Below are 143,370 nucleotides of genomic sequence, written 5' to 3' on the forward strand. Positions count from 1 at the left end.
AAAGATGAGGCCTTCTGCAGCACAATATTGGAAAAACCTCCCACTCCAGTGCCAGTATTTCACAAAAGGAAGGAAAACAGTGAAAAAGAGGTTGGGCACTGTATATTACAGCACCGGACTTCTGACTTCTCACATTATAAAAAGCACAGGTGTTTGTAATATTATTGGCAATAAGATTGATGCTTTTCAAATGTCCTGGACAGGAAACGGAAACCAAAACACATTTCATTGACATTATTTCTCTGATTTGGAATTTGTAAATCCAAACTACACACAATTTGTAAACTACACATGCTATGTACTTTTTTCAGGAAAATTTCAACCGGGATGCAGCATTCTCCTCTCAAACATGTACGTATCGAACATGCTGCATACCGAGTTGCAGGCATGTAAGTAAAACGAGTAAAGTTTTGATCCAAAATCCACAATGGATCATGTATTCTCCAGGAATGGCAGCATACAAGGTGTATTTTTAATTTTCATTAGCACTCATAAACAGTATTAAACACAAGAATTACATTTATTTCAAGTTCCACATTCATAATATAGATATATATTGTAATATATCTATATCATAGCTAAAGCACTTCTGGATGGATGCAAACTGCATTTTGTTGCCCTGTACCTGTGACATGTGCAATGACAATAAAGTTGAATTCTATTCTATTCTATTCTAATGCCTTATGATCCTTTAAGATTTCAAAGATATTTTGGGGGCTTTTAATTACATATAAACAAAGAAGGATGGTCATCCTTTATGTTTGCTGTATGTCCAGCACCTCCAAATCTCTCGTCTCTGTCCACTGACGGTCTCTATTTGTCCTCAGTTGTCAGTTTTCTTTCCACCCAGTTGCCTTCTACTCATCTGGTTCTTATTTGCACGGTACAGCCAGATGGAATGTGGCCACATGCCTTTAAGGATGAGCTATTAGCCCATTAATATAATTCAGCCAACACTATCTGAGTGAAGCAAAGCTGAAAGATGCACACTGTTAGAGAGAAAGACAAAGACCATTTGAACCTAAATGTTTAATTTAGATCCCGATAACATGTTTTTTACACCTTGACATGTCAAAAATATGCCTTAAGATTTTGATGGTGCCATATATGTATCAGAGAGAATAAGATTGTGAAAGAAACTTTCTAATTTAGTTCTTTTGCTATTAGCAGTACTCTTCACTGTTTCTGTCTCCACTGCACGCAGCTCCCGGGACACCATCTGTGTTACAGCCACGTGTCCTGGTGCGTTTCCCTCCACTGCAGTTGGACCAGGCAGACCAGCAAGACCAGTTACCTTCATGAACAACAGCCGGCCTTGTACCTGGCACACATTTTTCAAATTAACAAATGCAGGGAAAATTACTTAAAGCAACATGAGCGAGGCCTTGTTAGAATGATAAGATTTACGATCCCAATTCCAAAAAGAAAGGTGGGACGCTGTGTAAAATGTAAATAAACCAGAATCCAGTTATTTGCAGATCTCATAAACCCATATTTTATTCACAATAGAACATAGAAAACATATAAAATGTTTAAACTGAAATTTTGCTATTTCATGGAAAAATATTAACTTGTTTTGAATCTCAAATCTCAAAAAAGTTGGGACAGGATGATGTGGCATCCATGTTTTCCATAAGGAATTTCAAATATCAATTAATCTGATCACAGAACACTTTTCCGATTTGTCTCAGTCCATTTTAAGTAATCTTTGGCCAAAAGAAGACCGCAGTGTTTCTGGATCATATTCACATATGGCATCTATTATGCACAAAAGAGCTTTAATCTGCATTTGTGGATGGTGCAGAAAACTATGTTTCAGTGCTGATTGTGTAAAGAGCTGAGGCATCCAATATTGTGTTCCAGTTTCTGCCTCAGGTTTCTTTTTTAAATCTTATCTACATTCTGTGACTAAGATATGGGTTTATGAAATCTGCAAATCATCAAAATCTGCTTTTATTTAGCATTTACTTAGCATCCCAACTTTTGTTGAAGTTGGGTTGCATTGAGAAAACAACTGTTTAGGCTTACCTTGGACACTAGTTCTATCACGCTTGTAAGTCTGGCAAGCGGCGCCTTCAAACAATTGCAAGCACAGACAGATACACTTTCCATCCAGCAGAGCAAGAGTGCCTCCATTTTGACAGGGCCTGCACTTGCATACGTTATATTCTGCCACATACTCTGCAATAGCCCGCTTCAAGTTTGATATCGTGGAGCTAGCGCCTGGGATTTCCAGTGGAATTAACATGTGGATGGGCTCTGGCTGCCATAAACAACAAAATATATGCAATATGTTAAAATACATTAGAACATATATTAGAAGGAGTTTTGTTAGAATATATTAATATTTTTTCATTTCATATTTATCGTAATTTGTTGTGTTAGCATGCTAATATTTAGCAGTGAGTGTTGAACACAAAGTAGCCTTTAAACTTTGAGCCTTTGCCTTTGCAAAGTCAAAACTATGACTGATAGAAAAGCTCCAATTAAGGCTGCACACACTCAAGGATCTAAGTTTTAAAAAAAATAAAATATAACTTCTTCATCCCTTTCTTGGTCTTCCATGTGAACCTGTTGATGATGTGGACACCGAGGTACTTGTTCTCCTTCTCCACATCAACACATAATTTCCTTAGGGATTAATAAGGTATTCTGATTCTGATCCTCTAACAGAATAGACATGGAGGATGTAGCTGCTGATGCATCTAAAGTCAATTACCATTTCTCTCGCCTTATTTACATTCAGAAGAAAACGATTCCTCCCAGACCACTCTGCACAATCACCCACTGCACTGTTCCTCTCGCCAGCTGCTAATAATATCCAACCACTGGAGAACTGTCAGGGTATTTCTGTAGGTGGCATGACCCCGCAATTGTATCTTGAGTCTGAGGTGTACAAGGTGAACAGAAATGGAGACAGTACAGTCCTCTGTGGAGACTCTGTAGTACATATAATCAACTCACACTGAGCACTGCTCAGTCACACATACTGCAGTGTGCCTGTCCGGTAGGTGGTAATCCAATAGGTCAGAGGTATAACAAAACACATGTCTGTGTTAAGTTTTTTAGTAAACACTCATCTATCACATTGCAACTGTTCAGTGGCATTTAACAATTCTATGAGCTCACTACATTGTTGTCTACATAAGATTCCCTAAAGTGAAAGTGTAGAGTCGGGAGTATGGCAGTTCATTTTAAGGATGACATTTATGTGTAAAGTTTCACAGCAATTCGCAGTTGAGAAAGTTTAAACCATGTGAGTGCACCAGAAGAAAAGTAAATGTCATATGTGTAGTAGAAGCTACCTGCATAAATGCTGTGCTGATTCATTGAGTTAGGTAATGTCACCAGTTTAGTGAAGACACTGATGATAGCCCTAGATAATATAAAAGTCTGGTTTGATTACAGTCATTAGATCAAATTTCTGCAATAGCAATCCCTTAAGAGATTTTGGTAACACTTTATACTACAGCCAAAGGAGCTTTTAATGAAATCAATTCAATATTCATTATGTTGGTGTGCATGATGAATTTTATTAGTCCATTATTCTTTTATTTTACCTTATACTATATACTTACTGCATATTTATTGTTGTTTCATGTAAAAACCTGACTTGTTACCCCCTTTTTCCACTAGGCCTACCTTTAAGCATTTGTATAATTTGTGTATCCTTTCTGGTAAAATACCCAGAATGTAGGCATTACAGTGGTCCCTCGCTATAACGTGGTTCACCTTCGGCGCCTCGCTGTTTTGTGTGCAATTTTGCACACTTTTGTTTTGTTTTGTTTTTGTTTACAGCGCATTGTGTTCTGCATCCTGATTGGCTGTAGACCATGGGCCAGTCAATCTCGTGCCGTGTCTCCTGTACAGTGCAGAATGCGTTCAGCTTGTCAAATTTACATAAATCTTCGATCACTAGCAGTGTGACTCTGAAGTGCTGGACCGCGGGTGCCTTTGGTTTCATTCTATAATACTGGACTTATTTTTCTACAAAGGTTTGAACTTTGAGAGAGTTTAAACAAGAGAGAAAAGTGTGAAAATGTTAATGCCTTTCTGAGAAAAGTGTATAAAGTGTGTAGTGAGGGGTTTTGCAGCCTTAAAACATTTATAACAATTGTAAAAAATAAAGTTGGCTACTTCGCGGATTTCACTGCGGGTTAGAACATAACTCCCGCATAAACATATACATTTATACAGTATGTATATTTCAGTTTAACTTGCTCTCGCCTTGCTGTGACCTTTATTCGTACCTCACTGTGCAGCAATGCAGGGGCCTCTGTGATGGTCCGAGCCCATTCCTGATATGTTGCAAGGTCCATCACTCCATCCCTATTTAGTTTAGCCCTCATACTAACAGCACTTAGTAGGGTACCTCCCTTGACTGATGTCATCACCTCATCCACCATAGCTTTTCCTTCAGCCTTACCTGTGTGGCAACAGAAAAGGAAACTTTAGTGACTTTTCATTATCAGTGCAGTGACTCGCTCCAAATTCAGTTTAAGACTTTAACTTTGGATTTGAACTTTTCTGTTTTAATACAGTTAAGTTTCATGCATGCAGCATTCCTTGAAGTAAAACACCAAAATACACTTAAACTGTGGAAAGTGGTTGGGAATTTAGTCAGAATCATCAAGCATGCTAGCTTTGTTCATTTAACAGGGAATGCAAACCTTCGTCCATTTTTGATTTATTATCACAATGTTTAGGCTTATAGTGTCCGCTTATACTGTCCGTCGTAAGTGTGGAACTGAGGCCTCCTTCAATGCCTAATGTGATGCAGTCTTGAACTTCTCTCTGCGTCATATCTGCAAGAACAATAAAGTATAGATAATTAGTGCTTATCACTTGTATTTAATCAACACACCATAAGGCTGAAGAAGCTTCATAGCAGAAAAGAATGATTTCAAATAGACATACTTCTTTGCTTAATGGTGTCATGGTCGAGGACATAGATCAATTCGTATTCACCGCCGGTTTTCCCATTTTTTGTGTAATGGGTTCCATAGTCCTCCAGGAAGGCAAAATAAATTCCCTTCTCATATTGCAAAGGTAAAGATTTGACATGCACCAGGAATTCATCTGCTACTTTGAGCTCACGGGAGCGCATCCTGTAGGTGCTCAGTTGAACTTTGCCCTTCACCCGCATAAAGTTGTTGTTCTAAGTTTGTGGGGTCAAAAAAAAAAAGAGATGCAGCTTGTCCATAGAATATTGATTATTCTGGGTTGTACATTAGATTCTGTGAAATTATTAGAGGATATTTACCTTAATTTTGGTGTTTTCGGTGACCGTTTTAATCATTTCTTTCCTCTCATACTGACTCGATAGTCCAACATTTAGAGAAATATTCGACAAAGACTCCTCAGTTGGGGTGAATTTGAAAGAAAGACCAGCATCAATGTTGACACTCATCTCAGTGAGGATTTCACGCAGAAGGCTATGAGTGTCTTCAAAGAGTGCTTTCGAAGCTGTTTCCTCCACTAACGTCTGAAACAACAGAATACATATATCAGTATTGGGTGGCAAAACAAAATCCTTTACATGTGTTCACGATCAGTTTATAATACTGAAATTCTTTTTGTTGCCATGGTTAACCTGATAGTTAAGCACGCCGACGTTCCAGGGCAGCCTGTCAAACGTCCCAGTGTTTGGATTCCTCACTCGATCACATCTCCCGTTGAAGTAATCATTGTTGAACGGGTTCATTCGAGGATCTGTACCCAAGATGTTGATTCTGGTGGATGAACATAGAGGCCACTTTAAGACTTTTACAGTGTTACCCCAGTTCAAGAGTTTTAATATTATAGAAGGCATCCTCATTCTCCTTCTTTGTAAGAGTCAGGTGAAAAGACTGATACCACTCGTGCACTCTATCCATCCATTAAACAGGACGTTAAAGTCAGAAGATCCAGGTTAAATGGCTTAGACTCTGGGTAAAATAGCCAGTACTTCCATCCAGACAAAGATTTCCTCTTATGTGAGCTGGTCATCCTTTATGATTTTAGTTAAATATAAAAAGCCATAAAAAAGATTAATTGTCTGTTTAATAGGATAAAGTTAAAGCCTGGCCAAGCATGGTTGGTTAGTGGCACCAAATTAAGTACGCACAGCAAGCTCCCAGTACAAAAAAGTCCATCCCTTGCCTGAAGATTCTGCATTTTTATAAGCCGATATCTTTTTGTAGGTTGTAGGAAACATCCTGCCTCATTTATGACACCTATCAGTGAAATTAACGTGTTCATCAGTCTTTTGGTGAAAAATTTCATAACAGACCAGCTATTGTTAAAAATATTAAGAAAAAAATCTGTGGATTTTTTGCTTAAAAGCAGCTCACATTTAAAACGCCAACTCTGCTAGGAAGCTGGTTTTCTGTAAACATTGTCACCAATAGATGTTTATGTGTCTCCCCAATGTAAATGATTTACTCTTTCTACCAAGTATTCATTTTACTGTCATGCTAATTTATAGTGACTCTTTATTTCCCACTGATTGAGCTCTTTAATAACTTACCCATATCCTGCTGTCCTGCCTTGCTCATTGCTGTCAAGGACTGCCGAGCCACAGGGTTTACGCTCTGTCTCACAGTCTTCATCTGATCCATCTTCACAGTCATAGTCTCCGTTGCACATTAATCTCTTTTTAATGCAAGACCCTGTGTAGAGACAGAGAATTGCATGATACTGCTCCCCAAAAACAAAGCGATAAAGACTGAGGTACTAATACTGTGGTACCTGACTCGCACTGGAACTCTGAGTCTGAGCACGCACGGGGAGGCGGTAGCTCGCATTGACCATCAGGTACACAGAACTCCCTGTCTCCTATCGATTCCTGGCAGGCTCTACCTCCAAACTGGCCAAATGCTTCTGTACTTCGAGAACGCCTCTGAGGATAATACATAGTGTCACATTAAAGATAAAGACAGAGAGCAGCACTGCAAAAGAAGATTGGCTGTGAGCGGCACTGTGCATAGATAGTAGACCACTACTTCAACCTGTTTAGTCTGATTATTTATTATTATAGACTTAAAAAGTTAAAAGCATTCTAGCTTGGGCACTATTAAGTTCACAGTCTCTGACACTGATCAAAATCCTAATTGACTCACTCTGGTTTTTGTGCAAGGATCACAAGAACTCCACCCTGACCAACGACTCCATGCACAGTCCACAGCTGGCGGATCAGGATTAGCCCTAAAATACACAAATTAGACACAATAAACTCTCTAAATAATAATAGTAAATGATTATACAAACATCCTTAATGTTGTGTAAGTGAAGCAGGAAATATACATACATGCCTTCCCCAAGAAGTGCCAGAGCTAGACAGAGGCCAGCGAGAGCCAACTGGAGAGCGATTTCAAGCCTCATCATAAACCTTTGACAGCACAAATGATACCGTGCCTGTCCTCCTTTAGTCCTTTAAGCTACCACCTTGTTAATGATTATCCATCTGCTAAAGGACTGTGTTTTTGTTGTTGTCACAGTCAATAATTTGGATTTCAGGTGCAGCAAAAATCAATTCAGTGCTCGGAAACTCCCAAAGCAGAGTTTACAGTGTTTGTCTGCATATAAACATCTTACTCACACAGCCTCAATCTTTATTCTTCACAATGCAAGGAAAGCACCCACAAAAACATAATATCTACTATAAAAGTAAGTAATAAATCGTCTCCTTTCATAATCTATAGAAAGCGGTTATTGTTTACATTACATTCATTTGTTTGATTAGTAATGAGCTAGTGTGTTGGTAAAGAAAGCCATGATTTACTACAATAACAGAGAAAGATTGTGTTTCTAAGTATTACAACTTCCTGCTAAATGCCACCAAAATATAACAAATGAAAAATATACATTGAAATGATAAAAGTGCAAATTGGAGACCCTATTAAATTTATTTGGACGAACAAGGGCTACACTCAGTGGATATTTGGATATTTTTAACAAACAATTTAATCACAGTTTGATCTAATTGAAAATATATGGATTTATTAAGAATCACGTATTTCATCTTTAGCCTAATATACAACAAAAATATAAAAATCTAAATATAAAAATGGTTTTTAAAACTATGGGAAGGTGTAAATGATCCTAAGCGCTGGGTTTAAAGCAGATACACACATTTAGAAATTATATTTATTCTTTTTTCTGTTTATTTTCAGATTTCTTCTTTTGAGACATTTTTTTTAAGACCATTTGTTCATGTTCGTGTTTCCAGGACTACGCAACCATGCAAACAAAACAAGTCAGCAGCAAAGCAGAACAAATATTTAAAGACTCAGTTCTTGACTGTTGTAATACATTGGCATGATGCATCCACGGTACATTTAGGTCATCGTCTAAGATTGGAAAATGGAATGACAACACTAAATATGAAAATGAATTTTCATTCAGTCCCACTGCTGAAAAAAGGTTGGTGTGCTGAAGTAGAGCTCTTTGTCCACAAGATGGCAACGCTGAACAGATAACGGCAGTGTTAGTTTTGTCCTCTTGTTTCACTCCGTCACTGTTTTTGGGTTTAGGTGGAAGGAACGTTGTTTACTCTGCAGTTGTAGAGTTTGGAAAGCAATGTGTAATGCATACACATGAATTCAAGTAGTTTTCGAGTATCTGTTTTCTTTGTTAAATATACCTTTAAAAATAAATAAAGTCTTGCACAACGCACAGTGAGGTTTGAACTGTTGCACCCAATCTGTCATGTGATCGGGGAGACTTTTGCTGAGTCTGCAGAACTTTGTTCTTCAAGTGGAGGGAGTGCAGTTTGTATAATTTTTTTTAAGGCAAAATAGATTCGTTCTCAGTGAAGAATGCTGAAAGTAATCTTTAAATGTAGGCTAAGCAATAATTAAACTGCAATAAAAGTTTGAAAAGTTGATTAGTCACGATCAGGGCAATTATTATTAACAGAGCAGAGAGAACGTTTGTAAAGTGCTGGGAGGTGAAGGGCTGACAAGTTTTTGCTTTTGTTGCTCTCAGGGAGTAACACTGATCTTTAACTTGGGGTCTGGCTTGTGCTGGTTCTTTCCCTGTATCTGCAAACAAAGCTGGGGTATTCTAGGGGCAGTGTGGTCGTGGCCTAATGGAGAGGCACAAATATGTGCTGAAGTCACCACTTTTATGAGGTTCCACAGTTTCCTCCCTGCTTTCCCAGGAAACCAGAGGGTAGTTAAGGTGCTTGGCAAATCTCCTGACTAGAAAGACTTCCTGTTTTTTGAGGGGGGGCTGAAACTGTGTGGAAACACTTGTGGAACAGCATACTACACAGTCACTCTACTACCAGTAGAATGCTGTCATCGTATTTATCAGAATACCATGATGGTGCTTCCTGCACTGCCATTTGCCCCACTGCTGTGTGTTGTTCTTTAAGAACTAGCTGCTAAAGACACTTGAGGGTTAAAGAACAAAGAGGGACATAGACAAAAAAATCTACCTCAATTATGGCTTGGAGATAAGTGGCTATCTTTGGTTCTGGCTGTGGTGGCAGGCAGTTCCAGGATTCACGCCCTAAAATGCTTGATGTTTGGATTGTGGCCTTCCTGTCATAAACTAAGGGAAGGACACTTCCCATTAGACTTTCTCTGTCAGCATTCTATCGTGAAATAAAGGCTCGAATGTGCCAGTGCTGACTTTTGCCATCTGTATTTGTTTTTTTTCTTTTTTTTTGCCACGAGTTTCTTAAAAAAATGTAGTTTTTAAGTACAGACAGTAGCATCAAACATGTACTTCTGTGTGCAAGTGCTAGTAGCACTGGGTGTGCCGCTGACCTCAACTGACAATGAGTAACATTTAGAAGAACAAGGAACCATATCTTTTATCACTGAACAGTAGTTCTGAATTGGAAAGACACGTCATGGCAGGAAAACATGATTCTTGTACTGATATGCAAGAAGAAAAAACACAAAACAACTAACCATACATAATAATAGACACTGCCAACATCCGTCTGAATACAGCATGTTGTCACATGCATATTCTTTCCAGATGATCTGCAAATAAAGGCAAATATCTGATAACATCAAAGTGTTTAATAAGAGGTTCAGAAAAAGACCATTCCAGCGGTTAGTGACCAAATGGGAAAACACTCTCAGCGAGACAGTAATCTGGCTTCCGTGGGGCTCATCTCCTAAAAACCAGCCTCTGTCAGCAGAACACAGGATACAGAGTCAGGAAAGACATCCTTCCTCTGTCCTTTTCTCTCTCATTTCTCAGCTCTAAACCCACAAAACACACTATACTGTACGTCTGTTAACATCAACAACACATCACGCTTGCACTTTTTGAGAAATCTGCACCGTATCAGGTTTGAAGTCCTCATGCAGAATTTGGTGAATTTGCTGAGGTATGCCGAGATTGTGTCTCCTTTTTATTTTACATTTACAATGAATGCAATTGGGGGATAAATAGAAACTAAAAATTATTATCATTGCAAAACTATTTTATTTACTTTTTAATGAGTCAATCATTTTCACTGGATAAAACTGAAAGGAAAATATGAAAACTGTCTTGTTTTGTTTTTTGCAAAACCCAAATGTGTCAACGATCATATCAAGCAAAAGAAAAGCAGTATCTTTCGCACAGGAAAAAAGGTGAAATCAGAAAATATGTGGCGGTTTCTTCAACTGATTATAAAAACAGGGGGGTTTCAGTTGGCTAATATTTGCAGTTCTGCAGCATGGTACCAGGACTGGGCTGTTAACCTGCTGTTTATACTGCCATCACTTCCTATAATTTCTATTTCATTATCAGGTTCACATTAATTCACATTAATTAGTTCACACTAAAACAGGCAGCACGGTGGCACAGTGGTTAGCACTGTTGCCGCACAACAAGAAGGTCCTGAGTTCAATTCCACCATCAGGCTGTGGTCTTTCTGTGTGGAGTTTGCATGTTCTCCCGGTATTTGCGTGGGTTCTCTCCGGGTACTCCGGCTTCCTCCCACCGTCCAAAGACATGCAGCTTGTGGGGATAGGTTAATTGGATAATCCAAATTGCCACTAGGTGTGCGAGTGAGTGTGAATGGTTGTCTGTCCCTATGTGTTAGCCCTGTGACAGACTGGCGACCTGTCCAGGGTGTACCCCGCCTTTCGCCCTATGACAGCTGGGATAGGCTCCAGCGCCCCCCGCGACCCTGAAAAGGATAAGCGGAAGCGAATGGATGGATGGACATGAATTAAAACATAAATAACATGAAATGAAGAAAGTAAAACACATTTGCAGAAGTGAAACTAACCATTTCTCAATTGAGAACCACATTGACATCAGTAGTCATGTCACTGCGGATGTCAAAGCTGGCATTTATTAGTTCTGTAATAATTACACATACTTGCTTTCCTTTCCCAACAGCTTGCTTCTGCTAAATAAATTGGAGTCCTTGGTCTGTGTAATTGTAACCATCTCTGCTTATACATACACTCCATCTTTTAATTATCCCAAACAAACATCTATTGATGCCTCTGCAAACATGAAACAAACACACTTTCTATGTTACTTGAATATTTTCCTCCTGGGAACGCCACACCTGCCACTTAAAAGCAGCAAATGTAAAAACGGTTATTACATGGCTAAATCACCATATGGCATCAAAAGCAAAACAGACAAAGGAAGTTTGTGACCCATTTTCAACCTTCAGCTTACTGTAATTGTGGTGAGATTAGAGCATAGCAGAGAAAATGTTGGGCCTGCACTTTTAGAAATTTTGCTGCGTTAGCAACAGTTGAGCTTTGCCACTCTGGCTGACGTTCCCCAGTTCCCTCTCATTCCTCCATTTAATAATACGATGATCAGCCTACATATAGTGTATGCAGCTCTTATATCCTCTATTATTATTAATTTTTAAATTCAATAGTCAGTATGTACTGTAGACCCACAGTGGCGGAGATCAATGGTTGATGTAGCTTAGCTTAGCAATAAGAAATCTGTTCTGTTTCATGTCACATGTTTGGGGGGAAAATACTAATGATGAAAGTACAGCTTTAAATAAGCTGTGATGCGGTGATGCACACTACTCAGAAAGAGATTTAATTACAAAATTCAAGAACATTCAACATAATTCACTGTCTGAGAGAACTAGAAAATCTTCAGTCAACGCACCTTGGTTTTTTTTAGTGTTATTTAGTCAGCATGACTCACCCAACAGTTTAAAAGACCAATCACTGAGTGGAGCAAATGCTAATTTTGCCCTGCACACACTTTAGTCTTTTCAAATGACTCCAATTTGAAAAATAAGAATAATTTTTAAAAATAAAAGTGAAATTGACTTTTTCACCTTTTAACCACGTTGTAAAGTTGTAAACACAACATTGACAAATCCCTTTTCAACAGACATCTCTAGCAGGCTAATAAATAGTTTGTTTAAACTTCATACAGTAAAAGCTCAGCTCATATCTGCTAGGTGAAGTGTAACGCCAACTGTCCGACTACTTGTACCAACTGTGAGGCAGGGTTAATTTTTGTAACTGGGTAAGTTGTTTTCTTGGAACCACGCATTTCATTACATCATTTTAAATCTAGGCTGTAATACCTTTCCTTTTCATTATATTGACAGTTTTCATAATACAAATTGATGATAAACAAAAACATAAAGCCAAAGGAACTCAGGAGTTTATAAAAACAAAGAAGTGGAATATTCTTGATTCAGTTCAAGATTCAAGGTCTTTATTGTCAAATGCCATTTCACCCCAAGCCCCCCATGGGCCATTTATAAGAATATAAAAAATATATCTCCAAGAGATATAAAACTAGAAATGACAAATAAATATTAACTCGTTAAATTTGGGTAAAATTAAGGAATAAAAATGTACTACTACTAACTATATCTATGTACAATAAACAAAGAGAGGACAGAGACAATATGAAGTGGTCATGTGCAATTACAGTAAAATGAGATGATTGTGCAGTAGTTATTGTATACCAGGTTCAAGTTATGGTCAGGATATTGTAGATAAGACGAAGACATGTGCAAGATGCAAAATGTGCAAATGTGTTCAGTAACTATGTGACTGAGTATGCAAAATAAGCATATTGTTCCTAGGTCGAGTTTGTAGTGCATTTGTGGAAGTTTGTGTTGTTTTTGAGTCTTTTGGTGAGTAGTGTATTGTAAGGTCTTTGTAAAAGTGTTTTTCAGTCCTTTGGTGGTAGTGAGTTGAGGGCTCTGACTGCTTGGGGGAAGAAGCTCTCGCAGTGTCGGGCCGTTACGGTTTTAATGCTGCGAAACCGTCTGTCAGATGGAAAACTGTCTGCCACCCCTCACTTTCCAATGTGAGGGGCGGAAAGTGTCCTTCAATATGCTGTTTGCACGTCGGATGATGTGTTTGTCGTAGAGTTGGGAGAGGGCCTCCAATGATCCTCTCTGCTGTCGTCACTATCCGCTACAGAGGCTTCTTTTCAGCAAAAGTGCAGTCCCCGTACCAGATAGTGATGTAGCAGCAGAGGACGCTCTCAATGGTTCCCTGGTAAAATGATGGGAGGATGGGAAGAGGGAGACTGGCCTTCTTCAGTTTCCTAAGAAAGTGAAGTCGTTGTTGGGCTTTCTGCATGATGGTGGTGGTGTTCAGGTTCCAGGAGAGGTCATCTGATATGTGCACACCCAGGAACTTCATACTGTTGACCCGTTGATGTGCAGTGGGGTGTGGGCCATTGAGCTCTTCCTGAAGTTAACAACCATCTCTTAGTCTTCTGAACATTTAGAGTCAGGAAAATTCTTGAATGGCCAAGTTAGTCACCTGATCTTAACCCAACTGAGCATGCATTCACTCGTTAAAGACTAAACCTCAGACAGATAAGGGCCCACAAACAAACAGCAACTGAAAGCTGCTGCAGTAAATGCCTGGCAGAGTATTAAAGAGGAAACCCAGCATCTAGTGATATTCACGAGTTCAAGACTTCAGGCTGTCATTGTCAGTAAAGGGTTTTCAACCAAGTATCAGAAATGAACATTTTATTTTCAGTTATTTAATTTGTCTAATTAGTTTTGAGCAACTGAAATGAAGGGATTGTGTTAAAAATGCTTTAGTTACTCACATTTTTATGCAATCTTTTTGTCCAACCCACTGAATTAAAGCTGAAAGTCTGCACTTAAACTGCACCTGAGTTGTTTCATTTAAAATTCATTGTGGTAATGTACAGAAAAACGTTGTCTGTCCAAATGTTTATGGATCTAACTGTACATACACAAATGAACCCATGTATAGGTAATAGTAAACAGTAATATACATACAGTAAAAAAATCTGTTTTGAATTGTGTTTGTTCCTGTTCCGATACATTCTCTGTTTAGATACAGATGGCATCAGTTCAAAGAGTTGTTATACTGAGTTGGATGAGTCTGTTGAGGCAGTGGGGGCTGTAGATGTCTCAAGAGGGGAAGTGGGCAGTTGAAACATTTTTGACAGTGTAAATGACCCTCTGAAAACTCTCCTGTTTCTCCTGAGGTGCAGCTGGTTAACTATGCAGAGATGCAACCTTCAGAATGCTCTCAAAGGAACGTCAGCAGAAGAAAACCAGTGGGGTTTTTTTTTTTTTTGTTTATTGGGTCTTTCAAAGAATTCTCAGAGGACAGAGTTGCTGCTGAGCATTCCTGACTACCATGATGGCATTGTTGATCCACTGAATGGTAACAAACACTGGTGATATTGCCCTCCTATAGTCTGTGAGGAGTTCTTTGGGCTTAGAGGTGTCAGATCTGGATTATTCTTTAAGCACCAACTAGCCAGCCTCGCAAATTCTGTCTCACCTTTCTTTGAGAAGAGCCCCATCATCATCAACGTACCATCTATGACCGTGATGATAGCGCTTTTAGAGGTGCAGTCAGATCTATAGAGTTTGCAAAGTAGGAGGCTCAAAAGGCAGCTCGAGTGGAGCTCAGGATGAGCACACAACATGAATATTCTTGAATTAAGAATCGGTTGATCAGCAAAAACCCTAAAACTGCTAATGTAGTAAACATTCTCCCTGAAGCCTACAAAGCGCACTTCACATAGCGCCCCTGGCATTCAAGATGGCACACTGCAATGTGAATGGCTGTGATGGTGTCCTATGAAGATCTGTTATCTCAAACTGATATTAATCAAAATGGGTACAGGGTATAGGGTGCATTGCATATGGAAAATATCCACAGCAAATCACTTGTTCTACATTTTGTCATTTTACAGCCTTATTCCAGAATGACTTTAATTCAATTTTCACCTCAATTCTACACACAAAACCATTGAGTCTTCACCAAATCTTCTCCCACTTACAAATGATGGAGGCCATTGTGCTCACTGGGATCTTCAATTAAGGTCCCAGTGAGCACAGTGGGAAAGGCTACTGAAATGTTCCTGTACCCTTTTCCAGATCTGTGCCTTGATACAACCCTGTCTCAGAGGTCTACACACAAATTCTTGTACTTCATGACTTGGGTTGTGCTCTGACATGCACTGTCAACTATGGGACCTGATATAGAAAGGTGCACCTTTCCAATTTATGTCCAATCAACTGAATTTACCACAGGTGGACTCCAATCAAGTTGTAGAAACATCTGAACAGTTGAAACAGGATGCGCCTGAACTCTATTTATTTATTTATTTTTACTTTTAATAAATCTGCAAAAACCTTTTCACTTTCTCATTATGGGGTACTGTGTTTAGAATTTTGAAGTAAACATTTTTTTCATGCATTCTGGAATAATATTGTAACCTGACAAAATGTAGAACAAGTGAAGCATTGTGAATACTTTCCAAATGCACAGTGTATTGCTGGACCAGCTTCTCAAAACATTGTATAATAGCTGGTATTAGCACAATCCACCAGTGCCAGTCCCAAATCTAGAATAGGTCCCACATATTTCTACCAAAAATAGATGGTCCATGCATGAAAACAGTGACGTCAGTGGCTGTGGGAGGGGTAATGCAAGAAATTCACTAATGAATGGCGGCTGTAGCCCACAGGCTTCTTCCACCATGTTTTAACAGCAGTTTCACTTAGAAAATAGCTCAACCTTAACCAAATTCAAATGTACAGAAAAACACATAAAAAAAATATCAGTTTTATGCCTCAATAACATTATTTGTTTAGAATCTGACCAATTCCTGCACCACTGCTACCTGTGACATGCATGTAGACTATAGGTGTAGCATTAAGTTGAAATGAATGACTGAATAAATAAATAAATAAATACTATATTAATTGGCTCTTTCTGGTATTTTTTAAAATTATTTAAAAGTTTGTGTTGTTGTTGTTTTTTTTCAAAGAAAACAAAAAATCCACAAATTTGATATAAATACACGCACGCATACATACATACTGTACATCACGCACTTCATTTTTATGACCCACTTACTAAAGCCGATGGCGATATTTTGTTGGCCTGCATGTAAAGAGCCCGCCCCCCTACCAATTGAAATCTGCAGCGAGTTAGCCCTGTCAGTCAGTCAAGGGTTAAACGAGGAGTTTGCAGCAGTCTCTCCGTTCTGTCCAAGGCAGTCGGCGGAAAACATCACACTCTCGCTCATTTTTGCCAAGCTGTGTTTGATTCAACTCATTTCGCAGCCGAATCGCGAGGCATCACGGCAGAGGAAAAACCCGCTCTCTTTCCCAGAAGGCGTATTACTGCGCGTTTCCAAACACAGGTAGGTAAGTGTGGTGTTTAACTTTGTTTTCACATCCCTGCATGAATTAAGATTCCGCAGGAGGACTATCCTACAGGTAGTCGTTTAAAAAGCTGCGGGTATTTACAGGAATGTTAGCCTGAAATGTTTTATAAGCTTAATAAAAGCTAAAGGCAGGCAAGCCAAGGTTCAGTTTTAGTCAAAGGCTGAACTGTCTTACTTTAAATGTTCCAAATTTTGGAAGAAAACTTCGTCATAATGATTTTTTTTCTCCCCTCTGCTGCCTACTTTGAGATTCTCTTTTGGGAGTCCAACACTCTCCCTAGGTTTCTTTGTGAACTCAATTTCTTTCAGCTTTAACCCTGACTTGGAAAATTGTATTTGAATCTTGAGAGATTTCACATAATTTTTATTAAGCATTCACAATTCTGTACCTTCTATCACTCCTGTGTCACTCCTGTGTTTGAGTGCAGAACCCTTTAGTATGAAAGTGCTCTGTGTTCAGTGCCGTGTGTTCACAGTGGGCCTGTGGTATTTCACCATCTCATACACTTGCAGACTGAGTCATTCCCTGATTTCCTCCAGATGTGCAGCAGTTTACGTTTCCTGACGGGGCCCGGATTGTGACATTTCTGCCTTTTGCAGTGCTGTGATTCTGCTGACAAACATAAATTTATGCTTGCTGTCTGAGGCTGAGTGTTTGTGTTGTGACACGGCTGGATGCTACACATCCCCCCCCCCTCCCCCGCACTTATCTGCCAGTTTTTGTGGCTGTTAAAGAGCTGTTAAAATGTAATCCTTTAACTTAAATCTTCAATCAACTGCTGACATTTTACCCTTTTTATAAGACTAACTGCCAGGTACTGGGACTATGACACCACTCTTATTAGAGTACAAGTGCAATCATGTGTCATGCTCGTGAAGGCTTAATGTGTTGTGCAGCAAGTGTTAAGGGTTTGCTCGTTCTATGCTTCCAAGCAGTGCAGGCCAAACAGCATGTCTGTCAGTGTGATTTGTGGTAACTTGCATGACAGCATGGTGAACCAAGCAAACAAGGGCTTACGGCGCTTGTTTCTCTGCCTCAAAAACTGGTACAGGCAGATGAAGTTTTGTTCTGGTTTTTATTGTTTGTGCAGTAGCACCTGTGGGACATCTCTCATGGTATCAAAATTAACTTGTTTGTTTGTGTTTCTCTCACACACACACACTTACTTTTGAGGGGAAATAAAATGATAATTTACAGAATTTTTATTTTTTGTCTCTCTGTTGTGGTCAGGTGTTAGGCAAAAAAAAAATAGTAAAAGCTGCCACAAAGCTAGATAAAGTTCTCTTATCTTATCCTGAATATCTCTCACTTCCTTTATGGCTTTTGGACAGTTGTCTGGTTAACTGGTTTGAGCCTAGGCAGTTATTTTTAGAGTAGATATTGTTCTTTACGTTTTTGCGTGATCTCACGGTGCAGCTCTGTTTTCGCTTGTCTTGCAGATGGTTTATTCCTTGTTATTCTGGAGTATCAGAAGGTCAAGTGCAACTTTTCCTTGAAAGTCAGAACTGTGTAGGTAAACTCTTGTTAAAGGCTCCAATTTCCGTTTGTTCTTGCTTAGCTCAACATCACGAGATCTTTTGCTTTTCTAGCGTAAGATTAACTTCAGGTAATTGCTCAACCTTTGCTCGTTTTCAACCTTTGGACTGTCCTACGGTACTCACAGGCTTTTTACCCTGATATTCTAGCCAGTGTAGCCTCTGGAGCTGGACCTAAAGGTATGTACGTTCTACGCGTATAGAGCAGGAATCATTTGGGTTTTTTTGAGGGAGAAAGCTCTTTTCTGTGTGGTTGTTTTTGTTTTGTTTTTTTTTTGTTTTTTGTCAGAACACACATGTGTCTAAGTGATAATGGATGTGTTCCAAGTAACAGCAGTTTGGTACATCTAACATGATAAGAGTAAGGTGATGCTGTGGCTTCATCTATAATCCTTTGTGATGTTGTTTGTGCCTCATGTAGGAAATGCACACACTTGTGACAATGCCATGTAAAGGAATTCATTGATTTCATGTAGCATGGAAGGAAAAACTTTATTATTTTATTTTTTTTAAAAAGACATGTTTTCTATATGTTAATATTCTCTAAAGCAGTTTACCAGCAGGATACTGCTAACTCAGAGTTGACTGGTATTATGATAGATATGCCAAGATGTCTCTTTAAGCAGGAGGTTCTTAAGCTTTAGGACAGTTTACTTCTTTATAGAGCCAATCAACTGACACAGCATGCTTTTAAAGCAGTGTTAAAGTGTCTCATGCCTTCTTATGAGCTGCCTATTTTATTGGTCATATGTTTTATGCTTCCCCTATGTGTCCCTCTCGTTCTAAATGTTTACTGTGTTGTTAAATATCAAATTGCTTATGATGTGGAAAAAATTGTTTCAGTGGCAGACTGTAGAACGGTGCAAGTCTCCCCCCACCCACTTGTTTTTTTTTTGTTTGTTTTTTTTGTTTTTTCCCCCTAAACAAACGGGTTTACCAGAAAAGACTGTAGTGTGCTTTATTTAACTTATCATCATCTTTCTTTCCCTTTCTCAACACACACTTGGTGTCCAACTTCACTTTTTCTGCCTCAGAGCAACGCCAAGAGAAGCATGTGTGGGTGTTAAGTCATATGCTTGGACGACCTCATTGCCCCTGAATACGGAGCTGCTTTACCTCTGATTGCCCACTTGTCCACAGACTGACACCACACCATGTCTGCAGAGGTAGACAGAGCGCACGCATCTTCTGCCGATCCCAGCCTCACCTCTACAGTCTCAACCTCCAACACCCCTCCCAACTCTCCTATAACACAGGCATCCAAAGTCCCATTCAGGAAAGAGAAAAAGAAAGGTGAGTGGAGGAGAAAATGGTGCCGATACTCCTTTCATCAGCTATTAAGATGTGGCAGAGATTATAATTTTACTACTTTGTCTTTTTAATCCAGTAACAGAGAAGACGGATGAATACCTGCTGGGCAGGTTTCAAGGGGATGGTGTCAGGTACAAGGCCAAACTGATCGGCATTGATGATGTTCCAGAGGCTCGTGGAGACAAGATGTGCCAAGATTCCATGATGAAACTTAAGGTACAACTTGGGATCAGAAGCTCTTTTCTTCTATCGCTGATTTTCATGAAGAAAATATCAAAACTGTTTCTTAAAGCTGTTAAGTTGAGCTTTGGTGTATATACATCTGTTTGCCTTCAATAGAGTAGTGTTTTTGTTTTTTCTCTCCAGGGTATGGCAGCAGCTGCTCGGTCGCAAGGCAAGCACAAGCAGAGGATCTGGGTCAACATTTCCATGTCAGGCATCAAGATCATTGATGAGAAATCGGGCGTGAGTTCTGATTACTATTGCAATATAATCTGGACTTCACAGAATTTATTTGCAGTGCTTTAAAAAAAAAAAGCAAACAAAACCGAAAATCCTTTTCCACATTTCTCAGGTGATCGAACATGAGCATGTGGTGAATAAGATCTCCTTCATTGCCAGAGATGTAACGGATAACAGGGCTTTTGGATATGTGTGTGGAGCTGAAGGACAGCATCAGTTCTTTGCCATAAAGACTGCACAACAGGTAACACACAGAACTGCCATAGACAAAGTGTGTCAATCTGGTCCATTGGACAGGTTGGAAAATGTGAAGTAGAGCATAGACTTTGTTTTTCATAAGTTTTACTTTTCTTTTTTTTTTTCTCCTTACAGATAATGACCACACACACACATCCATTCATACCAAGCCAAAGTAATTGGGTACTAGATAAACAATTAAATGACGGGAAAGTTCCTGTTTTTCTAATTCTAACTAAAGAATTGTTTTTGCTTTTTAAAGCGGATCAACCATAGAGGAAAAAATAGTACATTTTCTGCAAATTAACACACAGTTTTTTTTTTTTTTTTTTTTTTTTTTTTATGATTGTAGGACAGTCAAGGCAATGAGCTACCAGAACACTTTCTGTAATTTTACACATTAATTTGTTACAATTTGGGCCCAAAGAATCATCCTGATGGATTTCTATCATTTACTACAGTAGCATTTCCTTATCGTGTCAAACACCATAAATTTGTTATAATTGCACTTCATTTTTTCTTACACTAAGATATGAGGGATTAAATGTGTAGTTAAACTTCTGTACACTGACAGAAAGGGGAATTTCACTGGTCCGTATCACTTAAAATTAAAGGTTGCTGTTATGTGGCTCATGATATAAAATGCCATCCCTGCCATAGACTCTCCATTTTAATAAGAAGCCTAGGCACTATAGTGCCACCTACTGGCTTGTGAACTTTGTCTGTCAAACCTGAGTTTTAACATTATAGACAGAAGCGGCCATGTTTGTATGAATGAGTGCTTATTCATCCAAATATATTTGTTTGCTAGCTAATGCTAGCAAACAAATAAAATAGAATTTTACTTGCGTAAACTAAAGCATAAATTTTGGTCAGTATACATGTCATGTTGTTTTAGACAACCTTAAAGCATGGTTGAGAGGTCAAGTTGATGACTCAAATTTGCTCAGGGGAAAGCTTAACAGCTCGCTACCTAGTTGGGGATGTAACTGTCAACCAGCCATGTGTCTAATGTATAACTTGATGTCATAAAACGGCAGTTCACCCCTTTATGGTTGTCATGAAGGTAAAAGGTTTACTTAAGTAACTTTTTTTTTTTGTATGTGGTTGTTTAAAAAAAAAAAAAAAAAAAAAAATTATTTATATATATATATATATATATATATTTTTTTTTTTTTTTTTTTTAAATTTAACTGAGAAGCTGGAGATTTTAACATTTGAGCCTACCTTCTTTTGATAACTGCTAGAAGTGGTACTGCCACAGGCACCAAAGACAAACTGACTCCAATTTCCTAAGATTTTTGGTCTTTGTTTCCATACAGGCAGAGCCACTGGTAATCGATTTGAAGGATCTATTCCAAGTCATCTTCAACCTGAGGAAGAAAGAGGCCGAGGGCACACAGAAGGTAATGGAAGCAGAAGCATTTAACTTCAGACTGGAAAAAATTTTCTCCAAGTGAATGGCAGCATTTTCTTTGTGAAAGAAAAACACTTTCATGTGGTCCTCTGGGAGTGCTGACAGGGTACACACTGTATGTACCGCTTGAAAGTCAACACTGCCTCTCTGTGTTCTTTCAGTGAATCACATCCTCAGCCATTTTTCATTTTAGTGATGAATGCGTCATTTCAATGGAAAGTCTGTTCGTTAACAGTATGCCTCTGTTTACAGGTTGAAAATGGCAGTGATGTAGTGGAGGTAAGCAATTAAGTTTTTTTTGTTTTTTTTTCCTTAAAGCAGTTACTGACTTTTTTTAAAATTTATTTTTGTACATTTTTACTTTCTGTCTCTAGAATGGAAATGCCTTGCTATCTATGGGCAATGACGTAAAATCAGCTCAAGTAAGAGTTATTGTAATGTGTCCATCTTAACAGTGAATGAAATGTTGGAGTGCTTTATTTTCTTAAATGGCATGTTTCTGTTTCATTTTCACATCCAGCCAGTAGAGCAACATGACCTCTTTGGAGATATGTCAACCCCTCCAGACATTCAGGCTCCAAATGTAAGTATCACACCATGATGGTAAATATTTCTTTTAATATGGGGATTGTAATTGGTAAAGTGTATTATTACTGTATTTACACAATTGTGTACCTGCTAATTATTATCACTCTTATGTAATGAACGTATTTGTAAGAAATGACTCTATAGTAAAATCTCAACGCCCTCTGCGAACTCCATTCTGAAAAGACTTGTGAAGTCATCAGATTCTGTTCATTTTAAGAATCTATGAAGAGTCTTTTAGGAATTGAGTTTATGCTTTGTGTTTTACTAGTCTCGTTGTTGTTGTTAACTTTAAAACTGCTACAAGTAGAATCTGTTAGACTTAGAGTTGTGGCAAATCTTTTACGTCGGTGCTGCTGAAATGTCTCATTAACCTGAATTTATGGGTAAGTACCAAGCGCCGGCTTTGACTTGTAGTCCAACTTGTTGTTCAGAGCAAGTAGGATTACAGTAAGTGAGTTAGAAGTGGACCCTAGACCTTAAAGTTGTCAGCATTAAATTGACAGCGACTCTTCATAATCTGCAAGTAGCAGTTTTAAAAAGGCATTTCTTTTTCACACCATGTGATTCATTGTTCATCTTGTTAACACATCATTACCTCCCTTCTGCAGAAATGATTTATCCTTCTCTTTTTCTCACTGTCCCCTCTCGTGTTAACCAGGACTCTAATGACATTCTCTTACTGGACTTTTCTGCTGAAGTTGACAGCAATCAAAATTGCATAAAGGGAAATTCCTTTGTAACTTCCTGTGCCCCTGACTATAGGGCATATCCCCAGACAGAGAATCCATTTTCCTCAACTTTTGGCTATTTCCCAACCCCAGACAGTGACCCTTTCAGAGATGACCCCCTTTCTAAATCACCCACTCTATTGGCAGCTGATAATGCACAGATTCCCGTCAACACCACCACCAATCACCTAAACGGCACTGTTGGCAGCACTAGTAAGACAATTATTAATGGTGGTGTAAATGGAGACTCTGAACATCTCAGTCAGCAAATAAATGGGTTATCCAGGGAAACCATGATCCTCGCGCTCAGTAACGGACAGTGGCCGCTGGGGGGGAAAATAACTCAGGGAAACACGACTACCATGATGGATGGAAATGAATCTGGACAAGTTCTCTCAAACAAAAATCCATTTTTTGACTCTTTGAAAACTTCCCCTGTCTCTAATGAAATGACCCATCGCCCAGAGCTGCCAGTGACTCATAGCAAGGATTCAGTTCTCATAAGCCCGCCTCCGCACAACTCTAAGTCTGGACGAGGTCGAAGGAGCGCAAAGGTGAAATAACACGGCTATGCCAATGGTAGTAGGCTTGCATGTGTTATGCGTTTTAATAAAAAAGGTTTACAACACATTTGGAGCTAACATCTCCCTTGAGCTTTTGGGTTATGCATTGGTGTTCGACAGGATAAGGCACTGAGAATGCACTGGGTTAGGGACTTTAATTTTGGAACTCTGGTCATGGTCTTGTTGTTTGGATAACTTCTTTTCTTTATGCATGCACTGGTGTTCGCATGCTTCTCGAACTGGCTTGAATGACTTTAACAATCAGCTGCTCATAATCTATTTTCCTAATGTTCACGCTTCAGTGAAAAGAGCAGGGGTAAGTGGCAAAGCATGCAATCGTATGCTTAACTATAGTTAATTATTAGTTTCTCTTAAGCATTTGTTAAATCTTAACTGCCACATAGTTGTGACTTGCTAACAAAATGTGTTGCATTATTCATTTTATTATTTATTTGTTTTGTGACTAGTCTACATCAAGTGATCTGTTTGGAGCAGAACTGTTCGCTGCTTCCAGTCAGTCTGAGGGGTCATCTGCTCCAGACCTCTTCAACAGTACACCGGCAAACTCTGCTCCCTCTGCCATAGCTGCTCTGGGTAATACACAGGAGGGGGAATTTGTATTTCACACATCTCTTTGTGTTTTTTTTTTTTTTTTTTTTTTTTTTTTTTTTTTTTTTTTTGTTTTTGTTTTTGTTTTTTTTAAAAACCTGTTTTGTGTCTGTAAACCTTTTTCTTATTTTTGATATATTTAGGGAATCTCCAGTTGGGTCCACCAGCTACCACAAGTGTCCCTGCTGTAACCATGTGGGGAGCCTCCAGTGCTGCACCCAACATGTTCCCCATGCCAGGAGGGACAGTTCCAGGGCCCAGGCCCGCCTTCCCACAGCCATCTGCCTTTGGTCTACCCATACCACCAACAGGTTGGGGTCAGCAGATGCCACCACAGTTTGCTGCCGCTCCTCTCTCTCCACCCCACCTTTCTTGGGGTCAGCCTGCCTCTACCAATCCTTTCCAGCCTAATGCATTCCCAGGTATGGGTGATCCACAGGGTCCGTCACGCCCCCCTCCAAGAGCACCTGCTAAACAGGTCCCTCCGAAAGTAGAGAACAGTGCCTTCACAGCTTTGGATCCCCTCGGAGAGAAAGAGAAGAAGACTGGGAAAGACATGTTCAAGGACTTCCAGCTCGCCAAGCCTCCTGCCATCCCAGCCAGGAAAGTAGAGCTTGCAGCAGGGTCAGATCCAGCTTCCAGTGGCAAACAACCGGGGGCATTTGATCAATACTTCTCCACTAAAGTGGGCCTCGTGCAGGATGCTGCAGATCACGATGACTTTGAAATCAATAAGATGCCGTCAATTGGTAATGCTAAACTAGCTGAAATGGCTTATGTCATAATCTGATGACTGTGACCTGTTGGTAACTGTGTCCTGTGTTTGTAATGTGCAAATTTAGATGCCTCTAAACCAGCTGCTGCTCCAGTTCCAGGGCTCTTGGATGTTGCCTTCTCCTCTGCTCCCATCCAAAACAGTTCAGCACCACCCCAGGGATCAGAACTTGGTCAGGACATGTTTGACAAAGCATTTGGAGCCCCTGACTCCAGTCCATTTGGAGTGCCACCTGTAGCTATGGTACAGAGTTTTATTTGTGACCACCTTTTACTTTATCATCCTAATCCCAATGATCCTTTTGATAACAAGGATATTGTTATACTTGAGTTTTTGTTTTTTTTCCCTCAATTTTTTTTTTTTTTTTTTAAACAGAATACATCTGTCGGTCAGAGCTCTGGTTCAACAGCTGCCTTTGAGGATCCTTTTGGAAATCCTTTTGCTTGACCACAACTTTGTCCATAAGTAAGTTCATGTTTTTATGATGCTCCTCTGATTTCATTTAGAGTGAAGACATTTGTCACAGTTTTTCTCATTTGTCCTCATAGTTGGAGTAAATGGAACAAATGAAGATTTCCACTACCGTCATGATGTTTGGGAGAAGCTGCTCAGTGCACGACAATCCGGAAATGAACTATTATCCCAGACCCACCCTTCTATTAGATCTCACCTCTGATGGTGTTTTGTTTTCTGGGGGGGGGGGTCCTCCCTTTTCCAATCAGTAGTTCCCTCATTTTTGAAGACCACTGATCTACAAAGTAAATGTTATGTCAAAATCTGCTGAAGAAAGAGATGTGCTGTGTGAGAGAGGATGTCCAAAGTGGTTCATTGCTGATGCTGTCTTTGTTAAGGAAATAAAATGAATTATTCATCAAGTTGCAAGGTATTTGACTAATGTATTAATTTTTTTCCTTTGGTTCTGATAATGGTTTTTAAAACATCCTTTTTAACAAACTGAAATTATATCTATAGGTAACTTTGATACATTTCTGCTACTTGCTGGTATTTCCTGTTTTGCAAGGCATATTTCCTGTATAGGGGAACATCTACATTCATCAGGCAGAGCTGTGCAGTTGTTTTGCATTTTAGATCCAGAATCCACTGATCCTATCGCCAGTCAAAGGTCTGCTTAAGGTGCATTCAGTTAAAATTTTACTGCAGTCATAGAAATCCTAAATGAGGATGAAAGTTGCACTGCTCACTATCATCTGGTGACTATAGCAAAATAAAGTATGTATTTTCTTTTCTTCTTTTTTTTTTTTTTTTTTTTTAAAAAGGATAGATTTCCTAAGTGGGGCAAATTACTGTAATACCAGTCGCAGGGTGATCTATTAACAGCGTGAACCACTGAATATTAACCAGAATTCTGTCAAGAGCAGCACAAATTGGTATCTCAAAAACCAGCAAACCCAATGAGGGACAGAATGATGTTGGTCATCTAACCAAAATAACAGTGCAAGCTCTGGTTTTTGCTTCTCTCCCAGCCACAAGGGGGCCACAAGCCAGTGTACTCTTAGTGCCAGTGTCCCAGTCCCAAGCCCAGATAATTGGTGAGGGCTGCATCAGTTAGGGAATCGAGCATGAAGTCATTGCCAAAGCAAACATCAGGAAGGAGATCTTCATACTAGATCAGTAATGGCCTGGGTTAACAGTGACTCAATCTGGTACTGTTAGCCAGCTGTGTGTTAGTGGAAACTGTGCTACTGTTGGCTGGAAGATGAGAGAGGGTGTGTTAGGAAACACCAAGATGGAAGGCAAAGCCAGGAGTATTAGAGGTGGATTCAAACTGTGTTTGATGTATTCTCTGGAAAGAGAACAAGAAAACTTAGTGGAGTGGGGAAGTACAGGAAAGTATTCAAAAGAAGAGGTTGACAAAGAAAAAGGGAGTCAGGTAGATGAAGAAAGTAGACAAGGGTATTCGGACTAGGTACTCCTGTACTAGGTGTACAGCAAAGAAAGGAGTAGAAATATAATGACTTGTATGTAAGGTTGGACACTTACAAAGGAGTGAAAGGACTTGAATTGACTGGCTAGGCAGAGGTTGAGCTGGAGAGGATTTGCAGCGGGTTAGGGGGATTAGGGTAGCAATGGAAATGTACTAACCAGTAACGAGAGAAGATTTAGAAGAGTACTTTGAGGCACAGATAAAGAAAATGGGAGGAAGACAGGAAGTACAGAAGATTAGTGGGGAGTACGTGAGGGCAGCTATGAAGTGGATGAAGATTTGAAAGGCAGGTGGCCCAGATGACCTACCTGTGGAAGTATAGAGATGCCAATTTGAGAGAACTGTGGACTCATTGAATAAATTGTTTTACACAATCCTGAAGAGTGAGAGGAAGTGTACTGGTACAAGTTTTAACTTTTGAAAAAGTGTGATGTGCAGAGCTGTAGCATCTACAGAAGGTAATGTTAATAGGTCATAAAATAAAGCTTTGGAAAAGAATTGTTAAAAAGAGAGTTGACAATCAGCAAGCAGTGGTATGCCATCATACCGAGAAAGAGAGTTACAGCTTTCAGAGTGTTGATAGTGAAGGTCAGAAGATGTTGCACTGTGTCCTTGTAGGTCTAGAGAAAGCACTGTGGTGTTTCACTTCTACATAAGGAAGTGAAGGGAAGTTGGTGCAGGAGATGTATGAGGACAGAGGTGAGGTGTGCAGCTGGAGTGACAGATGCATTCAAAGTTGGGGGGATTAAATTAGGGATCCACTCTGAGCCCCTTTTTGTTTGCAGTGGTGATGGACAGGCTGACAGATGAGTTCAGGCAGGAGTTTGTGGATTATAATGTTTGCAGACGACGTGCTCTATATTGAGAGCAGGTGGAAGGGAGAGATGGAGGCAGGGCTGGACTGGGACAAAAAAAAATGGCCCTGACATTTTTGGTCCATGTGGCTAAAGCTAAAGCTACACTTTAGCTATTAGCACTAAGCAATGACTCATGGTCAAAGTAGCCATGCTTTACCTGAATTTCTGAAGCTCTCCCCTCCTAATTATGTCACTCCTTCTATTTTCTTTCCACTTTAATTTAACCTTCCTGGGTGGAGGTATAGAATGAAAGTCAGAAGGTGAAGCTCCAAGGAGGGGAGGTAGTGAAGGTAGATGAGTTTAAATACTTAGGGTCAAGCATGCAAAGCAAAAAATAAATAAAAATTGCTTGTACTCATGCTGCCCCGACGTCATGCCAGCACATATTGTGAATGGCATAGGCACCGATCGGTTTTCTATCGCCCATTTGCTGGGCGTAAGGGCGCCCTCCGTTTGCGAGGTGCGCCTGCTGCTTGCGGCACAAGGAGGAGAGGGCGGGGCGGCGGGGGATTCTCTCGCTGGCTGGAGCAGCGTCTAACCCACCCCCAAAATAAAATAGAATAAAAACAAACCAACAAACACGAAAACACCAGACATCATTATACAGACTTATAATTTGCACCGATGTTTTTTCGAAATTCTATACGCGAAAAGTGAGCGCGAGAGCCCTCGGTGCGCCTGCTCGCTGCTGATGTCAAAGTAAACTTTATTGTAATCTCCGCTACATACAGTCCAGTATACAGAGAGACGAGACGACGAGGCTCCAGTTACAGCAGTGCAAGTAAACAAACAATATATGTAAGAAAATAAATATACACTTTAGGACCAGGGGTAAAGGGATCAATAACGATTTAAAGTCTCACACACAACACATCGAGAGGGGGCTGCTTCCAAATAGAGCACATTTCATTCATAATGCTGTAAATCCAAGCCCATTATATATTCATGATTTGAATACTGGGTTGTGTGAAATCCCAGAAATAAACTCTAGACAAAGTGAATCTGTGAACTAAGGTGTAGGTCTATTAGGTTATGTTGTGGTGATCCTCGAGTTGGGGGATGGGTGTTCATACTGGAATGCAAAATTAAAACCAAGATGGACAAGAACAGTTCAAAGCCATCAGGTGCTCAGTTTACAAAAAAAGAGAAAAGAAGAGGAGGAGAAACGAAAGATACAGGACATTGGATAATGGCAGGTCATCCTGAAACAATCCGAATCAGAATACTTTATTATTCCCTAAGGAAATTATGTGGGTTACAGTTGCTCCAAGAAGAATTGGTAAAAATAGTAACAGTAACAGACTACTCCAAACTCCAAACAATACATTATGTTACAGATTTTAATATTAATTAGTCATTGTCAATTGTTGATTTGTCCTATTCTCATTGTATGACGAATTATGATGGCTGTTTATTAGCCATTTTCATACTATGCATACTCTCTCTCTCTTCATATGTGTGTGTGTATGGGGGGGGGGAGTGTTCGCCCAGGGCGCCAAACAGGCCAGTACCGCCACTCGATGTATGGTTTGGACACAGTGGTACTAAAAAAAAAAGGCGACAGAGCTGAAGATCTAAAGATTTTCACTGGGAGTGACATGAGTGGACACTAGGGCACCAGCTACAAACGATTATTTTGATAGTCGACTAGTCACCAATTATTTTTGCGATTAGTCGACTAATCAGAACATGCATCCATTGAATGTAAAACGTACAGCTTATTGCACCAGCATGCATCTGCTCTTATATAACTATCATTAGCTTATAGCTTTAAGTGTTTAAGGTATGTGCTAACTAAAAATAAAGACAAGATGATAGTTTATTAAATTTTAATGAAGTTTGCAGATTGTTTTGGTGGAGTTTAATAAACTCAGCCGTCTGCTCCTTGCTATCTAAAATATAACAGGACACTGGAGTATATTCTCGAGCATCTCACACTTCTGATAATCAGTTGTCTGCTTAACGTTTATTCAGCTGTGTAAAAACTATAACTTTAATCTCAGCCAAACTGATTTACTCAGGAACAAATAAAATACTGAAAAAAGCCAAACAATAACATTTTTAAGTTATCTAAGTGACTTATATATCATGTTTAACCTAAGTAGCGAACGACAGCGGTGGGTTTGAAAACGATTTGCCGGGAGTCCGGTGTTCTCACCGGCTCTAGTGAGCCTGTAACCCCGGCTAGCTAACGAGCTAGTGGGTAACAGACCTCTCCGAAAACGTCGGAGCGCTTTTGAAAATATGTGGTGTCTTGATAAACTGAGCAGATATTTGAGGTTTACACAGCTACATTCTCGTCTGAAAATATGTTAAACGTTTATTTTGTGACCCAGAAAGAATAATAAGAGTAATATTAAAACTAACTAGGTGCCGCCATTGTTGGAAACTGAGCAGGGCGCTATGAATTCTGGGACAGTTTCTTCTTCTTCGGCGTTTATCGGCAGCTGGCATCCTTGTACATGCAGTGCTGCCATCTTCTGTTTCAGTCCGTTATTACACTCTTAAATCCTACTACTTAGTCCTGCGTCTTTTGGGATCTTACAAAGCTTCAAACGACGTGTCGACTATTAAATTAGTCGTCGACGATTTTGACAGTCGACGTAATCGTGACTAGTTGACTAATCGTGGCAGCCCTAGTGGACACCATTAGAAAGGAGAACATCAGAGGGACAGCTTAGGTTGAGCTGTTTAAGAGACAAGATTGAAGTGGTTTGGACATGTGTAGAGGAGGAATAACAAGAGATGTTGAATATGGAGCTAGCAGTCAGGAGGAAAAGAGGAAGAACAAAGAGAAGATTGATGAATGCAGTGAAGGGGGACACGCAGAAGGTTAGTGTGGCAGAAGAGGATGCTAGGGAAAGGTGGAGGTGGATAATCTGTCATAATCGGAGTCACCAAAAGAAGATCTTTCTGAAAACAGTGAGCTAAATCAGATTAATTAGAGGAAACTGAATGAGAATCAATATATTTTTGATATAAGGATTAATTCTTTTGATAGAAATTGCTGGGCACGGTGTATGAGGTCCTGTTTACCTAAACCAAACAGATAAATCCTACACAGATTTAGAGTCAGTCATGGGGCTGACCAGTTATTATTCTATCGGTTTAATCAGTTTATAGTAATGGGTAGCTAAACCAGTTAATAGTTATAGTTATATAATAGTTAGTACTCTGGAATCTTGGTTTCTTTTTTTAAAGACTACATTTACATGTAAACATAACCTGATAAACCACCATAAAAAATCAAATATTTCCGTGCTACTTAAATATGTATATTAGTTTGTTTCTCAAAGAAATTAAAAGAAATGGGTTATTTTCAGGAGATAAAACATGGTGGAGGGAAGGCAGGCACAATTTAAAATCACATATTTTCTTATACTTACATTTCATACAGACATATTTTATACTTTACACTAAAGCTTTTTTACTTTTTCTTTGTTGTTGTTGTTATTACTATTATTAGTAAAGCGCAGACAGGATTGCTTACAGAGATCGCGGTCTTACCTCATCCAACTCTTTGAACCCAACTACATTTCCCATAACCCCCTTCACTCAGGAAAATATTACGTCACTAAAACATGGCGGATTAACGTGTGCTTTGGGTCCGCTACTTACCACTTCTCGTCGGTAAATGAAGGCTTATTTCTTCCACAAAACGACATATTCTTAGTCAGGTACGTTAATACAAGTAAAGTAAAAGATGTGGACGCGATAAAAATATCAGTGAAGCGGTCTTAGCTTCAAAACGTCATGAAACGGGCGACCCAACGCATGCAGAGCGTCACGCTTAAAACTGTTTTTACCCGAGTTTGAGTCCAGCTTGTGCACTTTCCCAGTCTTTCTCCACCATTAAGATTGCATTTTGCGTAATTTTCACTGGTTTAAATTGTGTTTGTTGGCTTATTCCACGTCTGGCGGTGTTTCCGAGTGATTTTAAAGCGTTTGCCATCAAACTTAACGGCCTCTCGACTGTCGACGTCACCAGCCCTGTAAACAAAGTAGCTGAGTTTTGCATTTTTAAGTAAAAGAAGAGATCATTTAAATACTTTTTGTGCAGGCGAAGTTTATTGTTTTGTAGGCGAAATATGCCTAAGCTGCAGTAGAGTAAGCTGCTTTTTGTCAACACTGAGACGAAGCAAATGCATATTAGTGTCGAACTCCATCCATGGAGAGATATTTATGTGTTCATTTCTATTTAGCAAATAATTTCTTGAAAAGCTATATGTAAAGACGAGATTTGGTGCAGAAAAAGATCCCCACCTGTGACTGCTGTTCTGTAAGGGCATCTTTTCTTGGTTGATTTCCAGAGCACCTTTACAATACCTGAATACATTTTGATGGCGTATTAGGGCGTTAGATGGAGTTTAGCAGTATTTCATTTGCAGATTGATGTCATGGCTATTTGTTCAGTACTGATGCAGCTTTGCTTTCAGGTCAAAATGTTCCGTCGGTCAAGATTTAGTGTGCGTCCCAATGTAAGTACAGCAGGGCGATCAGCACCTCCGGAAGCAACTCCAGCAAATCAGGAGGCCAGTGAGGCCCAGAGGGAGGTTGGGGACAGCAACAATGCTAGTGCTCTGACGGATAAGTCCGACATTACCCTGTCAGAAAAAGCTGCAGCTTCAGTGTGAGTTTAAAGTAAAGTGTCTTTGAATTATTTTAGAAGCCTTAAGACTATTTGTTATGTTTGACAACAATAACTTTTCTTACTACCGTTTAGGGATGGCAGTGAGCAAAATGTGGATGGTACCAGCTCTTCAGTGGCTGTCCAAAGAAGGAAACGATTTTCTGTTAAGCCTAAAGTGGCCCCTGGCCGCCCCTCTGCTCTCTCTCGGACACCAAAGTCTCCCATCAAAGCAGTCTCTCAAACATCTGTTGATTGCTCTGGTGCGGGCCTTGACAAGGCAAAAGCATCCAGTCAAACGGGAACAACAGCAACTCCGAAGGGACTCCAGTCTCCAAGGCGACGCAGGCCTTCAGAAGACGGCAAGCTGCCTAAAATTCAACCTAAACCCACCTCCATTTCTTTGGACGCTTCAGAATCTTCAGCTGTTTCCTCAGCTGTACAGTCAGTAGAACAAACCCATCTTCCAGCAGACAGTAGCAAACAATCAGAGAACATTTCAGACAGACAAGTTAAGGAAGCTCCTCCCAGACCACCAGATAGACCCTCCATACCAGACAAAGAATCTACTGAACTATCGGAGAAAGCCAAAACACTTGCATCATCAAAGACTGTGCCTTCACTGACACCATCGGCACTCTCCCTGAGTAGACTTCTAAATGACCCATCAGACGTACAAAGGCTTGTGAAGGCTCAGAAGCTCAGAGATTTGCTCAGAGAGGAGAGACGCAAAGAAAAAGTGAGTCCTTGTCATTAACTAAGCATTTTTAGCCATCTTTTCACAGGTGTCTGAGTTAAATAATGTATTCATAAGATATAAACTGTTAGCTTTATCATGATTTGTTAACTGAAAGGTGTGATGTCATTTGATTCTGCAGAAACTTAAGAAAGCTAAGGCTGTTTCGAAGGTATTTAATTTAGATCCTGCCAAAATGACCATGCGGGACCTTATCCATTATCTTCCAACGTCTAACCCAATGACGTGAGTATCTTGCAAAGTTGTGAAATTCATGTAATTATGTGATGTTAAAGTATGGGGGAGGCCATTGTTCAGGAGGCAGGCAGGAGGCACGTTGTCTACTATTCAGAAGGTTGGTGGTTTGATGCTCGACTGCTCCGTTGTGCACGCTAAAGTATCCTTGACAAGCAGCTACAAGTTGCTTCCGATGTGTTCATCGGTGTTAATGTTAGGTAGAAAGCACTTAGATGCAAAAATGTGCTTTTATGAATGTGTGTGTAAATGGGTGAATGAGATATGTTGCATAAAGTACGCTCCTGTAGAACAGTCCAGTCCATGTACCATATATTTCACTTATGATGTTTTATATTGACGAACACTGATTTTACTTGAGAAAACTGAATTTTGAAATTCTTCCAGATCTGGTGTAGAAGAATTGACCCAAGAGAATGAGACTGTGCTCCCACCTTCACCAGGAAGAGAAGCGTATGTTTGTCCTGTTCTTTAAATCATGTTTTTTTTAAATGGTTTGTCTATGTTAAGCCTGTAATTCAAATGGAAATTACTTCAATGTTTGACATGCTTTTTTTGTCACATTTTCTTATAATATTTAAGTTTAAAAAGTTATGTTTTTTTTAATGCTGCAGAAGGACACACATGAACCATGTTCTCACTGTGTGCAATTGCTGATCATCTGTTGTTCCTCAAAGAAAGAGTCATAAACACAGTTTTTCATCACAAAAAGTATTATGAAAAAAAATATGAATGAAACAAAACAAAGTTGAACACTAGAATTGAGTTTGTCCCAGCCAAACATTATTCTTTTAACGTGTTAATTCAGTCTGTTTGAATCACTGAAAAGTGACTGCACATCTGATACAACAGAGAACTTGGTTTAAGTGTTTTAACTTTTTGGCGTACTTAAATGTGGAGGCAGCAGTGCATTTTAAACAGTTTGTCTTTCAAAAGCTGTGGCTTGCTGCACGTTTCAGAATGTGTAGAAAGTTTGTATACCAGTTGCTTATAATAAATTGATTTTTCTTTATTTTCTTTCTTCTTCTTTTTTAATGTTTGAAGGTCTCCAGAGCAGGCACAGGAACCTGAAATCCCCCCTAATACCATGGGCAACACAGAAGAAGAAGCAGAGGAGGCAGAGGAAGAGCAGGAAGAAGCACTTATGGTTCCTCAAGTCAAAGTTGCAGAAGATGGCTCACTGATTATTGACGAAGAGAGGTTAGTAGAGATTTGTAGACCATTTGATCTGTATCCCCAGGCAGGGATAGCTCATTAGGTAAAGTGGTCGCGCCATGATTGGAAGGTCGGTGGTTCGAATCCACTGAACTGTTACTCTGAGGTACCCCTGAGCAAAGTACCGTTGTGATGGATTGGTGGCTGCTCACTGCTTCACTGAGTCAATGGGTTAAATGCAGAGAGTAATCGGCCTACAGGGGATTAATAAAGTATGCATTATTATTATTATTATTATTTTATTATTATTTTGCCCCATCCATATAAAATAATTGCTTTCCTATTGTGATATTGTAGAACGTTCAAACCATTTATAGGCTTTTTAAAACCCTTTCATCTTATCTCTCAGCTTAACTGTGGAAGTCCAGCGAGCCAAAGGGCCAAACCCAGCAGAGAATCGAGACCCCATCTTTGAACGAGGCTCCACTACAACTTACTCAAGTTTCAGGAAACTTAACCATGCAAAACGCTGGACCAGCGAAGGTGAAACAGCCACAATATTAAAGGAACCTTATGCAAAGCAGCACTGGCTTTGCAGAGCAAAAGCACGAGACATTGGAAACAAATACGTGAGTTGTGTGTAGAGCTGGGCGATAGAACGATAACGATATGTATCGCGATATAACTTTTTCTCGATAGAAAAATTCAACTATCGTGATAGACCTCGCCGCTCTTGTCCTCTTTAAAAAAAAAAAAAGGTCAGCCAATCCAAATTAAGTAGCGCAGAGCCGAACCAATCACAGCTGCAGCGTCACGTCACGTGACTTGTTACGTACAGCACAAGTGCCAAGCCGCACATGTGTATTTGTTTGGGAAGCAGCCAGCCACCGTACCGCCTGGGTAATGGAGGAAATGAGTGTGCCGACTAGAAAAATCAACCGAGCGTGACCGAAGGTTACCGAAGAGAAAACAGATGATGGTTCCAATGCCGGAGAGATTGTCGAACGGAAGAGCCATAGAAGTTCCGTAGTGTGAAGGTATTTCGGCTATTTCAAGTCTGACAAAAAACAGAGTAGTGTGCACTGTAAATTGTGCCGAAAGCAACTCTGGAAATACAATAAACTGGTGCATGCGCTACGTCCACACGTACCCGGGTATTTTTGAAAACGCAGATTTTTCTATGCGTTTGCACCTTTCGTCCACACGTAAACGGCGTTTTTGGTCACTGAAAACGAAGATTTTTAAAAACTCGTAAACTTGCATTTACGTGTGGACTAGAAAAACGGAGAAAACGCAGCGTCAAAGGTGTGCGCATTTTTTGACGTCACACTGTGCGCCACGTTATTGTTTCGGTGAAATGAATTTCTACAATACTGTTAATTCTACTCTCTGCAGTGTTTAAATGCTTACATATACACACAGTTACTGTCCCTCCACACATACGACTCGGTTCTGCTTCTATGCCCCAGCTTTGTTTACTTTTTCCCACCGAGGCTTCTAGACTTCTGATTGGCCAACATTTCTGCACGGTTAGGAATCTAGCGCCACCTGCTGCTTTGGAATGTTCATAGCAGCGTTTTCCTTCATTTCTCCCTTTATGTGTGGACGGGATTATTTTTTAAAACGAAAACGGAAAATCTCTGTTTTCAAAAATACCCGTGTACGTGTGGACGTAGCCTCAGTCTCTGACTGGAAGCGCTAATTCGTCATTCGGCTTTTGTCAGACTAAAGTAACTGTTAAAACTGTTTGAAAAGCTCAGCTATACAACAAGGAGAGATTGAGAATTTCCTTTTAGTTCTCAGTTTATTTGATATTGACAAAAGTTAGTCAGTTTTGTCTGTTCTTCTGTAAAACAAACTAAGATTTATTTTTAGAATTAATATTTTGTTTCTAAGTGGAATCGACAATTTAGTCTGTTTCGTTTGTTCTATTTTGAAACTTAAACGCTTTAGCGGCTGCCTTTTGTGTAGTTTGCAATATTTGCCTTTATTTATCTGAAAAAGTCTCATGTTCCTTAAGTACATCTACCCTGTTGAACTTATTATGGGAAATAAATATTTAAATAAAAACAAGCTGCTGATTATTTCACATTTTACTTGTGAGCAACAGCACATTTAAATCTTACAAATATAGTTATTTGGCTTATATCGTGATAGATATCGTTATCGCCTGAAATGAAAAAAACATATCGTGATATGAAAAAATCTTATATCGCCCAGCTCTAGTTGTGTGATGGGTCTTGTTTCCCCGTCCCACGGATACTTTATCAGATTGGGATCTGAGGAGTTCTTAGGTTGGATCAATTCCTTGTGTTCTTTTTTATTTTCCTTGAGTCCTGCTTGAGCAGTTTTTGTTGTGTTGCAGGCAGCATTGTTCTTCTGAGGAGGCTATTGCTGTCAGGGACTGTTGCAACATAGATACTGTATATAATTTGGTGATTAGCAAAGTCCTTTTTTGAAGCCTTTACCTATTGCAGGTAAAGGCTTGTCTGCACTGACTCGTCTTTTCAGGTCCTGAAGCCATCTTTTATATACAGTCCGCAGTAATAGTTAAGAGTGTGGCATGTGTCTAATTGAATGCAGAAAATTATAACCACACAGTCGATGCTGTGCACTTCACATGTGAATGGTTATAATACAGTGGCTTATCAGGTAAGATAAGCCACATATATGGTAACTGTTAGGTTTGTAGCTTGAACCTATTCGCTGGAACGTTAAGACAATATAATTACACTGCAAGCAAGACGCAAGTAGGCAAACTTCTTCATGGTACTCGTGCACGGGAGAGAACTGGACAGGCACCGTTCCTTCGCTTGACCCCAGTAGCTCTCGTCCGTTCTCCCGTATCACTGTCCTTTTATTGAGGTTACATGAATATGCATAAGTTCATTAACATATGACGTCTACATACACAAAGAGTACCTTGCCTGTGTGTGTGTGTGTGTGTGTGTGTGTGTGTGTGTGTGTGGGGACTGCTGATCAAAGGGTCAAACATCCTTGGTCAGGAAGAGGGTAGCCTCCCCCTCACCCTAGATGGTTCATCCTAGATAACACGGTGAGGAAGTCCTGCAGTTCATCTAAACAAAGAGCACTTAGACTAGAACAGACGCAACTACGTTAATCCTACCATAAAATAATAAGACACGGTATGACCTCTCATGCTCCCAAAGTGCTGTCTAATACACACAAAGTTTGCAGACTATCAAGGATCAAAACCTCTACCAATCTACAACTAATTACAAAACTCTAAGCATATATAAGTAAATATTTCTAAGCATAAATGACAATCAACAATACAAATCTAACATTTCCCCCCTTTTTGACCTTTATGCCTGAAAAGTTCCCAGGTATGAATACCTCATGTCTGACAGTTTCAATGCAAACATTTTTATACTCAGCATATGTCAAATCACCCTAAATTACTGAAAAGGTACACAGTTTAACAAATGTATTAGCAGTTACCCCATTCATTGAGCTCATCTCATGGCAAACTGCATCTTACGAGCAAACAAAGAAATTGTTAATTTAATAGTGAAAATAAAAAAGTAACATTTTCAAAAACATCTCAGCTTGGTGGTGCTTCCTCCAGGTGTGCACATCACATGTCTCTCTGCAGAGTGGTTTGAGTTCTGCAGGGCGTCATGAATGTCTCTTCCAGTTGTTTCCATCGTTGTCCATAGGACCAGAGTCCAAATGTATGTAGAATAGACATTCAAACATACCAGTTGGTTTTGTTGTTTGTCAACATGGTTCTCAGCTATTTCCAAAGCTGCAGACCTCTCAGCACTCTAGTTTTATGGCCTCCCATTACCTCACTTCAGGCCTTCGTCCTGTGAGGGGGATATTTATGACTCCTTCATTGTCCTTCATTGTCCATACTCTGCAGAAAACACCTCTGTGGAAAGGGTGCAGGGTTGTCTTACTGCTATTATGATCCCAGCAGCCTTCAGAGTGTCATCGTATGCACAGTACAGTGGCACAGCGTTAGGTGATGTTCATAGGAAACTGCTGTTATCACCACCATAGCTTCTGGTTCCTGTGCTTTTCACAGAATCATGATGTCATCCTCGAACTCCTTCTACGCTGTCGATGGAGCTTGGCACGCTCCCCTCATCCCACGAGTTTTCATGTTCCAACGCTGCTGAAGGTTTAAGGCAGAGCACGTCGTACACCTTAGTCGTCTTCCTCAGCGTCAATATTGAATCTTTCATTGTATTTAAAATCTTGCTGTGGGAAGTCTCCTCTTGATTTCCTGGAAGCTTAGTAGCACAGCTCTCTGTGTGATGTCTGCTGTGCTGAAGATGATCTCTGATCCCCCTGAAGCCTCTCTCCCATCTTGTGGACGATCCTCTCCTCTATTTTGCAGGCAGTTTCATGGTCCTTGCTGTGGCTCCAAGGTCTGATTTCATGATGGGCCCCAATCAGCTTGATCTTTGACCTCAACCACTGCCTGGTCCTGTCAGCTATGCGCTTCTCACTGGGCCTCTGAAGATTTCTCAGGAGATTACTGCTGCACCTGTATTTCCTTGCTAGGAAGACAAACTATTTGGAGAGTATGTCAACAATCATCAAACCACATTCTTTAGTTCAGTGAACTTCACTTATAGGCCATCAAAGCCTCATCTGAACATGGGTGCACCACTTGCATAGGTTTAATATTTGTAAATAAACGGCTAATCACACAAATCACTGCAACAATAATAAAAAACATTGTTTAATGTTAATCCTTGGACCCCTCCTCTTGACGCATGGACACACCCATGCGTCAACTCACCAAACCTGGATTCCAGTCTTAAAGAAAAAGATTAGCTAGATCATATCCCAGGCAACATCAGGGCATCTCCTCCCCTGGAGCAGCACCACCCTGGACCTATAATCCTGCAATGAAAATGTTAGTGTGTTTTGCATAACACCAGGCTCTGCCAGGAGCCTGTATACACACCATCATGGCCTGGAAAGCAAAATCTGGAAGTAAAATCAAACTTCATACCTGTAAACAATTGTATCATAAGGACAAGAAGCATTCAACATCAGCAAGACAAGTGTCATGTGCAGGTTTTCTCAAATCAGTAAACTACAATTATTTTCATAAGTCGCCTCAGACATGGATCATCCCATGTACTCAGGCAACATTAATGTAATCGGTGACTGCTCTTAAGCAAAGTCACTCCACTTATATATTACTATGGGCTCAAAAGTGGCCAGCTAATGAGCCCATATCAAACTATCCCAGAAACACTGTATCTCTTATTTGTTTTACTCATGTCACTTGTCCGTTTCAGCTGAATCTTCCACAGCATTCTCAAAGAAACTAACATTAGCAATGCACATTGACTGTAGTCAGACAGAGGTCAGACACAGGTCAACAGATTCTAGAGGTGCCATAAAAACACCATAAAGTCAACCCTAGCTGTGGAAAGAAGTAACACCAGTTCTCAACACAGGTTCATCTGCACCTTTGTCAGGTGGGGGTTAGCTTCACACAATCATGTTCAGTCAGTCAGTCAGATATTTTAAAATTCTTACTCATTCACTCAGTGGTTCCTTCTTTTGCTAATTGTGGAAATTATCATCGCATTCGTTTCCACGCTCAGCAAACCGACGTTATTTCAAAAAGAAAAATAATTTAGACTGGATTTCCTCGTTGAATCCTTTTTGGGGGGGACTCTCATTTCCTAATTGTCCCAAATAAGTGGCTTTCTCCTGAACCCATTTTAAATGTGGAGAAACTCACTTGCAACAATTTTCTTGACGACGTGTAACGCTTTTAATTCCCGACTTGCAGATCTGCTCAAAGAAAAGAAATTCACAAGCAAAAATCAGTGCTTGTTCAAAAATGAAAAATAAAAAATAACAGAGATTATCAAACCAAACTCTCAGTGCACTGTGAAAGTATCAAAATAAAAAGGCCTTGTTAAGTCATGACACAAACTCCTCATCATCTTCACAACAGGAGAAGAATCATCAGCTAGATTCACTCCAAACCAACCATCAACTGCACAACACACAACATAACCCTAATGTCATATTAGCTATGAGTTTAATCACCCGGTCTGTGCTCTTCACTCATTTAAGCCACAGATCTATTTTATTCAATTTTTCCTTTTTCCCTTCATCATAAAACATGTGACATGCTGTCATGCACTTCACAAAAGAAGTTTGTTCTGATGTATTCAGAGTTGTGTATCTAAATACAGGATTCACTCGCACATCAAAGCAGGAAACTCAGTGTTTTAGAGTCTCCACTCAACACACAACAACTCCAACACATCTCATTCACTCGTGCTAGAATTCAGTCACCTTTCATTAATCTAAAACTGATCAACTAATTTGCATATCAGCTATTAACCCACTAAGTTGACAGGACGACAGAAAAGCATGTTCAAAATAGTATCACAAAAGACAATTTCCCTCATACAGTAAATTACATGTGCTGCCTCAATCAAGCAGGAAGCTTCTCCCAATTTACCATTTTAACAACTAAATTTATTGTCTGATCACTGGTTGGTCAAACCAGGATCTTTTTTCCCACAAAAGTTAAACTGTTGTCCTGCAACCTGGAGAGTCAATTTTTTGCATTGGATAAATTCAGTATTTAATAACAAGTGTCTGCTAAATTGACACTATTTTAACACTGATGAAAGATAACAAGCTAATTTTCATTGCATGGGTTTGTGTTATTAGGCAGGTCTAATGCATGTCTGTGGAGCTGCATCTCCAGCAGAGCATGTTCTTAAAGCTGCCTTTCCTACACATTTCTCTGCTATTATTTAATCATTTCTTAACTAATGTGCTATGAGTCTTCATGAGTCATTTTGTGTTTGGAATTGTTAGTAGGGTTAATGCATGTTCTGCTTGTGTGTGTGTGATTTTGTATATGTTTCTATTTTCGCAATGTTTCAGACTCCGTCTCAATTTTCCAACTTAAGCAGTCAGTTTTCTTTTCCCCAGGTTTGCTAACCCAAATTTTGATTTCCCACATTAAATAATTCCTATGTGTTCTCACCTAGTCTTCTCACTCTGTTGTCCTCTCACTCTTTTGTCCTCTCCCACTTCAACAGTCCCGGCAGTTCTCCTTCAGCTTTGTCCTGTCTAGTAGCTGAAGTGCTGCTGCTGCCTTCTTGGGCGACTTCTTAGCAGCTGCTGCCGGTTTCTTGGCTTTGGCCGCGGCGGGCTTCTTGGCTTTGCTCTCAGTAGCCTTGTTCATCTTGAAGGATCCGGAGGTCCTGGTGCCCTTGGTCTGCACCAGAGTGCCCTTCGCCACCAGGCTCTTGATGGCGGTCTTGACACGGGCCTTGTTCTTGTCCACATCGTAGCCTCCGGCAGCCAGAGCCTTCTTGAGAGCGGCCACAGACAGGCCGTTGCGCTCCTTGGAAGCGGCCACGGCTTTCACAATCAGCTCGCCCACGCTGAGGCCGACCTTCTTGGGCTTGGAAGTCATCGTCTTCTTCTTCTTGGCCTGAACCTCGGCGCAGGGCGCAGGGCGTGTTTATGATGGAGCCTTTCCCACCACAGCGCTGGCACGTTGAACGCATCATGAAGGGTCCATTTCTTTCATGTCGCTAGCCGCATGTGGCTTGCCCGAGTCACTCAGTCCTTTTTGAGCATTTCAACATGCTGCCGCCGCAGACCCTGGCCTCAGATCCAGCAAGTTTAGCGCGCTGATCTCCAAAAAAGTCCCGAAGGCCAGAAAGACGTCAAATAAGTGTCTCGTGCTGAGAACTCAAACAAAAACTCCTCTTCACGCTGCCATCTTGCTCGCCCCTCCGTGAAATTCAACCAATCAGACAGGAAGATGGGTTTGCTTTCTTCTTCTGCTGCTGTTTATCCACATTGCTGCTGCTTTGCTGGGACTTTTTGTGCTCAGGACTTGCTGCTGTCTCTTTATCATGTTATTGCTTCGGAGCTGCATTCCTTATCTTCAGGGAGGAGTGAGCTCGCTTGTGAGGTTGAGAAACACATGGCACTGTAAATAAGTCAGCCAGAAACTTGGCCTGCATGTTTCCAATGATGTTAAACTATAACTTTCTTCCGACTGTTGCATGTGGAAAATTGATACAGGTCTGCTTTTCACCTGAAAGTGACAAACTAAAACATGTTCATTATTATCATCACTGCTTAATCAACACACATCTCTCTCTCTCTCTCTGTCTGTCTGTGTTTGTGTGAACAATCCTTTCTTAAAAGCAGAAAATGACATTGTAGTTGTTTTTCGGCTGATCAACACAAAACCTTTTTCCTATGATTATTTCTCTTCGTCTACAATGTAGTAATTTGTCTCTTTTTCACTCTTTTTTTTTTTCTTCACAATAGCTGGTGATCCGCAAAATCACCGCTCTCACTCACAATCAGAGGCAATCACTTTTGCACAGTGCACAAAAACACTGTGATGTCAGACACATTCACACTCACTTTTTCATCTGCATAAATAAACCATATGGCTGGAGATATGTGCCATGGTGATCCATAAGCATGATCACCAGTTTATTTAATTATTTTTAATCCAACAAAACAAATAAACAAAAACATGATGCTGATGCTACACACACACACACGAGTCAAGGTGCAGAAAAACTGCTCATGGAAACGCTGCACACTCTCTGTTTCCCTCTCTTTGAGTAGTTCTCAGACAGCTCTTGATCTGATAATGTGTAGCTTGCTCATCAGCTCAAAAAACAAAAACAAAACTGCAACGCGACATCACACAGTAGTTGCATGCTCTGCCCACAGTGGCAAAGTCTTACACTTACATATTCAACACAGCTTCTCCATCATGTATTTTTAGATGTTTCATACAGGGTTGAGCATATTAGTTGTTTTCACAGGTGTGCTCTATATCTCAACAATGGCTCATAACAAGACGACAGTCTTCCACACAGGTCAAGTGCCTCTATGCACTTCATGAGTTTAAATATTTACCTATATCACTTCACCTCACATGTCATTGTACTGAATTTAAGCAACCACAAGCTTAATGTAGATTACTTTTAACAACTATCCACCTCAATTACATCTATGGTCTGGCACACAGGCTGCTGTCGATCAGGGCAAGCTAAAGAATAAACATTGTGTCAGCAAGGGGTGGGGGGAAAGCCATTCACCAGAGCATATCTCAAGTGCTGCTGATGTGGGCTGGCCTTCTCCACAGCTCTCCAAGGCTGGTGTGTTTTCTGAAAACTTCTAACATTTGAATCTCTTCCATTTATAAGCCTGCGATTAACCGCACGGCTCAGGTCCGCGTGACCGCGCTCGCGTGAACCCGCGCAGCTGTGGAGCCGCCGCTCTCTCTTTTTTTTACATAAATACTTTGTGCTGCCAGGAGCAAAGTCCAGCACAAACGTCTGTCTCCCTCCGAATCACTCTTGGTTGCTTAGAAACCCATGATAACAACAACAGTCGGTGTCACAGACCACATGTTCTGCTCCGCACACACAACAACAACAACAATGACGACGACAATGACAACAACACAAAATAGGCCTACTGTCCAGCACAATCTGGACCCCGCGGAACTTCTCAACACCCCACTGAGCGGTGGAGAACTCACTACAGTACCCCACACAGCGGTCTGTATTTCGCCCCACTAAGACGGCGAACCAAAAAAAGTTCGAACTGCGCAACTCTGCGACTTAATGCTTCTGTACAAAAAACCCCACTGAGCGGCCTTGTACATCGCCCCACCTAGACGGCGAATTTTAGCCCCACTGAGCGGCCACGGACAACGCCCCACTGAGCGGCGAAGACGTACAGTTATAGAGTTGGACTCTAAACTTACTCGGTGTTGCTTAGCGTGTAATATCAGCCTCGAATCCCGCCAATCGCCATTCATCGAGGAGAAAAGACATACAGCGAATCCACAGGAACTTCCTGGCTGACGTCAGTCTTTCAGCGTGCCTCTCCTCCCCTCGGTGAATGCGATTCCAGGGCTCCGGCATCGAAGGACCAATTAATGATAGGTTTGTAGCTTGAACCTATTCGCTGGAACGTTAAGACAATATAATTACACTGCAAGCAAGACGCAAGTAGGCAAACTTCTTCATGGTACTCGTGCACGGGAGAGAACTGGACAGGCACCGTTCCTTCGCTTGACCCCAGTAGCTCTCGTCCGTTCTCCCGTATCACTGTCCTTTTATTGAGGTTACATGAATATGCATAAGTTCATTAACATATGACGTCTACATACACAAAGAGTACCTTGCCTGTGTGTGTGTGTGTGTGTGTGTGTGTGTGTGTGTGGGGACTGCTGATCAAAGGGTCAAACATCCTTGGTCAGGAAGAGGGTAGCCTCCCCCTCACCCTAGATGGTTCATCCTAGATAACACGGTGAGGAAGTCCTGCAGTTCATCTAAACAAAGAGCACTTAGACTAGAACAGACGCAACTACGTTAATCCTACCATAAAATAATAAGACACGGTATGACCTCTCATGCTCCCAAAGTGCTGTCTAATACACACAAAGTTTGCAGACTATCAAGGATCAAAACCTCTACCAATCTACAACTAATTACAAAACTCTAAGCATATATAAGTAAATATTTCTAAGCATAAATGACAATCAACAATACAAATCTAACAGTAACATATTAAGTGTTTTTATTATTTTGTTTTGATGCCTTTTTTGTGACTTTTCTTCTTAAATTTGTTTTCATCAGAGACAGACATGTTCTTCCTGGCAGTTAGCATGGTGGGGACAGATTTTTCTATGATTTGCCAACTGTTTCCACACAGAGCTCGATCAGAGATAAAGGTCAGCGATAAATACAAGTATGCATGGTAAGAAAAAAGAGTTTAAAGTTGAACTAAATACACAGAACTGCAATTTTGAATTTGATCTTTCAGAACAAATTCAAGAAAGAAGAACGAGAGAATGTTTGGAGGATTGACAAAGCTATCAGTAAGTATTTAGTAATAATCTTCAAATGTAATTATTCACGTATGTCATTTAAAGGTTATATTTAATTGAAAATGGTAAAAAGACAATATATCAAATTTCAAAAAAAGAACGAATATAATATTAATTAGTAACATAACTAGAGAGAGAGGAGATTATGCAGCATAGTGGGAAATACACACGCGCACAAAGTTCTGTGTTTTTGTTTAGTTAATTATAGAATCCCAAGTGTTCACAGTATTGTATGTTTTTCCCTTTTTTCCCTTCACATTTTACACAGTTGCCAAACGTTTTGGAATCAAAATAACCGAATGATTAACGTTCTGTGTGTACATTCTTAAATTTAATTTAAGTTGGCTGATGATTGTTTTGTAGGAGAGAGGCGCAAACTGGACATAGAGTACTTCTCTAAGCTGTTAGAAAAGATTTTGGAATATCAGAGAAGTAAGAAGAAACTGAGATCAGTGGCTGAGAAGAAATCGTCCCAAAAGGGCAAGAGAAAGACAAAAGGTAAGATACAGTGGGGCAAAAAAGTATTTAGTCAGCCACCGATTGTGCAAGTTCCCCCACCTAAAATGATGACAGAGGTCAGTAATTTGCACCAGAGGTACACTTCAACTGTGAGAGACAGAATGTGAAAAAAAAAAATCCATGAATCCACATGGTAGGATTTGTAAAGAATTTATTCGTAAATCAGGGTGGAAAATAAGTATTTGGTCAATAACAAAAATACAACTCAATACTTTGTAACATAACCTTTGTTGGCAATAACGGAGGTCAAACGTTTACTATAGGTCTTTACCAGGTTTGCACACACAGTAGCTGGTATTTTGGCCCATTCCTCCATGCAGATCTTCTCGAGAGCAGTGATGTTTTGGGGCTGTCGCCGAGCAACACGGACTTTCAACTCCCGCCACAGATTTTCTATGGGGTTAAGGTCTGGAGACTGGCTAGGCCACTCCAGGACTTTCAAATGCTTCTTACGGAGCCACTCCTTTGTTGCCCGGGCGGTGTGTTTTGGATCATTGTCATGTTGGAAGACCCAGCCTCGTTTCATCTTCAAAGTTCTCACTGATGGAAGGAGGTTTTGGCTCAAAATCTCACGATACATGGCCCCATTCATTCTGTCCTTAACGCGGATCAGTCGTCCTGTCCCCTTGGCAGAAAAACAGCCCCATAGCATGATGTTTCCACCCCCATGCTTCACAGTAGGTATGGTGTTCTTGGGATGCAACTCAGTATTCTTCTTCCTCCAAACACGACGAGTTGAGTTTATACCAAAAAGTTCTACTTTGGTTTCATCTGACCACATGACATTCTCCCAATCCTCTGCTGTATCATCCATGTGCTCTCTGGCAAACTTCAGACGGGCCTGGACATGCACTGGCTTCAGCAGCGGAACACGTCTGGCACTGCGGGATTTGATTCCCTGCCGTTGTAGTGTGTTACTGATGGTGACCTTTGTTACTTTGGTCCCAGCTCTCTGCAGGTCATTCACCAGGTCCCCCCGTGTGGTTCTGGGATCTTTGCTCACCGTTCTCATGATCATTTTGACCCCACGGGATGAGATCTTGCGTGGAGCCCCAGATCGAGGGAGATTATCAGTGGTCTTGTATGTCTTCCATTTTCTGATGATTGCTCCCACAGTTGATTTTTTCACACCAAGCTGCTTGCCTATTGTAGATTCACTTTTCCCAGTCTGGTGCAGGTCTACAATACTTTTCCTGGTGTCCTTCGAAAGCTCTTTGGTCTTGGCCATGGCGAAGTTTGGAGTCTGACTGTTTGAGGCTGTGGACAGGTGTCTTTTATACAGATGATGAGTTCAAATAGGTGCCATTCATACAGGTAACGAGTGGGGGACAGAAAAGCTTCTTACAGAAGACGTTACAGGTCTGTGAGAGCCAGAGATTTTCCTTGTTTGAGGTGACCAAATACTTATTTTCCACCCTAATTTACGAATAAATTCTTTACAAATCCTACCATGTGAATTCATGGATTTTTTTTTCACATTCGGTCTCTCACAGTTGAAGTGTACCTCTGGTGCAAATTACTGACCTCTGTCATCATTTTAAGTGGGGGAACTTGCACAATCGATGGCTGACTAAATACTTTTTTGCCCCACTGTACGTCAACGTGATTTCTTTTCTCGTGTGATCATTGTAGGCTGTATGTGAATATTTGGGAATTCTCCTTTAGCTTTTCCCAATTCAAAAGTCTATGTGCTCTTATTCCTTCTACAGCCAAAAAATCGGGAAGGAAACTGAGTGATGTGGAGGAGGAAGATGAGGAGGATGAGGATGGGAAAGAGATCCTGGGGTTGGAAGAGGAGGAAGAGGAAGGGGAGAAAGAGAATGAGGATCTCTGTAATGATGGAGAAATTCCTGTTTCTGACGCTAAGACAAAAAGAGGCAAAAGAAAGAACAGACAAGTTGCTCTGGATGAGGAACCAAATGACAAGAGAACCAAACGAGTGAGCACTGAGCAAGGTACAGGGACTGTGAGCGGTTTTGTTGTTACAAAACATGTAGGTATGTGGTGATTTCGTGGTAGCTACCTTTTGTCTAACTGTTTGTTTGTTTTTTTAAATATTTCCTGAAAATTAAGGGTAATAACTCCCCCCCCCCCCCCCCCCCCCCCCCCCAAAATCAGTACTCGTTTCCCCATGTTTTCTTGGCTTTTGTTAAAGTGCCACGCCATTTTTATTTTGCTTTTAAATTCTCAGATGAGGACGGCGTATGCGAAGATCCTGAGGCAGAGCTTCCTGACAACCACAAAGACTCAGACACGTAATGACACTAAAATCATATTGCTGTGAATATTATTTTTTTTGTACATATCTCTGCGATTAAAATCAGTTTCTTTCAAATGTTTAGGTCAGAGAAAACTCAAAATGCAAATACAGCTAAGGACACTGCAATCAAGCCAGCTAAACTCTCACGAGGCAGAGCATCAAAACCACTACTGCCTTTAGGCCGCAAATGGAGTAAAAAGCCTTCACCTTGTACAACAGCTAAAAGTACTTCATTGGATGAAGAAGATGAGAGTGTAAGTGGTTGAACTTGTAATAAGGTTATTTCACTTTCTGTTTATAAGCCTTGAAACCTTTTTATGAATACTGGCTTTGCTTTACTGAAACTTACTGTAGGTAAATAAAGATGCATCATCTTTAAGCCAAGCCAGCAGGGAGCCAGTCGGTGATGATATTTCCTCAGAAGGGGAGGAGGAGGATGCCATAGTTAAACCTCCAAGACCTACCAGGTACATGAATGTAATTTACTGAAAAACTCCCATTCTGACCGTGTATCCACTGTATCCAGCGCTTAACAAATTTGTTAGACCACCTTTCATAAAAATAAGAAAACACAAATATTTTAGAAATCTCTCATAAACTTTTTTAAAACTAAAAATTAAATATTTGTTCAGCATATTTGTCCAGGAGTGAAGGATTTCAAACTGAATTCATGTTTGTATTCCCAGATTTCAGCCGGCACACTAGACTTTTTTTGAGAAATTAGCAATTAATCAAAACAGTTAATCAATTAATTCAATCAAACAAATGTTTCTGTTCACAAAGCAAGCAAATAGCTGTAATTTGACATCTTAATAAAAAAATAATAATGTGCTTTACTATTTTTTTTCAGCATTTTTGTAAAGATGGTAAATTTGAAAATTGATGAATTACAATAAAAATTATTCCTTGGCATTTAAAAAATGACTTTGATTAAAGAGTTTAGACATACTGATGGATTCACCATTACAGAAACATATGAAAATGTTTTTTGTAATTATCAATACTGTTAATACAGGGTTTCTTGTCATCTAACATTGTCTGGTGGGCTGATAGATTTAAGAACAATATTCCTATTGATCATGAATAAAGTGTTTTTATTAGTGTTTCATTTTGTTTTGTAGATGTGGTAGAGTGCCTAAACCCATCAAGCCCTTGACTTATCCAGCCAAAGATGAAGTACACTCCTCTGCATCTGAAACTACACCAGCCTCAGCAGCTGGGTCCACTGCATCTGCTGCTAAACCAAAATCCCAACAGGCAGCCAAGAAGAGAATCCTACCACAGCATGATTTGGCCCCAAAATCCAAAAAGTGTAAACTTGTCACTCTCACAGCTTCTCAGACAGAATTTAGTGACGAGGACAGTCATCAATGGCAGGATGAAGAAGTGGAGGAGGTGGAACTCTCAGGTAGCCCCAGTAAAGACAGCAGTGCACCTGCGTTTGTGCCTGCCGGCCTGCACACTCCTCGTCCTGAGATTAAAGAAGTGGATGAGACAATTGCTGAGGTATGATAAACATTTTCTCCATCACATGCCTCACTAAAACACCAATCATTCTTTTTATTTTGAAATAATTCCCATGACAAACATTTTTATGTTTTGCTTTACTTTTTATTTGCGCATGGTTTTACATTCCAATCTTCCTCTGACTCCTCCTATGCCACCTGTAGCTTGATATCTTGGCCACTATGCCTGATGTTTTGGGCATTTCCCAAGATGCACTTTGCCCCGATTCTGCTTGTGAGCAGGCACAACATGAGACAGGGTCAGCTGAACCATGTGAACATCAGTTGGACCTGTTGATTGTAAGTGACCTATGCTTAAGAAGTAGTACCAAGTTAATTAAATCATTAACCCCAATAACAGATCTGGGGTTAATGATTATCATTCCAGAGCACTAATCTTGAAAACACAATTTTATCTATTATTAAAGGCTCAAAACTGAGTAAGTTCAACCTTTTATTTTTTTCTGCAGTGTCTTTCCATTTTTGTTTTGAATACATGTATTCAGTATGTGGTTGAATTACTTACACAGCAATCAGGCAAAACATTATGGCCACAGACAGGTGAAATAAATAACATTCATTATCTCATCATTGCACCTGTTACTGGGTGGGTTAGTGAACATTTTGTCCTCAAAGTTAAAAAAAAATTGAGGGCAAAATGTAAAAGGATTTGAGTTTGACAAGACTCTTTTGGGACTTTCTCGGTCTGCAGTATTAGTCAATGAAGGAAGAATGGTGAACCAGCGATAGGGTCCTGATAGGCTCACTGCTGCATGTGGGGAACGTGCATCAGTGAGCCTTGGCCACCAATGACCAAGGCTGGCTTGTGTGGTCCGATCCAACAGATGAGCTAGAGTATCTCATATCAACAAGTTAATGCTGGTTCTAATTGAAAGGTGTCAGAACAAACAGTGCATCACAGTGTATGGAGGTGCATACCACAGACAAGCCAGGGTTCACATACTGACCCCTGTCCTTCACCGAAAGTGCCACTTGAGCATCAGAACTAGACCATTGATAGAAGAAGGTGGCCTGGTCCAAATAATCACATTTTTTTTAATGTCACGTGGTTGGGTGCATTTGCGCCTCTTACTTAGGGAACACCAGGATGTGCTATGGGGGGAAGGCAAGCCGCCAGTGGCAGTGTGATGTTTTGAGCAATACTCTGCTGGGAAACCTTGCGTCCTGCCAACCATATGGATGTCACTTTGTCATGCACCACCTCCCTAAGCACTGTTTCAGACCACCTTCATTTGGCCTCATTTGGAATGATAATGCGCCCCGCCACAAAACTAAAATGGTTCAGGAATGGTTCAAGGAGCACAACAAGGAGTTTGAGGTGTTGACTGACTCCCAGATTCCCCAGACTGCAGTCCAATTAAGCAGCTGTGGAATGTACTGGACAAACAAGTCTGATCCATGGACAGCCCAAATTTGCAACTTATAGGACTTAAAAGTTGCTAATATCTTGGTGCCAGATACCACAGTACAGCTAGAGACGTTCTATTGGAGTCCAAGCCTCGACAGACCAGGGCTGTTTTAGCAGCAAAAGCAGGATTAACACAATATTAGGCCTGTGGTTATAATGTTATGCCTGATCGATGAAAATTATAACATGCATAAATAACAATGTGGTTTGTAGTAAACCAGTTCAGTGATCAATAAGATTAGAAAGGTGCCTAAAATGTCATCTTTATTTGCTATACAGTCAACTGTAGATGTACATATCTGTACAGATGTAGAAAAGATATTGTAAATGAAGCAGTGTACTGTACTTCATGTTTTTGTAAAACAGCTTTTGTGAATAGAAAGGAGAGCTTTTGGTGTTATTTATGATATGTGTGTTTGCTTTGCAGGATGTTATAGAATTTATTTCTTCAGAACATGCAGAAGGTATGTTGAAGATGTTTTATGATTATTTGCTTATGAATTTTATATATAGTTTTAGATTTAAAGTTCATATTTTTTGTTTGTCTTTTTATTTCAGTATCTGAAGATCAGAGCTACAACGAGGCTGCTCAAACCCTGCTGACCATCGGAAACCTGAGTCACGTCTCTCAGTCGGAACAGAATCAAGTAGACATACGAGATCATGTAACAGGTTAGAAAGACAGAAAAGAGTCCTTATAATGGACAGTTTCATTTGTTGTTAGACTGAGCAACAGTCAATGTAAAATGTGCCATTATATTTAACTGCAGGGACGGCATCAGCTGATGTGAATGAAACCACCCACCTAGAAAAAGGGCTTGTTTCCGATGCTGCTGTACAGGAAGAAAGTGCCACTCCTTCCGTGTCTGCATTTGATCATGATGTCACACAGACATCGGCGACTGTGGCCACTGTGGAACAACAAGTTAGCAAAACAGTCAGTGATGAAATGGCAGTTAAAACCAGTGATGAGCCACATCCAGAGAGTTCAAACAAAAATACTCTACAAACTAAGAGAGGTCACTTTTCCAAAATAAAACCTAAACCTAACCTTAACCGAGTCTCCAGGACTGTACAATCCAAATCCCAACCAGATATATCTGCAGCAAGGACAGCTGAAGAAAGCCACAGAGAATCTGCTAACATTAAAGACTGTTCTCCAGCATTGCTAAAAGCTGACATTTCCTCTACTGAAGTTAAACTAACAGCAAAGCCATCTGAGAGTCAACCAGATATTGTTGGGGTTGAATCAGTTGCAGAAATCCAGTTCCAGAGTCACAGCTTTTCTGAATCTACATTTGAACCACATAGGGATCAGGCCACGAGAGAGACAAAGTCATTATCTGAGCCCACAGATGAAAAACTTGCTTCCCATGTTGAACCTTTTGAGACTGGTTTTAAGGATCCGCCAAACTCTGACTCACTCATCACAGAGGTTGAAGAGGAGTTATGTTCAATTGTGTCCCCAGCCAAGGAGAGCAGTGATAAACCTACGGGTGAAACACACGCAGCAGAATTATCTGTCACTGAAAAAGGAGAAAGTGAAGTCTCAAATACTTGCCAATCTAGAAGGAGTCGATTACCAAAATTCAAACCCAAGCCAAATCTGCTACAGACATCAAGAACTGCAAGATCTAAATCCCAAACCACAAAGCAGCCTGAAGAGAGAGACCCCATCCCAACGCAAGACCCCAAATCTCGCAAACAATCAAGATGCTTAACCACAGAGGATGAACAACCACGATCATCATGCTCTGCTTCTCCTGAAAAACATGTAGAAAGTGTAGATACTCTTTTACCAACAACCACAGATGGTAGACCGGACTTAGGTGCAGTAATAACGGATTGCGGTCCCTCACAATGCCAGAACTTGGAATCTGAGTTTGATCTCAAAGGGAATCAAGTCACTAATGACACAAAGTCGTCATCTGAGCCCACAGAGGAAAAAGTTCAGTCCTGTGTTGAAACAGCCAAGAGTGTTTTCAATAATTCAGCAACATCAGACTTGGCGATCTCAAAAGTTGAACAGGAGCCATGCATAGAATCAGAACCAGGTCAAGAGAGCGCCGAGAAACCTCCTTCATGTGTTTCACATCCAGAAGATTTACCTGTCAGGCAAAAAGAAGTGAACAAAGACACAACTCCTTCACCATCTAGAAGGAGTCGAATGCAAAAGGTCAAACCTAAACCAAATTTAGCACAGTCCTCAAGAATTTCAAGGTTTAAACCTCAAACTGTAAAATCGGTTTTAGAGAAGGACTTAAGCCCAACTTCAAACATGAGATCACCTGAAAAAACAACAGCAAAGGTGGAACCACAACTAGTATGCACCCTGTCCTCCGAAAAACTGAGTGAAAACGCTGACCCTGCTTCAGTTTTAAAACCATCAATAAATATAGTTTCTACACCTACACTCTCGGAGGAGCTATCAACAAATGAGGAGTCTAGTTTAACAAATGTTAGACTAGACTTGGGTGCAGCAACTTCAGATCAGAGTGCCTCAGAAAACGTGAACCTCTCTGCATCACAATTTGAACCCAGCAGGGATCAGGTCAGCAGCGAGACAAAGTCAGCATCTGATCCAGAAAAAAATATGCCTTGTATTACCACATCTGTGAGTAGTTGTAAAAATGTGGTAGCACCTGACTCAGCAGTCACAGTCTCACAAGCTGGGGAAGCAGGTGATGCAGAATCAGCCTCACCCCAAGAGAGCAGCGTCCACCAGGCTGTTCTTGTTGCACCTGTTCAAGAGTCACCGCTTAATCAAGAAAAGAGTGAAGCTGCTTCTCAGTTGAGGAGTCGTCGATTGCAAAAAATCAAACCCAAACCAAACCTGCCACAAACACCAAGAACTATGCAGTCAAACTTGCAATCCACAAAAGACCCTGTTATACACACGCAGGTTGTGGAAAAACCCTGTAGCCAGACTGAATCAAGTGACTACAGAATGAAAGATGCAGAAGCCCAGCCATCTTGCAGTCCTACCTCTCCAGAAAAATCAAATGAATTTAAAAGTCCTGATGCTTATTCAGTTTCTGAACCATCACTGGAATCTGGCTCTTCTAATAAATGCCGAGAGGAAATATCTTCATCAGAGAGGGAAAAGACAGATGCTGTATGTGGCCCAATGTCAAGCGCAGTGAGCTTGGAACAAAATATCCCACAAAGATTGCGGCGGTTTCCCAAGGTCAAACCGAAACCCAATTTGGGATCATCCTCTAGAATTACACAGACAAAACTACAGCCAGCTGATATCAGTAAATCTGCAGAACATGTTGATACAATCTCAAATATAGCACCAGCACAAGACCCTGGGGACAATAATGATGCACAGAAATCTGTGAAATTGCCAGAGAAAAACCTAACATCAGGACATTGTTCAATAAATGTAGAAGTCTGTTCAGTAACATCTCAACCTGTAGACTCGGAGAAAGCACTGGGCACCTTAGACAGTAAGGATCCCCATCCAAATGATCCCAGCTCTCCTCTTGGATGTTTGGCACAAGTTAATGAACAACAAAGTGAACATGACCATCATTCAAGTAATTCTGAAGTCCCTCTGGTTCCTGTGAACCAAGTGTCTTCTACCCAGGTAAGCTCAATAATGACTCTGTTTTGTCTGGTCTTTAATCCTTTTACAAGCTTTGCAATCAAATCTGTTAATGTTGTGTCAAGACTTGCTAATTAATACAAGTTAATATTATATATCCAATTCTAACAGGGGTAGTTAGAGGTATTCTCCGGTAGTCAGTAGTTTTAAAGTGAAAAAGTCTCTCTTGAGTTTCCTTAAATGTTTCTCTAATTCTCCTAATCCTAGAATACATCAACATTAAGTACAAACGACATCCAAAGTTTTCCAATATTTCAAGAGAGTAAGTCAATCATATATTATGTTCCAGTCATATCACTTAAGTTTTGTGTAAACTTTATATAATGTTCTTCTTGATTTGATTATTTATTTATTGGTTTTTTTCTTTTTTTAAATTTCAGTGCTGCCAGAGAAGGTGCCTTCAGATCCCGACGAACCATTTTTCATCCTCTCTCTGACTGAGATCCCGCTGTCCTCATCAGGGGAGGTGGTGAACAGTGCAACTGAGAACCCCTCTTGTCTTTCTGTAGCAGAGTCATCAATACCTCAACCAAGGTTTGTCTGCTTTTAATCAATTAGCTGTGTGAGCAAGCATGTAGTCTGTTTAGTTTGGTGTCTAATTCTGTGCCTTTCTTCATCCTTTAGTGGTGTTTCTGGAGAGAGTGTGGCAGCGGCAGGAGAGGGGTCTCTGTCTAATGTCCCCATGCCCATGTTCAAAGAGATAAAGAGTGTGACAGGCCTCATCAGTGTGGAAGAGACTGTGCTGAACCCATCTACACTGATTGTAAGTAAAGCTCTAAAGAAGAACTGTTGGCGGTCAGAATGTGATTTTTTTATTTTTTTAAATCTTTTTCACATGCTGTGTTTTTCCATCCATCAGGATCATAACATTCAGAAAACAGTGGATCCACAGGGTAGAGTGACTGCATTATTCTGTCACTTTCAAGCTACTGATTGTCATGCTGCTTCATGCTGTGTAACTTTAATTTTGTGCTTTAATTGAGCAGAACATACTACAGACAATCCACCAAAGTTTCCAGATGCCGTGGACAATAATGAGCCCGAAGCAGCACTTAACAAGCAGAGACAAACAAGTATTGGAAGAAGAGGTATGCAGAGGATAAATACATACTCACCAAATGCACTTTAAAAAATGTGTGAACATTTTTCTAATGTGAACATTAAATGTTGCTTTTTCACCCTGTATGAATCTTTCAACCAGCCAAACTGCAAGTTAAACCTAATGCAGCGAGGAGAAAACAAACCAGCAAGACCAAGTCAATGAAAGCAGCGGAGTCAGCGCCTACCCAAACAAACACCACCCAGGAGCCAAAAGCCAGTGATGCTGTCATGGAAGCACAAAGGGGAAGCTGCAGCCGTGATGAGGAGATTGTGACAGATGGAAAAGGCACTACCAGCAGCTTAGAAGCTCAAACTTCACAGAGGCGTGTGAGGTGGGTGAAGAACGGTTTCATTTTGAAAAAATTCACATTGGCTTCTATCAATTATTGAGAAACGTTTAATTTTTCCTAATATCTAACAGAAAACCCAAAGGCTCTCTTTCCTCGCTTTCTGTAACAAAGAAAACCAGCCTTCCACAAAATCTTCCACCTAGCAAACCAGTTTCCAAGCGATCTAAGCTTAAAACGCCACTGACTGAAGGACAACAGTCTTTGCTAGAGCCTGTAGCCTCCACATCACATGATGTCCCTTCCACACAAAGCTTGACACAGACACTAAAAGAAACCCGTCCAGTATCGATTACACTGCTAACACAAACAGCAGTGAACATCAGAGAGACCTGTGATCAAAGTCCCAGGAGCCCAGATCCTAGCACTTCACAGTGCACAGAGGTAAGAAAGCTACAGGTGGATTGAAGCTGTTTTTCCATTCAGTGTAATTCATACACGCTCACATGGAGATGTGCTCTGTTTTGTTCCTTCTTAGCAGGATGACTGTGTGGACAGCTGTGCTCTTGAAGAGGAGCCCACCAGTGTGTCTCAGTACTTCTTAACCAACATTTTCACAGAAGTGGATGAGGGGTAAAAGCCACCTACGTAGTTGGATTAAGAAGTGGAATTTGTTGGCTTTTCAAATTTTTATTTCTGTAAATAATAATTTATAACTGAAAAGTTGTTGTTGTTGTTTTTGCTTTTAGTTTTAATTCTTTCTTCACCATACTGATGAATGCAGTTTCACATTTGCAAACATTTACTAGAGTATCAGTTTGTTGAAACAACATTTTAAACCTCCGTTAGTTTAAATATTAAAGCACTGTACAAATGGATAACAACATCTGTGACTCATAGTTTGACTGAACTGGTGGCAGCTTTTGCTGAATTTTTCATAAAAAATACTTCAAACCTCAGATGTCTTACCTATTTTTTTTTCTTCCTTTTGATACAACTGTGAATTTGTAAATACTGTACATGGTAGCAACTTCTTTTTTTTATATATATATATATTTTTTGTCCGTTCTTGATTAATTTTCAGATGACTTTGACCTCAGGAAGAAAAACACAGTTCGGTAGATTAAGACCATGTACAGTTGTACATTTCAGTGTAAAGCCTTTTTTAATGTCTCTTCTGTGTACTTTAGAAATGTAACATATGTGGAAAATAAAGACAGAAATTCTGTTTAAAAAAAAAAAAGGAACCCATTCAAAACAGAATAATCAAACTATCAAAGAGTTTCTGCTGTATGTTAATATGTTTATATATAGTGTTGAAATAGTGACTGTACCACACAGTTATGCACCGTTTGACTTCTTGTTTCATAAAAACACATTGTGTTTTCTACCCTAAGGGTTACATTGGCTCACTGAAAGTGAAAGATGTAATTCTGTAAGATCTGAATAAAAAGTATTACACCTAGATTTGTCTTGTCTTAATGTACATGCATGCTAGTTTGCTGTTGAAAATGGGTTTACAGCCTGCTGATGAAACAAAAAAGCAAATGATAACAAAGATGCTTAAGAATGAGTTAGGACCTAACTGTAAGCTAACATGTTGAGCATCACTTCCCTTACAACTGCTGATCCAGGCACCTTGTACTAACTAGATAATGACAAGTTGCTAAACCCAAGTAATCATAATTTGTGGCATTAAAACTGCTAATCATGTATTATATGTTACCCCAACATGTGCTGCTGATTAGTTCTCATTACTCAAGTACCACTTCACCATTACTTACCAGTTCTTTGTAAATTTTAACAAGAGTGAAGCCCTGCACACTACTTCAGGATCACCTCATTGCTATGCAGTAATTCTCCCTAGTTTGCCACAAAGGTAGCCGAAAATGTGTTTAATTGACAAGCCCTGGTTTATTTTGAGTGTCGCCATTAATTTCATGATAATCTATAACAGGTTGGCAAATATGTCATGTAGTTTTGGATACTGGATGCATATTTACAATGTTCCCTTGTTTATTGTTGTTCCCCAACGGTATCATTGTTCTGAACAAAAATAGTTCTCTTATATTTTATGGTTTGCCCGTGTTTGAATTGCTCTATATTTAGGTGTTTGTGGTACTTATGCTGGAGCTGATGGCTAAAAGACTTAAAACGTTTGAGACTTTAATCCCTCATGCTGCAACCTCTTGTAGGGAGGCTTAAGACTGTTTTGATCTCTCTGTTGAGCAACTGACTGCTCCGTCTGCAGGTCCACTCTTAACGCCGTTTCACTCAGCTATGAGATTATCAGTTCGCTCAGTGTACTTCCTGACTCAGCGGTGGTGGAACAGTCCTCTTACGTCCTGCACACAAGGAAGATGAATAATAATACGCAGGTTAGTAAAACCATATTATTTTTATATTGACTGACTTTTAGATTAATGTAAATAGTGATTTGATACATTACTTTTGATGATATCTAAAAATCTAGGTGTAAAATGTAACCTTAATTGTTAACTTCATAGATCTATAAATATCTGAACAAGGAATGATGTCCATGCATAACAGACAGCCTATCAAAAAAACCAAAACAATTTTAAATGGTATTTTTAGCACCTTGTTGCAAAAACTCATCAGAATGCCAAAACTATTTAGCTAGCATGGTGTGAAGTGTGACCTCAAAGAAATTGAGGAAACTGGACCAGCTGAGCATAAAAGAAGATGTTGCAGGCCTAAAAACTATCTACAGCAGAAAACAGCATTCATTAAGAAAGGGGGAATAAAATAAAGCAAAGACTTGACACAGGACCTGAGACATGCAGGTGGCCCTTCAGATGATCCATCTACTGCTCACTGAAACTTAATCAGAAATAAAGAGTAAGAATCACCAATTCTTAAGGAAGAGAATACAGGAAGAAAAGCCGTAGCTATGCCAAACAATGCAAAAACTGGCCTGTGACATTGACATTTTTATTGACATTTTTAGTTAGTTTAGTTTACAAAAACAAATAATGATATGCTGTCAGTCATGGATTGGCCTCCTCTGAACCCAGACTTCAAGATCCTTGAAGCAGTGTGGGATCATCTTGATACAGAACAAAAAGCAGCCCACATCCAAAGAAAAGCTTTGATTGTTCTTCAAGAAGCCCGGAGAGCTATTCCTGAAGACAAAGACGTTACAAGAACGCTTGTCTAAGAGAACCGAGGCTGTGATCAAGGATAAAAGTGGTCATACCGAATACTGGCTTTCAAGCTCAATAAAATAACACAAACTATGATTTTGCCTTTATAATATATTTCAATTAATGTTTGCAAGTTTCAATTAATTGCTTAACCTATTTCCCATTTTCCATGCACACATTTGCCACTGTACTATATGTGAAAGAAAAATTAAATTACTAAAACATATTTCTAGATCTGGGAGAAAAACAACTCTAAAACTAGAGTTTGTTTAATTATTTGAGCTCTGTTCATAGTGAATTACACATACCAACAAGGCTTAGACTCAGAAAACATGACTGAATTATGCAACAGTCCTCTGATCATTAAAGCTGTACTTCACCTCAAATGATGACTTGTTAATCACTTCAGAGGAGTGTGAATAAGAGTTCTTTGTCAAACAGGTCTGATAGTTAACAGCAGTAAGTACATAATGATTGGAAATTTACTATTGATAGTCATGCTTCCTGATGTGTGTCTACTCACGTGCACTTTAGATCTTTATGTTGTAATGCCCACATTGTGGAGTAATAAACCAGTACTCTCAAACAGAGAAAAGCTCATTAGGAAATGTGCTTCTAAGTGGATGGTGCATAAAGAATTCCTTGAAGGAATTCAATCTGCTGCACATGCACTTTGTGCTTGAAACACACTACTATATTTATACTTCTCAAAAACATCCTTGTTAACACAAACCTTTAACAAGAACCTTGGCACTGCTTATATATCCAAGGATTAAAGTGATGCACCAACATCTTCTGAGCTCTTATGTAACAGCTGGTAATTAAAGTCAATAGCACAAAATCTTCGACAATGTACATAAGATCATAGTTCTAAAATGATGTAAGATGTAGCCCTTTGAATTCTGATATCATTGTCTTTTCTTTTACACAAATCTGTGGCAGGATACTGCAGTGCTTCAGCACATTGAGAGGGAGGTACGCATGCGTGAAGGAGCTTGCAAGCTACTGGCAGCATGTTCCCAAAGAGAGCAGGCCCTGGAGGCCTCCAAGAGCCTCCTAACCTGCAATACCCGCATTCTGGCCTTGCTCAGCCAACTACAGAGGATGAGGAAAGTACAAATCCTACAAAGTGTGGGATGCAGGTCAGATAATTGAACTATATACTGAGGATGATGTAAATATACACTTGTATCATAGAATAGAAACAAATCATGTTTCTGCAAAAATCCATGCCTCTAGCTAGCAATTAGAGTTCAGCTAAGCTGACTGTTTAAATGGACCCCAACCCCAAACCTAACCTTATTCTGTGTGGTTGATTGACATACTACGTGATTTACTGCAGGCCATCTGACGATCTGGTGCCATGTACAGGAAAAGTAGCACTTTCAGGTGTGTTTTAAAAGATTTCTAAAAGTACTTCAACTAGCCTTTTACATTTCTAACACCATGATGTGCACTCTCTAGACCTGCGAATCCCCCTCATGTGGAAAGACTCAGAGTACTTCAAAAACAAAGGAGGTAAGTCAAAATGAAAAAGAGCATGTGATAGCATCTGGTGCATTTTTTGGTTTACACTATGTGCACTAAATCCCTATGTACTGGCTAAACACACAAAATATTCTTCATTCCCAATATATAACAAGTGTTTACCTAAAGTTCTTACTTTCAGAACTACATCGCTGTGCCGTATTCTGCCTGATCCAGTGTGGCACAGAGATCCATGACACTGACCTGGTGATGGTAGACAGGACACTAACTGACATCTGTTTTGAAGACACTATAATATTGTGAGTCAAGTGTTTTTTATTTCAGTTTGAAAGCTAAGTTTCTGCTTTCTCATCCTCCTTAAAAACACATTCGCAAGCTTTTGTTGAAAAAAAAAAAGTAAATGCATTTTCTCTGTGTGAGCAGCAACGAGGTAAGTCCAGGGTTTCAGCTTCGCGTTGAGCTGTACAGCAGTTGCGTGGTCGATGAATTCTCCCCTGGGGCCATAGGATCCTGGAGAGTGAGCCGTCTGGGGGGCTCTTTGGGATGCTCCTCTGGGAAAAAGATCCGTGCTGCATTCGAGTCTGCAGCTGTTTGCGGATCCATTTCCAGTGGAGATGTAAGATCCGGAAGCGTGCCACCAACATTATCACCTGACCTGTTGGCACTGTGAGTATGACACTATAAGGAAACATTTTATGGTGTCGCTTGGAAAAAAAAAAGCAACAACAAAAAAAAGAATGATTGTGCAAAGTTCTTTCTTTCTCAAGGGGACCTAAGTACAACCTTTTGGCTCACACAACCCTGAGAATTGAGCATGTCCGGGAAGGTTTCAAAACGCACGATTTATCACTTTCAGCGACAGGTGAGTCTCCTGTCCTGTCATTTCCTCTCCTCTCTCCTCCTTAAAATCTAAATATACATAAATAATGAATCTTTTTAAAATTCCTAATCCTTTTAAATGTTTTGCCAGAGGATAATCCATTCTGGTTGCCTTTGTACGGAAGTATGTGTTGTTGCTTAGTTGCTCAGCCTCTGTGCATGATTCAGCCAGTGATAAGTGGCCAAATCAAAATCAAGGTGACAGAATTTTTTTTTTAAATTGTTCAATATTGTTATTCATTTATCATTATTATTCACATTATGACTTTTCTCACTGCTCTTGCTCAGCTCAGCTCAGAAGAGGACTGTAATTATTCTGAAACTGTCTATGGTGTCCTCAAGAGGCAAGCCCTTCTCTGTTATCAAAGTCAAGAAGGCCTGGAGTCTGAGGACAATCCCTTGCTTGAGATTCCAATCACAAAGGTTGGTTCTAAACAAGCAAAGTCTGATGAATAAAGGCAGTGATTCATTTAGCATTTTGCCAGTGTTGATTATAATTACACACCAAGGCCACTAGAGTGCACTGACGAATTATTTAGTGGAGAGGAAAAGTGTTGTAAGGGTGAGGAGACTGAAATATATTGCACAGTTCAAAACAGCTTTTTTAAAATTATATAGATAGCTCTAATTAAAATCAGTCATGTATGTTCAAAGCTAGAGATAAAAAAAAAAGATAGCATCTCCTTGAATCCCCTCTTATTTCTACCCTTTTAAAACCAAAAATAATTTTCTGTTTCGGCAGGGAACAACACTGAGATTACGAGCTCTTTTTAAAAAGATGTTGGTGTATCAGAATCACCACTGTTGCAAGGATAGACTCACCACAAGACAGACTAGGTTCAACTGAAGAAAATCTGAACTGCAAACACTTGAGTATAGATTTTCTCTTTACGTGTGAGATTTTCAGGGAGCCTTGTTTTTGAGAAGCTCAATTTTAACATGTGATACAATTAAATGGTGACTTTGTGTTGTGGGTATGCTCAGAGCAGCATACCCACAACACGAAGCTTGGCAGCTTTTGCAGGTGAGCATCATGGAAACATACCATGGAATTTCTCTCTATTAGCTAACAATGACCATTCAGCCTTTTTAATGCAGTATGGAATGCAGTGATGAGCAGTTTATTGCCTGTGATGAAGCCATTTAGGTAATACAAAAGGTATTTCAGTAGATCAGCTGTAGCGTTGAGGCTACCTGCAGTGTCTCAGCTTATTCTTTGTTTTTCCTCCCAGGATACCGTTGTCTGTATGTCTGACAGAGATCCTGCCAATTGCCAGAAAATATACATCAATACACAACGTCAAGGGGAGGACATAACTTATGTGCTTACCACATACACACTTGAAGACACACAGCACTGGAGGAAGGCCCTCTGTCAGCACATCTATAGCATGAGTGAGGCCTGAATGAACTCTTTGTTTCTTTTGCTTGTTTTTTTGTTTTTTTAAGTTCTTTGGGCTTTACAAGCACGGACAGTCAAATCCCTGGCATGACCTACCAGCAGAACTTCTTACACAATCTTTACACAGAGTGACGCTGGATTTGCAAGGGAGACATTACAGGGATGTTTGGTCTGTCCTGTTTTTACTTCAACGAAATTATGAGTACGTTTATACAAGAACAGGGTGTGCACCAAACTAAACCAACAAGTGTGAACACTCTTTGAACAAAGAAAGTTCACACTTCTGCCAAGCTTGCATAATCCCCCAAAATACGATATCAAACTTGCAGGATGATTGTAATGAAATGTTTTGGAGGTGTGCATGCACCAAAAAGCACATGTGCAGCACAGTTCACAAGCCCATAGACATCTGAAACTGATCACACGATTTGTTGTTCTGTTGCAACTTTGGATTTTTTATGATGCTTTTTTGAAACATAAGGAGTTTAAAAACAAAAAAGACAGCATTTATATCTTCATTAAACAAAGAAGGTGCAACCGGTAGGTGAAATAACCTCATATCACAATCTGTTTATTAGTATTCACGTGTATCTCGGCTGTAAGAACTTCTGTTTTCAATTGGATGTACGGAAAAAGTGACGATATGATTTCATTAACTTTTATCGTCTTTGGGCGGAGCCACGGTAGTTGTTTTCCCCACTTTTTTTTCAGTCTGCATACATAAGATAGTTGATAGTTGCTTGCAGTATCGTGTTGAGGCCTGATTACTGAGAATGTTGTAGGTTTTCATGCCTAGTGCTAAGTTATAGCAGGGCTTTGCCAAAACGTAAAAGTATTATTCTAAGATGCACAATCTTGTTTTTGATAAGGTTCCAGGAGCACAAAAAGAAAATCAAATCAGAAAGTAGCAGCGTGGAAATCAAGTAACTCATAATTAGCTTCATTCTAACTTCATTCTTATTTTTGGGCGATGCTTTTTAGCTTTTATTTTGATAGGACAATGGTGAGAAGGCAGGAAAGCTGGGAGAAAGACTAAATGGCTGCTTCAAGGCAAAGCCAGGCCTCTGCATTTAAGCTGGTGGTTAACTAACACATTACAAGGTTTGCTGTATCAGTGGGTGCAGATTCATACAGTAAATATGCAACACATACAGTATGCCACCTCCTCATATTTCTTTGCATGACTGACAAAGAAAATGCAGATTAACATAGTTGCAGTCACACCTGTGTTTTAATACAATAGATCTAGACAAACAAAGTGAAATTGAATCAAACTCAGTCTCCATTCTTATGAATGGGTGGAGGCTACATATCAGGTTTACAGTCAGGTCAATAAATATTGGGACATCGACACAATTCTAACATTTTGGGCTCTATACACCACCACAATGGATTTCAAATGAAACGAACAAGATGTGCTTTAACTGCGGATTGTCAGCTTTTATTTGAGGGTATTTACATCCAAATAAGGTGTAGGAATTACAACAGTTTGCATATGTGCCTCCCACTTGTTAAGGGACCAACAGTAATGGGACAATTGGCTTCTCAGCTGTTCCTTGGCCAGGTGTGTGTTATTCCCTCATTATCCCAATTACAATGAGCAGATAAAAGGTCCAGAGTTCATTTCAAGTGAGCTATTTGCTTTTGGAATCTGTTGCTGTCAACTGTCAAGATGAGATCCAAAGAGCTGTCACTATTAGTGAAGCAAGCCATGATTATGCTGAAAAAACAAAACAAACCCATCAGAAAGATAGCATAAACATTAGGAATGGCCAAAACAACTGTTTGGAACATTCTCAAAAAGAAGGAACGCACTGGTGAGCTCAGCAACACCAAAAGACCAGGAAACAACTGCAGTGGATGACCGAAGAATCCTTTCCCTGGTGAAGAAAACACCCTTCACAACAGTTGGCCAGATCAAGAGCATTCTCCAGGAGGTAGGTGCATGTGTGTCAACGTCAACGTCAACAATCAAGAGAAGACTCCACCATTGTGATGTACCACACGATGTAAACCTTTGGTGAGCCCCAAAAACAGGAAGGCTAGATTAGAGTTTGCCAAACGACATCTAAAAAAGTCTTCGCAGTTCTGGAACAACATCCTATGGACAGATGAGACCAAGATCAACTTGTACCAGAGTGATGGGAAGACAAGAGTATGGAGAACGAAAGGAACTGCTCACGATCCTAAGCATACCACCTCATCAGTGAAGCATGGTGGTGTAAGTGTCATGGCATGGGCGTGTATGGCTGCCAGTAGAACTGGTTCTTTTGTATTTATAGATGATGTGACTGTTGACAAAAGCAGCACGATGAATTCTGAAGTGTTTCAGGCAATAAAATCTGCTCATATTCAGCCAAATGCTTCAGAACTCATTGTACGGCGCTTCACAGTGCAGATGGACAATGACTTAAAGCATACTGCAAAAGCAACCAACGTTTTTGAAGAAAAAGAAGTGGACTGTTTTGTAATGGCCAAGTCAATTGCCTGACCTGAATCCGATTGAGCATCCATTTCACTTGCTGAAGACAAAACTGAAGGGAAAATGCCTCAAGAACAAGCAGGAACAGAAGACGGTTGCAGTAGAGACCTGGCAGAGATCACCAGGGATGAAACGCAGTGTCTGGTGATGCCTATGTGTTCCAGACTTCAGGCTTTAATTGACTGCAAAGGATTTGCAACCAAGTATTAAAAAGTGAAAGTTTGATTTATGGTTCATATTTTGTCCCATTACTTTTGGTCCCTTAACAAGTGGGAGGCACATATGCAAACTGTTGTAATTCCTACACCTTATTTGGATGTAAATACCCTCAAATAAAAGCTGACAGTCTGCAGTTAAAGCACATCTTGTTCGTTTCATTTGAAATCCATTGTGGTGGTGTATAGAGCCAAATATGTTAGAATTGTGTCGATGTCCCAATATTTATGGACCCGACTGTACATAGCATTATTCTATATAACATGCTGATACCTGCTACCTACCTGCATTTATTAATGCTGTTCATAGAATCAGATATATTTGCGTGACATTTTTTGTACTTTGTGTTATGGAGAAAAAAATCTCTCTTATGTTGAACTGAAATCTGATAAGGTGTTTCAGTTTGTTTCTTATCTGGAAAAAAAGGGAAAAAATGCAATAACATATTTATCTATACATGGGGACGAGTGTAAGGGTTATCTACTGCATCAACATATCGTTCCACCTGTATCCACAATGCTGCAAGTGACATTATAGAAAGTCAAGAGACCAGCTGACGTGTATTTGTAATATTGTACATCGTGAGATGTTTAACGCTTTACGCTGGTATTTCCCAAACGGGTGCCCACGGTGAATCGGGATAGATTTTACACCAAATGCCCTTCTTGACATAACCCTCTGATTTATCTTGTCTCTCTTCCTGGTGTCAAACTGAAAGGGTTTTGTTCACGTGCAAAGTGAGTGCGCTATCTGAGTTTATAGACACCGTTTGGTATGTGACTCTTCACACATCAGTAGACAGAGGAAGCATCAAACAGTTCACATACTTTGTTGTATTATTTCATTTTAGACTGCCATCAGTGTACACTCAATAACCTATATTTAAACTTAAAAGACAACTAAATTCTTCTGCATATAATTAGAAGCCAAAACAGAGATGCAACATTGAACTCCACACGCGATCAGGTGATTTTCCATGAGATGTGTCTAGGGCTTAATTGGATTAAATGACGAGGCCTGGAGTCACCCGGGTTCTTTCTAGAGGTGTCCATGTGGCCTTGTTCACAGATTAACCAAGCAGGGAGGGTCATCAGCACATTTATTTGACTAATCCCACATACACAGGGAGAGTCCTGTCTGTCTTTCTTTGGAAAGGTCATGCATGTAGAAATCATGATCATTAAAAAAGGTGTGTTTCTAAATAAAAATACATTCTGCATACCTCAGGGCTATTACTGTTAATCTTCATTGTAATCTTCTTTTAATAAGGCAACTGCAGAACATGTTGCTGCAATGATATTGTGAGTAGGAGAATGTGACATTACGTCACTTGTTGATGTGAACAAGGGAGTTCTTGTTTGTCAGTGATCTGTCAGTGTGGATTTATTTATAAATTTTATCGAGTTTTGAAAGAAAGTATTCAGAGAACCATCATGTGGGCTGCAACGTGCAAAAAAAAGATGCAATGACAGAGCACCTTGTACATCTAATATGTAATTGTGATTAAATTACATATTATTATGTTAAACAATCATGAACATAATAAATAATGTTAAATAGGGAAAATAAGCATAAGCTTATTTAATTCGAATTGCACACAGACAGTGTGGACACAAGCCAAATCTGAGTGCAACACCGTCATGAAAAAAAGGCCTCTTTGTCTAGATAAGCTTGATTGATGATGCCTTGCAGTTTTAAGAGTTTTTGTTTTTTTAGTGGCTTCAGTCTGCGCTGCCTCTTGTCCAGCAGGTAAATCAAGACCGTGTCATCAGATGAGAATGTCTTTCAATGCTCAAGAATACTGAAATTACTGTACAATGTAAATCTGGTTTAATATTGGTCAATACTGAAATATTGCTTTTTAGCCAATGCAAACAATTATACTACTGATATGCTTTTAAACACCCATTCAGGGCAATAACAAACATGCTTGCCAGCTAATTTCAAAATAATTTGACAAGATAATTGCTGATGTCAATTTTGGATTGAATTCTTTTCTATTCATCTGCTACATAATTGTATAATATTTGTATTATTATTTTTGCAGGCCATTGGAAACAGTGCTGTGACAACCTCATGAAGATACAAATGCCGAGCTCCAGGAAATCAGTAATGACGAAGCAGGGATCTCTATACCATGAAATAGGTAGAGTAACATGCGCAATGACTGAGTGATGCCAGCTTATGCCACAGCCCCAGAGATGGTGTTCAACTAAAATCTTAAACTATCTTACCAGTCATTTGGTTTGCCTGACTTGGCCAAGGACAGTCTCATTCTCAAGTGTTTCACTTCCTGGTTAAACAACAACAACAAAAAAGTAACTGATTTTAATTTCTACATCTGACAGCTTTAATTTTTTATCATTGGATGTTTATTTTAAATTGACTTTAAAACAACCCGAAGAGGAGACATGGGCGCATCCTCCCGCAGGCCCACCACCCGCAGGAGGCGCCATAGGGGTCGGGTGCATTGTGTGCCGGGTGGCGGCCAGGAGCGGAGGCCCTGGCGGACTGACCCCCGGCTGCCAAGACTGGCAATAGGGACATCGAATGTCACCTCTCTGGTGGGGAAGGAGCCTGAGTTAGTGCGTGAGGTTGAGAGGTACCGGCTAGATATAGTCGGGCTCACCTCTACGCATGGCTTGGGCTCTGGAATCAGTCTCCTGGAGAGGGGCTGGACTCTGTTTCAGTCTGGAGTTGCCCCTGGTGAGAGGCGGCGGGCTGGGGTGGGTATTCTAATATCCCCTCGGCTTGCTGCCGGTACGTTGGGGTTTTTCTCGGTGGATGAGAGGGTTTGTTCCCTGCGCCTTAGGGTCGGGGAACGGGTCCCGACAGTCATCTGCGCTTATGCGCTGAGTGGCAGTTCGGAGTACCCAGCCTTCTTAGAGTCCCTGGGGGGGGGGGGGGGGGGGGGGGGGGGGGGGGGGGTGCTGGAAGGTGCTCCACCTGGAGACTCTGTTGTCCTGCTGGGAGACTTCAATGCTCACGTGGGTAACGACAGCGAGACCTGGAGGGGCGTGATTGGGAGGAACGGCCTCCCTGATCTGAACCTGAGCTGTGCTTTGTTATTGGACTTCTGTGCTAATCACAGTTTGGCCATAACGAACACCCTGTTCGAACATAAGCGTGTCCATAAGTGCACGTGGCACCAGGACGCTCTAGGCCGTAGGTCGATGAACGATTTTGTAATCGTATCACCAGACCTGCGACCATATGTTCTGGACACTCGGGTAAAGAGAGGGGTTGAGCTGTCAACTGATCACCACCTGGTGGTGAGTTGGATCAGGTGGCGGGGGAGGACGCTGGACAGACCTGGTGCACCTAAACACGTAGTGAGGGTGTGCTGGGAACGTCTAGCAGACGCCCCAGTCCGCGACAACTTCGGCAGAGCTTCAACAGCATTCCGAAGGAGACTGGGGACATTGAGTCCGAATGGACCATGTTCAGCATCTCCATTGCCGAAGTTGCTGCATTGAGCTGCGGCCGCAAGGTGGTTGGTGCCTGCCGTGGTGGTAATCCCCGAACCAAATGGTGGACACCAGAGGTGAAGGGAGCCACCAGGATGAAGAAGGAGCCCTATCGGGCTTGGTTAGCCTGTGGGACTCCGGAGGCAGCCGACAGGTATCGACAGGCCAAGCGGAATGCGGCTCGGGCAGTGGCTGAAGCAAAAACTCGGGTGTGGGAGGAGTTCGGAGAGGCCATGGAAAAAGACTTTCGGACTGCCTCGAAGAGATTCTGGCAAACCGTCAGGCGTCTCAGGAGGGGAAAGCGGTGCTCTACCTGCACTGTGTATAGTGCTGGCGGAGCGCTGCTGACGTCGACTGAGAAAATTGTCAGGCGGTGGAAGGAATACTTCGAGGACCTCCTTAATCCCACTGACACGTCTTCTGAGGAGGAAGCAGAGTCTGGGGATGAGGGGAATGACCTGCCAATTTCTGGGGGTGAGGTCACTGAGGCAGTTAAACAACTCCTTGGTGGCAGAGCCCCTGGTGTTGATGAGGTCCGCCTGAGTTCCTGAAGGCTCTGGACGTTGTAGGGCTGTCCTGGTTGACATGCCTCTGCAATGTTGCGTGGAGATCAAGGGCAGTACCTGTGGACTGGCAGACCGGGGTGGTGGTCCCCATCTTTAAGAAGGGGGACCGGAGGGTGTGTTCCAACTACAGGGGGATCACACTCTTCAGCCTCCCTGGGAAAGTCTATGCCAGGGTTCTGGAAAGGAGAGTTCGTCCGCTAGACGAACCTCGGATACAGGAGGAACAATGCGGTTTTCGTCCTGGTCGCGGAACACTGGACCAGCTCTTTATCCTCTCGAGGATACTTGAGGGTGCATGGGAGTTTGCCTAACCAGTCTACATGTGTTTTGTGGACTTGGAGAAGGCATTCGACCGTGTCCCTCGGGTTGTCCTGTGGGAGGTGTTGCGGGAGTATGGGGTGTCTGGCCCATTGCTACGGGCCATTCGATCGCTATACAACCATTGCAAGAGCTTGGTTCGCATTGCCAGCAATACAGCAATAGGTCGGACTCGTTCCCGGTGGGTGATGGTCTCCGCCAGGGCTGCCCTTTGTCTCCAGTTCTGTTCATAATTTTTATGGACAGGATTTCTAGGCGCAGCCAAGTGGCGGAGGGCTTTCGCTTTGGTGGCCTCAGAATCTCATCTCTGATTTTTGCGGATGATGTGGTTCTGTTGGCTTCATCGGGTGAGGGCCTCCAGCTCGGACTGGAACGGTTCGCAGCCGAGTGTGAAGCAGCGGGAATGAGGATCAGCACCTCCAAATCTGAGGCCATGGTTCTCAGCCGGAAAAGGGTGGAGTGCCCACTCCGGGTCGGGGATGAGTTCCTGCCCCAAGTGGAGGAGTTCAAGTATCTCGGGGTCTTGTTCGCGAGTGATGGGAGAAGGGAGCCGGAGATCGACAGACGGATTGGGGCTGCAGCTGCAGTAATGCGGACGCTGCACCGGTCCGTTGTGGTGAAGAGGGAGCTGAGTGTAAAAGCGAAGCTCTCAACTTACCGGTCGATCTACGTCCCTACCCTCACCTATGGCCACGAGCTGTGGGTAGTGACCGAAAGAACGAGATCGCAGATACAAGCGGCAGAAATGAGCTTCCTCCAAAGGGTGGCTGGCCTCTCCCTTAGAGATAGGGTGAGAAGTTCGGCAATCCGGGAGGGGCTCAGAGTAGAGCCGCTGCTGCTCCACATCGAAAGGAGCCAGCTGAGGTGGTTTGGGAATCTGACAAGGATGCCCCCTGGGCGCCTCCTGGGTGAGGTGTTCCAGGCATGTCCCACCGGGAGGAGGCCCCGGGGCAGACCCAGGACACGTTGGAGAGATTATATCTCTTGACTGGCCTGGGAACGCCTGGGTGTTCCCCCGGATAAGCTGGAGGAGGTGGCTGGGGAGAGGGAGGTCTGGGCCTCTTTGCTTAGGCTGCTGCCCCCGCAACCCAGCCTCGGATAAAGCGGATGAAGATGGATGGATGGATGGATGGATGGACTTTAAAACAGACTTTTTCACTTTGACTTAATATCAAAAACAGATTGAAGCTACATTTACTGAATCTGTTTGACCACATGGCAATAGAGGAATTTAGCAGTAGCCTGATCTGGTATTACCTGGTTGCACATCCTCAGATGCTGAACTCCATAAGCATTTAGACTTATATTTCTACACCCTGATGTATGAATTAAGTATGCACTGTTCCTTACCAGTGTTTGGTTTGTTGCCAACTTACAGGTGAAATATTTGTCTCTAATATCGCTAGCGTTGATATTTTTGTTGCGACTGGCTAGAGTTGAGGATCCACTCCAATCTGATCTATTTCTGACTTTGGTTCGCTACTATTTGTGAAGAGCATATTCAGAGGGTTGTTTGAGGTTAAAAAACAATGATGTTGCATAAGAGTGATGCAAAACAAATAAGCTTAGTAGCTCAGCCCAAGCCAAATGCCACTGGCATATAACACCTACACTATATTGTCAAAAGTATTCACTTGTCTGTCATTACACGCATATGAATATGATTCTTAATCCATAGGGTTTATTATAATATCAGTCCACCCTTTTCCAGCTATAACCTTTCTTTGTGCACTGGTGCGCAGTCATGTTGGAACAAGAAGGAGCCATCCCCAAACTGCTCCCATAAAGTTGGGAGCATGAAGTTTTCCAAATGTCTTGGTATGGTGAAGCATTAAAAGTTCCTTTCTCTAACTGATGTAATGGTGGCAAAGAGAGAAAGTGACGTAAGATTTGCGCATGCGTGGTACCCTATTGGTACCACGCAATCTATGGAGTCCCTTGTGGGGCTCCATAGATTTGTGGTAATTTTAAAAAGTTTACATTTCTTAGGCTTTCTTGTCTGAAGTCATTTAAAAAACCAGCGGCCAACAGCGCTGTACACAACAGTAGACTGGTGGGTAATAAGCAGTGTTGGGCAAGTTACTTTGAAAAAGTAATTTATTATAGTTACTAGTTACTTCTTCAAAAAAAGTAACTGAGTTAGTAACTGAGTTACTAGATTCTAAAAGTAATTAATTACTAGAAAAGTAACTATTACTTAAAAAAAAAGTTTAACCCTCTGGGGTCCAGGGTATAATTGTCCATTTTTGATTACTTTTGATTTTCCCGCTACATTTCACCTTTAAGTGCGCCCCAGGGCAGCTGTGGCTACAATGTAGCTTGCCATCATCAGTGTATGAATGGGTGAATGACTGAATATAGTGTAAAGCGCTTTGGGGTCCTCCGGGTACCCCTGCCCCCAGAGGGGCAAACCGTACCCGGATCCAGGAGATGCAACCCTTCTCTCTGGGGTGGAGGAAAGCAGACCACCTCCTTATCTGCAGTAGCAGGGAGGCCCCGCCCACTCATATGTAGTGTTGCTGCGTGTTGTTGTAAAGTGCATTTAAAACAAAGGGAGGGCATGGTGCTTCTTGCCAGAGAGCAGCACAGCTCTTCCCGAAAACCCTGACACACACAACAAAACTATTGACTATACTACACACTAACTACACAAGATTTGCACTAAACGTTGCAAATCTCTCACTTCTCAAAACACCGCTGTCACTCCTAAAACTTCCCCTCTTCTTAAACAACTAAATGCTGTGAGCTGTCGGCTTTCAGACCCGACGGCGTGTGTCCGCGTCCATTTCACTTGAAGGCACATAGGGTGAGAAAGCTGACATCTCACTGATTCTGATGCATCGGCGGGTCCGCGCTTTGTGTCTACCTCTTTTTGCAGAATCCATTTACCTGTTCTGTTTTGCTGTTTTAGCTGTTTGATGGTGTTTGAAATAGTTTTCTGAGCTTTAACCTGAGATTCTTCTGTTTATGGCAAAATACATGTATATTTAAAAATCGATGCAGGATTTTAATGAATCAATATCGCTTTATTAAAGCTAAAATCAATTTTAATCAATAAATAGATTATTGAAACCCACTCCTAGTAGCAATGTCTCTGTGAATGGTACTCATGGCCATTGATCAATGGTCTTTGATCAATGGACTTCGATCAGTAGTTGTTAATCAATGGTCATAGGAATTTGCATCAAGGAACTGACCTCCCAGCACATTGTTCATTCGGTGGTGCTAGTTTCAGTCATTGTGCAATGTACTCTTTATAAGGTTGGTCACTTGGATGAGTGACAATACGTTTCTCCCACTGAAAACACTTTCTCCAGATGAACTAATCAACCTTTTGGGATTTACAAAATGATCATACTATATTGAATAAGACTGTGACTATAAAAGGTGTTAATGGATTTAAATCAAGTAAGAAGAGAATCATTTACACATAGAAATCTATTCATTCATCTCTTTTTTGCAACCAGAGAAGGCGCCCTGTGCTGGTAATTAGAAAGCACGCACGTTTAAGAGACTTTGACTTCATTTTACAGACTGTGAGATTACTTCTATCTTTTATATACAGACACATAATTAGGTGGATCACATGGCTGCCTAAAATAGAAGAAGTGTGATCGATTTAAAAGGGTATAAGGACCGATGAGACTACGCAACCTGTGTAAACCCAGTGATTTTTTTAAGTGATTTACAGATCATGTCGAATTACCAGGGAAACACTATTTTCCTCAATCAGAAGGGAGATGTGCTGTAGAGTACGCACTAGGGAACAGTTTTTTTTTGTCTGTCTCTCCATAACAGGAATTCAGACAGTCTTCATCTGTAAAAAGCTGGAGAAACACCTTGACAAACGAGTTTGAGTAAATAGCAGGATGTAAAAGACAAATAATACTACGGAACAATGACACAAAAGAACAAACCAGATACTGTTGACGTGAATAGCTGCATTATCTCAGACACCTGCTGACAAACATGTCAGTCAGACCAAATGACAACATGTTATAAATGAAGCACCTTAAATACGGGTGTGTTTAAATAACAAAATATTCTCTTCGAAACTACGTCCCTATCACTAAAACAAGTCACACAGAAAGAAAATGTCTCTAAAAGGAAAAAGAAAATGCTGTTCAGTCTTTTAATTCCTTCTAGTTGACTACTTATCAGTTTGAAACATCTCCAGTAAGAAATTGAGTTAAGATAATCAGCCAAGAGTTTTACAACTGAAAAATTTCAAATGATTGTTTCCTTTGTTCCTTCCATTTTTTTTTCTTTCTTCAATATTTTCAGCGACACCCTCCTCGCCCAGAAAGCAAACTGAGGTTCCAGATTTATCTACTGATATCAGCTCTTTGCTCTCTACATACTACAAGGAAAGGTAGGTTTTCTACACCTCTGTGCGTGCAGTCTTTTTAAAGCCTGCCAAATACACCTGTATGTATTTGCCAGCAGGATTTGCTTTCTCTTCAGTCATATTAAATAGTAAATCCACTCCTAATGCTCACCACCACACGCATAATCACTTGTTGTATTATGACATTCCAGCACAGCTTACCTCGTAACTACAAGCAATGAAACATTACACTTTGCAATTAATATTTGTTATGACCGTGGTAAGTTTTCCGTAGGCAAGGCCCAGGACTTAGGTATATTTTGTGGGGCAGATGTGGCTACAATATAGCTAACAATATACCTAACTGTAAGTGGAAACTTACAGTCACAAGTTGCACATTAAACCTATTTGAGTGTCAAGTTTATTCTCTGTCATATAAAAAGCATGCACAAAGTTGTGTATAGCAGGCCACAATTGTGTCTATCTCTGTCATCTTTCTAAAGGACATTGTTCCAGCTGTACTGCGCTTTGGTTAAATGCAATGCACGAGAAGAAAGTTTCCAAACAAGTCTTTGTCTCACTTTACTGTCATTAACGTAAACATTTAACATGCTAACTGAGGCCTGTAGAGCCTGAGATGTAGCTCTTGTGTTCTGAGCATTGCACAGTCTGACCTTGCGGTGAATTTGCTGGGATGTCTGCTCCTGGGAAGATTGGCAACTGTCTTGGATTTCTTGAACTCTTCGAGTTGGGAATAATATATTACTGTAAGAATAATTAAAATGAAAGGTGTGATTTTCATACTGTACTGAAGCTTACAGCAAACATGCACATAGACAAAGCGTGCAAAAATTCAGTGGCATACAGGTCACAATTGGGTCTTTCGTGCGCTCGTCGACGTCAGCAGGGACAGGAATTGACACAGAAATGCAGGTCAGGCTTAAGCAAGATGAATACCTCTTAAAGTTATACAAGCATTGTCTTTTGTAATCTGGACTGTTTTTCAAACACTAGCTGATAATTTAACTTCTTAGCAAACAAAACTTACAAGTTCAAGTGTGCACATAATAGACCTTGTCAAAAGGAACATACTGTGTTCAGGAGTGTGGTGATTTGTGTACAGAGCTAAGGCCAGAGATCAGTCAAAAGATGTCTCAGAGAACAGGTTTTACAGTTTGATAGTTGATATATGCGAGGTAACAACCGGAGAAGACAACTAGACAGGCTTTCACAGTGCTGGCTTTGTTTAGTTTTCAGATACTTTGTGTTTGTGGTTCAACCGTGTTTCTTTTAAGAGAATTCCATAGTGAGTCAGACTGTTACACTGCATGCATAGCTGTGGGATAGAGAATATAAAACTACCTGACAGATTTCCAACTTTGCATTAAGAGAAAGATGCTTGGCAGAGAGGTTATGAAATAAACTCACATCTCAAAAAATAATACAATTTTGGACTCGAGGCCTTTAAATGGCCAAAGACAAATTCTGCAATTCTGAAATATTCTGCACCTAATGAGGTTGCATAACAATTTAATCAGTTAGGTAATAGACGTATAAGGTAGATGTATCTTTTTTAAATAACAAAACACAAAAAAGAATGGTATTTTCTATATATTAATTTATTCTTCTTTGTTCTTTCAAAGATACTTTATACAAAGTATAAACATGTGCAAAGTGCAGGCATTTTTTATTTGCACCACTGAAACCCATTTTAATATACTTGAGCAGAATTATTATTTCTTTAACTTATTTTGTGGCGTATCGTAAATATGTAACATTCATGTCATTGTTTAAAAGAATTAATTTGGATTTTTGTAATACATATTAAATGAGAAACATTTGAACATAAGTTTATTTTTGTTTTCCCGAAAAATAGATATTCAGGAACACTGCACATGCCCTCAAATTGCTACGTTTTTAAGTGGTTATAACCTGTTACTGCAATGTACATAAAAATTAAAAAATTTTCAACTATACTCAAAAAGTACCCCATGGCAACATGTTCTTTTTAATATGAAAAGTTATTGTCATTTTTCATCAAAATGTACAACTTTAGAGACCTGTACTGCATTACGATCACAATAATACAAATATACAACTTTAGTGATTTGTGTGCAAATTTGTGCATTGCGTTGAAAATACACAACAAGTTAACCTAAAAGAACTCGGTGGATGTAGTAGAAATAATGGCTTGTTAACCGGACCCCACGCTGCACCCCTTTAAAGTTTGATCAGTTTGATCAGAATTCGTTCAAATCTTTTTGAGCTGTCGTTCTTACAAACAGAATGACATGCACACAAACTATACCAAAAATGTAACAGACAAACACACACACACAAAAAAAACCAAAAAAAAAACCCACTTGGACTTACTTGGAAAACAAGACAAACTGACATCCTTGTGACAGTAATCTAGCAAATAACCTGCGCTTATTCTTGTAAGTGAAGCAACCATATCCTCATACCAGCAGATCATCTGATAAGAAACTTGCAGTTGGAGTTGTGGTTTCAAGACCCATTTGTTGAAATCACTTCAGCTGCCAAGAGGGTGTGATGCTTTGGTACATAATGGAAATATTAATGGGTGAGGGAGAGGGAGGATGATTTTTCATGTCAATTTATCATCCAGACACCTATATTACCCAACAGAGATAAGGTGCATTAGATGGCAACTGTTTTGTTTTCTTTGATTGATTCTTTTTTTTGTGTTGTCCCATTTTTTACAGTTATTGATCACCCTGCCAAGTACACTGGGAAAGAGCGAAACACACTTCTCAGCAGCCCAATTCTGGTTACCTTGCCCGGTCAAGGAGTTGGAGAAGGACATGATAATTGGTGGTCTTTCATGATTTGGAAGGTCACCAGAATTACTCAACTGTGCTTACTTTTTCATGCTACTCCTGAATGAATCCAAACTGTTTATCCAACAACAATAGCTAGCAATTTTTGGAGTCAAGGTGATATAATGAGATTCCAAATCAAATCAAATCAAATCACTTTTTATTGTCACATCACATGTGCAGGCACACTGGCACAGCACATGCGAGTGAAATTCTTGTGTGCGAGCCCCACAAGCAACAGAGATGTACAAACACAACAACACAAACGAGCAAAATACAAGAATGGCCAACCTGAAACTAATAAATATATGTACAATATATAATAGTGTATGCATTTCTGGATGTGTATACTAAATATTTTTCTACGTGTGTGTGTGTGTGTGTGTGTGTGTGTGTGTGTGTGTGTGTGTGTGTGTGTATACACATTTTTACAAATTAAATAGTAAAAAAATAAAATAAAATAATAATAATAATAATAATAATAATAATAATAATAATAATAATAAAATATATAAAATATACAGAGTTGAATATGTGCAAAACAAGTGGCATTTATATACAGTGTGGAGTGCATAATGTTGAAGTTCCAGTAGTGAAGCTGAGGTGTCTATGACGTGTTCAGCAGTCTGATGGCCTGGTGGAAGAAGCTGTCTCTCAGTCTGCTGGTACGGGACCGGATGCTGCAGAACCTCCTTCCTGATGGAAGCAGTCTGAACAGTTTATGGCTGGGGTGACTGGAGTCCTTGATGATCCTCCCCGCTTTCCTCAGGCACCGCTTCCTGTAGATGTCTTGGAGGGAGGGAAGCTCACCTCCAATTATCCGTTCAGAGCACCGCACTACTCGCTGGAGAGCTTTGCAGTTGTAGGCGGTGCTGTTGCCATACCAGGTGGTGATGCATCCAGTGAGGATGCTCTCAATGGCACAGCGATAGAAGGTCCTGAGGATGCGGGGGCTCATGCCGAATCTTTTCAGTCTCCTGAGAAAGAAGAGGCGCTGCTGCGCCTTCTTCACTGTTTTGTTTGTGTGTACTGACCACGTAAGATCCTCAGCCAGGTGTACGCCAAGGAACCGGAAGCTGCTCACTCTCTCCACAGCAGCGCCGTTGATGGTGATGGGGGTGTGTACTTCTCTGCACCTCCGGAAGTCCACTATCAACTCCTTTGTCTTTGCGACGTTGAGGGTGAGATGGTTGTCTTGACACCAGTGGGTCAGGGCGCTGACCTCCTCCCTGTAAGCCGTCTCATCACCGTTGGTGATAAGACCCACCACTGTAGTGTCGTCCGCAAACTTCACAATGATGTTGGAGCTGTTAGTGGCTGTGCAGTCGTAGGTGTAGAGTGAGTACAGGAGAGGGCTCAGTACACACCCCTGTGGAGCACCAGTGTTCAGTGTGATGGGGGATGAGGTGATGCTGCCCAGTCTGACCACTTGGCGTCTGTCAGACAGGAAGCTAAGGATCCAGCTGCAGAGGGAGCTGCTCAGTCCTAGATCCTGCAGTTTCCTGTCCAGCTTCGAGGGAACGATGGTATTGAATGCTGAGCTGTAATCTACAAACAGCATCCTCACATACGTGTCTCTCTTCTCCAGGTGTGACAGGGCAGTGTGTAGTGTCAGGGCTATGGCATCATCAGTGGACCTGTTGTGGCGGTATGCGAACTGTAGAGGGTCCAGTGAGTCGGGTAGTGCAGAGCAGATGAAGTCCCTGACCAGCTTCTCGAAGCATTTGCTTACGATGGGGGTCAGGGCTACAGGTCGCCAGTCGTTCAATGAGGAGATGGTGGAGGATTTGGGTACAGGGACGATGGTGGCCATTTTGAAGCAGGCTGGGACTACAGACAGAGAGAGGGAAAGGTTGAAGATGTGCGTGAACACTCCAGCCAGCTGAGCCGCGCATGACCTGAGGACGCGGCCGGGAATCCCGTCCGGACCAGTAGCTTTGCGTGCGTTCACCTTCCTGAAGCACTTCCGCACATCCTCCACTCTAATTTTGATTCCATTTACCTTGGCCCCTTATCTTTAGTTACTGTGATAAACATGAAAATATCCATTTATTAGGCACCCACTGGGATAAAATCATGTCTCACTAATTTGAGTATCATGTGCAGCAACATGTGCATTTATATTTTCACCTGGTTTTATTGTTACACAGGAAGACATGCGTTAAATTTTAGTTGTACTAATGTGGATTAACAATAGCATTCTGCTATTATAGAAAATAGCAGAAGTAGTCTGGCATATTTCTACTGAGTCATAAGGCAAATACTCTAGGAGGAAAATCTTTTTACTGTAAATCAAGAGCACACCTTGCATTGTCTACAAATATTTTTCACTGATGTTATGCTTGTTTTGGCCACACCTCTTGGAAGCATATAAAACTCTACACTTCCAGTCAACATCCTGTGGAACGAGAAAAAGGTAATTAGTATTCGTGGAGAAAGCAGGTAGGAATCAGAGAAGGGTTTCTCAGAAGTTTGTCACTGGGTGTGCCTTAATGCTAAAGAGGACGTGTGAGAATGCAATAAGCGATTAGCGCTAATCTAATCTGTTATCTGGAGATGCCAAGGATGCACAGAATCCTTCGAGGCCTCACGTCATGATCAGGAATTGCTAAAATCTTATCTTATGTCAAGTATTGTGTTTTAGTATTTTGTTTTCGTCTTGCTTTGTGAAAAAAGAAACTTGAAAATTCATGGATGACAAAAACAATTACATTTCATTATTAAAAAATATAATTTTGATTACAGAGCTTGAGCATACTGGTAGATAACAATTAGAGATAAGACATTATTTTGGTAATGTTTATTTATGGCAATTGTGACATGAACCTTACACTGGATGGTGGTCTAATAAATTTGTTGAGCTCTGTACGTTATCATAAAGGACTTTTAAACAATTTGTAAATGTAAAGCTAAAAATACACTGTGTGCTTTATTTGAATTAATACAAATTTCCTTATAAATTATGAATCTGAAAGTGAACTTTTGAGATAACTTAGTTTGTTCTTGATGCCAGTGCACACGTTTGAGGATGTGAAGCACAGTGCGTTCCACTCTTTGAATAGAATATGTGTAACACGGAAGCACTAAATTACATTTGGCTCGAGGGTTTCCTGGGCTAGTACTCCTGTCAACAGCTTTTACATAAGAAAAAAGCTATTTTTGATCAACCTGTCCAGGGTGTACTCTGCCTCTTGGCCTATGACAGCTGGGCTAGTCTCTGACCCTGGGTAATTGGAAGAAAATGGATAAATGGATAGACAACACACGAGTATTATATGATTATTTTAACCCATACAAAGGCCCGGGTTAAGCAATACTGTGCTGTGTAGTGACAGTCAAATTCCTGTCTGAACATGTCACATGTTGGGTTTTTTCTTTTTTCAAGCATTTTGAAATGTCAAAAATGCATTTAGGGGAAATAAAAAGAAAAAAACAAAACAAACCCAGGAAACATTAGGATCAACTTTGATCTACTCAGTATTGTTCCCACTGTTAAGCACTGTTCAAAAAAAATAATAAAATAAAATAAAATTTAATCATAATAGATTTCGCAGCACTTTTGTGATGTTAATTAGCAATTTGCACGTAATAAATTAACGTCTAAGTTTACTGCAGTGGGAGTGTCGCTTCTTTCTCAATGTGGTTGTCAAACCTTAAAATTCCACGCTTTCAATCAAAGAGTAGTAATTACATAAATAAAAATTAAAAGAGATACTGAGCTGCCTATGTATCATTCAGGCATGACAAATAAAAACAATGCTCACTAAAGGACAACTGACGTATCTTCTTTTCACTAAAGTGAAAACACGTCTTTTATTCTACTGCAACTATGAAAATGTTAAATAAAAGGAACAAGTAAATGTCACATTTGGATAGTGAAGTTCAGATATAGCATCATGCTTTAAAAACAAGTGAAAAAAGAGGATTAAGAGAAATGATTCACAAAATGAAAGGATAAAATAGTGTTCACTACATGTAAATGTGTAGAGCGTTGCAGTTATAGCTTACACATCTTTCAAAAATAAAACTGTCTCCAGATGGGAAAGGTTTACAAAAAGAATTTATTGTTTCAACAGATTAATTTCACAATATAACTGGTGTAAAACAAAGCCTCTATTAACAAATAGAAAAAATAATCTACTTCATGTGCTTTAAACAAGATTGCACAACAATGAGACTGAAGTGTTAAATGCAATCAACATTTCAGTGCAGAACACAAAAATAGCGCAGATTATCTTTAAATCAAGCAGATTTGAATGGTTGCTTGTATTCCTTTTTTGTGTTCAGCTGATACAAATTGATTGGAAATTAACCTGAAGTATATTCAAAATATAGAGCTATAATATGAGCATGAGCCAGCTTTAACATGGTGTTGGTGTGTTTGTGGTATTGTCTTAACTGGTCTCTACAATGAGTTTGAGATGATTTTTTTCAGCTTCATGACTTCTTCAGTGGTGAGCTGAAAGAGAGGAGCAGAGCTGGAATTGACCATGAGCATAGCTGAAGGCTCCGTCTCCGCCTGCTGCTTCCCTCCCTGGACACCTGCGTAGAATTTATAAGAAAAGTCTTGGTGAGTCCTGGGGGGACTAGGGTCGCTCTCCACTTCAATGGATGACTGGGTCTCTCTCTTATGGGCACCCCAGAAATTGGGTGACTTGGAGTTGTATGACTTATTAATATCCTGCTGATCTTCTGACAAGACATCCTGGTTTACTGCATTTTTCAAAATGGCACCTGAAGGCAAAGGCTTGTAACTCATGAATTGGTTTTGGATTTTATTGTTGTGACTGAGGTTTGGCACATTTCTGAATGTTAGATCGTCAGCAGAACTTTGGCGTTGGGGATTTGTGTGAAATGTCAGTTTGGTAGGGAAAGTGTTTGCGTTAGGCCAATTCCTTTCTGCAGGGTGTCCTTCCTGAGTAGGCTGAGGAACCTTACTTTCATGCATCATTGCTGAGGACTTGCACATCTTGAGCAATTTATGAAACACTGACAGGGGTAACTCAATTTCCATTTTGCCATCCTTCTCTTGAGGGAGACTGGACAGTATTTGGCTAAGATTGAGCCCCATCACTTCTGGAATCACTTTTGTCTCTTCTTTTGGCGTGACTGCAAGGTCTGTGTTTGGAGAACAGGGTTTTTGTGCCACTGCAGCAGCCTCTGTTCCCAGTGGCAGAGCAGAGTCATATATGGGTCTGCTTGAGGGTGCCGTAATATCGACATCAATAACTTGTTCCTCCTGTGCTTTCATGGTATAAGGAGAGGGTGCAACTCCATCACTTGACTCCCCATCTTGTGTCTCAGAGCCTTCATTTGTCAGAGCCCCAGTATGATGATGGGCATATAGTGTGGATGGTTTGTTCAAAAACTTTGGGTTCTTGCTGGCTGAAGGTGGAGCAAATGATGAAACAGGGTTGTTGCTGATGTCCTGGCCTGATGATTTAACGCTGAGGTTCAGGGGCTCAGCCAGTCCGGATGAGGTCTTGTACCGCTCAGCCAGGTAACGCAAGTGCTCTAATGGTTCCTTCACCCTCTCTGTTGAGTTTACACAAGGTTGACTGTAAGGGAATTGGGGCTTGGGAGCAGGTGGGTGTTGTGTGGCCAATATTGAGGGGGGCATAGGGATGTAGGGAGGCAGAACTGTGGGGCTTGACTGATAGTAGGGAGGGTAGTGGACAGACAGAGGGAAGAGATTTCCGTGTTGGTCTGTCTGGAGGTTATGAGGGTTCTGCTGGAGAAAAACACAACAGTTCATCAGGTGTTTGAAGAGTAGTTATGGAGCTACATAAGAAAGTAATTCCACTCTCATTCCTGCTTGATAAAAATTACACAGTGTTGCTGTTAGCCTGATAGTTGTTCATTATTTTCTTTATGCCTTCACTTTAACAAGGCTTTGGCACCTGTTACATATTTTCAGTACAATCCATGAGGTTCTTAACTTCCTATGTAACCCATTCTTCAAAAAAACAAAACAAAACCCCCATAAATTTCCTTCAATGTAATGATTTATTTATTGTGTTTTAAAGATAAAATATTTAACTAACAATGAAAGGTTTTCTAAATAGCAACAAGAGTAAATTGTTCAATATGGAATACTTTTTCATTTAATATAATAAATAATATTTCTATAATTTTAATCAATGCAAAGCAATAAATCAATTTTGTTATAATTTTTTGTGTGTGTATGTCAGTAAAAACCAATACCAACCTGATACACTGGTATGGATACCAGCCTGCGTTTCGCTGGTCTCTGGACACCGTCGTCTTCTTCTTTACTGTAGCCGGCAACAAAGTGGAATGGCTTTAGCTGATGATGAGGCATCATGGACCTGATGGAAATGCCTTTCACGTGGCATTCATAGGGCAGCAGCAGCCTACACAAATAAAAAAAAAGGATCAGATAAAGACAATATAACACCCATTCACAGCCAGATGGACGGACAGGCATAATTTGAACTTACTTCTCGTAGTGTCTGCGGGTGCAGGTGGCTGCGCTTGTACTTCGAGGGTTTCCACCAAGTGTATTGTAAACCTGTTTCCACAATTGCTGAGCAGTCACCTAGAGAAATACAAAAGTGTGACTGTGAGTTTTGACATCTTAGCAATATTATTTTTACTGCAAGCTTAATTGAAAATACCTTTAATATAATACTACTATACTATAATACTAACTTACTATTACAATGACAATATTACTATTATTATTATTATTATTATTAATGATAATAATAATAGCCATCATGATCATCAAAATTATTCTCATAATAACGAGATTATTCGATTATTACCTGGTGGTAGCCGCCCAAGTCATTGACAGTTTTGAACATCACAAATAAATCAACTGAAAAAAGGAGAGACATACATGTTAAAATAAAATTGACACAGTTGCAAATTTAGGAATATTAATTTCACTAGAAACCCTTTAAAAAAAAATTACTTTCACAAAACATTTAATAACTGAGAACTAAATATCACAGTTTCTCGGAGCTGAAGCTAATAGCAGTGGTTTGCTTTAGCACTTGTTTTAAAACAGAATGAAGAAACTGTAGCAAGAAGAACATGTTCTTCATGGCATCTTCATAGCATTTAAAGAAAAGGCATTTATGATGGATGAATTTTAAAGAAACTGGATTCGATAATTGTAATAATTCATCTTTGTTCAATGACCTGATGAATAATTTAACAAATATTTATATCTTGATTACTAGCTCAAAATTTAACCCAAAGTTACATCTACAAACATTAGGAAAGAGAAGCAAATTGCAAATCAAGCATAGTTTTACAGATGTTTCCTTTACTCTTGTCGCTACTACTGATTTATTGGTAGGTTCTCTATCAAAACATGTTGTACAGACACATTTCCTTTTTGAAATATTAAAAATATTTCTAATGAGAATATAACATACTTTCTAAAGTGTTTATACATTATTTTTTCTCACATTAAACAACAGTGAATTAACACATTCTTGAGCTGTGAATCCAAATGTGCTGTAATAGATAATATTTACTTTGTTTGAAGCCCAGATGTGGGATCCTTTCTATTGGTGTTTCTCTCTTCTTCATAAAAAGGTAGAGATTTTTGAGAAAGTGTTCCTCTGTGATCTCCTCCACCAGTTCTTTGGTTTGCTCCTCTTTGAATTCATTGTGTGCCATGTTCACTTGTTCCTGGAAATGCAGTTAACAGGAGAAAATATTTTATGCTGTGAACTTTTTATATTTGTGTGTTATTTATGTGAAATATGATAAACACCTCTATGTGAGGTTCCTGAGTGACAATGCCGAATCATCAGGACTAATGATCCCCAAATACATTCCAATTTCTGATTGTATATCAGAGGTTAATTATGTTTGCACTTAACTCAGTAAAATAAAACTCGTCCCCTCAGATTTGCTATTTTTGTCCCATTAATATGCGATCTAAAGGGTTGCCAGTGCTCTCCTACTATATCGTCGCATTGCTTGTTTTCTCTGACAAATACACAACGGCTCTACCACAAAGGTGACTAGAGACTGAAAAATACTAAATGATGAATACTTTTTAAAACGATTTTTTAAATGCAGTTATAGGGTGACTATTTGTAGGATTCTATCAGAAATATTGTTACTCACCTGTGTTTCCATTAAGAGAACAAGGATAGGTAAGATTATTTCATTGGCCAAATACACCAGAGAAAAAGCTGTCTGCTACTACTCGATTATAGTGGTTTGTACTCTCTCCAGATGATTTGAAACAAACAAAGATCGCTGCTGCTAGTCTGTTGTCGTGTCAGTCATGAACTTATCTCCAGTGCCTGTGTGACAATGTGAGAAACTAGGAGTGAGGGTGTTTACTCTAACGTCTTTGTGCTGAGATTTCTATCGTCAAACCAGTTCAACTTGCTCTTCAGCATGCGCCCGAAAACCGTGTACTCCTGTCAAATGCCTCACATATTGGTAGAATAATGAGGAAACCAGTGGAAATTATTGGAAATTATAAAAAGGTCCCTGAACAATAACACACTGCTCAAAAAAATGTAAAGAAACTAAATTAATAATTTAAAGTAAAAAACCAAAAAAAAAAAGGATGCAGCAGGCTAGTCTGTTTTGCAAAAATATCACTGCAGCAACTCAAAATAGTACTCAGTAGTTTTTCTAGCCCCCACGTGCCATGTTTGATAGTGTTTGTGCATGCTCCTAATGAGACGATGATGGTGTCCCATGGGATCTCCTCCCAGGTCTGTCCAGGACATCACTGAGGTCCTGGACAATCTGAGGTGCAACATCAGATGGACCGAAACATAGTGTCCCAGATGTGTTGGATATAGGCCAGATGAGTGTGGGGGCTCATTAGTGGTGTAAATTTAAAGCACCCACTGCCCCAACGAAAAGACTGACAATGGCTTCAAGGATTTCAACTTGAAATCAGCTCTGTGCGTTACGCCCATAATGGAGACATAATCTCCAAATAAAAAATGCTTACAAAGCCAAACAATCTCTAGACAATCACAGATCACACCACCAACCCGGTCATCCTGAACAATGTTACAGACAGCATAACGTTCTCCATGACTTCACCAGACCCTTTCAGGTCTGTCACATGTGCTCAGGGAGAACCTGCACTCATCTGTGAAAAGCACAGGGCACTAGTGATGTGCGATACACTGATTTCCTTTCCGATCCGATACCAAGTAAAATTCAGGGTGGTATCGGCGATACTGATCCGATACCGATACTCTGTACAAAAACTTAATGTTTCATTATATTACATAATACAATATATAATTGTATTATGTAATTGTAATAATAACATAACCATATTGCTTCATAATGATTAGAGGACATCAGACAACTTGTTTTTATTGCTTAATAATGCAGAATAATCATATAGAAATAAAAAAAAAACCTGAAGTTGTGAGCTATTTGAACATGTTGCCTGCCTGCAGCACTATGAACTCCGCGAGAGACGTCTGTCTCGCCCTAGCAGCACCTGCCCTTCTCATCCTCTTCAGTTCGCCTCAACATAAGCTCATCATATTCTGTGATATGATTTACTCCGAGGTGTTTGACGAGGTCAGTGGTGTTGCCACAACACCTCACTGTCTTGCCACATATATCACAAACTGCGTCTTGGCTGTTTGTGGAGGCAAAACATGACTTTGTTTGCGCTCAGCCATTGTTGTAAGTGTGCACGCCAGGGGCTGTGACACATTTATACAGCTGTATTTCGCATATGACTATGAAAGGCGTAAGAGGAAGTAGTTCCTTCCAAATTAGACGATCCGAATGATATAGTTTCTTTCCACTGCGTTCATTTTAATGGAAAAACTACAAATTTACTCCAGAGTACTAAAATATCGATATTATAATATGAGAATCGATTCTAGAACATAAATTGCTGGTATCGGAAGAATCGAACCGCACACCACTACAGGGCACCAGTGGTGAACCTGCCAATTCTGGTATTCTGTGGTAAATGCCAGTTAGACTTCATGGTGCCCAGCAGTGAGCACAGTGCCCGGCAGAAGAAATGGGCTTCCAGGCCACCCTCATGAAGACTGTTTTTGATTGTTTTGTCAGAGAGATTCACCCCACCGTTCTGCTCATCAGATATTTTTTTTTTTGCTCTGACAGAGCTCATCCTGTTCCCTCTTGCACAAAGGAGCAGATGGGTTAAGTACCCTCTACAGTCCTTGTCCAGCTCTCTTACAAACCCTGTAATACAACATATTGATGTGGCATCTTGGAGGAGTTGGACTACCTCTGCAACCTCTGTAGGGTCCAGGCATCGCTTCATGCTACACTGTTAAAAAAAATATCTTAAAAAAAACGGTAATATTCCGGGAGCTGGGTCGCCAAAATACTACTGTAAAATCACAGAAAATAACTTTCTCATAAAAATACGGTTATTTCCAGTAATGACAATACAGTTTGTTGCGCTAATTTTACATGGGATTCTGCCTTTTCCAAGTGCTTTTAGGCATTAAATTAGGAACATTTTAACGTGACCAAACAATAAAAATAACCTAAAAACAATGTCAATGAATGTGGCAATATGAATCATAATATGTAAATGTACAGAAATATACAGTTAACAGTTGGTTTAAATAATAATAATAATAATAATAATTCTGGGGCGATTGTGGCTCAAGAGTTGGGAGTTCGCCTTGTAATCGGAAGGTTGCCGGTTCGAGCCCCGGCTTGGACAGTCTCGGTCGTTGTGTCCTTGGGCAAGACACTTCACCCGTTGCCTACTGGTGGTGGTCAGAGGGCCCGGTGGCGCCAGTGTCCGGCAGCCTCGCCTCTGTCAGTGCGCCCCAGGGTGGCTGTGGCTACAATGTAGCTTGCCATCACCAGTGTGTGAATGTGTGTGTGAATGGGTGGATGACTGGATATGTAAAGCGCTTTGGGGTCCTTAGGGACTAGTAAAGCGGCATATAAATACAGGCCATTTACCATTTAATGGATTGCATGCCCTGGGACAGACTGACAGAGGCGAGGCTGCCATATCGCACCATTGGCCCCTCTGGCCATCACCAGTAGGCGAAGAGTCTTGACCACGGACACAATACCGAGAGTGTCCGAGCCGGGCCTCGAACTGGCAACCTTCTGATCACAAGGCGAACTGCCAACTCTTGAGCCACGATCGCCCTAAATAGCAATGATAATAATAGAGTGGGGCAAAAAAGTATTTAGTCAGCCATCGATTGTGCAAGTTCCCCCACTTAAAATGATGACAGAGGTCAGTAATTTGCACCAGAGGTACACTTCAACTGTGAGAGACAGAATGTGAAAAAAAAATCCATGAATTCACATGGTAGGATTTGTAAAGAATTTATTTGTAAATTAGGGTGGAAAATAAGTATTTGGTCACCTCAAACAAGGAAAATCTCTGGCTCTCACAGACCTGTAACGTCTTCTGTAAGAAGCTTTTCTGTCCCCCACTCGTTACCTGTATGAATGGCACCTGTTTGAACTCATCATCTGTATAAAAGACACCTGTCCACAGCCTCAAACAGTCAGACTCCAAACTCCGCCATGGCCAAGACCAAAGAGCTTTCGAAGGACACCAGGAAAAGTATTGTAGACCTGCACCAGACTGGGAAAAGTGAATCTACAATAGGCAAGCAGCTTGGTGTGAAAAAATCAACTGTGGGAGCAATCATCAGAAAATGGAAGACATACAAGACCACTGATAATCTCCCTCGATCTGGGGCTCCACGCAAGATCTCATCCCGTGGGGTCAAAATGATCATGAGAACAGTGAGCAAAGATCCCAGAACCACACGGGGGGACCTGGTGAATGACCTGCAGAGAGCTGGGACCAAAGTAACAAAGGTCACCATCAGTAACACACTACAACGGCAGGGAATCAAATCCCGCAGTGCCAGACGTGTTCCGCTGCTGAAGCCAGTGCATGTCCAGGCCCGTCTGAAGTTTGCCAGAGAGCACATGGATGATACAGCAGAGGATTGGGAGAATGTCATGTGGTCAGATGAAACCAAAGTAGAACTTTTTGGTATAAACTCAACTCGTCGTGTTTGGAGGAAGAAGAATACTGAGTTGCATCCCAAGAACACCATACCTACTGTGAAGCATGGGGGTGGAAACATCATGCTATGGGGCTGTTTTTCTGCCAAGGGGACAGGACGACTGATCCGTGTTAAGGACAGAATGAATGGGGCCATGTATCGTGAGATTTTGAGCCAAAACCTCCTTCCATCAGTGAGAACTTTGAAGATGAAACGAGGCTGGGTCTTCCAACATGACAATGATCCAAAACACACCGCCCGGGCAACAAAGGAGTGGCTCCGTAAGAAGCATTTGAAAGTCCTGGAGTGGCCTAGCCAGTCTCCAGACCTCAACCCCATAGAAAATCTGTGGCGGGAGTTGAAAGTCCGTGTTGCTCGGCGACAGCCCCAAAACATCACTGCTCTCGAGAAGATCTGCATGGAGGAATGGGCCAAAATACCAGCTACTGTGTGTGCAAACCTGGTAAAGACCTATAGTAAACGTTTGACCTCTGTTATTGCCAACAAAGGTTATGTTACAAAGTATTGAGTTGCATTTTTGTTATTGACCAAATACTTATTTTCCACCCTAATTTACGAATTAATTCTTTACAAATCCTACCATGTGAATTCATGGATTTATTTTTCACATTCTGTCTCTCACAGTTGAAGTGTACCTCTGGTGCAAATTACTGACCTCTGTCATCATTTTAAGTGGGGGAACTTGCACAATCGGTGGCTGACTAAATACTTTTTTGCCCCACTGTACTTATGTGATGTAACACAAGCTTATAGGAATCATGTTATATACTTTTCCATGGCATTACATTTGAATTCAACAGTTCAATCTTTCAAATAATGGACAGATATTTGTGAAATCGTGATACATTTGTGAATCTGTATCTAAATATGCATATGTACAGACAGAAACATTTAATAATCATGAAAATTATGTTTTCTTACATTACAGTGATTTAACGTTAATTTACATTTGAAATGTGAAATCACAGTCTATTTACGTAACTTGATGATATTCTAGAAGAACAGAACAAAACTGTAAAATTCACAGTAAAATACTTTTACATTAGGATTTTTTCCTACAGTACAGCCATACCCGTGACCTTGTGGTTGTTATAGTTCACATTCATTGGCCGATGCTTAGCGTCATGTTATTATGTGTACCAACATCCAATGACATGTCACATTGTTTTCATGGCCACACCCTCACCCCAGGTGCAGAGGCCTATTTCTGTTCAGGAATGTTGTGAACACTTTGAGATATTTTTTTATTTTTTTTAAATATATAGTTAGCCGTGCAATGTTTTATATGGTTTTTTTTAGTTTTTATTCCTATTAATTATATTTTCACTTGTTACCTCTGAATTATTGAATCAGACCTAGATGACATGAAATTTTCAGCAAAATTATAATTCAAATACTCCTTTAATTATTGATTATTCTCATTAATTTTCGATCATTTTATATATTTTTTCCATAGTATTACATTTGAATTTAACAGATCATTCTCTCACATAACAGACAAATATTTGTGAAATTATGATACATTTTTGAATGTATTTTTACAATCTAAATATGCATATGTACAAAAAAATATATGTACAAAAAAATATATGTAAAAAAACAAGTAAATTGTGTTTTACTGTATTTACAGTGATGTTATGTTATTTTACCTATGACATGTAAAATCACAGTCTCCTTATGTAAATTTAATGATATTCTAGAAAGACAGTACAAAACTGTAGAATATACAGTAAGATACTTTGACATTTTTTGGAACAGTGTACTAGTAGTGACACTGACCCTAGCCAAATGCAAAACTACTGAAAAAACAGCCTGAAAAGATGAAGAGGAAAAAAACTTCAGTGACCTCCATCTGTAAAACCATTCCGGCTTTTGGGAGCTGTCACATTGTTGCCCTTCTAGCGCACCTGTTGTGAATTTCATTAACACCAAAGCAACTGAAACTGATTAACAACCCCTCTATTACTTAACTGGCCAGATCAGTGTTTCAGAAGTTGAACCGGCTCTTTCGGCTTGGCTCACTAAAAAGAGCCAGCTCTTTCGGCTCCGAACCGGCTCTTCAGGTTGTTTTGTTGCTTTAATTTATTTATTATTAACAATAATATAAAATTATGCACAAAAGCAACTAATAATGTAAAAAAAAGTGGTTTTATTTATATATGTTTATATATAAATATATGCAGTGGCCCCTAGAGACAAAGCACGTACAAACTCCAAAACACATTTCTAGCATGAACTGAACTTCCAAAACAGAGCTACTAGATCACTTAAATTACACAGTTGAAAGCATGTGTATTGTTTGTGTATTTATACACAAGCACTCATATATATTCAAATAATTAAAAAAAAAAAAGTTAATTTACCTGTTACTACCACACACCAAATCCGGTCGTTGGTACTTGCTGGCTTGTGTAGCCACTAGGTAACAAAAGCTCAACACTGCGCCCAGCATCCTGGAGCACTTCTGTTGTGTTTTGTACGTGTTTTGAGTTTTTATGTGCTTCTGAGTTTTTACGTGTTTTAGAGTTTGTACGTGCTTCGGAGTTTGTACGTCCTTCGGAGTTCATACGTGTTTGTATGTGCTTTGTCTCTAGGGGGCACAGTAAATATACTTTTATTTATAAATGTTCAGCTTTTTCCTTTTAAACAAATTTAAAGTGAAACAACACAAAACACTGCAAACCACAACACAATTAAATATAAATTAAAATATGAAAACTAAAAGATGATGCATATTCTCTGTCATATGGGCCTGCATGACTAAACTTTCTGAATCCTTTATCATCTGCAACTGAAAATAGTTGTGGATGATTACTATACCTTTCTAATGCGACGTTGTTGTCCCTGGCTCTCCCCCCTCTTCCCAGCGCAAAACACAAGGCTCGCATGCGGAGTGAAGCGAAAAACAGTGCGAGAGAAAAAAAACCCCACGGCTTGCGATAAGGAGTCAGCTCACGTCGTTCACGTCAAAGATCCGGCTCTAAGAGCCATTTCGTTCGCGACCGACACATCACTAGAACTGACTCAATGCTGTCCTGAAATTTAAAAAGTGCCCTTTCCTTTTTTTTTTTCAGTATGCCTACATAAGTGAACATCAGACACTCCTGGAGGGTTTCCAAATACTATTTCAACACATCATTTTATATTTGGTGTTGTGAAATTTGGAGAAGTAGTCTAAACCGGTTGAGTTGACAAAAAAAAAGAAATTCCCTCGGGCTTCGATTTACTCTGTGGGAGTATTAAAGTAAGTGCGAACATGATAAATTGATCAATAGCAGGTGTTGGATATGATTCAGAATATGTTTCACATAAATATTTTCAAAGTACTAAGTATTTACGAGATTTTTTTTTTTTTTTTAATGAATCTTATTTGAAATAGAAAAAAGCATTTGTTTCAATTCGGGGACAGTTATTTCATTCTCAGTTCAAAGCTGACAGGTATTGAAACTTACCAAATGATTTTAAAAAAAGTCCTAAAGATGTAACAAAAAAAAAAAAAAGTCCTAAAGAAACTAAAGATGTAGGTGAATGTAAAATATGGATATTGACCATTGGACTCAAGGGTGGAGCTTTAAAATCAAGTATGTAGCATGAATACCACAAGGTATAACGAATGTCTTCTCAGAATTTGCGCAGAGGAATGCAGCATTATATCATCTGTCTGCAATGACGCCTCTCAGTCTTTGTGTGTTGTTCAGCGTTGGGGTGTGGTGACTGCCCTTATCAAAACACTGCACTTTCACAAAGCATAAATGAAATAACGATGCAATACTGGAAGAAGGAATATGGGTGAAAGTTTTAATCCTCTTGAGTTCCTCTTCAGAATATTATTTGTTGAAATTGTGCTTCACAGACTAGGGATTTGTCAACAGTGTACTCAACAGTGTACTCACACAAAACAGGCAAATTGCAGGTGTATGCATGTATGTAGGAGTTTGTGTACATCTGAGGTCCTTTATCTATCTATCTATCTATCTATCTATCTATCTATCTATCTATCTATCTATCTATCTATCTATATATATATTAAATATATAAAAAAAAAAAAAACACCCAGCACGCCCCTGCGGGCGGTTTATCCTTCAAGCTCGGGTCCTCTACCAGAGGCCTGGGAGCTTGAGGGTCCTGCGCAGTATCTTAGCTGTTCCCAGGACTGCGCTCTTCTGGACAGAGATCTCCGATGTTTTTCCCGGGATCTGCTGGAGCCACTCGCCTAGCTTGGGAGTCACCGCACCTAGTGCTCCGATTACCACGGGGACCACCGTTACCTTCACCCTCCACATCCTCTCGAGCTCTTCTCTGAGCCCTTGGTATTTCTCCAGCTTCTCGTGTTCCTTCTTCCTGATATTGCTGTCATTCGGAACCGCTACATCGATCACTACGGCCGTCTTCTTCTGTTTGTCTACCACCACTATGTCCGGTTGGTTAGCCACCACCATTTTGTCCGTCTGTATCTGGAAGTCCCACAGGATCTTAGCTCGGTCATTCTCCACCACCCTTGGGGGCATCTCCCATTTTGACCTCGGGACTTCTAGGTTATACTCGGCACAGATGTTCCTGTACACTATGCCGGCCACTTGGTTATGGCGTTCCATGTATGCCTTGCCTGCTAGCATCTTGCACCCTGCTGTTATGTGCTGGATAGTCTCTGGGGCATCTTTACACAGCCTGCACCTGGGGTCTTGCCTGGTGTGATAGACCCCAGCCTCTATGGATCTTGTACTCAGAGCTTGTTCTTGTGCTGCCATGATTAGTGCCTCTGTGCTGTCTTTCAGTCCAGCTTTGTCCAGCCACTGGTAGGATTTCTGGATATCAGCCACCTCCTCTATCTGCCGGTGGTACATACCGTGCAGGGGCCTGTCCTTCCATGATGGTTCCTCGTCTCCCTCCTCTTTCTTGGGTTTCTGCTGTGTGAGGTATTCACTGAGCACTCGGTCAGTTGGGGCCATCTTCCCAATGTATTCTTGGATGTTCCTTGTCTCATCCTGGACTGTGGTGCTGACACTCACCAGTCCCCGGCCCCCTTCCTTCCGCTTAGCGTACAGCCTCAGGGTGCTGGACTTGGGGTGAAACCCTCCATGCATGGTCAGGAGCTTTCTTGTCTTTATGTCAGTGGCTTCTATCTCCTTCTTTGGCCAGCTTATTACCCCAGCAGGGTACCTGATCACGGGCAGGGCGTATGTGTTGATGGCCCGGATCTTGTTCTTACCATTCAGCTGACTCCTCAGGACTTGCCTGACCCTCTGCAGGTACTTGGTGGTTGCAGCCTTTCTAGCGGCCTCTTCATGGTTCCCATTTGCCTGCGGGATCCCCAGGTACTTGTAACTGTCCTCTATGTCTGCAATGTTGCCTTCTGGTAGTTCAATCCCCTCAGTTCTGACTACCTTCCCTCTCTTTGTTACCATCCGACTACACTTCTCCAGTCCGAACGACATTCCAATGTCATTGCTGTATAGCCTGGTAGTGTGGATCAGTGAATCGATGTCTCGTTCACTCTTGGCATACAGCTTGATGTCATCCATGTACAGGAGGTGGCTGACAACTGCTCCGTTCCGTAGTCGGTATCCGTAGCCAGTCTTGTTAATGATCTCACTGAGGGGGTTCAGGCCTATGCAGAACAGCAGTGGGGACAGAGCATCTCCTTGGTAGATCCCGCACTTGATGGTAACTTGTGCTATGGGCTTGGAGTTGGCCTCTAGTGTTGTACGCCACATCCCCATTGAGTTCCTGATGAAGGCTCTTAGGGTCCCATTGATCTTGTACAATTCTAGGCATTCCAGTATCCAGCTGTGGGGCATTGAGTCATAGGCCTTCTTGTAATCAATCCAGGCAGTGCACAGGTTGGTCAGTCTGGTCTTGCAGTCTCGGCTGATTGTTCTGTCTACCAGTAGCTGGTGTTTTGCACCTCTGGTATTCTTGCCAATTCCTTTCTGTGTCCCGCTCATGTATTGACCCATGTGCCTGTTCATCTTAGCCGATATGATGCCTGACAGGAGCTTCCATGTAGTACTGAGGCAGGTTATTGGTCGGTAGTTGGAGGGGACCGGTCCCTTCTTGGGGTCCTTGGGGATCAGGACCGTCCGGCCTTCAGTTAGCCATTCCGGGTGTCTTTCGTTAACTAGCAGCTGGTTCATTTGTGCTGCCAGACGCTCGTGGAGTGCAGTCAGCTTCTTCAGCCAGTAGGCGTGAACCATGTCGGGCCCTGGTGCTGTCCAACTCTTCATACTGGAGACCCTTTCTTGGATATCTGCCACTGTGATGGTTACTGGACCCTGTTCAGGGAGGTCGCTGTGGTCTGCCCTCAGATCCTCTAGCCACTGAGCATTGCCGTTATGGGTTGCATCCTTCTCCCATATGCTCTTCCAGTATTGCTCCGTCTCCAGCCTTGGTGGTGCTGTTCTCTTATTGTTCCCTTGCCACTGAGAGTACACCTTTGCTGGTTCTGTGGAGAACAGCTGGTTTATTCTCCTGCCTTCTATCTCTCTGGTGTACCTCCTCAAGCGGCTGGCCAAGGCTGTGAGTCTTTGCTTGGCAGTTTCCAAGGCCTCAGGTATGGACAACTTGCTGTATTTCTTAGGCACCTTCTTTGTCGCACCTTTCTGCAACTCCGTTAGTTGGCTAACCTCCCTCCGTGCTACTTTGATCTTGCCCTCTAGCCTCCTTCTCCATGGAGGGTACTGCCCCTTGTGGCTGTTCAACTTGTAGCCAAGCATCTCACTGATCACTGCTGCCGTATTGTAGATCAGCTTGTTAGTGTCGGTAATCGTGGTTGTAGGTATTGCCCGTAGTGCTGCATTAACATCATCTAGCAGACCTTCTGAGGGTACTTCACGTAATCTTGGTAACCGGCTACGGGGGATCCAGGTTTCAAGCTTGGCCATGATCCTATTTTTCAGGTCAGTTCCTCTCGCACTCAACGATCCTTCTCCTATCGCACTTGGGGCTATGTACCCAATCTCGGGTGGGGGTGATGATATCTCCCCCCTGACCTGGCGTCCTGACTCCTCCTTGCCGTAGCATTTGTGTTGTACCTCGTCAATCTCTAGCTGTGAGAGCAGTCCCTTCTTTCGAATGTTGGAACACTGAGCTACTAGTTGTTTCGCCGTCATTGTGGATGTTGGGTATCGAAGAATCCATAGGTCCCTCATCCTATTCATGTAGCCCCTTCCGCCGGGGTTACTTGCGTAGTAGCATTCCAACAACGCCCTGTTTTCGTCCCTTGCCCACCGATGCCTTCTTGTTCCAGTAGCCCACTTTTCGTCAGGGTGCCCTGGTTCCTCAACACCTGACGCGGACCTTGTTGATCCGGGCGACGTCCGAGCCGGCATGCCTTCATATTTATCTGTCTCGCTCATGTCTGCGGTAGGCTTGCTTAGCATAGGGGGTCTAGCCTTAGGACCCTTACTGGATACAGACGCCCCAGGCAGCACCGTAAACCACACCCCACCACAATATTTTAATTGTATAGACTCCATACATGTTGTTTTTATGCCTCATTGACCACTGAAATTAAAGTTAACATTCTAACACATTCAAAATAGCTTTGCAAATGAGGGCCTGGAGGTATTTCAAGATGGTGATGACATAGCAAGGCTTGCTTTTCTTTTTAGTCATGTAGGTGGTGCTGCTGTGAATCCAGTCTGGGCCATAATCCTTGCTATAATTGCAGCAGCCTTATTATGCCTATCCCAAAGAGATTAATAAACCTTTTATGTACATTAATTTCTGTGGATTATTTTGTCTGCTACTTTTTATTTCAGTTTCAAGCAATTAATGTCCGACTCTATCTTGAAAGTGTCACGGTGGTGGAACGGACTCAGGCGCAGACTGAGAAAGCACGGTTCAACAATACTTTATTAATCACACTGGTGCGATATGTACACGTGAAGGGGGGGGGGACACCAGGGCCCCTGCCTTAAGAAGAGCTGCAAATCACCGGAGATCAGCTGCAGGTGCGTGGGCCCAGTGTTGCCAACTCCTCAGTAAGGAAAATCGCTATTGGTTGTCCTAAAAGTCGCTAGAAGTTGCTAAATGACGTCATCGCCTAATTTGCATAATTGGTCATGCTAATCTAATTGTAACCTATGTTGTTGGAGAGAGAAATAACATCGTGGAAGAGACATAAAGTGAGTAAAAAACGTCCTAAATGCATTTAGAGTTTATTTAGAACTACAAATTAAATTTCTTTTAGCAATTTTTTTTTTTTTTTAATGTCACAATGTCACAAAAAGCCAAGCCTCCTTTACCCGGGCTTGGACCGGCACAAGTGACCCGAAATAGGCACTCTGGTGGAGTTACTTTGTGTGTGTGTGTTTATAAGTAGTTTTAAACCTTGTGATCCACAAAACAGCATAAGAGTGAAAGAGTAAAAGAAGAACTGACTGCGTTGCAGCACCCGCTGCTTGTTGAGAGTAAAAGCGATATGCGCTTTCACGTCTTTTTTTAGCAACTTTTTTTAGAGAAAAAGTCACTAAGGAGTCTGAAAACTCGCTAAATATAGCGACAAAGTCGCTAAGTTGGCAACACTGCGTGGGCCAAGGGCGGGGGCCCAATCAGAGCTCCGCCCAGGCAGACAGGTAGGAGAGAGAGAGAGAGAGAGAGAGAGAGAGCGAGCAAGGCGAGGGGAGCAGAGAGAGAGTAAAACAACAAACACTTGTGGCCACACTGGGCTGGCCTGGGAGGCACAGGGACCATGACAGAAAGAGCCTTAAATATTAGATGTCTCACATCTCCTCCGTTGTATAAGGTCCTTGGTGTCTGACAGCTATTAGAACTTGTTTATAAAAAGACAAATTGGACAAGAATTCAAGAAAAAAAGATGACATTTATCTTTAAAGCCAACAACTGGCATTTTTTCAAGAGATATTGCTTCAGCTGCATGATTCTGCGGACATATTCATATTGTCTTGTTCCAGCAAGAACAGTAGATTATGATTACACCATTAATTTAATTAACAGTGGCTTCCCTTAAAAACACAACCTGTAAATTCATTTTTTAATTTTTTTGCCAGGGCATGTCAAGATAGGTAAAAGAAAAAGAAGGTCAGTTGGAGATACTCCAGAGATCATTATCTGGCAGATCTAAAAGAATGATTCCACAGAACAATCGTTCAACTGTAAATGCAGTTAATACGGACACAACAGTGAGTAAGATGTTGGTTAGCTGGTAACTCAACTGGAATTTAGGCTTGCTCTAATAAAGTAGGAGGTGTGCACACGTATGTAATAGGAGCTGTTGGCGACACATGACCAATTGCAAACATGTACAGGTCCAGGCATGCATTTCTCCACAATAGCCAATAAATTAGCAATATAAAAGTACTACATTTGCTATAGCCAATTCTAGAAAAAAGAATATGCACTGTGTAAGTTAATAGGTTCTCCTATTAGAATAGAAATAGATCAGATACTATTAAATGAAAGTGTTGCTTAAATGTTTCCTTATGATGTGTAAAACTGTTTTAGCCTCATCATGCATGCTAAGTCATCCAGGCAAGGAAAGCTGATTCTCTTCATTTGAATGTAGTATTTTCAGTGCGAGAAACATTTCACATTTCACTCATCCAAGTGACTTTTTCAGACTCTTCTCACTGCAGGTTTCCCCAACCTCATGAAAAGTATATTTGCATAATGAAACAAAACCAGAACCACTAATCTACATGCTACCACACCCGTGAGTAATAGGCGTTGTTGGCGACACATAACCAGTTACAATCAACAGATCTAAGCCTGCATTTCTCCACAAGAAGAGCCAATAAATATCAACAATTTAAAAGTACTACAGTTGCTGCAGCCAATTCTGGAAAAAAAAAGTACACACACTGTTTAAGTCAGTGGTTCTCAAACTTTTTACATCATTCCCCACATGGCACGAAGAAATATTTTCACGCCCCATCTAAACAAAATAATGACAGAAAAGCCTGGCTGCAACTTTATTTAGATACATTCATTCACAATGAATCCTTCAGTAATTTTTGTTTTAAACAAACATCTTTCAAACAACTATTTGTGACTTTTGTCACTAGACTGCTTCATTAGACTGCACCACTTCTGCAAAAACTGAACAAGTTAAACAGAATGTGAACATTGCCAGACATGGAAAAATAAAGTAAGTTTTAGTCTTATAAAAAAAAAAAAAAATCTAGAAACTCGTGAACAGAGATTTAAAAAATATATTTAATTTAGTGAGAGTTTAAAATAGAATAAACTAGGTCCTGTTGTTGTTGTTGATGATGCGTTTAGGCTGTAGCCGAAAAGGTGCAACCGCGTGTGTAAGTCGACAGCTGCAATAAAGAAGTGTACTGAAAAGTCCGAACATGTGGGCGGGTCTTTAGTGCCCCAATCCTAGGTTTCTGCACCACTGTAAATGATGCGTGACAGACCCGACCACATGTTTTCACTTTTCAGTACACTTCTTTATTACGGCTGTCGACTTACACACAAAGCATATTATTAACGTAACTGCCACAAATTTCTTTTTTCCACCATAAAAGTGATTCCGATTTTAAACATTAGTTCCGCATGACCTTTCTGCCAGGTAACTTGCGCCCCACCTGTCAGAACTCTTTACCCCACCAGTGGGCTGCGCCACCCACTTTGAGAACCACTGGTTTAAGTTAATAACTTCTTGCAGGACAGAAGTAGATGGGACTACTATTAAACTACCAGCTTTGGTACTCATGATCATTGATCAGTGGTAATGATAATTTGCATATTAATGATCATGAAACTGACCTCATGGCCCATTGTCACTCAGTGATGCTTGAGACTGAAGAAGTCATGATAAGGGAAGCCAGCTAACCCTAGGTTTCCTGAATATACTGAATTTACTTTGCAGTACAGGATACAGAATTGGTAAATGGCCTGCATTTGTATAGCGCTTTTCTAGTCCCTAAGGACCCCAAAGTGCTTCACACTACATTCAGTCATTCACCCATTCACACACACATTCACACACTGGCGATGGCGAGCTACATTGTAGCCACAGCTGCCCTGGGGCGCACTGACAGAGGCGAGGCTGCCGGACACTGGCGCCACCGGGCCCTCTGACCACCACCAGTAGGCAAACATGGGGTTAGTATCTTGCCCAAGGATATTTGGATATCTAGAATTGATCTAGATAAACCAGTTACCTTGCTTGTGTAATAAGAAACTATAGAAAAAAGCTGAGTCTCTCTTCAGTTAACACAGACTGACAAACAGAAACCAGCAAAGCGAGCAAATTCAGGCTCCACTTACAAGCAGGTCAAACCTGAGTTTGTTCCCTCTGTGGGAACTGAACCTTATAAGGTTTCTTATTGCACAATCATAAGACTGCAGAGATGTTCAAAACTGACATAAGGAAGATTTTAGATTTGTGCTAAGGTGGAGTATTTCTTCTTCACTTGCCATACACTCCATGACTGATTAAGCAACGTTTCCTCCTTGCTATAAAATGGGTAATGTCCTTAAGCAGATTCAGATGTGTTTGTAAACAATTTGTTCTCTAATCAGTGTTTCAGAAAAGTTTATTTGTCACCGAAAGAAAAGAAGAAATCAGGTAATTAATCACCTCCATACCTTTAAAAAAAAAAAAGAAATTAAAAGGCTAGGTGGTACCTTTTATGCTTTTTTGCTATTTTACACACACAAAATCTATGCCATTGCTATCGAAATGCGCTCCACTGTTGCTGAATCTTAATTCAGTCAAGTTGTGATTTTAAACTTTGTGCCCGAGGAACATTAAAAAGGCAAGCCAGCACAGAACACCTTTGTTCATGTCTTCTTAAAATAGCTTCCATGTAATCTGGCATATCATAGATTTTTCTTTCACTTGTCTTTGCGACAACCTATTTACCTTCTGTAAGCAGAGCACCCATTTTTTCTTTTGTTTTCTTTTATGAAACTGTATCAGTGAAAAACGTGTCTCTATCACCTTTCACATAGTACAACACCTTATTGCCTCTTGTCTCGATCTTGTCCAGATCTGGCTAGCGCGGAAGGAATGCTTGGGGATTTTTGTCAGGGGGAATTGATCGCGTCAACCAGTGTTGAGTCATTGTATTGCAAGAAAAACAACTCTTGCAACTCTGAAATTACCACATGCTGGTGCAAAAGGATCTTGAAGCCGAGGTAAAGTGCTGCCTTGAATTCTGAATGAATCGACCGCTTAGAACACAAGAACAAATAAAATAATGAGACTAACTTGAGTTAAAAAATTGTTTTTTGCTGCGTGGTGCACTTTCCTGGGATCTGCTGGAGCCACTTGCCTAGCTTGGGAATCACTGCACCTAGTGCTCTGATTACCACTGGGACCACTGTTACCTTAACCCTACACATCTTATCGAGCTCTTCTATGAGCCCTTGGTACTTCTCCAGCTTCTCGTGTTCCTTCTTTCTGATGTTGCTCTCAGTCGGTATGGTTATGGTTATGGTATGGTTTATCGCTACGACCGTCTTCTTCTGCTTGTCTACCACTACTATGTCCAGTTGGTTAGCCACCACCATTCTGTCCGTCTGTATCTGGAAATCCTACAGGATCTTAGCTCGATCTTTGACTTCGAGACTTCCAGGCCATACTCAGTAGAGACGTTCCTGTATACTATGACGGCCACTTGATTAAGACGTTCCATGTATGCTCTGCCTGCTAACATCTTGCACGCTGCTGTTATGTGCTGGATTGTCTCAGGGGCATCTTTACAAAGCCTGCAGCTGGGGTCTTGCCTGGTGTGATAGACCCCAGCCTCTATGGATCTTCTGCTCAGAGCTTGTTCCTGTGCTGCCATGATTAGTGCCTCTGTGCTCTGTCATTCAGTCCAGCTTTGTCCAGCCACTGGTAGGGTTTCTGGATATCAGCCACCTCCTCTTATCTGCCGGAGGTACATAATGTGCAGGGGCCTGTCCTTCCATGATGGTTCGTCCTCTTCCTCCTCTTTCTTGGGTTTCTGCTGTGTGAGGTATTCACTGAACACATGTTGGGGCCATCTTCCTGACATATTTGTTGATGTTTGTTGTCTCATTCTGGACTGTGGTACTGACGCTCACCAGTCCCCGGTCTCCTTCCTTAGCGTACAGCCCCAGGGTGCTGGATTTGGAGTGAAACCCTCCATGGATGGTCAGGAGGTTCATTGTCTTGATGTCAGTGGCTTCTATCTCCTCCTTTGGCCAGATTATTATCCCAGCAGGGTACCTGATCATGGGCAGGGCGTAGGTGTTGATAGCCCAGATCTTGTATGTATACTGTAAGAATTTCTAATAGATTTAAACTCAAACTCTGAACAAAACCTGCTCCGCATCTCATTATTTGTTCATCATAAGTTACCACGGAGATCTTCTTTGTAGGCTTCTACATCTGTTATCTTCTACGTCTATGTTAGTAAGTGGTTTTGTAATTAATTCACATATTGATTTAGTACTTTGGCTAACAGAAACCTGAATAGTTAGTAGGGACTACAACATCTAGTCCTTTTACTGAATCAAATAAACCCCTTCAAGACATACTAACTGTCAAAGCCCTCAAAGCACAGGCTTATGAGGAGTAGTGGCAGCAGTCTTTCTAGATCAGTCTAAGTTAATAGTCACCCAAAGACTTTGGCAGCCTTTTGCATCCTTTTTGGAAAAAGACAAAAAACTGTTTTATTTTTGTTATGATGATGTTTTTCTTGACTGGTTATATGATTTTGTGCTCAATTCAGATAAAATAATTATAGTAACTTTAACATTCATGTAGATGCTGAAAACAATAGCCTTAAAGGTGCTTTGATTTGACTGTTAGATTAATGTGGCTTCTCTTAAAATGTAAATGAGGGTACTAACTGTTGTAATCACATCCTTGATCTGGTTAGGGTCCAGTATATAGCATATAGTGCAGCGTGCTCACTGTGTATGACAACATAGAGGAACAACAGGCTCCTCTGAAAAAGAGTAACTTATCCGACAATTTTGAACCACTAATATAATATACCTTAAAGCAAAGAACACATAGGCTGGAGGTGAATAGCATTCCACTAATATGAAAGACAGAAAAGGACACAAATAACCCAAGGCTTGTTTTCAGCAGTGCAACCAAGCTGACAAAGAACCACAGCTCTGTTGAAACTTGTATTTCCTTAGTTCAAAGTAGTAATGACTTAACAAATGTAGTTATAAAAAAATGTAACCACTGGAGTTTGTCATCACATAAGGCATGCTATATTTATTTGGACTTTTCTCATATTGATCTCTATGGGCTAAGTTAAAGTCATTATTTCCTTTAAACTACTGATTTTAAATATGATCATCACTTTATCTTTGTTAAGAGGCTTTTAAGGTTTCTGTAATTAAACCATCACCTATTCTTTACTTGAACCAGCTGCTGTAGCTGATTATATACTCATTTACAATATTCCTTTTTTTCCCCAGAAAGAGTGTTTCGAATTATTTACAGAGGAATAGTTTATTTGAAGAGTTTCGGTGAGCAGTAAGTGCAATCATTACTTCTAGTGTGAATTTTTACAATGTTATATTGTCAGGATGCCCTAATAGTTACCTGATCCAAAACACAACACTAGGAGTATTGAGACTAGAAAGAGAGGCCATAATTCTCACATATCAGCTTCTCTTCACTGGCTTGTTGTCAAATTTAGGATTGAATTGAACTTCCTTCTCCTCCCATGCAAGATCTTGAATAATCATGCCGCATCATATTTTTGAGACCTCATAGGACCGCATCATCCTGGTACAGTGCTTTGCAGTTCAGCCTTACTTGTAGAATTTCTCTTAGTACAAAGGGAAGAGAGCTTTCAGTTATTGGCCCATCTCCAGTTAAACTACTTACCTCGGGTTATTTGTGTCCTTTTCTCGCCTCTGTCAGTGCGCCCCAGGGCGGCTGTGGCTACACTGTAGCTTGCCATCACCAGTGTGTGAATGTGTGTGTGAATGGGTGGATGATTGTGTATAGTGTAAAGCGCTTTGGGGTCCTTAGGACCAAGTAAAGCGCTATACAAATACAGACCATTTACTTTTGAGTCAGAAGGTAGTGACCAGAGATGGGCAGTAACGTGTTACTTGTAACACGTTACTGTAATCCGATTACTTTTTTCAAGTAACGAGTAAAGTAAGGGATTACTATTGCAAAAACGGTAATTAGATTACCTTTACTTTCCTGTAGGAACGCTGCGTTACTGCGTTACTAAAACCGTGATTTTTTTGCGAGAATGTCTCATGTAAGCAAGTGCTATGTTCGTGACAACAGCTGTGTGCAGATCAACAGTGGATCATATATCCAGTACGGAGAGAGTATGAGCGTGCAGCGTTTAAAGCGTGGAAGTACTGACCTTACTTTACGTTTGATTCCATAAAAAGTGACAAAAACATTAGCGTCCATTAGCATTGTGCGTGGGAAGAAAACTTATTTTTACAGCGGAAAAAAAAACCCCTAAACTTCCAAGCAAGCTACCAATTCACAGAGAAACTGCCGTATCCTTCCACTGACCGCTGCAGCACACCTGCACTAGGGTAAACCTCCGCCTGCCCTACTCCTGCTATACAGGTGAAAATAGAGCAAAAGGACCGCTGAGTCTTTGATTTTATTTATTTTCTGCTGTGTTTTACTTGCATCTACAGTGGGGCAAAAAAGTATTTAGTCAGCCACCGATTGTGCAAGTTCCCCCACCTAAAATGATGACAGAGGTCAGTAATTTGCACCAGAGGTACACTTCAACTGCGAGAGACAGAATGTGAAAACAAAATCCATGAATCCACATGGTAGGATTTGTAAAGAATTTATTCGTAAATCAGGGTGGAAAATAAGTATTTGGTCAATAACAAAAATACAACTCAATACTTTGTAACATAACCTTTGTTGGCAGAACAGAGGTCAAACGTTTACTATAGGTCTTTACCAGGTTTGCACACACAGTAGCTGGTATTTTGGCCCATTCCTCCATGCAGAGCTTCTCGAGAGCAGTGATGTTTTGGGGCTGTCGCCGAGCAACACGGACTTTCAACTCCCGCCACAGATTTTCTATGGGGTTGAGGTCTGGAGACTGGCTAGGCCACTCCAGGACTTTCAAATGCTTCTTACGGAGCCACTCCTTTGTTGCCCGGGCGGTGTGTTTTGGATCATTGTCATGTTGGAAGACCCAGCCTCGTTTCATCTTCAAAGTTCTCACTGATGGAAGGAGGTTTTGGCTCAAAATCTCACCATACATGGCCCCATTCATTCTGTCCTTAACACGGATCAGTCGTCCTGTCCCCTTGGCAGAAAAACAGCCCCATAGCATGATGTTTCCACCCCCATGCTTCACAGTAGGTATGGTGTTCTTGGGATGCAAGTCAGTATTCTTCTTCCTCCAAACACGACGAGTTGAGTTTATACCAAAAAGTTCTACTTTGGTTTCATCTGACCACATGACATTCTCCCAATCCTCTGCTGTATCATCCATGTGCTCTCTGGCAAACTTCAGACGGGCCTGGACATGCACTGGCTTCAGCAGCGGAACACGTCTGGCACTGCGGGATTTGATTCCCTGCCGTTGTAGTGTGTTACTGATGGTGACCTTTGTTACTTTGGTCCCAGCTCTCTGCAGGTCATTCACCAGGTCCCACCGTGTGGTTCTGGGATCTTTGCTCACCGTTCTCATGATCATTTTGACCCCACGGGATGAGATCTTGCGTGGAGCCCCAGATCGAGGGAGATTATCAGTGGTCTTGTATGTCTTCCATTTTCTGATGATTGCTCCCACAGTTGATTTTTTCACACCAAGCTGCTTGCCTATTGTAGATTCACTCTTCCCAGTCTGGTGCAGGTCTACAATACTTTTCCTGGTGTCCTTCGAAAGCTCTTTGGTCTTGGCCATGGCGGAGTTTGGAGTCTGACTGTTTGAGGCTGTGGACAGGTGTCTTTTATACAGATGATGAGTTCAAACAGGTTCAAGGTTCAAGGTTCTTTATTTGTCACATGCATAGTTATACAAGTATAACACACAGTGAAATGTAGCCTGACACGCTCCTCGACATGTGCAAAAATGGGGGGGGGGGGGGGGGTGTAGAGGAAGAACATTATATATATCTACATATAGTATATACACTGGGTGAATGTGCAGTAGTAGCAGCAAGCAGGTGAATTCTGTACATTAATATGAATAGACATCTGACTATTTTACAGGATAGACAATATAAACATATTTAAAATTAAAGGAATTTGAAATGTACATTGTGCCTTGGTTTAGAGTGTTTGGAAGAGAGTCCTGTCTCAGTCAATTATAGATGATGTGAGAGGGCGGGTGTGTGTGTTTAGAGCATGGATGGCTTGGGGATAGAATCTCCTCTTGAGTCTCTCTGTCCTTGCCCGGAAGATGCGGAACCTTCTACCAGATTGCAGAAGTTGGAACAGTTTGTTGCCAGGATGGGACGGGTCCTTCAGTATCTGCGCTGCTCTAGTCCGGCATCTCCTGGTGTAGGTGTCCTGAAGCGGGGGGAGAGCAATCCTGCAGCAGCGTTCTGCTGTACGGATCACTCTCTGGAGAGCTTTTTGGTCCTTCACACAGCTGTTCCCAAACCACGATGTCATGTTCTGTGTGAGGATGCTCTCCACAGCGCCTGTATAGAAAATCCTGAGGATCTTTGGAGAGACCCTGAACTTCCTCAGTTGTCGTAGGTGATACAGGCGCTGCCTAGCCTTTTTGGTCTGGACCTGAATGTGGGCAGCCCATGTCAGGTCTGAGGAGATGTGGACACCAAGATACTTGAAGGACTGCACCCTCTCCACTGGAGCTCCATTGATGATAATGGGCTTGTAGTCTCTGTGCTGACCCCTTCTGAAGTCCACCACCAGCTCCTTGGTCTTGCTGACGTTCAGCTGGAGGTGGTTGTCCTGGCACCACGATGCCAGATTCTTCACTTCATCCATGTAGGCCGCCTCATCGTTGTTGGAGATGGCACCCAACACCACTGTGTCGTCAGCAAACTTCACAATGGTGTTGGAGCCGTGGGTGGCCACACAGTCTGAAGTGTAGAGGGAGTAGAGCAGTGGCGAGAGGACACATCCCTGAGGTGCTCCTGTGTTGATGGTGATGCTGTTGGAGAAGCACCTGCCCACCCTCACCACCTGAGTTCTGCCAGCGAGGAAGTCCAACACCCATGCACACAGACGGCTGTTAAGTCCCAGATCCCTCAGCTTTGTGAACAGTCTGCAGGGCACTATTGTGTTAAACGCTGAACTGTAATCAACAAACAGCATTCGCACATAGTTACCCTGTTTCTTGTCCACATGGCTGAGAGTGGTGTGTAGGACGTGGGCGATGGCATCCTCTGTGGATCTGTTGGATCTGTAGGCAAACTGCAGCGGATCTGTGGTGTCTGGGATGGAGGAGGAGATGATGTTCTTCAGCAGCCTCTCAAACACCTTCATTACTACTGAGGTCAGTGCAACTGCCATTCATACAGGTAACGAGTGGGGGACAGAAAAGCTTCTTACAGAAGACGTTACAGGTCTGTGAGAGCCAGAGATTTTCCTTGTTTGAGGTGACCAAATACTTATTTTCCACCCTAATTTACGAATAAATTCTTTACAAATCCTACCATGTGAATTCATGGATTTTTTTTTCACATTCTGTCTCTCACAGTTGAAGTGTACCTCTGGTGCAAATTACTGACCTCTGTCATCATTTTAAGTGGGGGAACTTGCACAATCGGTGGCTGACTAAATACTTTTTTGCCCCACTGTATTTGATAGACTGAGTGTAAACACACACACAAAAAAAAAAAATTATGTGCTGGAATGTGCAGAAAATAGGTTTAAATGTTAAACAAATTTCTTCCAGTCAGTGAATGTTGCATATAATTACATTTTTGCTTGATGCATAAAGTTAAAAGATTAAAACTAATAAAACAAGTTTTAAAAAGGGACTTTTCCATTTGATTACATTTTGTATGATGGATTATGCAGAAAAAGTAGAATTGGGCTGAAAGATCTATCGCTTTATCACCTATTCAGGTTGTAAATCGTGTTTTTAAAAAGTAACTAAGCAACTACGTAATTAATTACTTTTGAAAATAAGTAATCAGTAAAGTAACGGGATTACTTTTTGGGGGAAGTAATCAGTAATTAGTTACTGATTACTTTTTTCAAGTAACTTGACCAACACTGGTAGTGACCCTCTCTACTTTTAAGATTATAGGCTTAAAACTTGCTTTGTGATAAAGCTTGCAGTTAGGGCTGGATCAGGTGACCCTGAATTGTCTCTTAGTTATGCTGCAATAGGACTAGGCCGCTGGAGAACTTTCCATGATCCACTCTCATCTTTTCACTCTGCATGTGCTTATATAGTCCTACTACATTTCATTAAATTGTGTCTTCTTGTTTTGTCCAGTCTCCCTATGCTCCTGATTTTCTTTTTTTCTTTCCCCTCATTCCCTCCAACCAGTTCCAGATGGCTGCCTCTCCCTGAGCCTAGTTCTGCTGGAGGTTTCTTCCTGTTAACAGGAAGTTTTTCCTTCCCACTGACGCCAAGTGCTTCCCCAAAGGCAATTGTCTGATTGTTGGGGTTTTCTCTCTAATATTGAGAGACCTGTAGTTTGACTATTGTGAATTGGTTTAGCATAAACAAAACTGAATTGAACTGGATTCAGCCGAGTAAAAAGGGAGCCCCTTCGCAAAATGGAAACATCTGACTTTAAGCTCAGCATTTCTCACTAATCCATTCATCATCATGCTTCATAATATACCCCTTAGATCTTCCCGTTTAAAGCTTCAGAGCTCTAATGCAATTGAAATGAACTGCAGAATCAAGAATGAACTAAGAAACAAAACAATGTAGTAACTTGGGATATTAGATCTTGCTGATGCAGTCTTTACGTACTTTCCATATCTCTATTACCTGTTCCTCTGACAATGTCTCTGGCTGAAGCAGAACTTGCTTCATACGATACCCCTGAGCCGTGTGATGATTGCTAAAGCTAAAGTTTCCCAGTGTCTAATGGAATGATAACCTGCTGACTTAATTGCAGCTCTACTGAGAAACTTTTTTTCCCAAACAAAAGTTCTCACATAAAATAATGATGCTTTAAGCATGCCTGCATTAGTGCAAGCAATGTTCAAATATTGCTGTGTCATGATTGCGTCATTTTCGTCCTCTTAACCTGCTCTTATCAGTTTTTCATTGTGTCCTGAACCGTTTGACCTGTAATAAAGATGACAATTGTCACAGTGCATAGCTGTCATTTTTAAATGCGTATGGGTGCATGTGGGGTAGTACAAGCACAACCGAAATGTGTATTAGAACATCACAGCTTCTTTGTTGTGTGGTTGCTCGCATACTCTCTAGACCTTTCACCAAGTTTGGCAAATCTAGGAAAATAAAATAATATGACAAAGAACACCCAGAGTTCTATACATTGGAATGGATGGGGAGACTGGGGCAACTTTCCTCTGCCAAAAGTCCAGCAACTTCCTCCTCAGTTACCAGATGTTTATGAACTGTTGTCTAAAGAAGAGGGAATGCTACAGAGTGGAAAACATTTTTGAAATGTGTTGCTGCGATCAAATTAAAACATTTTCAGTTTAAACATTTTATATGGGGGTTTTTTTGTATATAAAATATGGGCCCAGAGATTTGCAAATCATTGCAATCTGTTTTTTTTCTTTAGATTTTACATGTCATTTCAGCTTTTTCAGAATTGGGCTTGTGCATTTTCTGCATGATTCTTAAATGTCTTGATGCATGCTCAATCATCCAGGTAAGTAAATCCCAAAATGTCGATTCTGTTCATTTGGACGTAGCGTTTTCAGAAAGCACTACGTCCAGATGAACAACCTTTTGGGACTTGATTTGTGTTGCTGTTGTAAAATGTGGGTATCTCAATTCAAATTAATTCAATTTTATTTACATGTTGCCAAATCTCAACAGCAGTCACCTCAGTGCACTTGATATTGTAAGGTGAAGGCCCTACAAAAATAGAGCCAACATTCAGATGACACCCTGTGAGCAAGCACTTGGCAACAGGGAGAGAGAAGTCTCCCTTTAAAGCTGAAGAAACATGTGACATAACCAGGTTCACTGAGGGGCAGCTATCAACTGGCTGTGGGTGAGGGGAGAAGTTGAACTAGTTGAACTCATCGAGTGCAAATCTTGTTTTTATGTGTGTATAATCTCATGGAAATTGAAACAGTTGTAACATGAAACCACTTTAGGTTTTTGCTTTCATTTTGGTGTTACTTAGTAGAAAGTTATGAAAGGTATTAATTTTCCAACGATGTTTTAACTATGTGCTTGAATTCTTGATTTACTGAGAGACTTACTTCCTGGTGCATTTTCAGAATATTGGCAAGACTTGTGGATAACTGGAATACCGTAAAACGACTATGCACAGTACAGCTGGAATGTTGGTGTGCAGCAAAGGACTTAAAAACACGTCCCTATTGTCAAAATGATCTGACATATTAAAATGAATCATTAAAATTGAAAAAAACAAAACAAAAACGAGACGTTCATGCTGTTGTTTACTGCCACTCTGGGCTGAAAGAGGTGTGACAAATGGAATTTTCTGAGTTATGATTGAGTGTTATGATCTGACATATTAAAATGAATCATTAAAATTGAAAAAAACAAAACAAAAACGAGACGTTCATGCTGTTGTTTACTGCCACTCTGGGCTGAAAGAGGTGTGACAAATGGAATTTTCTGAGTTATGATTGAGTGTGACAATAAAACAGAGGATTATAATCAGGCGCACGCAACACATAGTTACTCAGTGGTTTTGGCGCAGCAATATTCCATTTGAAGAACTTGTTGTACACTTAAGGAATGAAAACATGTTTACTAATAGCCTCTCATGATGATGCAACAGAACTATCACATTGCACGGGCAACTGAGGTGACATATGCCAACTAAAAGTGGCATAAGGGGCGATCGTGGCTCAAGAGTTGGGAGTTCGCCTTGTAATCGGAAGGTTGCCGATTCGAGCCCCGGCTTGGACAGTCTTGGTCGTTGTGTCCTTGGGCAAGACACTTCACCCGTTGCCTACTGGTGGTGGTCAGAGGGCCCGGTGGCGCCAGTGTCCGGCAGCCTCGCCTCTGTCAGTGCGCCCCAGGGTGGCTGTGGCTACATTGTAGCTTGCCATCACCTGTGTGTGAATGGGTGGATGACAGGTTGTGTAAAGCGCTTTGGGGTCCTTAGGGACTAGAAAAGCGCTATACAAATACAGGCCATTTACCATTTACCATTTATTGAATGGTGATATGAAGACAATGAGGCATTGTGTAAGATTTTTTGAAGACGGGTGTTTAACCTGTCTGAGCATCCACCAATGCATTTGGCTGCTGGAATAACCCCAAACAAACCTGTTCCCCAAGAATGCAATATGATTTTATCTGAAGGTAAATAGCTCTGTAAGAAAGATGTTTGTTTGGATAGAAGTTGATTTGAAAGTGATATGAACATCAGGCTAAATGCTCTTTTCTTCTGATCTTCTTTAACAAACAGTTTAGTTTAGCTGAAGTGCAAAGTGAAGCTTGTTATCCACCTCAACCTTTTTTCTCTCTCAGAGGTTTTGCTTACTCCTTAGAAGTCTTGTCAAGACATAGTTAAAACTACAGGAGGTTTATTACTTCACCACACAGTGGAGCTGTGGCTCAACATTTCATGTTACTTTTCCTGCACTACAACAGTCATTCAACATTAAGTAACCAGCGGAATATAGCATATAATATTTAATACATATACATATACAAATAGATGGATGGATCTATCTTTTTCTGATCTTATAATTAACTTTTTTTTTCTTTCATTTCTGCCTGTAGTTTCTTCCTCATTATCAACACATGACAGACACCAATGTTTAGGAAAAATTCAATTTTCCTCTAGAGTACCATTTCATAACATCAGACCTTACTATATCTACAGTTGCACTTTTTACACTGATGAGCCTTGCATTTGTTCTGCTGTCACATCCTTTATAAAACTGCTGTCTGCTCTGCTGCTTCCTCCCAGTCACGCTAGTCAGCAGGAATGTGAATTCAAATTTCAGAGGCAAACGGTTAGATTGACACTAGATATGTTTGGTGAACTGCTGCAAAGGTCATGCCAAAGAGGGAGTCCAAATGTCAAACACCCGTCTCTGAAGTTTAAGCCTTTGTAAGATCTGATGCATTGATATTCTTCTCCGGGCTTCAAAAATGTCATTACTGATATTTTCATGCAGAAAATGCTTTTTTTTTCCAGCAATGGTAATTGAGCGCTGATAGACATCACTGGTTCAACAACTTAACATGAGCATGTGCATGTGTGTATACACATATCTGTGAAACAGCTGTAGGAGTATTATTTTGAATAAATAGCTCTAACCTTTATTGTCCTTGGCTTTCTTTCAAACTAAAAATTCTCACAATGGTAACCACCTGAGACATTACAAGGTTTATATAACAATCCCACTATCTCTGTGTTAGTGAATCTCATGGGAATGTTCTTTCCACCAACCACACCAATAAAGTAATTCTTCAAGCTTTTCATTTGAACAGATATCAGTCTTTTTCTATTTTTGGTAATCTGTCTCTAAGGGCTTGCCTAATTGGGGTAATGATACAGTCGCATCCATAAGAAACAGATGACTAAACACACATGAAAAGGTGCTGACCATCATAACTCATTTTTAAACCATCTGTTATGATGATGTCATTCTAGCTAGGGGCCAGATGGACCAAATCTTAAATCTCACCTTTTTTTTTCTTTTTTTTTTTCGAACAACAGGTGTAAACAACAAAGTAACTCACAACACGACCCAAGGCCCGTGACCAGTGGGGAAAAAAGGAAAGAAAGAAAAAAAATGCTTCTTGGCATACTCACATTTCTCTCTTGTGAACACCAGTGTTGGTCAAGTTACTTGAAAAACGTAATCAGTAACTAATTACTGATTACTTCCCCAAAATGTAATCCCATTACTTTACTGATTACTTATTTTCAAAAGTAATTAGTTACTTAGTTATTTTTTTTAAAAATGATTTACAACCTGAATAGGTAATAAAACAATAGATCTTTCAGCCCAATTCTATTTTTTTCTGCATAATCCATCATATAAAATGTAATCAAATGAAAAAGTCTCTTTTTGAAACTAGTTTTATTAGTTTTAATCTCTTAACTTTATGCATCAAGCAAAAATTTAATTATATGCAACATTCTCTGACTGGAAGAAATTTGTTTAACATTTAAACCTATTTTCTGCATATTCCAGCATATAAAATAAAATACTTTTTTGTGTTTACACTCACTCTTTCAAATAAATGCACGTAAAACACAGTAGAAAATAAATAAAATCAAAGACTCAGCGGTCCTGTTGCTCTATTTTCACCTGTATAGCAGGAGTAGGGCAGGCGGAGGTTTGCCCTGGTGCAGGTGTGCCGCAGCGGTCAGTGGAAGGATCCTGGAGTTTCACATTCCCGTGGCAGTGTACTGTCAGTGCTTGCTGGAAGTTTAGGGGTTTTTTTGCTGTACAAAGAAGTTTTCTTCCCACGCACAACGGACACTAATGTTGTTGTCACTTTTTATGGAATCAAACGTAAAGTAAGGTCAGTACTTCCACGCTTTATACGCTGCACGCTCATACTCTCTCCTGCACTCGATATATGATCCATTGTTGATCTGCACACAGCTGTTGCCACGAACGTCACACTCGCTTACATCATTGTCATGAGACACTCGCAAAGAAATCACGGTTTTAGTAACGCAGTAACGCAGCGTGCTTACGGGAAAGTAACAGTAATCTAATTACCTTTTTTGCAATAATAATCCCTTACTTTACTTGTTACTTGAAAAAAGTAATTGGATTACGCGTTACTGCCCATCTCTGGTGAACACAACTTTTTCCCCCATGTTTTTCTTTCTTTCTTAGGTTAAAACGTAATGTTCATTTTATTTCTCTATAAGCCTTCTGGGCTTGGAAACGATACGTCCACTCGCTGTTTTGGGTGGGGAACCTGGAAACTCAGTGGGAGTGACATTTTTACTTTCCATGTCCATCTCACATTGTCCCTGTGTTTTATCACACCGAGACAATAAAAGACAAGCAATGTTTTGCTGTGTCACGTTTTCATTGTCTCTTGACCACCTTAGAAACCTTCTGTTCCTCCTAAACATCTGTCCATTAGGCACCTGAACAACATAAGATCTTGGATGTTCAGATAAACCTGTCACCTGAGCTGGATTCCATACACCGTGTTGCCTGACAGTGTCACCAAAATGCAGTTGCTGAAGTACTCTGGTTCCTTGGTTAAAGTATTCTCTCTGTTTCTGTTGTCTTGTTTCCAACAACTGCTACACTGTCTTAGTGACCATTTGGGGTTTCAATCTTTGTGATGTTGTTGGAAGTCTTGTCCCTAAGTCACATTAGCAGCTGGGCTGGTGACGCTCCAATGGCCTCCGACGGTGTACTCGGATTCATTAACGACAGATAAGGGTCTTTCCTCTCGGCTTTTTCCTTTTTTAACAAGAGTTTCGCTGTTTGTACTCCTCTCTCTGCCATCATGTTTGACTGTGCATTGTGGGGGCTAGTTGTGTTGTGACAAAACTTCCACTCTTTTGTCTTGGAATTTACGGGAGCTGAACTGTGGTCCGTTTCAGGAATTCTGTGTCTGACAAATTGTGGCTTAAGATGAGTGATGACTGTTGCACTTCTTGTGTCTGACTTCAGCCACTCAGCCTCAATGAACTTGGAATAGTAATCCACTAAGAGGAGGTATTCCTGCTGGTCAAAGGTGAATAGGTGCACACCTATCTTCTGGTAGGCTCTTAAATTTTTGAAATCACCTCCATTTTTTCCATTCTGTCTAGTTCTACTTTGAGCTTTTCTCTCAAAGTGACAGGGATTTTTCTAGGTGTATGAACTTTTGGTGCCACAGACGTTAATTTGAAAGGTGTGTTCTCACTCCAGGCAACCTATGCCCTCAAACACATCAGCAAATTCTTTGAAGATGTCCATTTCCTCACTTTTATTCAGTGCCATCACTCTCTTGATGAATCCCATTTCTTCACATTTGAATCTCCAGAATTGGCTTGGTTTCTGATTTTACGACAATGAACTCCAAAACAAAACTTTTCTTTTTGTATTTCACTCCCTATGTGCACTTTCCTTTAACTACTATTTTGTCTCCGGTGTATGTTGACAACCTGACATTTGTGGGTTTAAGTATTTGCTTATTTTCTATTCTTCGTAGTAGACTGTAGGGTAACCACATTGGCTTGTGCACCAGTATCAAGTTTGAATTTGACAGGTTTGTGGCCCACTTTTATTTCTACAGTCCATTCATTTGCCTGTGTCTGTGTTTTTACATTTACAGACCCAATGAACAGACTTGTCTGCTGATCCGTGGCTTCATCGGCGACAGTGTGCACTTTTCTCGATCTACACATTCTGCCGAAGTGATTCATTTTCCCGCAGTTCTTGCACTGTTTGCCATAAGCAGGGCATTGGCGTGATGCATGCTTAGTCCCACATCGTTTGCAATTAAACATGCTTGCTTGGTCTTTGTCGTTCAGTTTCATCTTACTTTGTCTGTCTTTTTTGCATGTCTGCTTATGCTTCACTGCATCTACGTGTTTACTTTCTTGAGCAAAGACTTGAACATTGGGATCCTCCTCATGCATTTGCTTGATTTGAGCTTTAGTGGTTTCAGCTGCAATGCAAAGCTGAGTTACTTTTTCGAGAGTAATATCATCTTCTCTTAACAGCCTTTCTCTCATTGCGTCCAATGTAATTCCACACATTACTCGATCTCTGATGAGGGATTCTTGCAATTGTCCAAATTCACATGACTTGGCCCTTGGAGCTTTAGCTCCATGATGTGCTGGCTAATTGGCATATCCCCTTGCACACATGTGAAAAACTTGTATCTTTCATAAGTTATGTTCTTCTTTGGGTTACAGTATTCCTCAGATTTCTCCATTATTTTCGTTAGCTTATGCTCATCACTGTTTTCCGCAAACGTGAAGGTATTGTACACTTCAACTGCCTCCTCTCCAGCAATGTGAAGAAATAGTGAAGACTGTACCTTGGGTGGCTTGCTAGCACCTCCTGTAGCCGCGAGATACAGCTCGAACCTTTGCCGAAACCGTCTCCAATTTTCCGAGAGGTTCCCCTGCAGCAAATCAAGTCCAGCTGGCGGCTTAAGCCCTTCCATGTTTGCGACACTCTTGTATAGCCTTATTAGTTCACTACTGACACCATGTTATGATATCGCTTCAGGGAGCAGGCATGACACCGTCTTTTAGGTTTTTCCATCACTTTTTATTATGCGCACAACACCACCCTCCTGTTCACACATATCATGACACAATGTAGAGAGTTGATGTGACAGAAAAGGATGCTAATGATAGGGTGAGATGGAGACAGATGATCTGCTGTGGCAACCCTAAAAGACCAAGAAGAAGAGGAATTCGGGAAGTCTCATTGAGATCAAATTTCTCTTAGAAGGGAGACCTGACCAAGGTAGCACCCATACAAATTCAAGATATCTCTTAAAAACAGCAACAACATCTACTTTACTGTGCTGCTCACTTCAGCAATGAATAAAAGCATGTTTTAATTTACATATTTAAAGTGGATAGTAATAAAAACTAGTTTTCCCCAGATTTGTTAGAACACTAGACACATCAAAAGGCAAGAGGATCATATCTGGTAACCATTAGTACTGGAACAGAAAAGGTTACTAAAGTGAATTGGATCTGCTATCACTTTATAAAGAATTATATACCAGTGCTGTTCTGGAAGTGGTCAGTCGTGGCAAGCCCACAAAGTCATAAAGAATGCAATGGTGAGGCAGAGGCTTTGCATTTGTAATAAAACACAGGGATGCATGGTACATCTCTATGAATCAAGACACCATAAAACTGAGGAGGTGGTGTACATATACAGCATATCACCATAATCAATCACAGGCTGACGGTTAGAAAAAAAAGGCCACACAGGCCTCGTTCTTTTATACACAGGTATTATGATAAGTGTAGCTGTTTCTAAGCTGTTGGGCATGTGAAAAGCTTTTTATGCCACTGAAAAATGAAAAATTCCTTCCAAGGATTTTCACAAACTCAGGAAAATGGAAGTCTTGTCTTATAACTTAAAAAAGCCTTTTTTTTCCCCCAGACCGTGCATGGTATTTTTGTATGTGTGCTTCTGTTAGGCCATTTTTTCTGTATGGTTAAAATTATAACGTTACCTATTACTTTGCTCTGCTTTTGACAGCCCCTGACCTTGTTTTATTGTTTTTTCATGTGGACCGAGATATTTCTCAAAAAAGAACGTAGATAATCACTTTGTTGCGATCTTTAATAGCTGTTTTCTGTAGTGTGACTGACTGGTAACAGTCCATACTCACAGTCATCATTTACTGGATAGAAAATCCACTCTGTCTTATTGGAGGCAGACTAATAAAGTTATAAGAGGAGAAAAAAGAGGCCGTACCAACCTTTAAAATGCACCAATGAGGAAGAGAGCTTGTATAGCCTGCCAAAAAGTAAATTTTTGTAATATCCTCTTCCACTGTACAAGAGTACTAAAACTTAATTTTTGTGTGCAAATAACTGGCATCTTAATAACAAAAAAGTACTGATGTATCTGATGGATCATAGGATTCTGTTACTTCAAACAGTTCTACTCTGTAAACCTGAAATCTGTGTGTAACAGCTGTTGTGTTAGAAGAAGAACACAGTACGCTTATTTATTTCATTCAGTGATAATGAAGTCACAACTGTTGTGCCATGTGGCTAGATGTGCATGTTATTGTTACTTAAAAGGAACATGTATTGGCTTTGCTGCACTGTGACAGGACATTACTGAGTTTAACTGTAAAATCCTGGTCGTATCTGGCCTTGTCAAGTGGCCTGATCTTTTTGATATGTTAAAATCAAGCAAACATATATCAAACCCACAAACAAACATGCTTTACACCCTATAAAATGACTAATGAATTATGCTATATTATAGCTGTAGCATGAGGTTTATGCTTCTAATTACAACAAAAAACACAGACACTCTCTTTAACACACTACACTTTATTAAATGAGATACCTGTGTACAATTTACAAATACAAACCATTTTGTAACATGTTGGCATATGGACCAAAAGGGTTTGCTATTGTGCCTAAGAGTGTAAACTGAAAGTGAAAAATAATCTCTGGGTGTTCATGTTCCTTAAGAGTGGAGAAAATGTTTCATTTAATTAAAGCCTTGACTGTACCCAGCAATGACATGACAGAGGTCTGGATGTTAGTCATTCTTAGATCTAAAAATAATAGTTTAAACAAAATACAGCTGCATTTTAAAAAATCAGTGAATGAGAACTTGCATTCCCAATTGATTCTAGAGTTTTTATATAATGTGCTCACTGTGTGATGAGAAAGGGTAAATGTCACTTATTTTGAATCCAGGTTTTAAGAACATTAACATTATATATTATCATAATGTTAATATGATTATTATTAACATCAGAAAGACTCTAATAAGATGAATCATCATCCGTCTTCTGGATTTTTATACCCCTGCATTGTCTTAGTTGTTGAACCCTGGGTTTGAGCATGAATGGTTAATGCATGCTATGCTGTGATGGTGGTCCATAGGTACTAGCGGAGCTTTGCAGATCAATACTTTCATGATGTAGCTATGTGCTTTCACCAGGGGGGAACCACACAACCACACAATCACTCCTTCAGTTTAGCCCCTACCGTGGAGAAGACAGAAGTCATAACATACATCCTGGATTATCCATCATATCTGTACTCTGTGTTAGCCCTATAATGGATGGGTCAAGAGTTTTACTGCCTCTTGCCCACTGTCACCTGGAATAGGCTTTACCCTGGCTGGATACACATTTAAGAAAATAAATAGATGGATGGATGATGTCTGTTTCTTAATTCCAGATACTTGGTAAAGTATCTTTGTTTCAGACTTATTGTAAATTTAGATGGCATGTCTATTTCATGAATACCAACAACATATGCAAAGCTCTGAAATAATTATTGTATTTGTATTAATTGTATTAATATGGTTATACTTTTTAGTATTAAATTCAGTTAGTACAATAGCTAGTAACTGTTCAGCCTACCCTGGAATCTGGAACAATATACCCCTGACAAAATACAAGTTGAGCCACAAGCCAAATTTTATTGGGACTCCATGTCACACTGACATGGAGTCAGTGTGTCATTTAATTGGGCACAAATGGCTGGTCTTATTGTTCCTGTCCTGTATTTAATCTCTAGGTTACTAATTGCAAAATGTTCTACCTATCAGTGAACCTATAAAAGCATAATCCCATGCAGACTTAGTAAAGGAATGCTCATGGATACTGGAAGAGTCAAAGCAGAATACCACAGTTAATATTACCACATAGTCTTTTAAAGGAACTTTCTGTTGCTTTCCTTATTCACACAAGGGATCATACAGCAGGGAGCTCAGGGCATCCAGATTTTTAAACTCTTGATGCCGTTCTTGATACAAGCCTATAGGGATTTGTGCCTCCTTCCAGGATCAAACCAAATCTTTGTGTTCTGTAATTATTATTCATAGTTTATTAATTAGGTAACAGCTTGTATCGAGTTGCTAACATGTGTAGGCAAGTAGTGACAGTTTCGCAATGTACACAAATAATAAATTTTACAATGCCGTAAGTGTGCTTATGTGTGTGTATTTGTGTGTGCAAAGGGAAAAAGCTACATCTAGCTCAGCAACCCTACAAAAGTGACAGAGTTCCAGGGAAAAGAAACTGCAGCAAAAAAGGGTGTGTAAAAACGCTTGATTTGAAGGTTTCTTCCACCTTAGATGGAAATAAACAAGGGACTTTTCAAGTATTGCTTCATGTCAGACTGCCTTTTGCTTTTGGTTTTTATTTTTTTCCAGTGAGCTGATACATTTGCTTTGTCACACACAGCATGAAGGAAATAGTTTTGTGCTTCAAGCAGAAATGAAAGACCTAAGTGCAGTCAAATGAATAAGAAAAACAATGGCTATAATTTTGCGAGAAACAATATATGTGACAAGATGACACTGGGGTAAATACTGTCATGGACACTGATCAAAGGCTTAAATTTTAACAACAACAAAAAAATGTGGTTAGTTATGGTGATACATAAAAGGCCAAGGGCAGAGCAAAATTTCCACAGCGACATAACTATAGAACGAAATTCACACGGGCATCTTTATTGGTTATGCTATTAGAAACTTTGAACTTTCTTTCTCTTCCCTCTGCTCCTCTTGCACTTCTCTTTGTAGATAGTATTCAATTATTAGCTGGCATATCAGCTCACCCACCACTACACCCAAGAAAAGGTCACACATGGGCACGAAGAAACTGGATGGATGGCATTCTAATATATTACACACATTAAGCTTTAACATATATGGTTAAAGCAGCACTTTGCCGATTTGACTCATCATTTATGTCTGTGCATAATACTGTATCTACTTATAGCAGACAGAGTTTCTGAAATGTGATTGGCTTATTAGATACATTAGATTACATTAGATTAAATCTTTTTCACGCACACGCAAATTCTTTTTACACATACAAATCCTGATTTACAAGTACAAAATATTTATGACCACATTTTGAGCCCATATAAATAATTCAAGTAGAGCTCGAGTAAGTTGTTTGATGGGGTGTTTCCTTCACGTGGCATGATAGCATAACATGGTCTTCACTTGACGACAGTCAGGTTCATAGTATACTGAATGTGGACAGTTGATGTGGTGGAGATTACGTTACGTTCATTTGGATCACTGATTCATTTCTTTGAGCATCACCTAAATGCTATAGCTTTATTTAGTTACACTGGTGATGATTTGTGTTAATAGATTTATATAATAGAAAAAGTAAGCATAGCTTTAAAGTAAATGATAAAAGGTACAAAACATAATATTCATGTACAAAATAACAAAATTATATGATTATATTTCAGGTTTCTGGGGCAGTGCCACCCCTTGCTCCTCCTCTGGGTACATCCCTGCTCAGAGACAATAAAATGGAGGAGAATGAAAATAGAGAAGTGGATCTGTGTTCATTAAAAAAAATGAATTTCTTGAAGTTTCCTTATCTGTCCTTATCTTTTATGGCTTGTACCTTTCTTGCACTTCCTTTACACCAACCACCTGCAGGTTTGTTTTGATGTTCAGACCCTGCTTGCTCTGACTTCATTTGGTTTACTTGCGGCACTGCCTTGTTTCTTTCAATTACCCTTTGTTGGTACTACATAAGACCCCGAAGGGTGTAATCTGACTAATAATGTTTATCACCATTCTGAACAGTGTTAGGAGATTAATGAGGTTCCTTCTCTCTAATTCTAAATATTGCATATTTAGCGTGCAAATATGAAAGCTTATAGAGCAGTGTCTGACACCAAATCATGGGACTCCACCTATTTAATAACAGGCCTGAAAGGGCATATGTGTTTCTGTTTAAATCAAGGATTTTTTACCCTTTGAAAAGGGGGGGAAAAAAAAACAACAACAACCATGGGGCTCCCACACAAACGCAAAGCAGGAGATGAAGCATAGCTGAATATGTTTCCAAACCAACCTCATTCTAAGCCAAAGACTAGAAAATATGGTGAAGCATATCTTCCCTTTGGTTTCACCTGCACAAGTGCCAAGGTAGGTCTCCCCTGCAGAATTGGTTTTCCCTTTGTCGGGAGCAGCGCTGGGCTGTTCAAATCATGGACAAACAGTATCCCACATTCTTGATTTTTAGTTCACAAACACTTGTTGTAATGACTAACTACTGACATTTTGGAGATGTTAGCTCTTTATACAGTAAAGTTACAGCGGGATACAAATTATATCAGGCTGATCCTGCCACGATTTGTTCCCCCTGTCTAAATCACGGACAAACAGTATCCCACAGTTGTTTATGTTTTTAAACCCATTTTGCACAGAGAGGCTTTTTTTTTTTTAATGTATTGACAGCAATGTTGAATATTATTACACAGGGAAAAAACAACTACACGTAAAATAATTACACTGTGACGCCTCTGCCTTTCTAAATGGAGGGACAGTAACTGCGTGTGTATATGTAAGCGTGTAAAACCTGAAGATAGAGACAAAATACTGTTAATCTGACTATCTGCCATTCTGCAATTCCTCTCATGTGAGCAATAACGTGGCGCACAGCTGACGTGAAAAAGGGCACATACCTTTGAGTTGCAAGACGAACTCTGTATTCCTCGTCCACACGTAAACGCAAAAAATGAGTTTTAATAAAAAATCTCAGTTTTCGGTGATTCAAAACGCTGTTTATGTGTGGACGAAACAGCTGCGTTTTCAAAAAATACCTGTGTAGGTGTGGATGTAGCATAAAAGAGTTAGTTGTGTGTGTGTGTGGGGGGGGGTAGTGATGGGTCGTTCGCGAACGAAATGGCTCTTAGAGCCGGTTCTTTGACGTGAACGACGCGAGCCGGCTCCTTATCGCGAGCCGTCACGTGGGTTTTCTTTTTTTTTTCTTTCTCTCAGCCTCTCTCTCGCACTTTTTTTCCGCTTCACTCTGCACGCGAGCCTTGTGCTTTATGCTGGGCAGAGGGGGGAGGGGCGGTAGTTACTAGTGATGGGTCGTTCGCGAACGAAATGGCTCTTAGAGCCGGCTCTTTGACGTGAACGACGCGAGCCGGCTCCTTATCGCGAGCCGTCACGTGGGTTTTCTTTTTTTTTTTCTTTCTCTCAGCCTCTCTCTCGCACTTTTTTTCCGCTTCACTCTGCACGCGAGCCTTGTGCTTTATGCTGGGCAGAGGGGGGAGGGGCGGTAGTTACACTCAGTAGCACAGGAACAGAGCCAGAGAGAGAGAAAGAGAGGCAGGGACAACAACATTAGAAAGGTATAGTAATCATCCACAACTATTTTCAGTTGCAGATGATAAAGGATTGAGAAAGTTTATTCATGCAGGTCCATATGACAGAGAATATGCATGTTCTTTTAGTTTTCATATTATAATTTATATTTAATTGTGTTGTGGTTTGCAGTGTTTTGTGTTCTTTTCACTTTAAATTTGTGAAAGGAAAAAGCTGAAAATTTAAATAGTTAAAACTTGAAATGTGAATAGTTGATTTTTGTATTATATGATTTATTTATTACATTTTATGTGGAGTGAATAAATAAAAGTATATTTACGGTGGCCCCTAGAGACAAAGCACATACAAACTTCAAATCATGTACGAACTCTGAAGCATGTACAAACTCCAAAACACGTAAAAACACGTACAAACTCCAAAACACGTAAAAACACGTACAAACTCCGAAGCACGTAAAAACTCAGAAGCACATAAAAACTCAAAACATGTACAAAAGACAACAGAAGTGCTCCAGGATGCTGGGCGCAGTGTTGAGCCTTTGTTATCTTCAAAGTCAAGTCAAAGTCAAAGTCAACTTTATTGTCGATTCTGCCACATGTACAGGACATACAGAGAATAGAAATTGCGTTACTCTCAATCCCTAGATAAATAGCAAATGAACATTTAAATATATTTAAATATAAAAGTGATTAAAAATGCAAGTAAAATAATTAAAAAGTAAAAATTTAAATAAATACAATTTTACATATAATTTTACATACATCTTGTGGCTACACAAGCCAGCAAGTACCAACGACCGGATTTGGTGTGTGGTAATAACAGGTAAATGAACTTTTTTTTAAATTATTTGAATATATATATGAGTGCCTGTGTATAAATACACAAACAATACACACATGCTTTCAATTGTGTAATTTAAGTGATCTAGTAGCTCGGCTTTGGAAGTTCAGTTCATGCTAGAAATGTGTTTTGGAGTTTGTACGTGTTTTGTCTCTAGGGGCCACCGCATATATTTATATATAAACATATATAAATAAAACCACTTGTTTTTATGTTAGTAATTCCTTTTGTGCATAATTTTATATTATTGTTAATAATAAATTAATTAAAGCAACAAAACAACCTGAAGAGCCGGTTCGGAGCCGAAAGAGCCGGCTCTTTTTAGTGAGCCAAACCGAAAGAGCTCTAAAAAGAGCCGGAAATCCCATCACTAGTGGTGGGGGGGGGGGGGGGGGGGGGGGGGTGGGGGGTGCAGCATTTTCAAATCAAATCAAATCACTTTTTATTGTCACATCACATGTGCAGGCACACTGGCACAGCACATGCGAGTGAAATTCTTGTGTGCGAGCCCCACAAGCAACAGAGATGTGCAAACACAACAACACAAACGAGCAAAATACAAGAATGGCCAACCTGAAACTAATAAATATATGTACAATATATAATAGTGTATGCATTTCTGGATGTGTATACTAAATATTTTCCTACGTGTGTGTGTGTGTATACACATTTTTACAAATTAAATAGTAAAAAAAAAATAAAAATAATAATAATAATAATAAAATATATAAAATATACAGAGTTGAATATGTGCAAAACAAGTGGCATTTATATACAGTGTGGAGTGCATAATGTTGAAGTTCCAGTAGTGAAGCTGAGGTGTCTATGACGTGTTCAGCAGTCTGATGGCCTGATGGAAAAAGCTGTCTCTCAGTCTGCTGGTACGGGACCGGATGCTGCAGAACCTCCTTCCTGATGGAAGGAGGTTCTGCATTTTTCATGTAAAACAAAGGGGGCCCCAGCAAAAAAAAGTTTGGGAACCACTGAACTAAGCATTGGTGATTCTATAGCCTGTTGTGCCTCCCTTACTACTTTCACCATTGTGCTAGCATTTAGTTAGCTTGTTTGGAAACAGCTTTTATTAGTCAACTTGAAAAAAAAAAACCCCATAGTGTTCTGTTAGCTGATTTCCCTGAAATCCCTTCCCTATTCATGTGCTATAAAACAATAGCTAAAACATTACTCCAGAAACTTCAGAGACCATCTTTACTTTGGTAACAATACCTAGTTAGACCTAGCTAGGGTTGCCAACTCCCTGAAAAATAAATAAGGGACACCTCGTGGCCAGGGCCGGGCGACCCAATTGTCTTCACCCTTCCCAGTGTGGTGAATTTTCTAGCTCTTTTTTTGTGTGTGAAATTATTTTTTTAACCATTTGACTTGAATTTGATTTAAGTAGATGTGTATTCTTTGTGATATGAACACATGTGAAACAAATGATCATTTAGCCATTTATTTTTAGCTCAAAATGACAACATTAACACAATAAAACAGGTCTCCTTCTTAAACAGAAGCCTGTCATGCTTAACTTTTGAGAATATAAGTAAATCTTTCTTTAAAAGAACTCTGTCCTGCTTAACTTAAAATAATAGAAAACAATAGAAAGAAAAACATTCTTGTAACAGTGCACATTTAGTGCATTTAGTACAATTGGCTTCAGCTGAGGTATTATTTCAGCTTTTCTAATGCTAATCAGCTGCTCCTGTTTGTAAACCCACTTGCTCCCATGATTACGCATCTTAACTCATCATCATTATTCATCTATGTATTACTTTTATGTATTAGTCATCTATTTGTTGTAATCATCTATTCTTGCAGTTGTTTATTACACAAAATAAATTATATTATCACACTTCTGGCCACATAGCGCTGATATTCACTGCACATGCCCATATTAACTTTTTCCAGCCAGGTGTTTTCCTTTTCCCATTCTTCCCTTTCTCTGAGGGGAACAAACATTGCTGCTCTAATGCTGGGCTTACACTGTGCAGTTTTAGGCCCATTTTGAGCCGATTTTGGCCTTCATCGTGCATCGTGTAGTATACGTGGGGTAACGAGAAGTGATTAACACCTCACGACCAGCTCCTGATCATCAATCGCTCGTGAGGGTCTCACCACAGCCGCTCACACTGCTCGCGCGCAAACACGTAAACGTTGGTGTAAAAGATGGAGCAGCACGGCTGTGCAGCCTGTGATCTGGACACAAGCGATGGAGGCACAACTTGTAGAACTTTGGAAAGCTCATCCGAGCCTTTTCGATGTGGCATCACAAAATTATCACGACCACAACAACCGTGAAAATAGTTGGATTTACATTGCTGCTCAGTCACAGCTGCCCGATCAATGTTTTTCATTAGCAATTTAGCAAAGTTGATGGTGGTGGTGTGTGTGTCTGTGTGAGTGTAAGACGGAGAGAGAGAGCGCGACAGATTTTCTGTTATAACCTTCATTTTATGGAGGCACAGTGTGAGCACTCAGGTCGCATCAGAGCATCGGGCGGTATAGTGTGAGACCTGCATCGTGACCTACCAACTGCGAGTCAATCGTGCAGTTTGAGCAGGAGCTGAATAACGTGACTGAAAAAAATTGCACAGTGTCTGCCCAGCTTTAGGTTTACTGTCGTCCGAGACTTGCACCGCAGTGTCTGCGTTTGTTTCCCTGTTGGCCATGCTTCTTGTTGTGGTCATTTGTTGTCTTCCGGTATTTTCTCCGTAAGCGACCTTTCCTCGACCAATGAGATGAGTGGTAATCTGAATTGTCATACTCGTAAGTGTGCTGTCAGCTCATTGGTCACAAAGCAGGAGAGGGGCTGGGAATTATGTTTTCAAACAAAGCGTTAATTCCATTAAAAGTTATAGACTACTTTTGATTCTCACTGTATTACGGGACAAAGTGCGTCCCTTATTAGCTCAATACGGGACGTGTACTTTTGTTTCGAAATACGGGACGATTCCGTATTTTAAGGGACGGTTGGCAACCCTAGACCTAGCTGACTTCTTTTAGCCTGCTAGCGACACTAACAAATCAACTGGTGGTGTCTTGATTCGGACTCCCAGCTATGGCTAGCCGACCTGGACACACTAGTTATTCAAGTGTATCTCTTCAATACTTAAGGCACTATTTTCAGCATTTAGCTATTAATTGTTATATTTAATCATCTTTTCTTTGTTCTACTATCACTCGTCCACACGTAAACGCAAAAAAAGAGTTTTAAAAAATCTCAGTTTTCGGTGATTCGAAACGCCGTTTACGTGTGTACAAAACAGCTGCGTTTTCAAAAATACCTGTGTAGGTGCGGACGTAGCGTAAAAGAGTTAGTAGTTTATTTTCTTACTACCTGCAGATTACTTGTATTTGCTTAATTGTTTACTAAATGTTTGAGGTGTGAAATAAACCGCAATTGAGCAAAATATGGGTGTGTGTGGTTGGAGGATGTGTTAGTGTGTGTGTGTGTGTGTGTGTGTGTGCGCGCGCGAAGGGGGGGGGGGCGAACATTTTTCTGTAAAACAAAGGGGGGCCCAGCGAAAATAGTTTGGGAACCACTGCTGTAGGGTATGCTTAGGAGAACTTGAAAGTTAAAGGTTACTTCCCAAAACAAAAGAGCTTGGAATTTGTTTTCTTTTACAATCTCCTCTTGGTTATAGCAGCAGTCAGCTGTTATTGCACACACTTAAGCATTTATACATATCTTATCTGCTTAAGCACAGTCAATAACAACATGATTAAAAGGTAAAACGACAGCACATGTTAACACATACATAACTTGGCAGTCATGTTCCTGGGTGGCTCTGTCAGTCGGCCTGACAGTCCAGTACTGAAATACTTTAACAACCACAGGAAAGAATATAACACATCTCTGACACGTAATAACTTTGCTAATGCCTTAATTCCAGGCAAAAATTCAACTTGTCACATATTTATAACAGCAGAAAAAATAAAGACATTCCTAGCAACGTGGCTGTAAGATGTAAGATAGGATGTTTGCTAACATGGTTGTAGATTTGGTTTGTCCCTCCATGGTCTAAAATCTGGTTCTTTGGATTTTTTTCTCAGACTAACTAAAAGGCTATCCACTACTATAAAAGTATGAACAGGAGCCAGAGCCTAGCACAGGACAAGAGGCGGGTTACACCCTGGACAGGTTGTCTTTGGATAAAGACATTCACACATTCCAAACCGTTTGTTTTTTTATGCTGGCGCTTGTTTTGTTATGTTATCATTCTATGACTGATAGTGTTCCATTGCGTGTTTTCCGAGCCAGATGCACTTTAACTGCATTGGCAATGTTTGGAATCAGCAAATGCCCAAAGAAAAACTTTTAAATACCACCAGAAAGCCCAGAAAGATAGTGCTCAGCAGTGTTGGTCAAGTTACTTGAAAAAAGTAATCAGATAACACGTCACAAATAACGCGTTACTGCCCATCTCTGGTGCTCAGACCACTTTAAAATTACAAGAAGCTCTGGCTCCTTAGACATAGTAAATGGTAAATGGCCTGTATTTATATAGCGCTTTACTAGTCCCTAAGGACCCCAAAGCGCTTTACATATCCAGTCATCCACCCATTCACACACACATTCGCACACTGGTGATGGCAAGCTACATTGTAACCACAGCCACCCTGGGGCGCACTGACAGAGGCGAGGCTGCCGGACACTGGCGCCACCGGGCCCTCTGACCACCACCAGTAGGCAACAGGTGAAGTGTCTTGCCCAAGGACACAACGACCGAGACTGTCCGAGCCGGGGCTTGAACCGGCAACCTTCCGATTACAAGGCGAACTCCTAACTCTTGAGCCACGATCGCCCCATGTACACTAGATAATATTGTACTATCTACTGTAAACTAAAAGAAATCAAAGTCTTAAACCTATTTTGGGTTTATCTAAGTTTTTTCTTCTCCCAGAACCTGAATTGTTGTGTTAGGTAATCATCTGGGTCCCTAAGTATTATATAGTATTATATAGTATATGTCCTGTAAGTATTTAGAGTTCATGTATTACCATTATGCTTAAATCAATATCATATTTCTTCTTCTTTTTCAATTACCAAATACATGCCAAATACAATTACACAAGAGTCAAGAAGAAGAAAAAAAAGAGCCCTAAGGCTACGTTCACACTGCAGGCGAAAGCGCATCAAATCCGATTTTTTTGACCCTATGCGACCCATATCCGATCATGGTATGACAGTGTGAACGGCACAAATCCGATATTTTCAAATCCGATCTGGGTCACTTTCGTATGTGGTACTGAATCCGATACATATCCGATGTTTTAGAAAGCGACTGCTGTTTGAACGGTCAGATCGCATTAAATCCGTCTTTTACGTCACTGACACAAGACAGACGCCAATTATCAGTGCCAGAGAAGCGCCAGAGAAGACATCGCGAACGCTTCTCTGGCCATCCCGTGTAGATATCAGTGAAACTGTTGGGAGGACAATGTTGGAGAAACGTGAACATTTTATTTGTACTGTATAATCTGCAGATTCTGACAGAAATCTGCAACTATCCTTTGAAGCACCGCTCCTCTCTAAAACAGCAATAAGGATCATTATTAGGTTATTTACATTATTATGTAAATAACAAAATAACTTAAAGCAAAAATTGGGAAATGTAAAGTCCGAACTCTTTATATTAAGGGCCATCTATCAAACAATACTGTTTGCTCTGGGTCTAAACAGAGCGCGTTGTGTGTGAAGTCTTCTTTTGCGCATGCGGGCCGCTTTGAGCGTTCACACTAGAGCGCGTTTGCTGTCGCATTTTATTTGTAGCGTGAACGAGCAGACAAAAAAATCGGATTTGATCAAAAAATCGGAATTGAGCATTAAGACCTGCAGTGTGAACATAGCCTAAGTTACTCAAAGGCTCTTTTCTTTTAAACTCAGTCATTGTGAACTACAGTGCTGGGTCCAGATTACTACCTTAAGATAATGCAAAATAAAGGAATTTGGTATACAGCATCTATACAGGTATCTGCAATCAGATCAGGCTATTCACTTCAAGAACTGCACCCTTGCAGTTTAAAGCACAGCATTCCTTTTACAAGCGAGACTAAAGTGTACTGAGCGTTCAGTACTTGCAGTTTCAGTAGTCCTTTTAGGATGAAGGGTCTCTGTGACACAAATTAAATAGACTACTTGCACTAGGGCATGTGACGTATTTCCGTTTCCAAATAGTACCGCTTGTGCGTTTCCGGTACGTTTGCTTATCTATCGGTAGCTATGCTAATGTCGCTTCAGAATGAGTATAAAAAGGAAAGTATTTAAAACAGAACATTTTCAAAAACAGGAGAAGAAATACTCCGAGCATTGCTGTGTCCCACTTTGTTCAGCTTCAGCCAAATTTAATGGCATACTAAGTTTTCATGCCTTTCCGACCCATTCCGACTTGAGAAGACAATGGCCGGTAAACATACGCCGGGATCATTTCACGATCACCTCTCACACCAGGGTCTGCTGCAGACACTTTGCCAGTGATCAACTCATAGAGCCAACAACCCTCGATGGTCGAAGGAGGCTTATTAAAGGTGCTGTACCAACACTTTTTGAGTGGAATGGCTATAAAGTTGAACCACCGCGGCGTAGTGTTTGGGAGAGAACGGAGCGACGCCCTGAACTAGTTCCTCCTGACGATCAAGAAGAGCAAAGTCTTACAAGAGATCATGACTACTGCTCAGTCCCTGAGCCGTCTGCATTGGACATATCTGCATCAGCTGCAGAAGACCTGTCCAAAGACGTGGAGACTCTGAGGAAGGAAATACAGGAGTTACGTGTCCAGCGAGAATTTGGGTTACAGCGTTTTGCTGGCTCCGACACTGACATCCGATTCTATACCAGGTACACCTAAGTTCTATTCAAGCTAACTGTTTAAAATATACCAAGGTCACCATCAGTTAAATTTCGAAAGTTTTTCCAGTCTTAATGAAAACAAAATAGATATTTACTTTTCCTCTCTAATCTGTATGCTGGTTCGGTTAGTGACAAGGAACTATTCAAACAATCAGGCATTGCTGAGAAGTTGACTGAAGACATGGCAGTGATGGTAGATAAGGGCTTCCTAATCACTGATTGTTGTAAATGCAAAGTGTACTGCCCACCTTTTCTATCTAAGCAGAAGCAGATGCCAGCATACCAGGTTAAGGAGACGCAGGCCATAGCCAGACTCAGGGTACATGTGGAGCGAGTCATTAGGAGGATCAAACAGAACAAACTTTTTGATAGCATCATTACCATGTCACATGTTTATAATATCAACCAACTGTTTGCAGTGGCATGTATGCTGTCAAATTACCAGAACACAGCATTAGTTAAAAAATGGGTTAAGTGAGACAAGATGGATTTTTCCCAAGACACCAGTGCCAGTAACTTATGGAAAATGACCTGCAGCTGAGGCCACTACAGTTGCATTTCTTCCTTCTCAGCTGACAATACTTGATTACAGAACTGGTACTTGAGTGCTGATAGTTGAGTTTCAGTTATTGATAATTCAAATTCATTGCAAATGTTTAATGTTAATAATACTGTTTAATTATATTACTATATTACTATTCAGATTCAACAAAACTGTTTATCAAAATTATAAAGTAAATCACTAAATCGTTTTAAAATCATAAGTGACATTGAGCTTTTGGAACATCAAAAATACCATTTGTCATTTTCTACAGTTCAGTTGTGTTATTGTCTAAATGTATATCAGTATGCTAGGCATGGAGTTTTAAATACTTACCATGTAAATAAGTTCTGCACAAATTCAACGTTTTAATGTGTGTTTTTAAAAATTAAATTGATGCCATTGCTTAAATAACAGTTTATTGATGTCACATAAAGGTAACATGTAACAACAAAAGAATTCATGAAATATATTGAAAATAAAACATCAGTTATTTTGTTCCAGCCAGCCTGAAGGATCTGTTTTTCTTTTTGCTATGTTTTCACTGTTCATTTTTTCAAACAAAGGTATCTTGGCATATATATGTAAAAAAAGAAATAGTCTGCCTTTTCTCTGATTGCATTGTGCACATCTGTATCCATGTATATTCTTTGCACTAGGTAGTCCTCTTGTGCCCACACAACAAAGTCACACCACTGCATCCCACTGATGAGCAGTTGTCCTTGCACTTGCCAGTAATATGCGTGGCTCTTTTTTAGTTTAGGGGTACCACATTCCATCTGCACATATTTGCAGTCAATAAAGTTTTGTACATTGGGACATTTGAATTCGACGAAGCCAAACTGGGGGTATTCATTGGGGTCAAAAACAACACCATCAGGAGATGCAGCAAGCAATGGGGTGAATGACCAGACCACAGGGTGAGTAGTTAACATTCATTAGCCTACTATACTCTGCTGCTATTGCAGGCTCCATCTCAGTTCCTCTCCTCATGTCTGCTGTCTGCCTTGTTCCCTTCAATATACGCTCTGCTAGTGACTCGGCCGAGCTCTGGCCTCTGACGTGACACACCTCCCGAAACCTACAGGCAGTCACTCTGGGCCTGCGGAGCTGATGCCACTCAGACGAAGAGCTTTGCTCACGTGTAGCTTCCTCTATTTTGTGAGCCATTTCCAGAGTTACAGACAAGCTTTTCAGATGCAGAAGCTCTTCTTCTGAGCACACAAACACACAATCTGATGGCAAGATGTCATACCCCTCCAGAGGCAAGTGCGGTGTTGGTGGTGCATCGCGGTGTAGTGTGATGTACCGGGTTGTCAAAACCGGCTGCTGATATGACAGAACACTGCCCTCCTGCACCAGCCCAAAGGCACTTTCCACAAGGGGCTTGTCAGGTCTCATGTTCATTGTGGTCACAAGTGGCCTGTCCTCAATATTAAATTTTGCATATGCCTCCGTTATTCTGAACAAGCAGGGATCTGGTAACGGACCCACCATGCCTCTGTAGAAGCCACTCCTAAAGAAAACATCAATGACAATAATGTAAGGAAGAAGGTTGTTATACTGAACAACAACTAAACTAAAAACTAAAAGGTGTAAAACAGTGGTGCATAAGTTAGAGACTGGGATGTATATGTACATGACTGAGTTAGCCGTCTTCAGAAAGTGTAATGTTGTATGTAAATTAATACCTATTCTGACACATGTATGTATGAAAAAAATAGCAACATACATTTGTAACACGTGAAACCAAATTTTACAAATCTAATTACCGTACTCCAGTCTGGGCCATCCTATTTGGTACCGGCTTAGTGAAGATCATGGAGTTGATGGGTCCTGGCTTCACACCCTAACAGAAGACACATTTACTATGGATGGTGTTGCTGTTCATATGTAAACATGGACTAATTCAAAAACTTTAACCTCATTTAAATTACCACTGTCCGTGGCTTGTGCCATTGCTGTTCAGATTCCGTGCAGCTATGCACAGGGGGGACAACCGGCACTCTGAGTTGTGAGTAGTGTGCTGTTTGGAAGAGCAGTGCCACTGTGTGATTGCACATAACAGCGCCTGCCACACAGGAGCACTGGCTATGTGTCAGTATCACCGGCGATGAATCCAGAAGCTTAATCTAAGAAGAAAGAACGAAAATTAAAAATGTAACATCTTCATGGAAGAGCCGAACAGGAACATAGTTCAGTGTTATGGTTACGCACCCTCCTGAATGCTTAGTGTTTCCTTCTCTCCCTATTAAAACAACTTAACCATGCTTGATAACTGTAATAACTTAGATTGTGTATATTTGCAGTATTAACTTGTTGTCAAATGTTTCTGATCACCCAAACACACGTTGATTTAACTATCTGACTAGTCAAATTAGGAGTGATAAAGCAGGGAGACAAGGAAAACATTCAAGTTGATGGGCCTTTAGGAATGAACTTAACTAATGCTTAAATGAACTGAACCCCACTGAACGGGGATTAACAACTTTACACAGCTTCCTGCCTACACTTAGTCTGTGTGGTGCCTCACTCTTCCTCATTGACCTGTAGCACAGGGCTCTCACACCGACCTCCCCTGACAACCTGTCTTTATTGGACACTGAATAAAGATACAAGTACCATTAGCATTATTTCTGTATTACTCATTTCAGCATGTCTTAAACATATATATTTTACACTTAGCAAGAGTAGCATTAGGTAGTTAACTACCTCCATAGTTAGCCAACTACCTAACGCCATTATAACAGTGTCTAACTACAAAAGTGACATTAGTTAAGAAAACCTCAACTATAGTTTAGGACGACATAAAACACCGTTTAAGAAAACATGTAATGTAGAGAACTGACATCAAATGAAGGACATAGCGGAGTAACGTAGTGTTTGCATTTGACGTTAGCTAGCGTTTCTTTGTCGGTTAATTTACGTTTTCTTACCTTCGTAGTTGTGTATATATGATGCAGCATATAACTTAAATCCTTTATCTAATTTGCTGGCGGGGGTAGTCGTCACTCTGCAAATCCGATGAACATCGGTGATGTTCAATTTTGGGAGCTCTTGTAGGCAGCGAGTGTAGAACGTCGCCATGGTTTAACCGCACCGGAAGCACTGGGGCAGGACTACATAGAACGCGGAAGTGTTAGTGCAAGTAGTCCATTGGAGGGTTTAAAAAAAGATTTAGAAAAGCAACTTTTTTTTTCTACCTTGGAGGGGGTAAGAACTTCTGTGATGGCGCGCTTATGTGGGTGCATTCACACCTTAATCGTATGAGGGTTGGCGATATCTAATTATAAGAGCTTTGTTTTCACAGCTCCAATGTGTATTAGAGTAGGACAGCCTCGTTATAAAGGCACTGAAGAAGTGAGCATGAGTGAACTGTGGGAGCCTTTGTAATGTGGCTTCTTTTGACAGAAGATACTGGGATTGAGAGCTGATTTGCTCACTATCCTTTCAATTACAGACCACATAGTTTCGAGTTAAGGGGTAAGTGTCCTCTCCTTCTGTGCGCATCTCTTTTAAACTTTCCATTCTTCCGTCCACTGCTTTCTGTGGGGCTTCCAGTGCTGCCTCTAATTATCATTCATCTCACAAACACATCATTGTAGTAAATACTGCACTTCAGATAACTGCCAGTTTACCTTTTGCTGATATTTAGTGCCTGTCAAGCCATCAATAATAATGACTGCCTGTTATGCTGATGGAAGTTAAAAGAAGGCTTAGTCTTGTGGAAATATTCATTGAATGACCGGTATTTCATGACAAGGATGCAAATTAAATCTGTCTTGAATAAGCGAGATTTTTATTAACGATAATAAAGTTTTCCCTCTTTTCCTATAACTTCTTCTCGTTTCTTGTGAATATATAAATATACAACAGCTGCAAAATCAACAATGTTACTTTACATATCTTTTCTTCTAACCATTTTAAACACTTAATCGGAAGCTTAAGAAACATTTTTTCACCTTACAGACCACCAGGGGAAAATTAGCCAGTGACAGCTGCAACACCAAAAAACAAACATAACATATGTTGCTTGGGACAATACAATACTGTAGGTGTCCTTATCCTTATGCAGAGTGAAACTTTTAAAGCTCCAGTACAATGACCTTTTTTCCTCCTAATTAGGTGAAAAAGTAAAGACTAATCTAATAATGAGTCTGAACGCAGTGAAGTTATCAAACTTGTTCTGAAAAATCCTTAGTCATAAACTGAAGCAGCTGATATAAAGAAAAAAAAATTCCTGCATCCAGTTCCATGATTGTTGCACTAGGTAGCCTCTTAAGAAATGCACCAGGAGGCTTGGAAAACTTTTGGGTAATGGATCAGTTTCTATTACTGGAAATACCGGTTTTTGATTTGGTCACAAACTGTCTGAATAAGTTCAGATGCGTAGTTGAAGCCAGTTGCCAGTTGCAAGGGAAGCAACTGATTGGGGAAACAGACAAGAGTCAAATAGGGCTCAAAAACTTTAAACTATACGAGTGGTCTTTTTGTAGAGATGTTTAGAGAGAACCGAGTTCCCCTGAACCTTATGACAACAATTAAAGCCACTGAATGAAAACGAAGAGGAGTTATCGTTGTGGGAGTGATAGTAGAACAAAGAAAAGATGATTAAATATAACACTTAATAGTTAAATGCTGAAAATAGTGCCTTAAGTATTGAAGAGATACACTTGAATAACTAGTGTGTCCAGGTCGGCTAGCCATAGCTGGGAGTCCGAATCAAGACACCACCAGTTGATTTGTTAGTCGCTAGCAGGCTAAAAGAAGTCAGCTAGGTCTAACTAGGTATTGTTACCAAAGTAAAGATGGTCTCTGAAGTTTCTGGAGTAATGTTTTAGCTATTGTTTTATAGCACATGAATAGGGAAGGGATTTCAGGGAAATCAGCTAACAGAACACTATGGGTTTGTTTTTTTTCAAGTTGACTAATGAAAGCTGTTTCCAAACAAGCTAACTAAATGCTAACACAATGGTGAAAGTAGTAAGGGAGGCACAACAGGCTATAGAATCACCAATGCTTAGTTCAGTGGTTCCCAAACTTTTTTTTGCTGGGGCCCCCTTTGTTTTACATGAAAAATGCAGAACCTCCTTCCATCAGGAAGGAGGTTCTGCAGCATCCGGTCCCGTACCAGCAGACTGAGAGACAGCTTTTTCCATCAGGCCATCAGACTGCTGAACACGTCATAGACACCTCAGCTTCACTACTGGAACTTCAACATTATGCACTCCACACTGTATATAAATGCCACTTGTTTTGCACATATTCAACTCTGTATATTTTATATATTTTATTATTATTATTATTATTTTTATTTTTTTTTTACTATTTAATTTGTAAAAATGTGTATACACACACACACACGTAGGAAACACCCCCCCCCCCCCCCCCCCCCCACACACACACACACACACACACACACATACACACACACACACTTGCACATCCTCCAACCACACACACCCATATTCTGCTCCATTGCGGTTTATTTCTCACCTCAAACATTTAGTAAACAATTAAGCAAATACAAGTAATCTGCAGGTAGTAAGAAAATAAACTACTAACTCTTTTATGCTACGTCCACACCTGCACGGGTACTTTTGAAAACGCAGCTGTTTCGTCCACACATAAACAGCGTTTTGAATCACCAAAAACTGAGATTTTTTAAAACTCATTTTTTGCGTTTACGTGTGGACGAGGAATACAGAGTTTGTCACACAACGTCAAAGGTATGTGCCTTTTTTCACGTCACGCTGTGCGCCAGGTTATTGTTTACATGAGATGAATTGTGGAATGGCAGATAGAGACAAAATACTGTTAATCTGACTATCTGCAGGTTTTACACGCAGTTACTGTCCCTCCATTTACACAGACAGAGGCGTCACGGTGTAATTATTTTACGTGTAGTTGTTTTTGTTTCCTGTGTAATAATATTCAACATTGCTGTCAATACATTTTTCAAAAAATGCCTCTCTGTGCAAAATGGGTTTAAAAACATAAACAACTGTGGGATACTGTTTGTCTGTGATTTGACAGGGGGAACAAATCGTGGCAGGATCAGCCTGATATAATTTGTATCCCGCTGTAACTTTACTGTATAAAGAGCTAACATCTCCAAAATGTCAGTAGTTAGTCATTACAACAAGTGTTTGCGAACTAAAAATCAACAATGTGGGATACTGTTTGTCCATGATTTGAACAGCCCAGCGCTGCTCCCGACAAAGGGAAAACCAATTCTGCAGGGGAGACCTACCTTGGCACTTGTGCAGGTGAAACCAAAGGGAAGATATGCTTCACCATATTTTCTAGTCTTTGGCTTAGAATGAGTTTGGTTTGGAAACATATTCAGCTATGCTTCATCTCCTGCTTTGCGTTTGTGTGGGCGCCCAGTGCTAGCAGTGTACAAGCGTTTTGTTTTTTTCCTTTTCATACCGCGCCCCCCCTGCCACACTTTGGGAAGATCTGGCTTAGTTATACCTTTGCTTAATGGCAAACCCCTTGGAAGTATCTGAGTGAGAACTGGTTGGGCTAGTTGTGCAGTTTTATTAACTGTCAGATGTCTCAAATAAAAATGCAGTAAAGGAAACCTACAGCTTTAAGCTCTAACAAGCACAAAGAAGACTAAAAGGAAATTAAATTCACTTTAATATCATGTTTATACAGAAAGCATGTTAAAACTCTGTGTATCAAGTTGATCAATCAATGTTAAGTATGCTATGTCAGCTCTTTAAGAGGGTTTGGGTTGTTTTGGATTGTAAACAGATTTGTTCGGCTTGAAATACAATACTCAACTGAGACTTGACTACTTAAAAATAAGGAATGTGCCACGGGTGCAACATCTGTGTAACAGAGGAAGTGCCTTAATCTAATTTTTAGCTACAACCAGAAGATGCAGTGAAGTAATAATAATAATAAAAAAAAGCAGTCCTGAAATTAAGTTATTTTTCTAGACAGCCAGTCGTAGAAAGACTTCAAAAAGAATATTAAAGCTCCACGGAGGCTTGACCTTGAGTCAGCTGTCTAGCTGAGCCTTCCATTTCGTCTCATCCAGGGTGTGTCTCTCTGACCTCAGAGGCCATGTATGGGTGGGCTTTGTGTGGGACTATTGATGCTGACAACAATCTGACTCCACCTGCAGAGCAACCCCACAAAGAAGGCCAACACTGCCCACCAAGGAGGCCTGATTGCAAGCAGAGTGAAAGGTCTCGTGGAATTAAAAGACCCGTCACAGCCAGAGAGCAGAATAATAAATGGCCTGGCGTTTCACCGAAGGTGCTGTTTCCTGATATTTTCACTGTCAGTGGGTTGCAGTGAGAAAGGGAGTAAAACATGTTTTTGGCTTCCAAGTGTACTGAAATAGATATCAGTGGGACTTCCCTGTATCATTAGTAGAGAATGTAGATGTGAAGTAATGAGGGTTTATGTGTTTAATCTAAAAGAGGAAATAGGAAATAACTGTCACTGTAACTGTAAACATAGGCAATAACTGTCAGACGCTGAGGTGTTTCAACCCTAAAGTTCTTATAAATGTTTTTTCTTCACTGGATAGCAATTTAAGAGATCAGTAGTTAGACTTTCTTTACCTTTTACCACTTCCTTCAAAGTTGTCTTTGAACATCAAATCAACCTTACATAACAGACCCAGAAGATATTCAAAAGATGGAATCAGTATATACTAACTATTTTGCCATTAAACAAGCAAACTTCTGTATTGTGTGATAGATCTTTACCACTACCTCAGCATAAACATGTTGAAAAAGGATACTGAATCCCTTAGGCATTACAAAACAAAACAAAACAACGAGTGGTCATGTTTAACTCCAAATCTTGAAGAATAAAAAGCGAATTTTTCAGCTTTTTGTCATTTCACAGGTGTTGTATTAGAATCTATAGTGTGACAAGGCTCCTTGTTGCCAGCACTGAATGTAAAAAAATTAACTGATGCTAATAAGAAGACCCCTGATTGACTACATAAAATGTAACTTTCTCTGATCTGAACCTCTACTCTGAATGAGACAGTGTTAAATAAGCAGCTAATGGCAGTGTTCCCTCCCCAACCTCCACCCTGAGGCCTAATCACTAAGGTTCTCACTGCCTTAATTGAAGTCATATGTGTGCCCAGCTGTAGTGCTTGAATGTATGAGTTCATAAAGTCTCAAAACGGCATGAAAAGGAGGAATACGACAAACCTAGAAACAAAGCTTTGCAATTAGAGCGAAAAAGCTTTTTATTTGTTGATCACTCTCTGTTTGTAGCATTAAAATTTTCAAAGCTTTTTCAAATGTATTTATTTCTTTTTATCAAACTAGCAAAAGCAAGAGAAGCCATGAACATAAGTGAAGCCCATGTGATTTGAATGAAAATTACACGAACAATGTGGGGTGAGCAACCAGATGCTGCTGTTAGTAACAGAAAAACTCTCTACCATCAGTGCTTGGTGTGGTGTACATTTTGTGGAGACTAGAACAATTAATACATTCCATCACTAGTTTAAACATGAATTCTAGCTAAGTCCCTTCAGAAATTCTGCAGATATTTAGAATCACAGCATGTATAATTGTATGCATCTACATCAGAGCCCATGCACTTAACCTTTAGACATGTTGACACCTTCAAATCTTCGCTCACTTAGAGGGAATGTGCCCCAAAGTCTTTGACACACAAGTGTGGAGAACGGGATTGGATCAGTAAAACTTTTTCCTAAAGCACACTCTATAATTTAAATATAAACTATAATATACAGGTAGTGTTTAACTGTACCACTATCCATTATTGGGTACACCTGATCATACTTGTTAATACAAGTATCTAATTGGTTATTGACACGGCACCAACTAAATGCATCAAGGCATGTAGACGTACCTGCTGAAGTTTAACATATCAGAATGGGGAAGAAAAGTGATTTAAGTGACACTTATTGTGGTATAGTTGTTGGTGCCCAACAGGTTGGTCTGAGTTTTTAAGAAACTGCTGATCTACGGGGATTTTCCCACACAACAATCTCTAGAGTTTACAGAGAATTGTGTGGGAAAATCCTGAAATATCCAGTAGAGCAGTTTTCTGGGTAAAAGTTCCTTATTGATGGAAAAGATCTGAGAGAGCCCACAATGCTTCAAGCTGATAAGGAGGCAACAATACCTGAAATAACCACTTGTTACAACAAAGGGATGCAGAAGAGTGTCTCTGAATGCACAACACACCAAACCGCGATAGGCTACAACGGCACAAGAGCTGCAGAAAGCCTACCTGAATGCTCTTGCTTGTTCTTCAGCATGTTCTTCACTTTATAACCAGTTTACTATCTTTTGATGGCTGCTTCCAGCAGGATAACATGCCATGTCACAAAGATTAAACCATCTCCAACTGTTTTGCCTGAAAATGACAATGTGCTTACTTTTTGCAAACACACTCACCAGATTTCATTCCAATAGAGCACCCTTCAGATGTGGTGGAGCAGGAGATTTGCATCATGAATGCACCGCTGACTGCAGCAACTACATAATGCTGTCATGTGACATGGACAAAAATCTCTGGTTCTAACACCTTGTTGAATCTATGCCATGAGGAATTGAGGCAGCTCTTAAAACAAAGGGGGTCCACGAAGGTACAAGATACGAAGCCTATACAGTCAGTACACTCACTTAAAACAACAGCAAAATATAAGGGTGCAAACACTGTGTGACCTGCAATAATTATGGTTCCTTTCCTGAATTTTGAACATAGCTATCTGCAGTGAGCTACCTGCATGCTCTTCACTAACATTTTCACTTTGTTGTCCATGTACTGGAGCTGGCAGGAGTACATTACTAGACATCTAAGGACTGAGCTGATGTGTTGGGGGTAGAAGACAACAGTTCCTGAAGATCACAAAAATGGCTTAAAGTTACATTTTTCTAATGTTCAGAAAGAGGGGGACTCCTGTAGTTGAAAAAATGGATTCATATTATTGAATGAGCGAGGCTAAACTAGTGACCAGCAGCATCAGGTCCACCCCTCAATCAGATCAGCTTAGGCTTCCTGCTGGCACTCAGTGAATAATGCAGTGGTGGCTACATCCATCTTTTGCATACAGTTTGTGCCCCACTTTAACCTGCCCACAAAGAATACCTAGAAACAAAAATGCCTTTTAAAAAGAGAACTAAGTCTACAGCAAAAAAAAAAACAAAAAAAAACCCAGAAAACAAAACACACACACACAAAGGCAAGAGTGTGGTCCATTTCTGTTGTCTGCTGCATAAACTGAGAACCCCTGGGGATCAGTGGACCTTGTTTCTGCAGTGCAAAAGACATAAATATGATGTCAATAGAATAGAATAGAATAGAATAGCCTTTATTGTCATTGTACAGAGTACAACGAAATTGGAGTGCCACTCCCTTGGTGCAAGTTTCAATAATAAATATAAATGTAAAATATAAAAAGTACAAAAAAAAACAATCGCAAGTACTCAAACAATAGTATGTACAATATATACAGGATAGCAGCATTAATATAATGACAGTATGAATAGCAGCATAATATAATGACAGTGACGGTATGGGATAGGTTCAATTGTTTTTGTGCTTATTTACTACGGTGATAGCTCTGGGAAAGAAGCTATCCCTGAATCTGTTTGTCCTGGTTTTATGTGACCTGTACCGTCGGCCTGACGGTAATAGTTCAAACAGTTGGTTGCTGGGGTGAGAGTGGTCCTTGATGATATTGCCAGCTCTGCTGAGGTACCGAGAGTTTGCAGTGACCTCCAGGCTGGGCAGAGAGCAGCCAGTGAGCTTCTGGGCTGTGTTGATGACCCTCTGCAGTACTTTCCTGTCTGCAGCTGAGCACCCTGCATACCATGTTGTTATGCCGTACGTTAGGATGCTCTCTATGGTGGCTCTGTAAAATGTCACCAGCAGCCTCTCCTCCAGGTTGTTCCTCCTGAGCACTCTCAGAAAGTGGAGACGCTGCTGGGCCTTTTTAACCACCGCTGTAGTATTTGCAGTCCAGGAGAGGTCATCAGATATCTGCACGCCCAGAAACCTCATGGAGTGTACCCTCTCCACACAGCTCCCGTGAATGTAAAGTGGGGCTGGGTCTGCTCTGCCCTTCCTGAAGTCCAAGATAAGTTCTTTAGTTTTCGTGGTGTTCAGTTGGAGGTTGTTAACTGAACACCACTCAGTCAGTCTGTTGACCTCATCTCTGTAGTCCGACTCATCCCCCCTTGAGATGAGTCCAACCACTGTGGTGTCATCCGCGAACTTTATGATGGTGTTTGAGAGATGGGTAGGGGAGCAGTCGGATGTGTAGAGCGTAAACAGGAGGGGACTCAAAACACATCCTTGTGGAGACCCGGTGCTGAGTGTGATGGTGCTGGACCGGTGGGGGCCGAGTCTGACAGACTGTGGTCTATTTGTCAGGAAGTCCTTGATCCAGAGGCAGATGGGGGTGGAGAGTCCCAGGTGAGACAGTTTCTGGACCAGGATCTCCGGGATGATATGATTGAATGCTGAGCTGAAGTCCAGAAAGAGCATTCTCACATAGCTTCCTCGGTGCTCCAGGTGACTCAGCGCAGTGTGGAGCGCTATGGTGATAGCGTCCTCGGTGGAACGATTTGTCCTGTAGGCAAATTGGTGGGGGTCCAGAGTGGGAGGCAGACCGGCCCTGATGTGCTGACAGACCAGTCTCTCAAAGCACTTCATCACTACAGGCGTAAGTGCAACAGGCCTGTAGTCATTTGGGCTGGCCACAGCTGTCTTCTTGGCGATGGGGATGATGGTGGAGGTTTTGAGGCAGGGCGGGACGGTGTTTGATGACAAGGAAAGGTTGAAGATTTTAGTGAAGACTCCGGTCAGTTCGTCAGCACATGCTCTGAGAACCTTTCCATGTATTCCATCGGGATCTTCCGCCTTCCTGGGATTCACTGACCTTAGAACACACCTCACTTGGTGCTCCCTAAGTGTTAGTGTGCCAGTGCTGGGGGCGGGTGGAAGTGGTGTGGCAGCTGAGGGCTTGGTCGTCTCAAAGCGGGCGAAGAAACGGTTTAGATCCTCAGCCAGTGAGGCATCAGTCCTAGATGTTGCCTGGTTATTGCTTCTGTAGTTGGTAATGTGATTGATCCCCTGCCACATTTTTCTGGGGTCGTTGTCAGCAAAGTGATCTTCAATCCTTCTC

General features: G+C 40.6%; 6 protein-coding genes and 1 pseudogene across 21 annotated transcripts; 3 read left to right on the top strand and 4 right to left on the bottom strand.

The window, feature by feature from the left end:
- Positions 1-1,014: 1,014 nt before the first annotated feature.
- Positions 1,015-7,433, bottom strand: c9 (complement component 9). The gene is made up of 11 exons (XM_086301330.1): positions 7,289-7,433; positions 7,101-7,185; positions 6,730-6,880; positions 6,509-6,650; positions 5,594-5,732; positions 5,264-5,485; positions 4,918-5,158; positions 4,671-4,805; positions 4,251-4,426; positions 2,029-2,263; positions 1,015-1,321 (listed from the first exon to the last, which is right to left on the bottom strand). Exons 1-11 carry the CDS (start codon positions 7,363-7,365, stop codon positions 1,164-1,166), a joined length of 1,761 nt encoding a protein of 586 aa, XP_086157456.1. The 5' UTR covers positions 7,366-7,433; the 3' UTR covers positions 1,015-1,163.
- An 8,956-nt stretch (positions 7,434-16,389) lies between these two features.
- Positions 16,390-25,721, top strand: dab2 (DAB adaptor protein 2). Of its 5 annotated transcripts, none has more exons than XM_086301334.1 (15): positions 16,390-16,600; positions 19,191-19,449; positions 19,544-19,683; positions 19,834-19,932; positions 20,042-20,173; positions 21,489-21,572; positions 21,836-21,862; positions 21,958-22,005; positions 22,104-22,166; positions 22,830-23,453; positions 23,930-24,056; positions 24,215-24,820; positions 24,914-25,089; positions 25,222-25,311; positions 25,395-25,721. In XM_086301334.1, exons 2-14 carry the CDS (start codon positions 19,311-19,313, stop codon positions 25,291-25,293), a joined length of 2,337 nt encoding a protein of 778 aa, XP_086157460.1. In that variant the 5' UTR covers positions 16,390-16,600; positions 19,191-19,310; the 3' UTR covers positions 25,294-25,311; positions 25,395-25,721. The 5 variants fall into 5 exon arrangements, with proteins under 5 accessions (XP_086157460.1, XP_086157462.1, XP_086157458.1 ...); XM_086301336.1 differs by having other exon boundaries at positions 19,297-19,449; XM_086301332.1 differs by having other exon boundaries at positions 16,390-16,596.
- A 5,488-nt stretch (positions 25,722-31,209) lies between these two features.
- On the top strand, positions 31,210-57,494 carry LOC147326237 (uncharacterized). 9 transcript variants are annotated; one of them, XM_086301344.1, is made up of 27 exons: positions 31,210-31,325; positions 32,085-32,278; positions 32,372-33,014; positions 33,154-33,257; positions 33,654-33,719; positions 34,311-34,466; positions 34,831-34,964; positions 45,074-45,168; positions 45,261-45,315; positions 45,688-45,822; positions 47,553-47,798; positions 48,035-48,098; positions 48,186-48,357; positions 48,458-48,570; positions 49,225-49,609; positions 49,774-49,908; positions 51,465-51,501; positions 51,596-51,709; positions 51,808-54,629; positions 54,855-54,909; positions 55,028-55,181; positions 55,272-55,410; positions 55,507-55,540; positions 55,634-55,735; positions 55,849-56,080; positions 56,170-56,479; positions 56,574-57,494. In XM_086301344.1, the coding sequence occupies exons 2-27, from the start codon at positions 32,091-32,093 to the stop codon at positions 56,670-56,672; spliced, it is 6,789 nt and encodes a 2,262-aa protein (XP_086157470.1). In that variant the 5' UTR covers positions 31,210-31,325; positions 32,085-32,090; the 3' UTR covers positions 56,673-57,494. The 9 variants fall into 9 exon arrangements, with proteins under 9 accessions (XP_086157470.1, XP_086157471.1, XP_086157465.1 ...); XM_086301345.1 differs by having other exon boundaries at positions 56,577-57,494; XM_086301339.1 differs by having other exon boundaries at positions 47,553-47,840; positions 55,272-55,540.
- LOC147326238 (histone H1 pseudogene) lies at positions 39,856-42,313 on the bottom strand (annotated as a pseudogene).
- A 761-nt stretch (positions 57,495-58,255) lies between the features above and the next one.
- Positions 58,256-77,978, top strand: LOC147326239 (rhotekin-like). Of its 2 annotated transcripts, XM_086301347.1 has the most exons (13): positions 58,264-58,413; positions 60,142-60,341; positions 60,542-60,588; positions 60,664-60,717; positions 60,869-60,986; positions 61,111-61,353; positions 61,455-61,549; positions 61,658-61,764; positions 61,855-61,989; positions 62,799-62,961; positions 67,714-67,812; positions 74,302-74,389; positions 77,071-77,978. In XM_086301347.1, the coding sequence occupies exons 1-13, from the start codon at positions 58,396-58,398 to the stop codon at positions 77,075-77,077; spliced, it is 1,374 nt and encodes a 457-aa protein (XP_086157473.1). In that variant the 5' UTR covers positions 58,264-58,395; the 3' UTR covers positions 77,078-77,978. The 2 variants fall into 2 exon arrangements, 1 of the variants encoding a protein (XP_086157473.1); XR_015130429.1 differs by lacking the exons at positions 62,799-62,961; positions 77,071-77,978 and having other exon boundaries at positions 58,256-58,413.
- A 3,249-nt stretch (positions 77,979-81,227) lies between these two features.
- Positions 81,228-85,811, bottom strand: arid6 (AT-rich interaction domain 6). 2 transcript variants are annotated; one of them, XM_086301350.1, is made up of 6 exons: positions 85,294-85,811; positions 84,693-84,849; positions 83,973-84,025; positions 83,646-83,743; positions 83,393-83,558; positions 81,228-82,912 (listed from the first exon to the last, which is right to left on the bottom strand). In XM_086301350.1, the coding sequence occupies exons 1-6, from the start codon at positions 85,303-85,305 to the stop codon at positions 81,590-81,592; spliced, it is 1,809 nt and encodes a 602-aa protein (XP_086157476.1). In that variant the 5' UTR covers positions 85,306-85,811; the 3' UTR covers positions 81,228-81,589. The 2 variants fall into 2 exon arrangements, with proteins under 2 accessions (XP_086157476.1, XP_086157475.1); XM_086301349.1 differs by having other exon boundaries at positions 81,228-82,915.
- A 44,978-nt stretch (positions 85,812-130,789) lies between these two features.
- LOC147326241 (uncharacterized) lies at positions 130,790-134,373 on the bottom strand. Of its 2 annotated transcripts, XM_086301351.1 has the most exons (5): positions 134,159-134,373; positions 133,733-133,824; positions 133,160-133,354; positions 132,995-133,071; positions 130,790-132,738 (listed from the first exon to the last, which is right to left on the bottom strand). In XM_086301351.1, the coding sequence occupies exons 1-5, from the start codon at positions 134,307-134,309 to the stop codon at positions 132,099-132,101; spliced, it is 1,155 nt and encodes a 384-aa protein (XP_086157477.1). In that variant the 5' UTR covers positions 134,310-134,373; the 3' UTR covers positions 130,790-132,098. The 2 variants fall into 2 exon arrangements, with proteins under 2 accessions (XP_086157477.1, XP_086157478.1); XM_086301352.1 differs by lacking the exon at positions 133,733-133,824 and having other exon boundaries at positions 134,159-134,324.
- Between the last annotated feature and the right edge of the window lie 8,997 nt (positions 134,374-143,370).

This window comes from Aulonocara sp. 'chitande type north' Nkhata Bay, linkage group LG7 (genome assembly GCF_057382095.1).
Source record: "Aulonocara sp. 'chitande type north' Nkhata Bay isolate Kocher_YH1m ecotype deep benthic linkage group LG7, A_spYH_male_GT1.1, whole genome shotgun sequence".
Taxonomy (NCBI): domain Eukaryota; kingdom Metazoa; phylum Chordata; class Actinopteri; order Cichliformes; family Cichlidae; genus Aulonocara; species Aulonocara sp. 'chitande type north' Nkhata Bay.

What these genes read in the sequence shown, in the direction of transcription:
- dab2 (XM_086301334.1), top strand. Translation starts at nt 19,311, where the DNA reads ATGTCTGCAGAGGTAGACAGAGCGCACGCATCTTCTGCCGATCCCAGC. An exon ending in ATGGCAGTGATGTAGTGGAG is followed by an intron (nt 21,863 to 21,957) that starts GTAAGCAATTAA and finishes TTCTGTCTCTAG; the next exon opens with AATGGAAATGCCTTGCTATC. An exon ending in GAGGTCGAAGGAGCGCAAAG is followed by an intron (nt 23,454 to 23,929) that starts GTGAAATAACAC and finishes TTTTGTGACTAG; the next exon opens with TCTACATCAAGTGATCTGTT.
- LOC147326239 (XM_086301347.1), top strand. An exon ending in GTACTTCAAAAACAAAGGAG is followed by an intron (nt 60,718 to 60,868) that starts GTAAGTCAAAAT and finishes TCTTACTTTCAG; the next exon opens with AACTACATCGCTGTGCCGTA. An exon ending in ATCTCTATACCATGAAATAG is followed by an intron (nt 67,813 to 74,301) that starts GTAGAGTAACAT and finishes CAATATTTTCAG; the next exon opens with CGACACCCTCCTCGCCCAGA.
- c9 (XM_086301330.1), bottom strand. Translation starts at nt 7,365, where the DNA reads ATGATGAGGCTTGAAATCGCTCTCCAGTTGGCTCTCGCTGGCCTCTGT. An exon ending in GGCAGGACAGCAGGATATGG is followed by an intron (nt 5,733 to 6,508) that starts GTAAGTTATTAA and finishes TTCATCCACCAG; the next exon opens with AATCAACATCTTGGGTACAG. An exon ending in TAAATCAAAAATGGACGAAG is followed by an intron (nt 4,427 to 4,670) that starts GTTTGCATTCCC and finishes GTTGCCACACAG; the next exon opens with GTAAGGCTGAAGGAAAAGCT.
- LOC147326241 (XM_086301351.1), bottom strand. Translation starts at nt 134,309, where the DNA reads ATGGCGACGTTCTACACTCGCTGCCTACAAGAGCTCCCAAAATTGAAC. An exon ending in AGGCACCACACAGACTAAGT is followed by an intron (nt 133,355 to 133,732) that starts GTAGGCAGGAAG and finishes CTTTCTTCTTAG; the next exon opens with ATTAAGCTTCTGGATTCATC. An exon ending in ATGGCCCAGACTGGAGTACG is followed by an intron (nt 132,739 to 132,994) that starts GTAATTAGATTT and finishes TGTTTTCTTTAG; the next exon opens with GAGTGGCTTCTACAGAGGCA.
- LOC147326237 (XM_086301338.1), top strand. Translation starts at nt 32,046, where the DNA reads ATGGCTATTTGTTCAGTACTGATGCAGCTTTGCTTTCAGGTCAAAATG. An exon ending in AGGAGAGACGCAAAGAAAAA is followed by an intron (nt 33,015 to 33,153) that starts GTGAGTCCTTGT and finishes TTGATTCTGCAG; the next exon opens with AAACTTAAGAAAGCTAAGGC. An exon ending in ACCAAGTGTCTTCTACCCAG is followed by an intron (nt 54,630 to 54,854) that starts GTAAGCTCAATA and finishes TCCTAATCCTAG; the next exon opens with AATACATCAACATTAAGTAC.
- arid6 (XM_086301349.1), bottom strand. An exon ending in ACTTGGGCGGCTACCACCAG is followed by an intron (nt 83,744 to 83,972) that starts GTAATAATCGAA and finishes GTATTTCTCTAG; the next exon opens with GTGACTGCTCAGCAATTGTG. An exon ending in ACCCGCAGACACTACGAGAA is followed by an intron (nt 83,559 to 83,645) that starts GTAAGTTCAAAT and finishes TTATTTGTGTAG; the next exon opens with GCTGCTGCTGCCCTATGAAT.